Genomic DNA, 144,179 nt, shown 5'->3' with positions numbered 1-144,179 from the left:
AAAAGGACAAAATACTCCCACACAAGGCAAATAGAGGCAACCTACTTCAATAAGCAACGGAAATGGCACAGGAGCCGCCCAATGCACCAATTAAATGCAATAAACCCCAACCAAAGGCAGCTCAATAGACTCCAGGCAGAAAGTACCAAATGATACTCAATTGACACCAAAAATGATCCCAACAAAGCAGCAAGATCGAAGGATACTCAGTCACAGATGCTCAATCATATCGAAATAAGAAATTGTAAGCAAATTAGCACAACCAGTACCACTGGTGCATGCACAGGAAGGAAGGGAACCACATGGCCAACCCAATTAATAAAATGCACAATTGAGGCACCCCAAAGGCTAGAAAAGTACCCTAACAACACAGCAAATTGAATGAATATGCACTGGGTCTCCAATTCAGTCAAAATAAGATCATGGGGCACGATACAGAAACTAACAAAGCAGAACTCAAGTAATACCAACAAGGACCCCAACAGAGCAATGAATTCAATCAATTGGAGCAAGTGAAACTCAACAAATGTCACCAATTGGACATTCAATTACCCACTTCAAGATACCAAACCTTAAGAATTTTAAGAATCCCAGCAAACAAGCAATTCCAGCAACTACCGATTAGAATTCGAGAAAATTTAAGAATTGTAAGCAACACTGCAACCAGTACCACTGGTGTATACACAGGGAGGAATTAAATCAAACGGCTAACAATTCAATAAATATCTAAAAATATCCCTACATATGGCAGCAATTAAACCCAAATCTGTCCAAAATTTACCCTAGAAATGCCCAAATCAACACCTTCTTTTATCCATCAAGAAACCCAAACACAAAAGCTCAAATTCCAGCAATAGAAGAACCAGAAAAATACTAATCGAGATTGAAGATTCAATACCTCCACCTATCAATTTTGACAGGTGGGAAGGGCGTGGCTGCGGGTGGCTTGACAGGTGGGGAGGCACGAGATCAAGGGTGGAGCGAAGGAGACCACAGCGAGCGGCGTCGAGCGACGTGAAGCTGGTGGCGGCTGCTGGTGGAGGGCGGCTGGTCAGCGGCAGTCGCGGGCTAGTAGTGGCCGCGACAGTTATTGCAGTGATGGTGGTGCGGCGTGCGCGAGGGGAAGATCGCTGGCGGTGGGTGGCGTGCGGGCTGAGAAGCTACGCAAACCAGTGACGGAGCTTCGCGCAAGGGGAAGGTCGCGCGAGGGAGAGGGGAAGCTGGGGTGGCGTGTGAAGGAGAGCTGGTGGTCGTCCGTGAGGTGGAGCTTGGAGGCGGCGGCGATGGCAGCTGGGCAACGGGAAACTGGCGGCGCGTGGCTGCTTGGTGGGCTTCAGGTGGCGCGAGGTGAGTGATGGACCGCGAGGTGGAGGGAGAGGGTCGCGTGCGACGAGCGGAGAGTGTCGAGCTAGGTGCGGCTGGGCAGAGCTGGCGGCGTGGGCTTGCGGCGGCGGACGAACGAAAGAAGAGAAGGAAAAGGGGAAAACAGGGGAACAGCGGAGAAGAAGAAGAAAAGGAAAGGAAAGAAAGAAAAGAAAGGAAGAAAGAAAACATTTTGACACTCTTGCATCTCCTCATCACTGGTCAAGCAAATTGCACTCTCATTTTCTTCAAAATCAACAATGGTTTTCGAGGGCAATTCTTCCATTTGAGAAGCCAATCGATTTATTCTGGATGTCAATAGACATAGTTGATCTGCCAGATTACTCATTGCATAATTCATCATCCCATTTCTCATTTGTGTCTCCTGTTGGAATTGGTATGTATTAGTAGCTATTGATTCAACTATTTATTCAAGAGACATACCTGACATAGATGATGATTCTTGAGACTCATACTGCTGAAAATTCATTGGCCTTGTTGTATAATTATAACTGGAGTTATCCCACCATCCTTGATCATACCCGTTTGGATTAGGGTTATACCACGTTTGAGACCAGGGTGAAAAATCTCTATAATTATTGAGTGGGACACTTAGATTATCTTGATATTCGGGACACATACTGGTTGAATGATCCCTGGCATAACAAATTTTATAGGTTGCAGCAGCCATTCTTTCTCTAATAGAGTTTAGTGCCTCTGAATATGTAAACTTAGCAAAAAAACAAGCCTCATTGCCTTCCCTGGAAACAAAATCCAGTCTATCACCAAAATATGGAGTGTTAGAAGCCATAAACTATAAAAGAAAAAAAAAGCAGAAAAATAGATTAGAAAAAAAATGAAAACAAGATGAACTCAAAAAGAAACAAATAACTAGCGCCAGTCCCCGGCAACGGCGCCAAAAATTGACAGGGTGTCGAACCTGTGCAATAATAAATACCTGCTCAAACCAAAATATAATTTCTGTAGATAGTGATAAGCAGGGTCGAATCCATAGGGATTGGGGATATTTGTCTCTTTTAGAGTTCAAATTAACAGTGGGGGGTTTTAGGAAAATTAACAATAAGTTATACTGAACAAATATTATAATTAGATAAAAATTAAATAGCAAACTATAGACACTCAAATAGTATTAGACAACTCTAGTCAAGAAGCAACTTCGGAAATGGTTCTTCTAATTGATCATCGATGCAAGAATATTCCACATATAAACTGATAAACAAGTTATAATTGTCAAACAAACGATGACAATCAATTCCTCCGTAGTTATCGATAGCTAAGGTACGACCGTTAGCTATTGCCCTAATTGCAAAATAATCCTAGGTACGATCATAGAATTAAATTTCACAATTGCCTTAAGATTTAGAGAAACCCTGTTCTAATCAAACAACACGCTACGAGGGTTGTCTACGAATTAGCCCGTATATTTCCCTGACATAATCTTGACTATGCCAGTTACCACTAATTTAGAACAATCAAACAATTACGGATTTAATTATTCTAATTGGCTCTAGGTTATTGAATTAATCTAACATCCGGGCCCAGGACAATTGAACAATACAATAACCATAAGAAAATAAAGCAGAAAATATACGGATACCAGAAAATAATAGGAAAGCTAAAATCGATTAGATCTCACAATTTAAGTCGAACCAAATCCTCCGTTGTTCTTGACTAGAAGAAGGGATTTAGTTCATCCTTATTGAGGAGAACCCACACAAGATCGTCACAATACTTCTGGCGTACATACGAACCAAAGAAAACACACGAATAATGAAAAGAAAGAAAACTAAATTGTCTCTAAAAGCTAAGCTACCAACCCTCTGTACGTTTCTCCCTTTTTAAAGCCAAAAGAAAGTCTAATGCTATCTCTAGTGGTCCCCACAACAAATTGGGAGCCCAAGTACAAAAGTGAGGCTCTCTGCCGAAACTTTCTCCTTTTGTTTCCTATTGCTCATCAAAGACTCCCATTAGCAACCGAAATCTTTGTTCTCTTGCAGCACCATGTGGGCCTAACTCGTAAATCCGCTGGAGGCTCTAGTGTGTGAAGGATTTTTCCCAGTAAAATCTCCTTATTAGCATTTGTCAGTTTCACTCCCTGAAATTAAATCCAACTACCAAATATAAGTAAATATTAATAATTAAAACAATATTTGGCAAGGACAAAGGGGAAATTAACAATAAAATAACCAACAATTAACACCCTATTTAGATTATGAATTATGCTTTAGCTGACATGTTACATTTCCTTTAATCTTTTGAAGTGGTTAGTATAATAAGAAGAAAGGCATTGATAAAGGATCTGGCTGCGGTGTACCATGCGGAGTGCCTCACATACTGCCAGGAACTTTTGGAACTCCAAAGCAAATTAGAAGAGGTTGGTCTAATTGGGCGTCAAATATTTCATGTTATAATCCAAGTTCATTTATTATATTAAGTGGTCTCAATGCTGAGCAATTGGCATCTTATCTTTTTCTTTTCTTGTTAACTGTTTCTAGTGGCTTGTGAGATGACGTAAACTAATTGGGCTACCACCAGGGTTACCTAAATTAGGCATGCCCAGTTTAGAGGAGTTTCATATTGGTTGTCACATCTCTTTCCTATGTTGTCCTTGTTTTCTGAATGTGTTCAAATTTTGTTTGTAGTTGTTGCTTGCAAAAATGCTAAAAAATTCATGAAGCAAAATAGGTTCAGGTGAAGGGCTTGATTGTGCAAGTATATTGTAGTGTAAACTGTCTAAACTAGATGGCTTAAGGAGATCATAAGATAGTGTCCATAAAAATAAAAATAAAAAAACAAGGAAAAGGTGAAAGAGTGCTTCTGGGGTGATGAAAAGTTCTGGAAACAGTTATAAAGATAATAGGGCTGCTTGGGTGACTTGGCACTACGAGCTAATTGGGAGATTGTTTAGTTTTATGATTAGAAAGAGGGAAAATTTGTCCTTTGGATCACTTCTAAAATAGGGCAAATTCCACTTTATCCCCTTGTGATTAAGCATTTTTACATAACCCCCCTATGATTTCAAAAGTTATACATAATCCCCTCATGGTTTGGATTAAAGTGTCAAAGTGACGGGAATGATCATTCTTAATGGAGTCACCTAAAATGTCAAAACTACCCTTATGTAAAGTTAAAAATTATTTATTAACCAAGGGGGGTTATGTGTATATTTTAAAAAACATAAGGGGGTTATATGGTAAAATATTAAACTATAAGGGGGTTATATGGTAAAATATAAAAATCATACTGAGTTAATGTGTCATGTATTTATAAGGGAAATTTTGACATTTTTAGAAGTTCCGTTATGAATGACTATTTTCATCATTTTGACACTTTAATCAAAATAATGAGCGATTATGTATAGATTTTGAAACTATAGGAGGTTATGTAAAAAATGCTAAATCACAGGGAGTAAAATATAATTTGCCCTCTAAAATAATCATTGGCACCACACCTAGTTTCAGACTTGAGTTACAGGATTCCACAAAATCACAACAATTGGAAGAGGTTCTTTATTAGAATAGGAGTGATGTATGAGTTAGAATTTAGAACCGGAGAAAGCTGGGCTTTTCTCTAATTGACCAAGATTCAATAAACACTTTGTAGGTTTTCTGAGATTTAAAATCGCAGCTTGTGTCCAACTAATTTTAGAGTATGATACTAATAACCTAGATAAATGTTTAGGAAAGCATAATAAGGCAAATGAAATAATTCAAGATACTTTAATGCAGCTTGTTATTGCTCATAGGTTACCTTTTCTCATGTTACAATGCAGGAGTTACTGTAGCCATTGGTCTTTAATTAATGTTAGGACTTTAACTGTTATTTCCTATGATACCTTGATTCGGGTCCTAGTTTTATTTAGTTTCCCCTTGTTTTGATTTCTAGACGAGCAATGGCTTCAATTTGAGTGGTTTTTTTTTTTTGTTGGTCTTCTACAGATTAGTCATTTTGGCTCTGCATTGAACTTATTTTGATTTTGGTGGGTTCTTAGTTAAGGCCCTTAAGCCTCCCTCGTTCCCTTTCCCCCAAAAAATCTTGTCCCACATCGCTTTGAGAGGTGTGCGTGTGTTTGGATTTAAGGTCCGTGAGTTTATCCAGAAGTCAGCAATTGACTTTTGGATAAACTGGTGAAATTACCTTAAATTCGGGTGTGTGTGTTTCTTACCTTTGTTGAAAGAACTTATTTTGATTTTGGGTTAATTACATCTAGACCCCTTGTAGTTTGAGCAAATAACAACGGCGTCCCCTGGAGTTTGAAAAATAACAGTCATCCCCTTTGATATGACATTCGCATAGCAAACACCCCCTCCGCATCAGAAATCTAACATCCGTTTTTCTCAGGTCCATTAAGAATGGGTGTGAAAATATCAAATTGCCCATGTAGATTTTGTAACATAGAATTTTCCTATTTTATATGATTTTATTCTTGTCATTTGAGGAATTCTAACAAAAAGGAACTACTGCCAAGAAAAATCATAAAATCCATGGGAAGTTGGGAACATCGATCTCTTCGTCACCACAATTACTCATCTCCACCACTGTCAAACCCCAAATCCAGAACCTTACAGCCTTCCAAATCATTAAAAGATGAGAGACACAAGAATCCCATTGAGAAGAAATCTCATAAGCCCTTCAGCAATTCATATGATCCAGAGGCATCTATCGCCCTCCTTAACCCCAAAATCACTGGGAAGCACTGTTAAATTCCACAACTATCCACCTTAAATATTACTTCTCCATCTAGAACATCAAAGAAAGAGGTGGAATTTTGTGGTGCAGTTCTTATTGAGGAATTTGTCCTTGTATTGTTCACGAGGAGACGGATGATTTGGATATTTTGGGTACCTTGTTTATGGTGATATTCGAGTATAATGACTTGGAGTTTTGGATATTTGGTTACCTTGATATTCAGAGTTTAATTGCAGATCACTCAGGCTCATGTTTTTGATGTTTGATTGCTGATTGGAGATGGCAAGGGTGGTTGCTGTGAATTTTGGATTTTGGAAGCAAGAAAAGTGTGCATTTGATTGATTTTCTCATTCTGATCTTCATTTAACTTGAACTCTTGGGGTGGGTTTGGTGGTCCCAAGGGAAGAGAAGGTCAAGGATTTAATAGGTATATTAGTATTTGGTGGAGGTTTCACCACTGCGTAGGATGGATTTCATGGTGGCACTAAGGAGGGAGGTTGTTGGTGGGACTTTTGGAATAGGGCTTCTGATGGAGATTGAAGATTTCTGTGATACAACGTGAATCTGATGAAAGATGCAAAAAATGAAGTCGCATGGTCATTTTTTCCTTTCCTGTAAAGATGGGTTTTGGTGCTTCTTTTTATTTTTAATTTTTTAGTTGTCATTATTTTTTTATTGGTTTTAGTTCAGTGCATTTTAGTCCCAAAATGAGTAAATTAACACCGTTTGGCATCAGTTAAGTCAAAGGGGATAACTGATATTTTTTAGACCTTAGGAGGTGGAGTTGTTTGGTCAAACCACAATGGGTGTGAATGTAATTAACCCTTTGGTTTTTTGTGATTAAAGGCTCTTTAATTAACGGTTAAAGTCAACCCCATAATCAAGGTTATCTCTTGGTTTTCCAAAATATGAGCTTGATCATGAATGAAATTATTTTCTGGATTTTTCTTGCTATTACCTGCGTGAATTGGCATTAAAGCGGATGTTCCACAACTTGGTAGATCTTTGAGCAGCTTAGGCTCAAGGAGATTGAAGGATGTATTGGGTGCATATTGCATCAGATGGGCAGAGTGAAGCATTTAGAAGCCATGGAACCTCATGTTAAGAGCAAGGCAATGATGAAGTTTTGGACATATGAGAAGGTAGGACAGAGAACTATCCCCATGCGTCATGTATGGATGGTTCAGGAATGCAGCAATTATGCCCCCTGTTGTGACGTTCACCCACATGAACTTAATGCCATTCTTCTCAGCCATCTATCTACGTCTTTAGAACTTCAAGTGGGAACTCTTATCTCTAGACAGCAGCAAGCTACTAGATGTTCCTGCCATTTGTTAGATTGACCTAGAATTAAGAAAAAGATCTTTACTTTATGCCTATAATGATGTAAAGAAGCCCCAACAACATGGGATACAACTAACTTTGGTGAAATGCAAGCCAACATGATGTTGACAAAATCTCTTCTCAGTCATCTTACTTCCAATTTAGTTGCCGCATCCTTGTGTTTATGGGGCTCAACTTTGAATGGTTGATACAGGAAGAGAGCAAAAAAAGAAAAATTGGAGAGGCTTGATTGGAACTCCATTTGATTGCGTTAAGAACAAACAGAGCTTGAAGTGTAAGTTTTATCTGCAAGCTTGAAAATTTTTGGATGCTAGAGATGATTCTATAGATTGAATATTGTATGTTGTTTCTGGGTTGAATGGATTAGCTTGATAGGCTGACTTTTTGATGGTGCAATGCAAAATGAGGTCAAGGGCGAGTTTTCCTTAAACCCAGTCTTATTGTTCATGGGTACCATTCTGGTAGTTATTGCAGCACTAGGTTTTTAAGCTATTTTAGGTCTTTACTGTTTTTTTCCTTTCCTTTTGGGTTCAGGATTCCTCTTTTTATTGCGTTCCCTTTTATAGTGATTTCTTTTTCAGGGTAGAGTTTTAGTTAGACCCTTTTAGGGTTCCCCTTCTATATATCTGTGCTTTTTAGTTCTGGCTGTGCATTTAAATTTTTCAGTTTTTTCGTGATTACAGTAATTGCCATTTCTGATAAGTTTATTGTGTAGAACTACTGAGTTTGTTGTTTGAAATTCGGCCGCCTAATCAAGTTTTTCTCTTGGTTTTCCCTAATAACCTTTAATCAACTTTGTTGGTTTTCCCATGTCACATTCCCAGGAGGTTGATTCTGAAGATGAGCTATGATAGAGCTTAGGTCAAATTTTCCAAAATCTTGAACTTTTGTTTCCCTTGAATTGGTTACCTACTGCATCATATTGTTAGTGAATTCAGGCTAATTTCTTAGAATATATGTAAAAAAAAAAAAACATCACATAAATGTATCTCTAACAACGGGGATTTCTCATTCTATACCTGCCGTGCTGCCGTGCAAGAATGCGGCTGGCACTCCCTGACCACTTCAGGCCCTGTCGGATGACTTTGGGAAAAAAAAAAAAGAAGCTTTTAAACGTATTTTGGTTTTATAGCATGGCATGAAGGAAGAGCTCTTTTATAGCAAAAGGTGGCTGCCACTCGTGCAAGTCAAAAGTGTGTAATGAAGAGAGGATGGATTTACAGTAAAGAGCAGATCCATCTTTCCCATGCGGAATGCATACCGGTGTTACAGAAGGCTATTTTCATTTTTCATTTAAAAAATAAATCAAGAAAGAAGAGGGGATTAAAATGCTAGGTTTAGACATCCAGATTCCACCCCCCCCTCTCCAGACATCCAAAGGAAGGTTGAAGGTTGTTAAAAAAAGGGCTGGATAGATACTGAGGAAACAGCAGAAAGAGCAACAACTGAGCTGGAACAAATCACAAAACGAATGCTATACTTTAAATTTCCAAACTGAAAGCCTGCCTTACAAGGTGCTTAGAATCTCAATGTCAAAGTAACGATAGCCTGCTGCTCGACTTAGTAATGTAATTTGTAACCGAGAAGAAGATTTTCCTGTTATAAAGCTTAAGCTCTTGGAGCTTTGAACTAGAAGAGCTTGTTTGGCCGTTTTGTACCGCTACTCATCATTGTGCAGAAATCTTCATAATTGATTCTTCCATCCTGGAATATTGACGGCATAACAAATGGAGTTACATAGTGAGCGGACAAACATGATCAAAAGGTGACAAGTTTTTAGACACGTGCAACAAAGGAAGAATAATGCTCACATTATCTGTATCCACTTCAGATATTATCTCCTTTATAGTGGCTGGGTCACCCATTCCATCATCTTCATTACACACTTTTGACTTGCACGAGTGGCAGCCACCCTTTGCTATAAAAGAGCTCTTCCTTCGTGCCATGCTATAAAACCAAAATACGTTTAAAAGCTTTTTTTTTTTTTTTTTTTTCCCAAAGTCATCCGACAGGGGCTGGAGTCGTCAGGGAGTGCCAGCCGCAGCCGTGCTGACTGTGCACGGCTGCCTGACACCAGAAATTCAACAGGTGTCAGGGAGTGTCGGCAGCCGTGCACAGTCAGCACGGCTGCGGCTGACACCAGAAATTCAGCAGTTGTCATACAGGTCTGCAAAATTCATTCTTGCTGCCGTGCTGACTCAGCACGACAGGTATAGAATGAGAAATCCCCGCTGTCAAAGATACATTTATGTGATGTTTTTTTTTTTACATATATTCTAAGAAATTAGCCGTGAATTCAAGAACAGACATGTGCCAGTCTACAACTGGCACAGATTGCAAATTCTAATCACGAACAGTTGTAGAATGCCTTACTCAATATGAGTTCCAACTTATCTATGGGATGTTGCTGCGGTATGTTTAGGAGTCAGAGAAGAGGTGTGAAAAGTTGCTGCGGTATGATTGTGGCCATAAATGGTAGGGAAAATGTGTTGGATAGACACGTGTAAAGGTCTTTTGTGACCTAGAACCTGAAGACTTGTTGGGCATTGAAGTTAAGTGGAAAAGGGATAGGAAAAGTTGAGGGGATTCCAAAGTGTAAAGGTGAAATGTGAAGTGCCAAAAATAAGCAACTGTCAAAGTGAGAGGGTCGTAAGTGAAAGTAAGAGCAGCAAAAAAGGCGCGAAGCTTGGCGGAGAACTTAAACACTGTAAGCATATAAAATGAAGAATTTAATAAATTTAAGCATTAAATTTATAATGAATAAATTATGGGTTAATTAAATTTACCTCCCTTGAGGTTTGACCAAATAACAAATCGATCCCTGAGATTTGGACAAATAACAGTCCACTCCTTTGAATAACCAGACATTTAACAATTACCCCCTGCTGTTAAGAGACGTTAGTGATTCTACTTGACATCAAGAAAAAGAAAAGGGTTAATTACATTTACCTCTCTTGAGGTTTGACCAAATAACGAATTGATCCCTGAGATTTGGACAAATACGTTATTTTAATTTTCATAAATTTGTTTAAATATGAAAAATTGGTAAAATAGCGCATTAAATACAAAACCTGCCAGTTTCCCATAAAGAGCTGGTATGTTATGGGCAATTTCTTTTTTTTTTTTTTTTAACTTTCACATATTTAATTTATGTTAAATATAAAACATACTAGTTTTTCTTTGGGCGCTATGTAAGGATCGGAAACAACCAAGTGAAAGAGATAAACAATTTAAAGATCATAAATGTAACAATAAGTAAAAGGAAAGAATTGCAAACCAATTAACTACCCAACTCCTCTTGAGCTTCAAACAAGCTACTTCAAATTGATGAATTACAATCACTCTTGTGTACAAAGGAAGGTTCACCTCCTCCTCGCCCCGAACTCCCACGGTCAAGCCAGGACGTTTTACTATCCCTCAGGACAACCCTCACAGAGCTACACTCATGAAAGATTCACTCACAAATGAAAAGCTTACAATGAACCTCACACCACTAAGACTACAAATCTTCTTTGATGAGTATTTTCTCACTAAAATCACTCTAGATCTTTTGTATCTTCAGTGTGCAAAAGTTGTTTGAAATATCTGACCATCCACTATTTATATAGGACCAAGAAAGAGCCTCATTAAAGCTTCCAACGGATAGAAAGTAGCTGAAGAGTCAACTAGCCGTTGGAGTGTCGGACGTCCGATAGCCCTGTTTTATGCATCCGACAGCAGGCAGTGAGTTTCAGAGATTTTCTTCAATTCTTTCGGACGTCCGGTGCAAGCTCTTTGTGCGTCCGACAGCAAACAAACAGATTTGAGAAATTATCTTGTTTCTATCGGACGTCCGGTAGAGACTTATTCAGCGTCCGATAGTTTCGTCGACTTCGAAGGATCCTATCGGACGTCCGAAGCATGCGTCCGAAGTTGTGCAATGATTATCGGACGTCCGATCCTGACTTCTTGAGCGTCCGACAGCTTCAGCATACTTTGTCATCTTTCAATTGTACTTGATCATGGAATCAAATAATTTCATAACTGAAAATATATCTTGAAGAAATATTAGTATCATCCATTTGTTTTGTAAACATCAAAAGATAGGGATCAAGATCAACAATTGGTATCAGAGCAACCATAAAAGTTTCCTTTTTAGAAGGGCAATCTATTGATAGACCACCTATGTTTAATGGTTCTCATTTTAGCATGTGGAAACAAAGAATGATGATTTTCTTACAATCTGTTTATATTGAATTATGGTATGTGGTAGAAGATGGTCCTTATGAAGCTAGAATAGTTGACTCTACCACCAATTTGAGTAGATTAAAGACTAGACAAGAATTGAATGAAAAAGACAAGAGATACCTTTCTTTGAATGCCAAGGCCATGTGTATATTGTACAATGCATTAGATGTAAATGAATCTAGTAGGATTAAAGGTTGTAAATCAGCTAAAGATATTTGGGATAAATTGTGTGTATTTCATGAAGGTAACCAAGATATTAAAGAACAAAAGAAATCTTTGCTTGTTTCTCAATATGAATTTTTCAAAATGCATCCTCTTGAAAATGTTGATAAGATGTGTAGTAGATTTTGTGACATTATTGAAGATCTTAAATTGCTTGGAAAAGAATATTCTTTGGGTGAGAAAAATAGAAAGATTTTGAATGCCTTGCCAAAAGAATGGGAAAACAAAATAAATGCTATAGAAGAGGCAAAGGATTTAAATTCTATGTCCATTGAATCTCTTGTGGATACCCTAACCTCTTATGAATTAAAGCTGAAATTCAAAGTGCAAGAGGAAGAAAATGCAAGAATGTATAAGAGAGGCATAGCTTTTAAAGCATCTCAAGTGGGGGATAACCCATCCTTCATGGGTAATGAAATCATGGAAGTGGACAATGATATAACTCCTCACATCAAAAGTTTCAAGAAGATCTTCAACAAGAGATGTTCAAGAGGAGATTGCAAAATTACATGGGATGAATGCAATTCAAAAAGAGAAAAAGAAGAGTTGGCCCAAATGGCACTAATGGCCGTTGGAGAAGATGAGGTAAGTTCTTATCACTCTTCTTGTGATGAAGATAATGAAAATGATGATGTGAAAATTCTTATGATTAAAATGCATAAAAGTTTGAGAAAATCTTATGCTAAAAATAAAGATTTGAAAACAAAAATAAATGATTTGTTGGAAGAAAACTCCAAACTTTTTCAAGAAAACAAAAGTTTGAGAATGGAAAATGATGATTTAAAAAAACAAAAAAATGTTTTTGATTGCAAAAATAATTTGAAAAGGAAGTTGGAAGAGAAAACAAAGTTTTATGAAAAAATGTTGGAGGAACAAAATGTGTTAAAGAAAAGAATTAATGACTTGAACGAGTTTCTCCAAATGAAAAACAAACGTTTTCTCAAACAAAAGAAAGCAAATCTTTTCAAGGTACAAATAAGTTTGCTATGATAAGAAGTAAGAAAATTAGTTGCATTAAATCCACCTATGTGCAAAATACTTCTATCATGTGTCACTTTTGTTGCCAATTTGGACATATGCAAAATGATTGCTATGTAAAGAAAAATATGAGAAAAGGTATGAAATCCATGTGAATTGCTAGATCATGTTGTAATAACTCCCAAGGACCCTATTATGGTCTTGACTTGAAAAATAAAGGGGGAGTTGGCTTTTTGATTGATGCCAAAAGGGGGAGTTGGCTTTTTGATTGATGCCAAAAGGGGGAGTAGGACTTATTGAAGTTTCTTTGTATGTTGGCATTTTCTAAGGGGGAGTTTTATTTGAACTTATTTGATCAAAGAAATCTTCATTTTGTTTGTCATCATCAAAAAGGGGGAGATTGTTGACCTTGGTTGATCAGTCCTTGGTTTTGATGATTAACAAACCAAAATGTAGATTTGGGCTAATATTTTTATGTGAGCAATTTGTTAGAACAGATTCTTGTGGCACAAAAGAAGAAGCAAAAACAGGGTACTCATGTGGGACGTCCGAAAGGAAGCTATCGGACGTCCGAAAGGATGAAGAACATCAAGAAGGAAACTCTGTCGGACGCTCGTGAGGAAGCATCGGACGTCCGGAAGGATCGGACGCACGCCTCGGACGCACATCGATTTCATCGGACGTCCTAAAAATTCCACGAAGATTTGATAACTCTCTGGACGACGTTCGGACGCAGGGTTCGGACGTCCGACAGGTGGTTTGGACGCAGGGTTCGGACGTCCGACAGGCCAACGGCTAGTTTTGACAGCATTTAATATTTGACCGTTGGAGAGCCTTTTGGAGCCATTTCTCACCTTCTATAAACACCCCAAAGCACAAGAAGACACAAGACTTTTGCCAACACAAAATACAAGCTTACAAGTGAGATTTTTGAGTAGAAAGATTCTTTGTTGGTTGTATAAGGGGTTGGGAAAGTTGGGTTGTGAGGTTGCTCAAGTGAAGGTTACTCTCTAGGAGAAGTAAAACCTTGGTGAAGGTGAACCTATCACTTGAAGTGGTAAAACCTTGGTGAATGTTGCCTCATTTGTATAAAATAGTTCTTAATTGGGTGTGTGATCTTTCAAGTGTAGGTTGTTGAGGGTTAACTAGAATAGTTGTAAAACTCCTTAGCTCAACCAAAGTGTGTTTGGGGTGAGGAAGGAGTGAGCCTTCACATGTACATCTTGGTTAGCATCGACATCTATTGAAGAGGCTATTGGATTGATATTTGGTTTGCATTTCTTATCTTTTCTCTTTAATTAAGTTTTCTTTATTGTGCTTAAATTTGATATATCTTTGTGCATCATTGTGAAATTGTTTGTACTCATTGGGTTGCACCAGACCTTACACGCTATTTAACCAATTTTTCCCATAAAGAGCTGGTACAAAATATACTACAAAACCTGCCAGTTTTCCATAAAGAGTTGGTATATTATGCGCTATTTAACCAATTTTTCATATTTAAGACTCAAAATTTCAAATACGTTATTTTAATTTTCGTAAATTTCAAATACGTTATTTTTAAAAAGCGCAACTTTCAAATACGTTATTTTAATTTTCGTAAATTTGTTTAAATATGAAAAATTGGTTAAATAGTGCATGAAATACAAAACTTGCCAGTTTTCTATAAAGAGCTGGTATGTTATGGGTAATTTCGTTTTTTTTTTTTTTTTTTAACTTTCACATATTTAATTTATGTTAAATACAAAATATACTAGTTTTCCTTTGGGTGCTATTTAACCAATTTATTTTGAAGTTTTTGCTCGTTAAACTTGGGGAAAAATGGGGAAGTCTTTTTCTTCTCTCTTTTTGTACAGATAAAGGTAGGCAAGTCAAACGTGATTGGGATGTGAATGATAAAGAATTATAATCCCAATATTATATATATATATTTTTAATGAAAAGGGTATTTTCGAAACTATAATTAATCTTGATGACAGTTGGATACAATAAAGGCAATTTCATCATTCCAAGTTTTCTTTTCCCTAATGTCAAGTGGAATCACTAAATAGCACATGTTTTGTATTTAACATAAATTAAATATGTGAAAGTTAAAAAAAAAAGAAATTACCCATAACATACCAGCTCTTTATGGGAAACTGGCAGATTTTGTATATAATACGCTATTTAACCAAATTTTCATATTTAAACAAATTTACGAAAATTAAAATAATGTATTTGAAAGTTGCGCTTTTTAAAATAACGTATTTGAAATTTACGAAAATTAAAATAACGTATTTGAAATTTTGAGTCTTAAATATGAAAAATTGGTTAAATAGCGCATAACGTACCAACTCTTTATGGAAAACTGGCAGGTTTTGTAGTATATTTTGTACCAGCTCTTTATGGGAAAAATTGGTTAAATAGCGCCCAAAGAAAAACTAGTATGTTTTGTATTTAAAATAAATTAAATATGTGAAAGTTAAAAAAAAAAAGAAATTGCCCATAACATACTAGCTCTTTATGGGAAACTGGCAGGTTTTGTATTTAATGCACTATTTAACCAATTTTTCATATTTAAACAAATTTATGAAAATTAAAATAACGTATTTGTCCAAATCTCAGGGATCAATTCGTTATTTGGTCAAATCTCAAGGGAGGTAAATGTAATTAACCCTTTTCTTTTTCTTGATGTCAAGTAGAATCACTAACGTCTCTTAACAGCAGAGGGATAATTGTTAAATGTCTGGTTATTCAAAGGGGTGGACTGTTATTTGTCCAAATCTCAGGGATCGATTCGTTATTTGGTCAAACTTCAAGGGAGGTAAATGTAATTAACCCATAAATTATGGATTCCAACCTCAGGTGTTAAATTTATAATGAATAAACTATTACTTTATTTTAAATAAGACCCATAAATCTGGTTTGTTAAATTATACCCATAGTTATTTATAATGAATAAACTATTACTTTATTTTAAATAAGACCCGTAAATCTGGTTTGTTAAATTATACCCATAGTTATTTATTATACAGGTATATTATGAGTACTTCCTAACTAAGGTACTAAGTTTTAATCATTAATAAAACATCTTATCATTATTTCAAATAAACTTCCTAATACTACTTTGAGATAAGGTTTTAATGTAAAAATTGTACATGTATTCCAAAAAATGGTAAATTTTGATCCTTAATCATTTTTATTACCATGTTATTAGTAAGAATTACTATTTATGTATAAAAACTTACTGTTATTTGAACTAAACTTACTCTTTTAAAAGTAAGTTTGGGATATAAAGTAGTAATCTATTTATTTAAAAATTAAGTTTAATATTTATTCCAATTTACCTTTTGAGGTATAAAAGTTACTAATTTATTAGGCTTAACTTACTATTTTAGATAGAAAACTTACTTCCATAATTTTAGGTGTTATTCTATTTAGGTGAATAGGTCCAACAATAAATCAAATGATCGCTAAAAGTGCAACAACATGTTATATTAGGTAAAAACTATTCGCTACCATAAGTCATAACTATCGTTTAGTATATATCTATATGTATTGCTGAGGGGGTTTTGGATAAGGAGCTTCCAAAATTGTCAAAAGTTTGAATGCTATTTTAATAGAATTTTACATTTTTATAATTAAAAAATGTTTATCTCTTAACTAATCATGTAACCGCTCCTACAAATCCTATAATCATGCTCATATTTCTCCCACATTTCCCTTAATTTTTTTCCACTACCCCATAAAATTCAAACTCCTAAACTTTAACTAACAGATAATAACCACCCCTGTAAAATGATATCTGCAAATTTCAATTCACATCTCACATTTATTACTGACACTTATCATATCACTGATAGTAATAACTAATCGTTAATTTAAGAAATTCCCAACTACAAAAGTCAAATATCCAAAATTTAGTAGCCTGTTTAAATTACAATTTTCACAATTCAACGTATCTTATTGTCATAATATATTTTACTCTCACAATCATTCACAAATTATAAAGGGATTAAAAAATAAATAATTTTTTAATAAAACATTAATTCAAAGGTAGTTAATTCACACACACACGCATACATATATACATATATATATATTCTCATAATATAAACTAAAATTATAAAAAAATTAGGAGGGCTAACTTTGTTTTACACAAATATTTACACAATATGAATTAAAATTTTTAAAACTTTGGGAAGAAGGGACCTATGGCCCCGATTAGCCCCTATTAGTTTGGGAGTGTTTGGATAGCAGATTTTTCCAAATAATATTTTGCTTACATCATAAACACATTTTTCAACCCACCTTTTTATCTCACATACATCATATCACAAAAAGTACTATCGTAATTATTTCATATAACATTTTAAATAACACTCTATCCAAACAAATTTCAATAGCGTCTTAATTCCAAACCTGCAAAAGAGAAAATAACTGATCACAAAATGAATTTTACACTATGGTGATCCCACCCAAATGTAGTTATTTCACGCACACACGCACACATATATACTTATATATATTCTCATAATATAAACTAAAATTATAATAAATTTGGAGGACCTGTTTTATTTTACACAAATATTTATATAATATGAATTAAAATTTTTAAAACTTGGGGAGGAGGGCTATGACCTCCATTAGCCCCCATTGGTTCCATTATTGATTTCAATGGCATCTTAATTTCAAACCTACAAGATTACAAAGAAAAAAAATAACTAATCGCAAAGCGAATCTCACACCATAGTGATCCCAATGAAATATTTTAAAAAGATTCAGCAAGTTCACTTAAAAAAAAATACAAGTCTTGCTGAACTTTTTTTGTAGTACGAATTCTTCAAAATTCAATAGAATTAATTAAACCACCAATATTAATTTTCATACTAAAAGTTGATTGGTGTAAAAAATGTTCGCACTTTTGTACAAGATTATCAAATCGAATGCATAACGTTGGTAAGTATTTCATTTTAAAGTCAAATAAAACATGCAATTACATTTATTTCTATCCATATATTATTCATTTTCTAATATAAATTATTATTATTATTTTAAGATCAATCTTCCGCAAAAACACAATTCTTGAATGATTTACAGTTTTTGTCATACTTTGAACTATTGTTAGACAAATCTTAAATTTTAATTATGTTGGTATAATATTTTTTAACTTTTTTCAAATTAAAATGGTATAATTTTTTAATTTATTTTAATAATGTAAGCACCGTGCGTAGCACGGATATTCACACTAGTTGTCCTTGTATGACTAAGCCTGAGAGTTTGAGCATGTTTTGGTTGAATGTTATAATTCAAAATTTGGGGTTTGGAAGGAATGGGTTATATCCATTGTAATCAAAACTCAAACAAAAGTGGGGATAAGCCTAGTTGTCACAACAAACTATATAAAGTGGATTTTTTTATTTATTTGCACAATGCTACCTTATTTTTACATGCATCAGAATGGATTGATTACAAGTTGCATTTGCTTGCCTTTTGCTAGAATTTTGGCTAATTAACAAATTATACTAATTGTAGAAAAGTAAGTTTGTAATCATTTTCAATTTTTGAAAAGTTTGAAAGTTTGGATAACAATAACATCAAATCTTCCTAGTTACATGTAGAATATCACTTGTTTCTATATCACAATTTTTATAACTTAACACCTATGAATATAATAAGATAAAATTATTATTTTATAATACGATAAAATTTTATTATTTTCTAAGGTTATGTGAAAGGTCAAAATATTTTTCACAAAATATTTTAAAATATATAAGTACAAAAGAATATTAAATTATACATATAATCATGCATTATACAAGTATGTTACGAGTACTTACTAACTAATGTACTAAATTTTAATCATTTATAAAATATTTTATTGTTATTTCAAAGAAGCTTCCTAGTATTCATTTGGTATAAGCCATAAAGGATTGAGTGATTTGAGTCAGCTGCTTCTGTGTTAATTTTGACTGTGGTTAACAAACTCAATGATTTAGTCCTTCTAACTTAGGTTAGTGGGAAAATGGGTCACAGTTGGCTGGAATAAAATTGTAATAAACCCGTTTTTCAATAAAAAAAATGAACTCTTTATGACTTTTCTCCATTATAAGAATAGAGTACCCATTTTCCTAAAAAAAAATTATTTATCAGATAAAATAAAAATAAACCCATTTTTCAATAAAATCCTAACTCTTTATGCCTTTCCTCTATTATAAGAACTGTGTGCCCATTTTCCCATAAACAAATTTATTTATCGGATAAAAAAAATTTATTTATCGAAAAAATAAAAATGAACCCGTTTCTCAATAAAACATCAGCTCTTTATGGCTTTCCTCCCTTATAAGAAAAGAGTATCCATTTTGCCATAAATAAATTTGTTTATCGAATAAAATAAAAATAAACTCTTTTTTCAATAAAAAATCAGTTCTTTATGACTTTCTTCCATTATAAGAATATAGTACCCATATTTCTAAAAAAAATATTATTTATCGAATAAAATAAAAATGAACCCGTTTTTCAATAAAACACAAGCTCTTTATAGTTTTCCTCTATTATAAGAATAGAGTACCTATTTTTTCATAAATAAATTTATTTATCGGATGAAAAAATAAATATATTTTTCAATAAAATACCAGTTCTTTATGATTTTCCTCCGTTCACTACAACAAAAAAGGGTATTAGCGACAACAACTTTAGCAAGAAGTAGAAAGCTTGATGCTCTTAAGAGGCTTATAGCAAGGAAAAGGACAATACCTCACCAAAAATTGGAGCCATCATATACTCTGCGAGGGCAAGGACTTTTCTCGCTTAAAATTCTCGCCAAAAAGAGCGCGGGAAAGCTTCCCTCCAAATACTGATTCTAGTGGGCCAAAGTTTTTATGTTATTGGTGAGAAATCATGGGTGTTTTTTTGTGAAAATTTCAAAATTTTGCTCCCTTCCAATTTTTAGCAGAGCCGTGCATTGAAAATTTTTTAACCATTCCCGGCACAGCACTTGTCAAGCCTAGCACCACATGAATTCCAAGCCTTCCATACTTGCAAGGCTACTTTCCCAAATATTGTTCTCAAATCAGAGCCCTCGAAAGTTCAATCGCAACCTCCCCTGCACCTTTCTCCTTCTATCTCTCTTTCCCTCTCTATCAATTTTTAGTTTCCCGTAGACCTATGGTTCCCCTCTTCCTCTCTAGCATCCAGATCCGAATTTATACAATCATGGACATACTTTAAAGACCCTTCCGATGCAATGGTAGACTTCAAGGAAAAGCGATGGTGTAGGTTTTTTAATATGTTATTTTCATCTCTGTTTTGTCAATTGCCTTTTTCTTGCATTTTGGTCAATTTAACAATCACAAGATAAACTTTTTGAAATTGTAGGCTTCTACTTCAGTGGATTAGAGTGAATGGGCATCTCAGTCGGAGTAGAGAAAGGGGTCTTACTGGAAGGCAAAATGAAAACGGCCCGTCAAAATTTCAGATCTAAGATTTCAGGTAGTCTCCAACATATTTTCATACTAGAATTCTTCCTTCCACGATTTGATTTTTCCCCTGCTTTGTCGTATTGTTCAATCTCCTCTCTTTACCACTCTCGCTCCCATTCCTCTGTACCTCTCGTTGCCCAGCCCTAGTTGTCCCCTTTTGTTGTTCCAAACCCCGTGTATCTTACACAATTTTTGAATGCTAAACACTGATTATGACATGTTCTAAGATTTAAGCCTTATTTATTCGGTGACTTAACTGAAATTTTGGATGATTTTGTACTCCGGTTGGTGATTAGGATTGATGGTGTAGGTGATTTTGCTTGTCTTTGGACTGGTTTGTGGTGGTTCATCATTATCTATTGTTTTGTATTTCGGTGTTGTAGGACCATTCGTGAAGCATATTTTTTCCCTTCCTTTGGGCTAATTCTAATGCTTTCATTGCGCTGCATGTGATTCTCTTAGGTGATAACTTCTCCTCCTCCTGAATGTTTGTGCAAGTTTTAATGCCTTTGGTCTTTTTGCTTTTTGATGATTTAATTTTTTGTTTATTTCTTAACTAAAGATCTAGTAAATAGAATATAGTTTTCTTTTAAGTGAACATACTGGACAAAAATAATAAGGATTAGAAAAAAAGGATCTCATTGGCTATTTGCACCTTGGAAGCCTTGTTGGCGGTAAAATCTAATTCCTTTTTCCAAGTTCATTTCATGCTTTCCAAGTCCGAATGTTACGCTTGCTTAGCTACTTCTCAATTTTGAATGAGCTGCAATGGGTGAATGCATTTACTATTTTCGTGTTAAAGGAAACAGCCTTGGCGTTACTTTACAATTGGTTTCATGTCAATTGGGGTCATAATGATTTATTCCTCTTAAGTACATGCTACCAACTTGTAGTTTGAAATTCAGTTCACATTTTGTACTTGTGGTTAATAAAAGTGATCCTTAGCATTTCTTTTAAAGTCCCTCATTTTCATTTCTTTTCATGCAACAGTATGAGGATCAATGTCTTAGTTGATATATGTAGGCTAATGCAGGTTTAATTTATCTAACTACCAATGTAAATTTCTGTTTAATAATTTTTTTTCCATTGAACTCTGTAGGTTGATGGTGGATTGTAGTAAGCCTGGCTATGAAGCTCTTACAAGCTACTTCGATTATGGACTTCGCCAATTAATGCAAACATGATACTCATTGTATATAGGCACAAGGTCTATCTTAGCATTTGTTATCCCTAGCAATTTTGGTTGTACATATTAAAGCCTAATTAGGATTTGATTTGAGTATCTTTGTGCTTTGTACTGTTGATAGTATTGGTTGTAATATATTGTTGCTCGTTTTGTATTTGTAATGACAAACTAGTTTGTTATTTCGTATACAATTTTTGCTATATCTCAATATTGACATTAATGATACCTCTTGCTAAAAAAATGGTTGAAAAAAAAAATTAGCAACTACAGTCACAAAGCTGCTTTCGACAACTTTCTTGCAAGAAAATCATTTAGCTACATTTGATCGTCTTTGGTAAGGGGTTGATGGTTTCCAATAAAACACCAGCTCTTTGTGCTCTTTGTGACTTTCCTCCATAAATTTTCTATTTTTCCTTTTTTCACTGAAGTAATTTATTACTTGGATAAAATCAGAAACTCCATTATAAGAAAAGGTTTGGAGGGAATAAGTTGTAAGCAATCCATGACAATTACCGCCCCTACACACATGTGAAGGAACAGGGGCCATGACAATTTGCTACATGTACCGTGCAAATCTTATCCCATTGAAAATCACATTGAGAGGTGGGCCACCATCGAAGCAACACCGTTCAATACCTGTGGAAGTAGCGTCCAACTGAATAGACAGGTACAAGTGATGCATCTTCTCCAACAAGAATCACTGGCGCCAGTCTTATCATTATCGGAACACCATCCAACTGTCACCCATTTTCTCTCTAAGTTAGACGGACTAAATCATTGAGTTTGTTAACCATAATCTAAATTAATCCAGCAGCAACTGATTCAAATCACTGAATCCTTGCACTGTCGGCTCCTCCATTTGTTGTATGTCCATGCACCGTAGCCTCTTCTATAAGAACTTTACACAAGAACCTTCTCTCTTGCATGCCCATAGAACCGTGTTTTTTTCTTAAAATGAAGGAAAGCCATAAAGAGCTGTTGTTTTATTGAAAAACGGGTATATTTTTATTTTATTCGATAAATAAATTTGTTTATGACAAAATGGGCACTTTTTCTTATAATGGAGAAAAATCATAAAGAGTTGGTGTTTTATTGAAAAATGAGTTTATTTTTATTTTACCCGATAAACAAATTCCTTTTTGCCTTCAAAATGAGTACTCTGTTCTTATAATGGAGGAAAGTCATAAAGAACTGGTGTTTTATTGAAAAAATAGGTTTATTTTTATTTTATCTGATAAATAAATTTGTTTATGAAAAAATGGGTACTCTATTCTTAAAATGGAGGAAAGTCATAAAGAGCTGGTCTTTTATTAAAAAATGAGTTTATTTTTATTTTATCTAATAAATAAATTTTTTTATGGGAAAATAGGTACTCTATTCTTATAATGGAGGAAAGTCATAAAGAGTTGGTCTTTTATTGAAAAATAGATTTATTTTTATTTTATCTGATAAATAAATTTATTTATGAGAAAATGGGTACTCTGTTTTTATAATGGAGGAAAGCCATAAAGAGCTGGTCTTTTATTAGAAAATGGATTTATTTTTATTTTATTCGATAAATAAATTTAATTATGAAAAAATAGGTATTCTGTTCTTATAATGGAGAAAAGCCATAAAGAGCTAGTCTTTTATGGGAAAGTGATACTTTACGAAAAGTGACCACGATTTGGTTTATGAAATAATCCCAAATAAAAATTTAGAATAAATTTATTTGTTTTGAAAGTTGTATAACGATTGTTAAAACTCCAGAGATTGGCAAAAAAATTTTGGGGTTGCAGAAAGGCAGAGGGAAGAAGGAGAAGAATTGAGCTTTTTGTCCATTGCAATTATTCCGTTAAAAATGGCTCCATTCGATTTTACCCATTTTTTGTTGGGTAAAATCGTTGGTTCTAACGATCAATTCTTCATTTCTCGTCAATTGTCTTTAATTGGCCAAAATTACGAAACTTTGAGGATGCAATATGTTTGGGGTGAAACTTTGAGGATAAAATTGGCCAACCACCCAAACTTTGAGGATGAAAAGTGCATTTTTTCGTATAAATACCCATAAATAGTTAGTATTTTGTTGATGTAATGCAAAAAACTCATAAAGAGCTGGTATGTTATGGCAAAACTTTTTTACTTTCACATATTTAAAATTTGTTAAATACAAAATTTACTAGTTTCCCTTTCATAAAAATATTAGTGTAACACATTTTCAATTTTAGTTACAAACATTTATGTATTTTACATAAATGTAATGATTCAGAGTAAAATGCTCATAAATAACTAGTATTTTGTTGATGTAATGCAAAAAAATCATAAAGAGAAGGTATGTTATGGGCAATATGTTTTTTACTTTCACAAAAATCAGTTTATGTTAAATACAGGACAACCAATTTTCCTTTCGTAAAAATATTAGTGTAACAGTTTTTCAATTTTAGTTATAAATATTTATGTATTTTACATAAATGTAATGATTCAGAGTAAAATGTCCATAAATAGATAGTATTTTGTTGATGTAATGCCCATAATCGGGAGAATCAATTGAAATTCACTGTTCCTCAACCTTGGACGCTTTAAGTAAAGTAGAGATATTTGTATTCAATTAAATGTGAAACAGGCAACAATCTGTCTTCCCACGAACCCAGTTTTCACAAATGTTAATATTTTACTAATATAACAATTAAAATCAATTTTAATAATTCAAATTTAGTAGGTTAGATAAAAGTTGTTAGAAAAGTGAGAAATCAAAAGAAAAATAACTCAAATTTATTAAAAGTCCAAAAAGGATTCAGTACTTCAGCTTTAGAAGTCCTCCAAATGACTATCTATTAGAACGTCTATAATCAAAATAAATTAGATAATTAAAAAACTTAATATTTCAAACATTTATTTTCTTAAGTTTCACTTCTTAAAGGCTCTCAACTCGTTATTCAATAATGACCATATGTTGCTTCAAAGTCAAGTATGGCTGTGTTTAGTACTGCTTACGCTTCCTTTTCGGTGTTTTATTCGTAGACCCATTATATTTATGTTAATTCCGTCACACCCCAATACATTTCTAGCTTCTGCAGTACGCAACATTTCCCCATCCCCCAACGGGTTTATAGGTCGCCACTTGCTTTTGTAGAAATATTCCCTTCATCCTCCGTACATATCAGCTTCTTTGCCATATTCTTTACCTTTCCACGTGCCTGCTTCTTTGCCATATTCTTTACCTTTCCACACCTGTCTTAGATTAGCTGAATACACTATAGATTTTACCCTTGAAATAAAGCTAAACAAGGTTACATAGATAGCTCCTTCAAGTTGCATAGAATTTGCTTCATTGTGTTTGAAATGTGCGTTCAAACTTTTGTAGCTTACTTTACATGCAATGATAGGACAAAGATTATCAATTATCTTAGCAAATGAATTTAAGTGCTCCTCATTATGACACAAAAATAAATAAATAAATACCATCAATTGCACTAGATATAAACTAGTATGTGAAACCTTCTTGAATTAAGTTCTGAATGGAATTACCACTGCCAGACACACAAACACCCAAAAAGAAAGAAGAAATTAAGAAATAGGTAGAATGTTTTTTATGCTTTGCTCTTTCTGTTGTCTTCTAACTTTAAGATGATGAAATAAAATTTGAGAGTTTCAGCAAAATAATGTGATAGGGTGATTCTAAATTTTTATGTATTCACAGAGTAATTGACAGGAGCCTTGAACTTCAAGTTGTTCTATTTGCTGATATAATTTTCAGTGGACAAACTGAGGGAAGAGGTTAAGGAAGTACAATACACTAGAATTTAATTTAAAGGTGAAATTTTGCCAAAAGTAATGTTTTCAATAATCTAGGCACGGTTTTAGTGATCACCATTTTAATCATTTACTTTTTATTTTCTATGAAATTGATAAATTCATGTATCTTTTTTCACCTGACTCAAACTTCTGAAATTAAGTTAATAGAATGGTCACAAGTAGCTACTTCACAGACATTTATTGATCACAAACACAAATAAAGCAAAAAGTAAGAAATTTGATATGGCCACATGCTGGAATGAGTAATAATACAAATAAAAAGTGAAACCTGGGCATTGTGATAGGCTCAGTATTTATTATAAGCTAAGATCAGACGAGTAGATTATGAGACATGTTAGGCAATAGGCTAAGATTCCAGGTAGTGTGGATATGAGTATCTTTTGGGAAGAGTTGTTATGCATCATGACTGGAAAACATTGACCACGCTTAGGATAAACTCAATTTAATTAGTTGAGCGAAGCTGGGTAATCTTTTCAAAACTCCATTAAAGTTTCTTCAATCATATAGCTCCATTATCTTGTAACAAAAAAGAGCTAAACTCGTCTGTGGTGAAGATGTATGTTCTTACTGCAACGTTTCTCACTATAACTGAATGCTTAGCTTATCTTTGTGAGCATTGATCCTTTTATTGGAAAATCAGCTTACCATGTTGCATTTCCTTGGCGATGCTTGCAGTCTCATACAGATCTGAAAATTACAGAGAATTCCAAGAAAGAAACCATAAGGCCCCCAAAACGCCTGAAGAAATCTCGTTGACTATCAATTACAATTGTAAGGTTCATCCTTTTTTTTTTTTCCATTTGTTCTCTTTGTATGCGACTAAGACCAAAAGTGTACACTGTTGAGGAGGATTAAAATAGTGTTAAAGAATCTGGTCCTAAGCAAATAAAGAACAGGTGTTGAAAGGTCACTATACCTGATTTCAGTATTCTTTTGGGGCACAGTGTGCACTAGTGTAAATATCTTCAAAAGCTGGAGCTCCAGTGGTGAGCCTTATGTATAGCATGGCTGGTTGACCTTTTACTCCAATCTGTAATGCATGAAATTCTTGAAATTGAAACTTATACTAAGCTGCTCAAAATGAACTTTCTTTGTAGAAACTGAAACAGGGTAGTCAGAAAGTTTGAGAGTTTGATCTTCATACTGGTGGACAAAATATTATGACTTGGGAAATTTGAGGATGTTGCATTCTGTGATTGTAATAGAGGAACAGAATAGCACTGTTTACAGGTGAGATCATCGACAGAGAAGAGGAGGTAGATGCTAGTAGTTCCCCTGGCTCTGCAGATTGGATAGGTTAAATTTGCTTATTTTCACTGGTTGCATATCGCCTGGCTGTTTTTGTGTGGCTAGAAATGTTGTAATGATGTTTTTGGTGTAAAAATTGATAAAACCTGTATGTATCAAATTAGTTTAAAGCATTCTCTTAATTAATGAAGAATGCACTTCTCAGAAAGTCATCTATTAATATTATCTAATTTTAAGATGAAGAATTGCCTATTTTTACACTTGGATGTGGTTGTTTTACTTTTGCAGGTAATTTATGCAGAACTATTATACTACTCTTCGTTATTTTATTTTGAACTCTAACTGCATGCTAGCTGTTGACCTTGTTTGATAGATGAACCATATGAGGAAATATATAATTGGAATGTGTGCAAAGATTTGGATTCCATCAGCAATATGCTCAAACTTGCACTACAACAAAAATGACCTTTCCTGACATGTCTATAAGGACATTTGCTGGTTTCTGCCATTATAGTAAACATATCATGACACTTATTAATAAATTCAATAATATGTACTATAATTTTTTTATTTTATCATGATATACAAATAATAATGTGCCTTTAGGCTACCTATGATGACACTCTAGAAAGTGTGAGATGAACCAAAAAAAAAAAAACGAAAAAACACAGAAAACGACATCGTTTTATTTTGGCTCCAAAACACTTGCTGAAGTACTGTGAAGTTTCATTTTGCCGGCAAAAGGACTTGGTGAAAATTTTCTTCTTCTCATCTCTCTCACCTCTCAGCATACAAGCATTCTCGGCCAGTCCAGAATGTTGGTAGCAATCGAAGCTATCTCCGCAAACAACCATCTTCATCTTTTCTAACCTCAACTTTAAATCCCTCGGCTAAGACATCTGGAAGGGCAGGCAGGAAGTAAAAGCTGAAGAACGGAGCTCTACATTGGGAAAGCGGGAAGATACTTCAGGCGCGCATATCTTGTTCCAAAATTGAAGTGGTAAACACAATGAAGCTGTTGCCCATAACCTGTTCGATAAAATGTCAATTCCCCCCTGTTTTTCATTTTTTTCTGTGAATCTCTTTTAATGTTAATATATGAAACATAGTTGTAAAACTGTATTGTATTTTTTAGTCTTTTTTCTTTTTTTTCTTCCCCTATCCATTTTCTTGTTGAACTTCCACCCCTCCCAGTTCAGGATGACATAGCATTCATGATCTGCACTCGTGCAATACATCCACCTGGTATCTAACTAAACACTCATGAATCTCAGTAGCCTTTTCCTGCCAAATCTTGTTCTTGTACTAAAATGGGACATCATATGTACTAATGGCAGCTGCCGGCTTACCTCTGTTGTTCATTGATGCTCCTAAACTGCATCGCCTCAACTTTTGGTACGCTTTGTTCCCTGGGGCTGCTGCATGCATTCTCTTATGTTTAATTGTAAGTTTCTTTCTTCCTATCATCCAAATGATTTTCTTTTCTGTGGTGTTCAAAGTGCATTAACGGTTTCTCTTAGCAGCCAATGTGCATTGCATATAGAAATCGATAGCTCCATTTTGCTACAAATAGCTTGAGCTTCTGCATTCCAGTAATGGCATAGCTCTGTTTCTTCCTGCTTCTCTCTTTACCTCCAGTAATGTTCATTGATGTTACCTGAAGGATAATTTCAAATTTTGATACGGGAAAGTCCTCAATCCAGAAGTCCTAAAAATTTTGCACTCCACTCAATAATCAAGAGGAAGAGCTGGGCAAAGTTTTCATGACTTCTATTTCTTGTATGTAGTCAGCTGATCAGGGAATGAATCAACAATGAGGAGAATGTTTAATTTCCTTTTCTACTCCCACAGTTGACTTGATTTTTATGATTATGTGCATGAAATTGTACTCCTGAGACCAAAAAAAGATTATGAGTATAAAATAAAAAGCTAGATAGATTCTCTTCTTTCTTTCACATTTCACTACACACCAGAGATGTATCTATACTTTGATGGAAATTTAGTAAGATTCTTGAATTTCACCTTTAGTCTTCATGCTCATGTGTTTGTTTAACCTTTGACATTTCAGATTGAAGTTAGGAGTTTTGCGAAGACGCGAGTGCAGGAGTTGGTACGAAGGGCTTTGTTCTGGTATTAGGTAAATAAAATTTCTATCCGCTTGCTTGCAAATTCTGTTTTTACAGCTTGTTGAGAAATTTTGCATTTTGTTGATTTCCTTTATTTGCTGGGCTGCTTGATTTAGTAGACTGTAAATTCTTGAACTTGAAATTAGGGACTTGTAAGCCATGGCCTGAGTTTAAAAAATCAGGGCGCTTCTTATTCTCAATGATTTTATGGGATTTGTCTAGTTTTCTAAGTACTAATGTGTAGTTGTTGTTTTCATGCTCTTGGAAGCTTGTTGGAGGACATTTATTTATATTCAAAGTATGGATAAAAGATGGATGGATTTTCCAAGAACAAGTGAAAAGTACGAGACAGGACTTCAAATGTTTCTAAACTTTGCATTTTCCAGATCAAGTTGTGACGGAAAGATTTTGTGTCCTTGCAAAGATTGCGGCATGGGTGTTTGTGTGACAAAAATGGAAGCATATGATCATTTGAAAGTGGTAGGATTTATCAAGGGTTATAATAATTGGATAGCACATGGAGAACTTTCAAACTACAATGAAGCCACATCTAATTCTGAAAATACATCAATTGGGGTTTCAAATGGGACTAATGACATGCAAGACTTGGTCCATGATGTATTTGGGATACCACATGGAACAAATGAATTGAATACAGAAGGGGACATTCCTGTTTCAGAGGCTGAAAAATTTTACAAATTGATTGATGATTCTCAACAGGATTTGTACAGTGGTTGCAAAAATTTCTCGAAATTGTCTTTCATTATTCGTTTGCTTCACCTAAAATGCCTGGGTAAGATGAGTAACAAGATTTTTAATATGCTTGTTGAGCTGTTGAGAGAAGCATTTCCAGAGGCCATGACTAATTTGCCGTCTTCTTACTATGAGGCTGAGAAATTGATGAATACATTGGGGTTGGGTTATGAAAAGATCGATGCATGTCCTAATGATTGTTCTCTTTATTGGGGTAGTGCTGAGAAAAGGACTTCATGCGAAACATGTAACGAGCTTAGGTGGGTTGCTTCAGAAAATGATCCAACTGGGGAAAAAAGGAAAATTCCTCAAAAATTGTTGTGGCATTTTCCCTTAAAACCTAGATTACAAAGACTATTTATGTCTTCTAAAATTGCATCTCAAATGAGATGGCATGAGGAAAAACGTACAAAAGATGGTTGTATGAGACATCCAGCTGATTCTCCAGCTTGGCAAACTTTTGACCATCTACATCCAGAATTTGCTAAGGATTGTCGAAATGTTAGATTGGGGTTGGCATCTGACGGGTTTAATCCATTCAACAACATGAGTTCTACACACAGTACTTGGCCTGTAGTTTTAATACCATATAACTTACCTCCGTGGATGTGTATGAAGCAACCGTACTTCATGTTGTCCTTGTTAATACCCGGACCATCCTCTCCTGGGAATAATATTGATGTTTATCTACAGCCTCTAGTTAAAGAATTGACCGAATTGTGGGATTTTGGCATTCAAACTTATGATGCATCCCAAAAAGAAAATTTTCAATTGCATGCAGCTCTGTTGTGGACCATTAGTGATTTCCCTGGATATGCAATGTTATCTGGCTGGAGCACTAAAGGTGAATATGCTTGTCCTGTTTGTCACAAGTTCACTCATGCACGACGGTTGACTCATAGTTTCAAATATTGCTATATGGTCATCGGAGATTCTTAGATAGTAAGCATAAATTTAGAAAGCAAGCCCAATTCTTTGATGGCACCGAAGAACATGGAAAGCGACCACCATTGCAAACCGGGGATATGATTGTGAGTGAATTGGGAGACTTGCAAATTAAATTTGGAAAACTTGTGAAAGGTAATCCGAAGCTGCCTTTCAATTGGAAAAAGAGGAGTATTTTCTTTGACTTGCCATATTGGAAAGATAATGTCTTAAGACACAATCTTGACTTCATGCACATTGAGAAGAATGTTTGTGAAAATATTTGGGGGACATTGCTGGATATTGAGGATAAAGCAAAGGACCATTATAATTCCCGCCGTGATTTGAGAGAAATGGGAATAAGAAAAGAGCTGCATCCCATTGAGACAGAACCTGGAAAGGTGTACTTACCTCCATCTTCCTTTGCAATGGATAAAAAACAGAAAACTATGTTTTGCAATGTGCTAAAAAAGTGAAAGTTCCAGATGGTTATGCAGCTAATGTCTCAAGATGCGTTCGAGTAAAATCACCAAGAATTTCAGGGCTTAAAAGTCATGATAATCATATCCTAATGCAGCAATTGATGCCTATAGCTTTGAAAAAGACTTTGCCAAAATCAGTGCGCTATCCTTTGATTCGATTGAGTAGATACTTCAGGCAGCTTTGTTCTAAAGTTATTTGTCCTCAAGATGTGGTTCGTTTGGAAAGTGAAATTGCCGTCATACTCTGCGATCTTGAGAAATGCTTCCCACCAACCTTCTTCGATGTCATGGTGCATTTAGTTGTTCATTTGGCAACTGAAGTGAAATTAGGTGGGCCGGTGTATTATCGTTGGATGTATCCTATAGAGAGGTACTGCTTGTAATTCTCATTATGCCTTAAATGTTTATTCCTTTTTTGCTTTCTTTGATTTGTGGAACTAATTAGAGAGGTTGGAATGATGATACTTTAGGTACTTAGGAACATTAAAATCTTATGTTCGAAATAAAAGTAGGCCTGAAGGTTCGATTGCTCAAGGGTACTTGGCAGAAGAATGCATTAACTTTTGCTCATTGTATCTTGCGGACTATGTTGAGACAAAATTCAATCGTCCAAGCAGAAATGAAGAAGTACATAAGGAAATTGAAGATGGTTTAGATATATTCTCTGAATCAGGACATCCTTTGGGGAGGGGCAAGCCAACAGTCTTTGATGCTCATATCTTGAGTAAAGCACATCAGTATATTTTATTTAATTGTGATGCTGTCACACCTTACATAGAGTAAGTTCAACTACAACTTGATGCATTAAAATTTTATTGTAGAATTCAATGCATGATTACAATTTTGACTCATGTACTTCTAGGCAGCATCGTATATTGATAGAAGAATGACATCCTCAAATTCCACAGCATCTAAAAGAGCGCTTGCACAGCGAAAATTTTGCATGTTGGTTTGCTGAACATGTAAGTAAAATTCTGAATATTAAGTACAATTTGAATTGTAGGACTTCAAATATAGTTTCATCTTTTTTTTATTTATTTATTTACTCTTTTTTTTTTTACAGATTGACAAGTTAGAACTTCCTCAAAATGTTTCGGTGTTGAGAGAGTTGAGGTTCCTTGCTAAAGGTCCAGATGTTGTTGGAATCCAACATGACAGGTTTGTTGTTAATGGATTTCGGTTTCACACCAAAGAAGTTGAGAAGAAAAGAAAAACGCAGAATAGTGGTGTTACAGTCAATGCAACAACATCCAATTTTGCAAGTATAAGGGATCAAAATCCAGTTTTGAGTGAACTAGTTTACTTCGGCGTCTTGAAAAAAATGATTGAATTAATTTACGGAGGTCGTCGGGTGGTGTTATTCGAATGTGATTGGATATCAAATGGTTCGAGAATTAAACAAGATGCTGATGGGTTTACTTTAGTCAATTTTGCAAACGTGAGGCCTCATGTTGAGCCATTTATACTCGCTTCACATGCATCACAGATTTTTTATGTGGAAGATCCAACTGATAAGGATTGGCAAGTGGTTATCTCTACCACTGCAAGAGCTGGATATAACATGGGGGACAATCATGGATGTTGAGACATATTTGCAAAGTGATGTTGGCAATCCTGTTGTTGAGAATGAAAATGAGGAAATTAGTTGGGTTCGTGAGGATGGACTCGGGATTGAAGTTGATTTGTCCCAATATAATCTGATTTAGTATCTTTTATAGTTGCTAAGCTTGCTGGCCCTATTCTTCTCTGTTTCAATTGCTAGGGGTCTACTAGTGGCTATCATTTATTTCAATTTGCAATTCAGGGAGTACAACTTAGTTATAACAGTTGGTATTATTTTTAAAATTTTTTGAAGGTCAGCGCCAATTAGTTGCCTATGTTTCGTTGGTCTTGTATTGTTCTTTGAAAGTTAAACGTTAGAATTTATCTTCCATAGGAACAGATGAAATTTGGACCTGGACATTGTTTCATTGTTTCCCATGTAAGGTGTTAGTTCAGTAAGTGTTTTGGCTTTGTATTCTGATTAGTTTTGCTTACAGAAGTGGCCTTTCTTTCATTGATACTCCTATGGTTTGGGGAGAACAATTGGCAACGTACGGAATGTGCAAATCATTTCAGACCAAACATAAAACTATCCAACTTTCCAAGGAACCCATTACTCATTTTAAGAGCCCAATGGGCTGCATAAATACTGGTCATTATTTTATAAGCAATTCCATTAATTGTAAGCTGTAATATTACATTTGTGAATCATTATATTATGGCCAATTCTTTTTCCCAATAACCCGAGGTCTAATTTTTTATCAATAGAAATATTTTGAAACTTTAATCTATAAATTTCTTAAATAATTTTTTAATACCATGAAAAAATTATTTTTTAAACCAATAACAATACAAAAAGTTAATTCCGATAGAGCTTTCTAGTCCAACTGATCTTTGATCGAATTTAATCGGTTTAGTCACAATTTTAGATTATCCTTCACAGTGAAAAGGAGACACGATCGAACCGATCAAGCACGATCAAACGATCAATACGTTAACACAAAGTTCAATGGCAATTGCTTAGGAATTGAAAACATTGAATATATATATATATATATGTTTATGTTCAATCAATGCGTTGTAAGTGTAAGCCTAAGGTTAATTATTGAAAAGTTCAATATTAAGATCTTGTAAGTGATAGGAAGTTTCTAATTAACACAAAATTCAATGGCAATTGCTTTGGAATTGAAAACATTGAATATATATATATATATTCAATTTTTATGTTCAATCAATTCTAATCCCAATGTTTGTCAATGGAAACTTCATGTATTCACAAGTTAATTTTCTTGTTTCATAAACTAATTCGATCCTTCCAATGGCTTGTTAGACTACAAGCCGTACATAATTGCTAGCAGCATAAAATAAATTGAGTAAGCGAAAACATTTTGATTAAAAGAATGTTTTTTGTTAGCTTCTCTTGAATTTTTAATTATTTTTATATTTTTAGTTGTTATATTACACTGTATATAGCTTTAACAAAATTTTTATTTGTTATATTTTTAGTTGTTATATAGCTGTAACAAATTTTTTGATTGTTATATTATATTGTATATAGCTCTTGCAAAATTTTTATTTGTTACATTTTTAGTTGTTATATAGCTTTAACAAAATTTTTAGCTGTTATATTATATTGTATATAGCTGTAACAAGATTTTTAGCTGTTATATAGCTTTAACGAAATTTTGCCCAAGCACACAAAAATTGCTATTAGTAGCGCGGCAAATTGAAAAATTCAAGAGGCTTGACTAATTTACTTTGGCGTCATTAGTACCGCCTTTATTTCAGACATCTTCTCCCTCTCTTGTTGTCCTCTGCCTTTGTCCTCTCTCTCTGTTTCAAGTTCGCACCACCAATTTGAGTCAATTGCCGTCCATGAACTCGCACCCATTTGGGTAACTTGGTTGAGCTCGCACCAGGCAAATCCCTAATTCGACTGTTGTGTTGGCTTGGTGGCAACAAATCAGAAATTAGGGCTTCAAAGCTTGGGTGGTGGGTGGAGTTCAGATCTTGAAGCTTGGGGAAACCGAGAAGTTAGGGATTCAAGCCATAGTTTGAGGTAATTTCAGTATTTTGTGTCTAATTTTGCATTGCATGGTAGACATGTTCTTGCATTGCATGGTAGATTTAGTTTTTAGGCTATTCGATTCCCATCTCTGACAAGCATCTTCTCCATTTCTGAGAAGCACATTTCTAGGTAGAGTGTTTGCTTTGGGGGGTGGTGGTGGTATATTCATTATCTGGAATTGCATGTGAAATTCATGGTGAAAAATCTAATTTTAATGGCTGGAGTTTTGAGTAGGAAATCGCATGACTGTCATAACACTTTCCAGCTTAACCGATGGAATTTCTTGGAGTTGAGTGGATATTTTGGTATAAAGTTTGCTGGAAAATGCTGGTTTTATACTTATTTTGTCTGTTATGAGCCTGTGGGTGTGATTTGTGGCTGGAACTGAAATTTAAAATGATTAAAAGTTGAAGGGAAAAGAAAACTGTGATAACCGAGAGTTGTTACTTGAGTTACAGCTTGTTATCTGAATTTTCTATGGAGAATTATGCTAGGATTGCATGGAATATGTTTATCTCTGATCTTATAGAATATTTACTTGCAAAACTAGTCGGATAATTACTCCCTGCATGTTGAGTTAGGAGGAGGAAAGTAAGGAAGTTAGGGGGGGGAGGAAAACAGTCTTGTACTTGACTGTTTAGCTACTGAAAATCTGCATTTAGCTGAGGACTGAATTACGGTTGCTTTTGCTGGAATTATGTGTTGAAGGTACATATTGTTTGATCCAGATTAAGCAAGGATAGAATAAATACTGAGTGCTTAGTGTTTTCATCCAATAAAAGATGAAATGTTAATGAAACTTAGGAGGTATATTGCTGGAATTTTGTTTGCTCGCTGAAGTGACAATGAGTTGGGTTTGATATGGTGTATTTGGAAACTCTAAGGCAATCTGGTATATAACATCTTGACCCTGTCATTCATGATTCATTTTAGTAAACTTGAGACCTGAAAAGCTAGTGAATTTTGAGAGAAATTAAACAACAAAGGTGAATAAAAGTTGAGTTGGCCGAGAAGGAAGAAATGAAAAGTTTAACCAGCTTTACTCTTTGAGTTGGGTTGGAAATGATTTAATCTTAGTTTATATATCTCACAAGACTTTAAGTTTGGTGTGTGTGTGTATTTGTTGGTAGAATACATTATCCTTAAATCCTTAAGCTGCAGAGGTTGAAACAACCCTCAATTATAACTACTTAAGTGCCTCAAATCCTTAAATTCAGAGTTTACCTACTCAGTTTTGTAGAAAAATTGGTATTAAAAAAAAAGAAAATTTACATATCTCAGATCATCGGCAACTTAGTTGCTGCACTGAATCGTATATTCCCCATTTGTTTCTCTATTCTGTTGACAGCTCCATAGTCTTCCCCTGGTTTATTCTTGAAGAATGCCATTTGTTACTTGTCATGCCAGTTTATTGTTTAAGTAGTACTTCTTTATAATAGCATTTGTAAGTTAAAGAAACTATAGGTAGAGTGTTTGCTCCAATAAATTTTAAACATTTACATTTGTCCCTTTCTTCACTCAAATATTATGCAGGTATGGCCCGTAGAGGTCGAAAATGTAAGCGCGCTGCAAATGGATTGAGAGATGAACCAATTGAGCAACCTCCCTCATGTCATGAAACAAGGCAGCAGCCTCCACTTGGAACAAGCCATGAAAATGTAATTGAACAAGTGCAAGGAGAAGCTGCTCGGGCACCTCAATCTGCAATTCAGAATTCTACATTGGGAATAATACATGAATCAGGTGACCAAGTCACTCAACAAGCTGATGGAGGTTAGTCGCATGAGCACTGCCAGAACTCTCCAATTCAACAATCTCCACTTGGAACAAGGCATGAAGCAACTGAAGAAAGTCCAAATTAGGATTCTCGAGGTCCACATTCCAGTGACACCACCTTCATGTCATGCAACTCGGACAATGCAGGTATTACTAACTATTTTGAACCAATTCCAGAAGTGCATTTTGTTATGTTCATAACTTGCACATTTTTCTTATTTTATACAGGAAAAGAAACTACAAATGATTCAAGTGAAGTACATCAGAAAACCCGAGGCCCTACATTTATGAAAGAAATTTGGGGTCGGCCTAAGGAACTTCCACGGATTGAGATTAAACTCGATGACAATGGGATCCCAATAAGTGAGAAAACCTCTTTCTCTGAATTCTTGGGCAGTTTGGCTAGGAATGGTATGTATTGTCCAGTAGATGTTGAAACATGGCTTAAGATGCCAAGGAAACTTAAAATGGACATGTTAGAAGTGATAAAGGTAATGGTAGCTTTTGTATTATGTATGCTTTGTACAAAAATTACTGTGAAGTTGTGTTGATTTTCTTGTTGCTAACTACGTTTTAGGAAAGGTTTGCTTTGCCTATGGGACTGGAAGCTTGGACCTTAAGATCAATTGGCAAAAAATGGAGAAGCTGGAAGGCAGATTTAAAGGCTAACTATTTTGATCCTGCCGTGCCAAATGCTGAAGCTCGGTTTCAAAAGGACATAAGGGTACGGGAAGAGCAATGGATCAAACTTTGGGCTTATTGGAAAAGTGAAGAAGCAAAGGTACAAATCAGCTACAACATTCTTCATAAAGTTGTGTTTATTCAATGCTGTAATCTTGCTTTTGATTTTGAAATTTAGAAACTAAGTGAGAAGAACAAGAAAGCTAGAGGGGAGAAGAAGATGAACCACACAATCGGAAAAAAATCATTTGCTCATCTTCGGAACCACTTGGTGATACCTCATCAACTTTCTAGTTGCTAATTTTTTTTGCTCGTACATGTTTCATTATGTTAGCTTGTTTTTTAATTATATGCTAAATGCTAAAACTATAATTAAAACGATTCAATTTCTTATAGTCCAAACAGTTGGGAAGACCTCCTACTAGAGTAGAAATATTCAATAAGTTTTATACCCATGCCGATGGAACTCCATCAAGTACCATAGTTGCTGAGAATTTGGTAAGGATCCCAGAACACAAGCCTATCAATTCTACCATGGATGTTTTCAGACAGTCTTTTGCAATAACAAGTGTTTTCCTTTATTATGTAGGAAAAACTGACTGAGCTGAAAAATCAGCTTCCATCGGATTCGCAAGATCCAGTTGGTCGTGATGATATATTTGCCCAGGTGGTTGGGCAAGACAAACATGGTCATGTTCGCTTGTTTAGTGACGGTGTGAATCCAACGGACTTATGGGAAGACATTCCTAGTCGTAACACATACTACCGTATAAGTGTTCAACAACAGTCAACATTGGTCCGTTTGGAGGAAAGGCTTCAGCGACAAGATGATGAAATAGCCAGCTTGAAGAAAATGGTTTTAGTTCAACATGGAAGGGGCTCTCCAATTGACAGCCCAAGACATCCTTCATCATCATCTAACAATGTGTCAAGCCATGCTCCATCGCGAGCCACGTGACCTATTCGAGTAAGTATTTACAACTTCTAAACTTTTGCATTTGTAATCTGGAATTTGGCATGAGTTTGATTCTTGTACTTGTTGGATGTTTGCTAGGTAGGGAATATGGTTTCACTAAAAAGTTTGTTTGACCCAACAAAAATCGTGGCAAAGGGATATTTACGGAGTCTGAATCCATTGGATGAGGTCGGGGGACAAGCTCTTGGGCCAAACTGGTGTGAAATACATATACAAGTTGCAATGAGTCCACGTGAGCAATTGATTAGACCGTATGATTTGCAGCAAACAATTCAAGATGCACTTGGTGCACCAGTTGCTTGGCCTTGTCATTTGGTGAGATATGCACTTAAATACATAGCAGATTTTCTGGAATTTTAGTTCTAGCTATAATGATCTAATGATCCCCTTGGTCTTTTGTGCACAGGTGGAAACAGCTGAAGAATGATGGGGACTTCATGGTTATGACTGAGGACTCTCAACAAAATGGAAAGTTTGGAAGCTACTTCTACTTCTTTCAACTTGTTAGGGATGAGAGTCTTTTAGTTTGTGCACAAGAAAGTCTTTCAAGTTATTGTAAATGACAATCTTTTGGTACTGGTTTGGAATTTTAGTACTTGCTTTTAGCACTTGTTTGCGATTTTAGCACTTGTTATCGACTTTTAATTCAATGAATTATATTTCAGTATCGACTTCTTCTTTTACATTGCTATCTGCATTCTGCTCTTTGGGATAAATTTACAAGTCCCTTGGGATTCTGGTTGATGGAATGTACAGCAGGGAGGACTAATTGCAGGTTGCTTCCATATAAAAAAAAAAATAGAGAAAATTCTCCTGGCAATTAAAAGTGTCAGCATAGCTTAAGCTTCGAAAAACACTAATAACAAATGGGCATGTCGTCCAACACATTGTAGATTCACATGGCTATGTGTCCTTAAAGCCATATATTAAGACAACTCAAGATGCCTTCATAAATTTGATATCCTACTGATTCCCTACTGATGTCCTAACGCTATATAGACACTTTCTATTATCACAAAAAAAGGATTTTGTTGGCAGAGGTAAAGATATAGCAGCATGGTTTGCCTGACACATTTGAATGCTGCTAAAGATTTGAGGCTATCCCCACATTGGAAGGGACAACACTCGCCCTGGGTGTCAGGATAGATAAAGTGTCAGGTTAGATATTATATACTGACACCTTTAAATGCCGCTAAAGGCCTTTTTTGTTGTAGTGTTGGTTTCAATTAAATCAGTGAATAAGTAGATTCTAACGCAATTATACTGTTTATACTACAAAAGTTGAAAGATTATATATGTAACTTCAAAAAATCTGAGGACTCCAAGGCTCTTATGTATGCTCAATTTATCGAGTTCAATCCACTATTTGTTTGGTGCTAAATCGGGAAACTGGGCAAACACAGAATACAGGTGAGAGCGATTTCCAGGTTTTTACTATGTTTTTATTGCTGATGATTGCTTTTGCTTCTTGGAAGCAACCCAAAACTGATCAGATTCTGCAATCATGTTGTAAAATCTCAGGAGAAACAATAAGCGAAAGCAAGTCCTCTTTGCTACTTTCCCTATTGCATCCACTGGTTTCCCTTTTGTGAAATGGCGCCTGACAATTTTAAAAGGCAACTCTTGTTAATAACTAGTACCCTAAAAAGCTTTCATATAGGTCTCTTTTTTTCTTTTTCTGCTCCTCCATCCAAACCTAAATTCGCATGATATTTTCAGTCAATAAGTTGAAAAATTCTATCTAGTTCTTTAGACTTTTGGCATTCAAGCTCAATTCTCTCCATGCAACAAAGAATCAAGAAAGTACAAGGGACCGGCTGATACAAAGACCCGTTGCATCTGCCAACCGAGGGTGTGAATTGAACTGGGGAAAATACCCATTTGCCATATTTGGCAGTTAAGGTGGCCCTGAAACCTTTGTTGGAGGCATCATTGGCGGTCTTCCCATTTGCGGCTTTGACTTGAGTGTAACTGCAGCGTAAACAGTACAAGAACATATTCCCATTGCGAGAAGAACCTTGGGATTGATTCATCAATCTTGGTGCTTATTCCTTTTTACTTTTTGGTGCCATTTATTCTGCCGCTGATTCATTTACTAACTATTCATCTCCTGCTGCTAAGACAACTTTGTCATCTCACACTGTATTCCTATAATAACTCCTTGGATTGTCCAAACTTGTCCAAACTTATTTTAGTTTCCTTATTTCATCTCCTATCATCTATTATGGTTTCAGGAAGTAGTAGAGGATTTCAACAAGTGCTTGTACGGCACATTTTCAACGACGCAATCGGTTTATAGAACCAACTACTCTTAGAGTAGTTGTCCATCAAGAGAGTTAAGAGTAATTGGTCATCAAGAGAGTTTTAAAACTCTACTTGTGTATATGACAGGTGTCGAGTCTATACAATAATAAAAATCTAACTACTACCAAAGGCAGTTAACAATCAATTCCTGGTACTGGAACAGGGACTTTGGATGTGCAATGAGTTACTTGATTTACCCTAGCTCTGAAGAGTTTGTTTAATCCGATATACTAGAATTGACTAACTGACAGAAATTATTAACTTGAAGACAGTGGCAAGTAGGGTTGTCTCCTCAGGGAATGGGCAGGAATTCGTTTCTTTTTTAAGCTAAGGAAAATGGGGGATTTAAATGGACAATAATAAAGAACAATAAAAATTAAATGCAATTTGATTAACTCAACAATACCAACAAGGAATAATTAGATAGAAACAACGGTAAATAAAATTCTATTCAAAGGTTCAACTTCTCAGGACTGGTCCAAATATATAATCACTGACGCAAAGATATTCTATTCCTCCATTACTAGGTTAGTTAAAGCTACCAACAAGCTCTGATAGCCAGTTTTTCCTTACTCTTTCGACAGTCAAGGTACGACTGTTGACTATCTCCCTAACCAGAAAATAACCCTGGGCACGACCATAGGAGTTTAATTTACCGATTGCATTAGTAATTAGAAAAACCCAAGCCTAACCAATAAACATGCTAAGAGGGTTTATTTAAGTTAGATTCTATGTTTCCCCAACATGAACCCAATTATATTGGTTACCACTAATATTAACCAAAGGAACAATTATGGATTCAATTTAGTTAATTTGGCAGTAGATTATTCGGCTAATATAAACACCGGGCCCAAGATATTCGATCAACCAACTAATCGTAAACACGTAATTCAGGAAACATAAAAATAGTGATGAAGAAAAGGAAATAAGAAAAATCGATTCGATCTCACATATGATTCTAGACCATGCCTTTGAGTTGACCTTTGAGTAGACAGAGGGTTTAATTATGTGTCATAGAGGAATTTCCACAAAATAGCCAAGAAAGAACAAAGAACGTTTTCTTCATAGAAATTCACAGAAAAAGGAGAAAAACGCAAAGTGAAAATGAACTGCAGAAAATTTCTCCCCTTCTTCTTTTTAGTTCTCAATTCCTTCTCCCAATATGAAGAGACGGCCTAAAACAACTGGTTCTGCCCTTTTTTTTTCAGAGTGACCCCACTAGATTCCTAATTTGTAGCTAACTAATTAATCCCTCCCCCAATCATATCTTAACAGACATTCTAATAATTAAAAGATAACAAGGGAATCTCATAATACTAGTAGACTACTAACAGGGGCGGAGGGAAGGGGGGCCAGGGGGGCAACCGCCCCCCCTCCAATTGTTAAAAAAAAAAATTCTGAGTAAAAATTTTTTTATTATATTGTTTTGCCCCCCCTCCAATTGTTATAAAAAAAAATTTCTAAGTAAAAAAATTTTTATTATATTGTTTTGCCCCCCCCCCAAAATATTGATAAAAAATTTCACTTTGCCCCCCTCTCAAGAACCCAAACAATAATGTTTGAAAGTTATTTGGACTTGGTCCAAATAACAGAGACTCGCCCTCCCTAATTGCAATTCCTAGCTCCGCCACTGACTACTAATCATCCCAATTGAAGGAGTCAATCCCAACATTTTCGGAAATCAGCCTTGATGCATTTTTTTGAAACCTTCTCACGTGCACTGAATCCCGAGAATCTGGACTTAAAAGTTGGAATTATGCGCGCCCTCGTCTAACAGGTAAAAATCTTCAACAATTATCTCTTTAAACCTTCTTTTGTCTTCAAGCCCCATGATAACCACCAATTATCAAAATTCCTACAAAAAAAATGAATTAGTGAAATATCTAATCCTGTGAGAGAGAAAACATTAATAAAATTAACATATATTTTAAACCCAATCAATCTCCCCCACATCTAAGTTATGCTTGTCCTCAAGCATATACTAACTCAGAGATGCAATCAATATATCGAACAATCTCTAGCAATTCATACCAAAATAGGCATCCAACCTTCCCCAACAACATTCATCAAAATTAGAATATACCAAATTTGACAATCCTCATAGAAAATTTAGTGTATGCACTCATTCACTCCAAAGCGTAAAGGGTTATAATTAACTCTCAAATCGACACAATGGAGTGACATTACTATAAACGTGCTCATATATCGCATCTCCACCATTTAATTATGAATTAAATGCAAAAATCAAAGGGAATTCACAAGGTTGTAATGGGGATCGGGTAAAGGGGTAGGATAAAAAGGAATTTTAACGTGTAAAAATGTCAAAGAAAATGACCAAAAATTCATTGCACAGGTTCTTACAAATTTTCACCTCCAAGGCATATCAACAACCTAACAAGTGAAAGTAATTGTCGGCACTTGTCACAATATAAGAATTATACACGAAAGCACATTGCAACATACTTTGTTTTCTGGATTTTTTTCTTCTTTTTTTTCTTTTTCTTTTTTTTTTTCAATACCGACACCTTAAAAATCAACTTCACTTGTCATACTTGCATTTCTAATTTACTGCCTCTCAACTAATATCCTAAATTCCCATGCAATAAAATCAAAGCATTTGTTTAACACAAGATTCAACGAGAAAGTTTAAAAGGAGGTTTTTTGGCTAACAATTAGGGTTATCAAACAAAAAAATTTGTTAAAGGCTCAAATTGGCTCACTAAAGGACAATAAAATATGGGTAAGTTGCTTTACGAAAATCAAAATTGGTTAATCTTAAGTGCCCTCGTCATTTTAATGCATCAAATTCAATTAAATGTGGTCTTGACATGCATAACTGAGCAAATTCTAGAATGACAAACCATATGCAATAACCACTCAACAAACGAAAAAAATAAGCCCAAAAATCTCACAAGTGGTCAAAATTATGTCAAGTTCAGCATATTCATCATTGAGAAAAATAAAAATACCTAATTGGCATGAATTCACTACTTACGATGATTGCATTCATCATAGCCCAAAAATTAACAAGAAAAACAAGCGTAGCCTAGTTAATTAAGATACACCCACCCCCACACCTAAATCTTACATTGTCCCCAATATAAGCAAGAAAGAATAAAAAAAGAAGTAAAGAGAACAATGACACGTCCCTAAACACGGAGGAGGGTACCAATGGACTAAGACTCAAGAGGAAAGGGTGGACGGAAACCCACGTGGTTGAAATACTGAGCGAAGTTCTGTGCCATACAAGACACCTGGTGCTCGATCCGCTCCAGTCGAGAATCCATCTGATGTAACTGGAAGCGGAGATTAGATGACTGCCTAACTTCAGAAGATGATGGTGGTGGTGCTGAAGTCGAAGGACCAGGAGCATCAGTAGAAGTACCGTCAGTATGAGAGGCGGTGGCTTTGGAAGCTTTCCGCTGTGGTGGGAGCTGGATTGGCCCTGGGGAAGTGAACTGGAAAACACCGTTGACCTACTGAACTAAACTCATTTTCTCCAAACAAGCCAAATCAAGGGGTTCCATATTGCATGCCAAATGCAGATTATGATTAGTCAAATCCATAACTCCAAGATTAACGGCCAAATAAGTCATAAATGGACCCAAAATTAATGGCTTATTTTTCTTGTTCAAGACAGTTCGGAGGTGAAAAGCAAACCAGCAGTCCAAGTTAACATCAACAACCATACACCAAATAAAAAAGAACTCCAATTTGGTTAAAGTACCCGAACTGTCCTTCCTACTCGAGAAACTATAAGCCATGAAACGGTAAAGATAACGAAAAACGAGGTTCTTGAGGTAGGAGGCCTTAGATTGGCTAGGATCATAAAATTGGATGTCAACTGACAAATCTTTCCAGTAGCCAGTGTTATGGGAGAAAAAAGGTTCATTGTATTCACAGGCACTCTTCATATATTCAGTAGATTGAGAATATGGGATATCAATAAAGTCAAAAGCCAAATTGAATTCAGTAATGGACTGTTTGAATTCTTTACCCATCAATTGAAAACGAACCACATCAGGAGTCATAACAGAAAATTAGTGAAGCTCAGGATGAATTTACAAGGAATAATTTTCCTTGTACAAGCGCTACATACTGTTCCTTATCAGCTGCCTTAGTGAAGGTCAAATGCCTACCAAAGTGGGTTGGGGAAGAGAGGTGAACTTCCTTATTCCTCACGAGGCGGGATTGGGGACCACCCGAAATAGTTGTTTGGAAAGGTCCACTCAAAGGAATAGTGGGTTGGGGTAAAGAAGTGCTGGCTGTGGATTGCATTTTAGCATGCTTTTTCGTCATTTGGGATAATAATGGGTCGACAACAAGCGAGAAATCAGTGTCACACCAAACTTAGAGAAAGTGAATAGGTATGGGTGTAGTGCTTAAGGCACAAATTAGAACCCTATATTGTTCTGATCATTCAAAATATGTCCAGTTCCAAATTCACAGGAAAGACCCCAAACACAATCAACCTTGATATCAAATTAAACAGACATCAAGGAGTAGCAAAACAAGAATTCAGAGTATCTCAAAAGGCACAATTTATTTGTCATCAGCTAAGAAATCAATAGTCTGTCCTCAGTTAAGAAAAAGAGAAAATTAAGGAAAGAAGCAACCTGATGTAAGAGCAGACAGTGAGGGACTAAAGTTGAGCGTCGGCGATGGACAGAACGGCAAGCAGCCAGCGAATGACGAGGGACGGTCGCATGGTGGCGGTAGCACAGAACGGTGGCCGAGTGCATGCGCTACAGTAGATAGCGAGCCTGGGCAACAGTTGCACGGATGCAGTGGCTGACGGCCTGAACGACGCGAACGAAACGGACTAGCCGCGTGGTGGAGACGGCTTAGATGTGCGCGCGATATGGCGTTGTTGGTGGGTGGCGCGCGAACGGCGGGCAAAGTGCGACGGTGGAAGGCAGCAACGGGAAAGGGAGAAAAGGGAAAGGAGAAGAGAAAGAAAAGGAAGAAAAAAAAGAGAAAGAAAAGAGAGAAGAAGAATAGGGCACCCCCTTTATATATGTGTATATATATAGAGAGAGGAAGTAAGAAAGGGCAATTTCATCCTTTCACTTTTTTTTTTATTTTCTATTTTATATATATGTATATTTTTAACACTGTATTAGACGTGGGCACGCCTAACTGCCCTCGAATCTTCTGACCAACCCTTGAAAATTAATACCAGGTGGTCACGCCTAACTCATGTCGAGTCTTCTGCCGAAACGAAGAAAATTCATGCCTTAGGCATGACCATCTGGCGTGGGCACGTCTAACTAGTGAAGGGTCTTCTGCCCACTAAATTAAAAATTCATTCCTTAGGCGTGACCACTAGACGAGGGTACGCCCAACTATTCCTGCCACAAAAGCAGCAAATCGCTTAATGCAACTAACACTTAACAAAAACTCTAGAAATATAAGAAAACTAAAACAAAGGGCCTTGGGTTGCCTCCCAAGCAGCGTCTTTCTTTAACGTCTTTGGCTAGATTTGGTCGGAACTCTTAAGTAGAATAAATTGGATTCTTGATTTGCATGAACCCAACTTTCTCAACGGAAAATCCTTCATAGTAAGGTTTCAGACGATTGCTATTCACCAAGAACTTTTTTCCATCTTCAAACTCTGGATCTTCACTACACCAAAATGAAAAACATTAGTAACTACAAACGGATAAATCCACCGAGAATGCAACTTACCTGGAAAAAATTTAAGTCTCGAGTGATAAAGAAGAACTTTTTGCCCAACCACAAACGTTTTTCTCAAGACTTGTTGATCATGAAAAAGTTTGCTCTTCGCCTTATAAATGAGTGCATTCTCATAAGTTTCATTTCTCAATTCTTCCAACTCCTGCAATTGAAACTTTCTATGTACTCCGGCTTCCTCGAAATCCATATTGCACTATTTAATCGCCCAAAATGTCCTATACTCAAATTCCACCGGGATGTGGCATGACTTCCCAAATACTAATCTATAGGGCAACATCCCAATTGGCGTCTTGTACCGGTTCGATATGCCTATAGTGCATCTTCCAGTTTTGAACTCCAATCCTTCCTGTCCGGATGAACCATCTTCTCCAAAATCAACTTAATTTCTCTATTTGACACTTCAGTTTGACCATTCGTCTGCGGGTGGTAAGACGTGGATATCTTGTGAAGCACATCATATTTTCGGAATAAAGCAGTCATTGTCTTGTTGTAAAAGTGTGTTTTCCTGTCACTCACCATAGCTCTTGGCATTTCAAAGCGAACAAAGATGTTAAACCTAACAAACTCTGCAACCACTTTAGAATCATTAGTTCGGGTGATTTTCGCCTCCACCCATTTGGACACATAGTCAACTGCAAGCAAGATATATAAGAAATCATAGGATAATGGAAAAGGACCCATAAAGTTTATGCCCCAAACATCAAAAATTTCAACAAAAAATATAGGACTTTGAGGCATTTGGTCTCTACGCGTAATATTCCCTACCCTTTGGCATCTATTACACGACTTACAGAATAAATATGCACCTTTAAAAGGGGTAGGCCAGTAGAAACTACTTTCTAACACTTTACAAGCTATTTTCTTAGGTCCAAAATGTCCTACACATGTCAAAGAATGACAAAAAGTAAGTATAGAATGAAATTCATCTGCTCTAACACACCATCTTAACACCTGATCCGAGCACTGCCTCTAAAGGTAGGAATCATCTCAAATGTAATACTTAGCATCACTTTTGCATTTGTCCCTCTTAGCCTTTGGCCAATCTGCAGGTACTTGATTGGTCACTAAAAAGTTCATAATATCAGCAAACCAAGAAATAGAAGAATTAACAGAAAATAATTGTTCTTCGGGAAAAGTCTCCCTCAGTGGGGGATCCTCCTTAGCGGTGAGCAAACGACTCAAGTGATCAGCAACTAGATTCTCCACCGCCTTTTTATCTCGAATCTCCAAGTCGAATTCTTGGAGGAGCAGAATCCATCTAATTAACCTTGGTTTTGCGTCCTTCTTGGTTAATAAGTACCGCAATACTGCATGATCAGAAAAAACTATTACTTTCGCACTCAATAAATAAGACCTAAACTTTTCTAAAGTAAAAACAATAGCCAATAATTCTTTTTCAGTGGTAGAGCAATTAAACTGAGCTCCATTTAAAACTTTTGATGAATAGTGGATCGCATGTGCTGCTTTGCAAACCCTTTGCCCCAATACAGCCCCCACTGCATATTCACTTGTGCCGCTCAATATCTCGAATGAGATGTTCCAATCTAGGGGTTGAATGATAGGTGGTGATATCAAGAGCTCTTTCAATTTGTCGAACGCCATTTTGCACTCATCGTTGAAGTCAAAGGCCACTTCCTTCTGCAATTACTTGAACAACGGCGCTCCAACTTTTGAAAAGTCTTTGATGAATTTTCGATAAAATCTTGCATGACCCAAAAAGAAATGCACTTCCCATACTCTCACAGGATAAGGTAAAGTAGAAATAAGGTCTATCTTCGCTTTATCTACCTCTATACCCTTAACTGACACCACATGCCCTAGAACTATACCGTACTCTACCATGAAGTGACACTTTTCTCAATTAACCACTAAGTTAGTTTCTATGCACCTTTTCAAAATCAAACCTAAATTATCAAGACATTCATCAAAGCTATCACCGTAGACACTAAAATCATTTGTGAACACCTCAATAACCTTTTCTACATATTTAGAAAAAATGCTTACCATACATTTTTGGGAGGTTATTGGGGCATTACAAAGCTCGAAAGGCATTTTTGGGTAAGCATAAGTACCAAATGGGCAGGTGAAAGTGGTCTTTTCCTGGTCCTTCGGTGCTATCGTAATTTGAAAATAACCTGAAAAGCTATTCAAAAAACAATAATAAATTCGACTAGCCAACCTTTCAAGCATTTGGTCAATAAAGGGGAGGGAAAAGTGATCTTTTTTGTTACGAAAATCAATGCATTGGCGCCATCCCGTAGGTTTCTTAATTGGGACCATTTCGCCCTCTTGGTTTTCCTCTACTGTCACCTCTGTCTTCTTCGGAACTACCTGAACGGGGCATGCCCAGGGACTATCTGAAATAGCAAAAATAATGCCTACATCTAGGAGTTTAAGGATCTCCTTTTTAACCAATTCCATCATTAATGGGTTTAACTTTCGCTGAGCCTGTCTCACTAATTTTGCATCCTCTTCTAGCCTAATCCGATGCATACATGAGAATGGATTGATTCCTTGATGTCTGCAATGGTCCATCCAATAGCCTCCTTATGATCTCAAAGAAGTCAAACCGGTTTGTCCTCTTGACTAGGTGACAAGTGTGCAGAGATAATGACTAGTAGCGTCATTTTTTCTCCTAAGAACACATACTTCAAATGGCTCGGGAGAGGTTTGAGCTCCAACTTTGGTGCCTGTACAACAGAAGACAACAACTTTTGATAAGTTTCTGGTGTAAAAGAGGAAGCAAGTTCATACCTTGGAAAAATAGATGGAAGTGAGTGTAATGCTTCAACCATATGTCGTAGTTCATCACTCAATTCTACATCAAGAGTTGTTCCCAACTCAAGATACTTAGTCAAAGCTATCTCCAGTTCCTCCTTAGCATTAAACTCAAAAACTCCCTGCACAAGTGGGTCAATGACACTCAAAGCAAAAATCGAGTTAAACTCTTCAGAGTACCTCATGGCATCAAAAAATTAAAATGCACAGTCTCTCCATCAAACCCCATTGACAAAGTACCCTTATTTACATCAATTTTAGTCCCAATAGTCAAGAAAGATCTACCTAACAGAATAGGTGACAAATTCACAGACTTTTCATCTCCCATATCTAGCACATAGAAATCAGTTGGAAATACTAGTTCATTTACATGTATTAAGACATCTTTAACTATCCCATCCAGATAAGCATAAGTACGGTCCGCTAATTGAATTATGATGCTAGTTTTTTTTAATTGCCCAAGATTTAAGGAAGTTTAAATAGTTTTAGACATTACATTTATAGATGCTCCCAAATCTAGCATTGTTTTCTTAATTGTAGTATTTCCTATCTTACATGAGATCATGAACATACTTGGATCCCCATACTTGGGTAGGAGCTTCTTTTGGAGTACAGTTGATACGTTTTCTCCCATCACCATTCTTTCATCGACCCTTAGTCTCCTCTTATTAGTGCACAAATCCTTCAGAAACTTTACATACCTTGATACTTGTTTGATTGCGTCCAACAGGAGGATGTTTATCTCCACTTTTCTGAACATCTTCAGAATCTCTTTCTCCTTTTCTGGTTTCGTTGGCTTCTTCAACCTGTTAGGAAAAGGTGGAGTATTAGACTTATGATTCACAAGAGAGTCAGAGATTATCTTGAGATTTGAAATTTCCCCTCCTTCTTTCTCAAACTTCTTTTCTATTTGCTCCTCACTCTTATCTTTAGGGACTATCGGCCGGGGCCCTTCAACTTCTTTACCACTTCTCAAGGTCATGGCGCTTACGTTCTTTGGGTTTGCTTCGGGTTGGGATGGCAACTTTTAAAAAACATGAGACTCTAGATGGTTAATTGCAGTTGCCATGTGGCTTACTTGATTATTCAGATTTTTCATGCCAGACCTTGTCTTGTGTTAGAATTAAGCAGTACTTTGCTGGAATTGGGTGGTACTTGCGGCCAAATTCTTGATTAGATCTTCCAAGGAGTTTCCTACATTGGAGGATAAGGGATGGGCTTTCGGCTAATATTGAGGCTGAAACCCTGGCAGTCTATTCTGACCAAAATTTTGCTAGTGGTTCCCTCCGTAACTAAAGTTCGGATGATCCCTCCAACCCGGGTTGTAAGTGTTGGAGTATGGATCATATTGCCTCCTTGGCGCGGGTACATTGTCAGCTATGTTGACTTGTTCAGGGCTCTCCTCTAGGAGCATTGAGCACATATCAGTAGCATGTTTCATGTTGGTACAGATCCCACAAACGTTAACTTGTTGTGTATTTCTTATAGCCAATTGTCGGACAAATGACGTGAGCTCCGACAATTGCTGCTGAATAGACGAACTTTCCACCTCATTCACTCGATGAGTAGGGATATTATCTGTGGGGTCAAATTTTTGTGAGTTCTGCGCCATTTCCTCAATCAACTCCCATGCCTCTCCAGGGGTTTTATTCACCAGTACTCCACCACTTGTGGCGTCAATGATATTTCTGTCATACAAAGTAAGACCCTCGAAAAAATATTGAATTAACAACTGGTCACTTATCTGATGCTAGGGATATCTGGTGTACAATTTGTTGAACTGCTCGCAGTACTCGTATAAGGTCTCCCCTGGCTGCTGCTTAATGTCATATATCTCTTTTCTCAGCCTAGCAGCTCGGGAAGCAGAAAAATATTTCTCCAAAAACTTCTTCTTCAGTTGTACCCAGGTGGTAATACTACCTGCCGGCAGATAGTACAATCAATTCTTAGCCGAGTCCTTGAGAGAGAAAGAAAATGCTCTCAGCTTAATTTGCTCTCCAGTCACCCCGGAAGGTTTCGTACTTGAGCACACTACTTTAAATTCTTGTAGATGCTTATGGGGCTCTTCACCTGAAAGACCATGAAAAGAAGGTAAAAGATGAATTAATCCAGATTTTAACTCAAAAGAGATATTTTCATTCACATTAGGGAAGGTAATGCAAAGTGGTTGCTGAGTTAAGTCAGGAGCAGCCAACTTTCTTAGTGTCCTGTTATTTGCCATCATATACTCTCCTTGTTCTGAATCGTTTGCAGAAGATGATTGTCCTTCTTTGCATTTTTTGGTTTCTTGTCTTTGCCTACTCAACATCAGGGTCGTATATTAATTCACATGTATGGGAAGAACGAGGCATACACGAGTAAAAATACCATAAAAATAAAATGAAATGAAATAAAATTAACTAAAAAAGGAACGAAAAAAATCAGGCACCTTCCCTTACAATGGGGCAAAAAAGTGACAGGTGCTGAGCCTGTACAATAATAAAAAGCTAACTATCACCAAAGGCAATCAACAATCGATTCCCAATACTGGAGCAGGAACTCTTGATGTGCAATGGGTTACTTGATTCACCCTGACTCCAAAGATTTTGCTTAATCCGATATACCAGAATTGACTAACTGACAAAAAACTATTAACTTGTAGATAGTGGCAAACAGGGTCGTCTCCTCAGGGAATGGGCAGGAATTCGTTTCTTTTTTAAGCTAAGGAAAATGGGGGATTTAAATGGACAATAATAAAGAATAATGAAAATTAAATGCAATTTGATTAACTCAACAATACCAATAAGGAATAATTAGATAAAAACAAATTCATCAAAATCAGAATATACCAAATTTGACAATCCTCATAGAAAATTTAGTGTATGCACTCATTCACTCCAAAACGTAAAGGGTTATAGTTAACTCTCAAATCGACACAATGGAGTGACATTACTATAAGTTTGCTCATATATCACATCTCCATCACTTACTATAAATTAAATGCAAAAAACAAAGGAAATTCACAAGATTGTAATGGGGATCGGGTAAAGGGGTAGGATAAAAAGGAATTGTAACGTGTAAAAATGTCAAAGAAAATGACCAAAAATTCATTGCACAGGTTCTTACAAATTTACACCTCCAAGGCATATCAACAACCTAACAAGTGAAAGTAATTGTCGGCACTTGTCACAACATAAGAATTGTGCACGAAAGCACATTGCAACATACTTTGTTTTCAGAATTTTTTTCTTCTTTTTCTTTTTTTTTTCAATACGAACAGCTTAAAAATCAACTTCACTTGTCATACTTGCATTTCTATTTCACTGCCTCTCGAATAATATCCCGAATTCCCATGCAATAAAATCAAAGCATTTGTTTAACACAAGATTCAAAGAGAAAGTTTAAAAGGAGGTTTTTCGGCTAACAATTAGGGTTATCAAACAAAGAAATTTGTTAAAGGTTCAAATTGGCTCACTAAAGGACAATAAAATAGGGGTAAGTTGCTTTACGAAAGTCAAAACTAGTTAATCCTAAGTGCCCTCGTCATTTTAATGTATCAAATTCAATTAAATGTGGTTTTGACATGCATAATTGAGCAAATTCTAGAATGACAAACCATGTGCAATAACCACTCAACAAATGAAAAAAAAAGCCCAAAAATCTCACAAGTGGTCAAAATTATGTCAAGTTCAGCATATTCATCATTGAGAAAAATAAAAATACCTAACTGGCATGAATTCACTACTTATGATGATTGCATTCATCATAGCCCAAAAATTAACAAGAAAAATAAGCGTAGCCTAGTTAATTAAGATACACCCACTACCACACCTAAATCTTACATTGTCCGCAATACAAGCAAGAAAGAATAAAAAAAGAAGTAAAGAGAACAATGACACATCCCTGAACACGAAGAAGGGTACCAATGGACTAAGATTCGGGAGGAAAGGATGGACGGAAACCCATGTAGTTGAAATACTGAGCGAAGTTCTGTGCCATACAGGACACCTGGTGCTCGATCCGATCCAGTCAAGAATCCATCTGATGTAACTGGAAGCGAAGATCGGATAACCGTCTCTCTTCAGAAGATGATGGCAGTGGTGCTGAAGTCGAAGGACCAGGAGCATCAGTAGAAGTACCTTTAGTATGAGAGGCAGTGGCTTTGGAAGCTTTCCGCTGTGGTGGGAGCTGGATTGGCCCTGGGGGAGTGAACTGGAAAACACCGTTGACCTGCTGAACTAAACTCATTTTCTCCAAATAAACCAAATCAAGGGGCTCCATATTGCATGCCAAATGCAGATTATGATTAGTCAAATCCATAACTCCAAGATTAACGGCCAAACAAGTGATAAATGAACTCCAAGATTATGTTTCTTGCTTTTCCTCTTTTGCTACGTTACCATTTCTTGAAGGGAAAAGCAACTATATTAGAAATTAGAATAATTTCACAGTTGCCATCTTGGGCATCTGAAAAATTCAAGCAACAGTATATAAAGTCACCACAAAAAAAAGGGAAGTGGATGAACAAAAGTTATATTGCCTCTATTTAGAAAGATGGATCCGTCTACTGTGGGAGCTGTACAGCACTTCCTACTATAGGAAGTGGGTGCGTGTCAAAACAAAGAATGGACACATAGGATGATATGAAATTTAAATTGGTTTGTAGTTGGGAGACCAAGTAGGGTGGATGTACTTACAAAGCACCTAAATGTGAAAGTTAATATTCTTAATTCCAATTTTAATTTATTTCTTTTGCCATCTTTTCATTTTCTTTTTTAGACCTTTTCTTTCATCAGTTGCATCTCGTGTAATTATTTTTCCTATATATATATATTAATTTGTCATTCAATTCCCATTATAGTATGTTATTAAATTGGCTGCTTTCATGTTTTACTTAGTGGACGCTCAATATTTTCACCATGTGGCCATATTTAATGATAAATACTTTATATGCACTATATTTTGTGGCCATTTTAATGAGATTTTAGTGATATTTTGATCAAATTCAAGTGTTAAAGATGGTATTATCTTAGAAGTTGATGGTTGAGTTTTGTGATTAAATGTTAAAATTTTTGTCTCTTTTTACTTGTTTGGTTGGTTGATTTTGTAGGAAAAGGGACAAAAGAGTCGTCAAAATAAGCAAAGAAAGCAAGACATGATTATATGCATTAAAAGTGATCGTGAGGCAGGGGAACGAAACCTTATGAGGTTTCTGCTGAGGATTCCAGGCAAAATGGATTCTCTGATTCGTTTCAAAAATTTTGCAAAGAAACCAGCCCAAAAACCTCACGAGGCTGCCTCGGTTTCTTCTGAGGATTCTTTCAACCAAAAAATTCATGCAAGTTGCACAACTTGTGCAATTTGGTTCCTTTGGTCATACACTTTCTTGCTTTGGAAAGAAAAATTAATTAGACATTTTGGTGGTTAGAAGATCAAGTTGAAGCAACTTCAAGAATGTCTTTGTGCCAATTCAAATCATCTAAAATCATCTAGATTCCATGGAGCCATTTTCTTTAACTTTTGAACACAAATTTTATTTTGTATTCACATGGAAGAAATGGTTATCTTTTGTCTTGCATAGAACAATGAAGGGTTATAAATAGGAGTAATACTTAGACATAAAGAGAGGTTGGCTAGTTAGCTAGTAGTTATCTCAGTGTTAGTAGTTAATTCTAGTTTTGTTAAAAAAAAGAGCAAAATTGAAGATCTCTTGGCGAAGAACTACTTATGTACCAAACTTGAAGAACAAAGTTGTAAAGAAGAGTTTGAAGAGCTCGTTTTAAATAAGATGTCATCAATTTTTACTCTTACTTCTTCATGTTATTCATGTTCCGTTATAAGAGTAACATGTGCCTTAGCATATCAAATTTCATGATTAGTTTTTTTTTTTAAATCGCTGTGTTTTATTGATGAAAAGGATAGGAACTACATGAGAGAAGGAAACCTGTTCCCTAGATTCTTATCCTAGATTGAGTGGGGTGGGGGGAGGGCCTACTTATAAGCTAAAGCACACAGCGGCTAACTTAGGTGCACCCGACGAAAGTAAGGGTACTGGCGTGCATCTAACTTGGTAATTCATTGAACTTGCTTTGGCAGGGTGGTGGCTCCATAGATCTCCGACTGTCGTGTAGTAGCTGCCCGCTTTGCGAGTACATCTGCTGCTGAGTTGGTCTCCCTGTAGCAGTGCTCTAGTACAAAATCCGCTCAGGTCAACAGATGGTGTATCCGACGAATAAGAGTATCTAGTTTCCATGGTGTAGAGGCATCCCGCCGCACCACTTTGAGTAGCTGTTCCGAGTCCATATGCACAATCACTTTAACCAGGCCAAGGGAGAGGCAATATTGAAGGCCCTCCAGGAGAGATCTGGTTTCCGCTTCCATATTCGTGCAGAAGCCGTAGTAGGCGGAGAACGCACCCTGTACCTGGCCATGATGATCTCTGACAATGCCTCCTCCACCCGAGTGGCCAGGGTTTCCAAGTGACGATCCATCAACATTCAATTTACTGTAGGGTTATGGCGGCAAGGACCAAACCAAGGAGATCCATTTCAGCGGTGGCGGTCTTCTAAAGGATTAGCTAAACTATTTGTTCATAGGGATAAAGATGAGCTTGTAGTTTTTTTGACTTGGCATTAATTTATGTTGAACTTGGCTATTTTGTGACTTGTTAGTTTATGTATTTGTACTTCATATTTACAGATATTAGATCACCAATTATGAATCTACCAAACATGTGTTGGTGCATAGAACTTGTCTTGCATGTATAGTTCAAAATATATAAATCCTAAATTACATGTACATGTTAGTAGGTGATGGATTTAGGTGGATTCAAGTTTATAACTTTATTGTACTTCATTAGCTTGTGCTAGATTAATTCATGCAAATAGGTGAAGATTTAGAATATGCTCTGTTTGATAATTTAATTCAGCACTTAATTTAATGAATTCAAATCTTAACATATTCAGACCATTAGATAATCAAAAATTGAACATCTGAATTAATTAAGTGGCACTGAATTTTCTAAACAAAACTTGCTCTCAAAATTAAGTGATAACCTATTCACTTATCACTACTGAATGTGATATGCATTCAAATATATTAAATTTAATACTTAACAATTCAATAAATTAATGGATTCAGACTTTAGATTTTAGATTTCAGACTTCAATTTTCAGACTTCAGTTTTATCAAACACAAGTTTGTTTATTTGTGAAACCAAATTTGTGACAATCTCATCTCTCCCTAGGGCGTACCTAAAGGTTTGGAGGACTACCTGCCCAACTCTCGTCAGGACTCAGTCACGTATCATGAAAATTTGCAAATAAAACTTTAATAATAAAAGCGATATTAATTACAACCTTCAATATATACACTCATGGACCTCCAATGTCCATACAATCTAAAATATGGCCAAAGAGTTGAACTTGCAAAAATCAAACGAAACAAGTCGGCTAGACATCTATGAAGTGCTCACGCGAGCAGCTAACGAAACCTAGACAAAGTCTATGTCTTCTCCACTTCCATTCTCACGTTCTTATTCCTGTAAGGAAAACAAATTTCATGGAATGAGTTATAAGTCCAGTAAGGTTCCAAGTAACCGAGTAGGTAAAATAATAGGCATGATACCATACAGCAGATATCAAGAACAAGTCAAACTCAAATAGATCATGGCCCAGTATATAGTTAAGCAAGTAACTAGATAAATCATGCAAAAGTGAACAGTAAAGAACACATTCATGGCAAAGGATATAGGTTGCTCTCAGGAGCAAGTTCCACTGCAGTTTGATCAAGGTCTGTTGACTCTCCGTCAACCACGAATTTTAATGTCCGTAGATCACCACTTTACACCAATTCCGTCCACCAAACATACCCCTTACCGGGTCCGAACGTCAAAGAAGTACTCAAGGTTCGTCGATCTCCTCGACCAAGCCCTTGCCGACTCGATTCGACCAACTAGCTCTGAGTTGGACTTATAGTCCCAGATATTTAGTAATTCAGGATCTAGCTTATAACCCCAAGTATTCAATATTCAGGAGTAGAGTCGTTGGTTATTATCCAACGCTCACGCAGTAATAATTGGAGATGTTAGTTGACTTAACGCTTCGTATTCAGTAATATCAGTGTTCAAGTGATGAAAAAAAAATCAAGAGTAAATAGGTTAGGAACTTGTCCTTTACCCAAGATTGCCCAGCTTACCTGACCGCTCTGAGGTTGGTCTAAAGCAAGAGGTCCAACGAGAGATCAGTTCAACCGTTACCGACTTACATTCACGCATACGCATGAGTCACCCTAAATTCCATTTACCCGACATCTCGGATAAGGTCCAAGGCCTAGTTCAACCGCTACAAGAGAAATGTAGCTCGTCTACAATTCAACTGCTACAAGAGAAATATAGCCGGTCTACAGTTCAACTGCTACAAGAGGAATGCGGCCGGTCTACAACCATGCACATAAACATGCAAGTCCACATGCAGGATCAATTAATTCAAATTCATGAAGGTCGAGGGCGAATAAGGACGCACTCGCCTCACCATAATCAAGTCACAAATAATGTCCAGCCATTCACATTCTCAAGCATTCCAAATATTTCAAGTCAATATACAGGTCACATACAAATCAAGTCACTGGTTCATGCATAAATAAGATATCAAGTGTTTAGTCAAGTAAGGTCAATTGAGTGTACGTAAGAACACACTCGCCTAAACAGACTCAAGTCACAAATAAGCTTAGCATATCATGTTCGAAGTATTTCAAGTATTTCAAATCCAAACAGTTGAAAACTGGGTAGGTGCGAAAGCCTAATCAAACAAGAAAATTGGAGGAAAACTGCAGAAATCATAAATTTTCTTAGCAAATCCGGTCACAAATCCGGCCAATATTTGGCCAGATTTAAGGCCGGATTGACAGGGAAGGCAGAAAACAATTTGCTTACCTGCTGCCTCGAATCCAGCCAGAAAGTGGCTGGATTCTGGCCACAATTCAGTTATAACAAAATGGCCAACACATGTTTTAACAGAATATCACAAGTTTAGTCGGGTTAGGTCAAATGCGATAAAGTACACACTTACCTAGCAATTTCTAACAACAATGAGCACGAAACATGCTGTTGGAACACTCACCAATCAATTGCAACCCTTCACTTTAACCCTGGTTCGTCCTCTTGAACTCTCTTGAGTCCTGTGGTCACATACTATATTAAAAGACTAGCAATACAAAGCCAAAATACGTGAAGAAATTAAGGTTTCCAAAACTTCATTTCCTTTCATTTAAACCTCAATTCTACTCATAAACCCAACTCAATATAGATTACCAACTCCAATTCTAAAGTTGGAAATGAAAGTAAGAACGGTTCTAGGAAAACAGAATTTTTCCAGTTTGGCGCGATACTATTTGAAAAATCATATCTCAGGCTTCTTAAGTCCAAAATTTATAAAATTTATACTGTCAGAAGAAAGACTCAAAGGATTACAATTTCCCAGAAGACACATTTGTAAAATTCTATCCACAAGTCAGTCAAATTCCAGCCTCAACTTGCTGCTTCATCCATTAGAAAGACAGAACAGGTATGGAAATTCAGTCAAATTTGAAAAATCACAGATATTCATAGGAATTGAAAAAAATTATGAAATTATCACAGTTTAAAATACCCTGAATCTAGTTTAAAACACAATAAACGGAACACAATTCTGATTTTCTACACCAAAATATAACAGATTTCCCAAGACTGCTCAAGGTTCCCTGCGGACAAATTTTCAGCAGCACCTCCCCTTATTTTCTTTACTTTTCCATCCAAACTCAACACCAAATTTCATCTCAATTCAGATGCAATTGCAACCACAAATCATAAGCTATCAAATACACATAATTAAGGCCACCACTCCCCCCAATTATAGCCAATTTATACTCAAAAACCAACCACAAGCAAGCTGAATTTGGAAACCCTAAGCTGAAATTTTTCTTAGGCAAGTCAACTAGCATATAAAAACTAGATTTTCACATAGCAAAGCTATCAAATCATGGCCAACCCTTAAGCATCATATATAAGCAGAAATTTCACTATAAAAATTGAAAATTTCCATATCACCACTTCAAACCATGAAATTTCTCATAAAATTACCAAAATTGCAACCCTAAACCACTAGTTTGTATATATTTGAAGTGGAGGAAAGTTTCTTGCCATAAATACCTTAAACCCTATGCAAAGAGGCTGCCAAGACCTTTCTCTTCCCAAATCACTCCACCAAAACCCTTAAGCTTCTTTAGTGATCAACTTTTATGGAGTAGTTTGCAAGATTATCGGTTGAAACTCAAGATTCAAGCTAGAAATTGAGGTTGAAGATGAAGTTCCTTTCCTTGTTTTGTCTCTCTAATTTTCGGCCAAGCTAGGAAGAAATGGAAGGAAATTTTGGTCAAAATTTGGTTTAGTAAAGTTAAGAAGGCCTTGGTCAAAGTCCGACTCCCAACGGTTTTGCGACAAATGGCGCCTTAGGGTTTATGCTCATCTCTTTGTCTTCCAAAACTAATCTATTTAGCTAATCTCTAATTATCCCTTAGCACATTATAAAATAACATCCCTTTATGCAAAACTTCACCTAGTCGTCACAAATTTATCGCACTTACCGCACTAGCAGGTCCCACTTTCATAATGCATTTCAACTTAACATGTACTAACTTATACCAAGAAAATGATTTAAAAACTTGACTCACTTATAAAAATATCGAAGAAATTAAGGGAATAATTTAAAGTAAAGAAAATGCATTCAAAGAAATAAATAAAATATAAATAATTTTCCAGGTCCTCACAAAATTACAAAATGATTTAAAAAGTTACCTTCTTAATAAGTCACAAGTTTGTGGTTTAGATCAACCAAATTATTTGCCTATCTTGAACTACAAGAGTTCATAGCCCTATTATATTTCTTCAACAAGGTTTTTGGTTACTATCTTTTCATTTAGACTAATATTGTCTAAAGTAAGTTTGTCTTTATTTGTATTCTTAATTGTTTAGATAACAAAGTAAGTTTAAAAAGTTGTAGTGGTTATGTGATTTTTGTGGTATCGACCTTAATTATCCTTATACTTGTCTCGACCTATATAAATGCGAAAAAAGTGAGATGATTGGACTTAATTAATTGGATAATTAAAAATTTTAACTTGGAAGATTGAGGCACGTCATTTACTTTTTTAAATTTGAGTAGATTTTAAGTATTTTATTTTTTGTAACAATCAATTCCATCCATTTTTTCACTCATTTATTCTCCTCTTCTTTTTCACTTCCTTAACTATCTCAATTTTCAGTCAATTTATTAATTTCTTGTTTTATAAAGTTTGTATTTTGTATTAATTATGCCTTCTGAAACATTTTTAACAAAAAAAAAACCATTTTATCAATCTATTCATAGTTTTTCTATCTTTTCAATTCTCCTAAACCACATTTAATTTTCTATTCTTATTATTTGGTTTGATAATATATTATTATTACCAAAATTTGAATAAATTTCATTCTTTCCATAATTCAATACATTTATGAAAATTTCAATGGATCTATTAATTCATAGTTGTGACACATATTTTAAACACTATTCAATTCCTACTCTAAAAGATTGTTAAATTAGATATTTTTCATGTTTTGCAAAGTGAGAGGTCTCTCACGAACCATGTAGACAAACTTAATGTTCGTGTTTCTTGGTGATTTTTATTCTTTTTTTTTTAACAATCAATTTCATTCCTTTTTTACTTAGCATGCCACACACACATATACATATATTAAAAGTTAGAAGAAATTGCCAGAATGATCACTAACCTTTTTAAAATGGTACAGCCTGGTCATTGAACTTTCCTTTTAGTTAGAAAGGTCACTCAACTCTTTAAAATGGGCATTTCAGGTCACTCTTTGCTAAATCAATCGAAAATGATATCTAGTTTAGGACTTTTTTCCCCTAAAAACTTAAAATAGCAGATCAAATATGCTTATTTTTTGTTAGTTTACAAGCTAAATTAGCCAACATGACCCAAAAGTCCTATTTTAAATAGTTAAGTGACCTTTTGGCTAAGAAAATAATTTGGTGACCAGACTGTGCCATTTTAAATAGTTTAGTGATTATTTTGACCATTTACTCTAAAATTTATTTGGTCAACTTTAAGTGTTCCTAGTGATCAAGGGAGGGAACTTAGAGTTCTTCTCACTGTCAGATTTTGAATTTGGCAATTAAGGATTGGAAAGGTGTGGGGAGGGGTAAGAGGGATAAAAAAAACCTTTAAATATTTTATTTTTGTTAACAAGAATCATTCCCTTCTTCTTTTTTGCCAACTTCTTTTCCATAATTTAAATGTCATGTTTAACATTTAATTTGGGCAAGTATTAAATGATTTATTTTTGTTAATAATTCAAAATTTAAGTTTTTATTTTTTTTTTTTTTTTTTCATAAAATTTTATTATTTTATAAAAATTTCGGCAGAATTTCCCCTTATAAAAGGACGAAACTCCCTGCCATCAAACCACAATTTGACAATAAATATACAATATAGCGAAGGATTAAGCACTGAAAATCTGATACTAAGATTAAATCTTCCGTTGTCCATATTAGGATGTCTTCCAGTGAATCTGAATGTTGATCCTTGAAGCTCAGCGGTTAATCTTGTCACTTTCACCTGCATTGGTCTTTTTTGCTTCTTATTCCCATTCATGCCAGACACCGTGTACGAAACGTAGGAAGTCCCAATCGATCTAATCTAATAGCCCCCCTGACCAATAGTGGTAAATCTGAAAATGTATTAAACACATGACCTGCGCAAGCATCAGCACCAAAATTTGCCAGATGATCTGCCGGTGTGTTTGCTTCTCTGTAGCAGTGTGTGATGGATTGGAAAGACTGCTTGAATATCATCAACTCATCCAGATCTCTCTGTAGACGCCAAGGACACGCACTAGTCCCTTGAACAATCTGAACCAGGGTGAGAGAATCTGCCTCTAAGTGTAACTCCAAGTACCCTCGAATCACACAATGTCTAACTCCCCATAACAACGCTCGAAGTTCTGCTTGCATGCTAGTTATCACTCCGAAGGGCTCCGCGTATCCAAATACAAAATTTCCTCGACTGTCTCGCACAAGTCCACCCCCCCCACTCCTTCCTGGGTTTCCCCGAGAGCATCCATCTGAGTTCAACTTATAACCTCCACACGGAGTTACCCAATAAACTGGCTTAATAATCATCCGCCTTTGATGACTACCCAACTCGAGAAGTAACCCTTCCCATGTAGGAGCAGAACACTGCACCCCCGGGAACCGTGATTGAAGAAAATCATGAAGAAGCTGAACAATCCGAGTCACCGTATCCCTTATCCTCATCTTCCGATCTTCAAACACCCCTTCATTCCTTATTTTCCACAAAACCCAGCATACTACCGAAGGAAGTATATTTTGTAAAAATTTTACACGGTCATTAGTTCCCCTCCTTACCCAACAAGACCACACCATGTGACGTGTTGTATGCACCCCACTAAATTCACCAGCAGTACTCTCGAATTGACGCCAGACCGATCGTGCCCCTTCTCCTGAGCAAAATACATGATTCAAGGCCTCTTCCTGAGGGTTCTGACAACAGAAGCATTTAGATGGGCCATAGACCCCAAACCTCTTTAGTCGATCCATAAGAGGGAGCCTCCCCTGTAGTAGTCGTAACATAAAAAAAGAGATCTTGACTGGAAGGCCTTGCTGCCATATACGGGCAAAAAGCCAAGAGGTGTCATTGGAATGACTGATCAATGAGTAAGCCGATGCAGTGGAAAAAACACCCGAGTTCGTCAATGTCCACACCATTCTGTCATTGCCCCTACCTGAAGGAGGATCAAGCTCCAGAACCTGCCTAACCAGTTCTCCATCTAAGAATTGATGGAGCATGCCCACATTCCAGACCCGTCGATCTACAAAATCAACCACGGAATGATCATGGAAGACATCCACCTTGTTGCAAAGCGCTCCTGACCCCATCCAATTGTCATGCCAAAAATCCAAAGCACCCTCACGAACTATCCAAGTAATATTCTCCTCCCCAAAACGCTGCATTGTGACCATCCTCCTCCAAGCCTGGGATCCCCGATGACCAATATCAGCAAGACAAGGGTGCTGCCCTGCACAATACTTTTGGAGCATAAACTTTGCCCATAATGATTGCTGTTGCCGGAATTTCCACCAGAGTTTAATGGAAAATGAGTCGTAGACCTGCATCAACCCCCGCAGGCCTACACCCCCTTCATCCTTCGGCCGACACAGATCTGCCCAACTGATCCAATGGTACTTGTTCCCCAAATTCAAGGATCCCCACAAGAACTTGGCAAACAATTTCTCTAGGGCCATCAACATCCCTTTTGGAGGGGACGCGGCTGCCAGCAAATGAATTGGCATAGAGGCTAACACGCTCTGAATCAATACCACCTTGCCCCCTGACGATAAAATCTGGTTCTTCCAAGACAAAATGCGATTCGCCACCGCATTATATGTATCCGTATAGTAAATCGTCTTACTCCTTCCGTCATATAAGGGACAACCAAGGTACCGTATCGGAAATACTCTTCTATTATATCCCAATACCTGGTTAACAACCGCTGTCCTCTGAGCTGGTGAGCGTGGATGAGTAAGGAAACAACTCTTCTGAGGGTTGAGCCGCTGACCTGATACCTCACTATAATCTTCCAGAACTCGTTTAATCAAATGTAGGGATGACCTGCTGCCACTAGAAAAGATAATCACGTCATCGGCGAATGCCAAATGCGTAATTATAGGACAATGAGGAGGCACTTTAAACGGAGTAAATCCTCTCTGTGTGGGTAGCTTGTTGAGGGCTCGAGACAACAACTCAGCTCCAATAACGAATAAGGCTGGTGAAATGGGATCTCCTTGCCGTAAACCCCGTGAAGATTTGAAAAAGCCGTGTGAACCGCCATTTACAAGCACCGAAAACCAAATATTCGATATTAAGCGCCATATCATGTCTATCCAAGTTTCACTGAACCCGAAATACCGTAACACCTGTAGTAGAAAGGGCCATGAGACTCTATCATAAGCCTTCATCATATCTAACTTGATGACCACGTTGCCACCCCGATTTGATTTTTTAATATCCGCTACTAACTCTTGGGCTAACAAGAAATTATCTGTAATCTGCCTCCCTTGGACAAACCCACTTTGCTGTGGAGATATAATCCGGGGTAATATTATCGCCAATCTTGTCGATAATAGTTTGGAAATGATTTTGTTAGTGAAGTTACATAGACTGATTGGCCGAAATTGCTTGAAATCTTGGGGGTTCTCCACTTTGGGTAACAACACAATTGAAGTAGCCGTGATACTCCTAGGTAGTTCAGCGCCGCAGAAAAAGCTGATAACCGCACGGTATATATCCAAAGCCACTACCTCCCAAGCAAAGGTAAAGAATTTCCCTGTAAACCCGTCCGGCCCTGCTGTGCTCTCTCCGTCCATAGCAAAGACTATGTCTTTAACTTCTGTAAGAGATGGAATGTCCGTTAACCGTGAGTTTTCTTGGTCCGTTATCAATTTCGGTATGATCTGCAGACCAGTAAGGCAAGGAAGGCCCCCCTCTGCTGTGAAAAGCTCCTTAAAGAAACCCACTGCTGCTTCCCCAATCTGGCATTCCTCATCGATCCACTCTCCAGCGGTATCTTTGATCCGATGAATTACTGCCCTATGCCTCCTTTCCGTGACCAAGGAATGAAAATATTTGGTGTTCCTATCTCCGTCCGAGAGCCACCTTACCCGCGCCTTTTGTTTCCAAAAACCCTCCTCAACTATAAGCGCTCTGCGTAACCGAGCCCGAGCATGATGTAACTCGCTCCGCCGTTGCTCAGTAGGATCCAGGTCGTATGCTGTTTCAGCCTCTGTTACCATACGTTCGGCATCACGTGCTCCCTGAAAAATATCCCCAAATGTCGTTCTAGACCATTGCTTGAGGGCATTTTTAACATTCCTCAACTTCAAGGCCAATACTTGCAAAGGAGAACCATTGACTGGTTGAGCCCAACAATCCTTGATAACCCCCAGTAAACCAGGATGAGTAGTCCAGATGTTTAAGAAACGGAACGGCTTGGGTTTGTTATCTAGTTTCGTATCCACCGACAACAATAATGGAGCATGATCCGACGGGTCACGTCCTAAATGTTGCACCATGATTTGGTATGGAAGCTCTAAAGCACGCCCGCATAGAAGTAAGCGGTCCAGACGTTTCCATATCCGCGCCGTTCCCGAACGGTTATTACACCAGGTATATCTTGAACCAGAGAATCCCGCATCACAGACACCGGCCATCGTCATGAAATTCAAAAATTCTGATCCCTCCGACGGTCTAAATGGCAATCCACCCCTCTTCTCCTCGGTATTTATGACCACATTGAAATCTCCTATCAAAAACCAAGGGTTGAAGTCGGGTTTATCCCCCAAAAGTGCATTCCACAAGTTTTCTCTTTCCTGCTCCGTACACTTCGCATGTATACAAGATAAAGTAATGAAGTCTTGAAAAAAATGAGATTTAACTCTAATAGTTAGATGTTGGGGAGACTCCCCTGTAATCTGACACGTAAACAACGACCGGTAGAAAATCCAAACAGAACCCCAAAGATTGAACAAGCAACAATCCATCCCCAATTTAATTCTAATATTAGTGATTGACTCCACCCTCAATTTAGGTTCAACAACAACCACCAATTGAAGATCATACATTTTAATAAGTTTCCTTAATCGTCTTAAATTAGGAGCACGAGCTACCCCTCTTATATTCCAAAAAAGAAACTTAATCATCAGAAAGGACAGAAAAAGAATTTGATGAAGAACTAACCATGGAGCGTAGTGTTCTATCTGACGGGAGACCAGCTCGGAGACCACGTGACACCGTCTCCAAATGCCCGGTCTGTAGTGATGACTTCTCCTGTCGGACAAGGTCCTTGCCCCTAGGGGAGAGGGTACCTACCCTCCTTTGAGAATCCTGTATGTCATCAATATGTCCCTCAGCAGAACACACGACCACCCTCGCGGGCAGCGCACTCCCTGCAATCTCAGAACCTTCCTCTCCTTTCTCATGTCCAAGTACCACCTCGATACCTTCGACAGCCACCGCCCCACATTCCTCCTCCGTTTTCCTCTCATGCTGTGCTGCTATAGTATCAGAGGACTGCTGCACCTGGTCCTCTTGCTCAGGCTCGTGAGATGTACCACCTGGTGACTGATCATGAGCAACTAACTCTTTGCTAGCCACAACTCTATTAACTTCTCCCTTTGCCCCATCAATCACTGCATCATCTTGTATCAACCTTGCTGGGTTTTTTGTATTATCCTCCGAAGGCCCATCAGGCCCAGTAGTCTTGGCATGTTGACCAGAGGTTCCTCTCAATTCGGGCTTTAAAACATGACAAATCTCCACATCGTGACCTTGGCGGAAACAATGTGAGCAGTACCTTGGAAGGTTCTCAACCACCAGCTCTTGCCAAAAACCAGTATGATTTCCATTGCCAATCCAAACCCGCGACGGAGTCGACCGCAACAAATCCATCTCAACACACACCCGTGCCACACTTGGTCGTGACACCGCAAGGGTAGCCGCATCAACCAACAAAGGGTTACCCACCATAGAAGCAATCTGAAAAATCACCTCCTTATTGAAAAAATGCAGCGGGAGCTTTGGTAATTGAAGCCACAGCGGAACCACCGACGACTCCCTATCAACATGGAAGTCTGTGGTCCATTTGAATACTCTCATGGGGAATGAAGCCACATACCAGATCCTTCTGAACCATACACGATGGAAATCAGCTTCATTGTTCAACTGAATTAACACATGTCTTGCGTCCAATAGGCCAATCGTCGGGTTCTCACGTAAATCCAGCGATGCAATGAATTTCCTCACCTCCTCCAACTTCGGTCTACCTCTAGAGAATTTCCCAATCAATGCAAAACGAAATGGACTGGCCAAAGCTTCAACCGCTGCCTGTGGGAAAATCAATGCAGGTTCTCCTTTGTGTGTAGCCTCCTGTGCCGCAAAGGATAGTGTCGGCTGCTGTGAGTTTTTCGTGAACAAATCAGAAAATGATTTGCGTTGAAATGTAGGGGGGGCAGGCTGCCCTCCATCAGGTGGCCGTACGGCAGCCATGGACTGCCGCACCACTGCCCAAACTACTTCTTGTAAACCTTAGCACAAAAATGGTAAGAATGTAGAAGTTTATAGAACCGGAGTGGACTTCACCTTTGGCTAGAAAACCAAATCCAGGTTACCAAATCCAAAGCTAGTTTTCTGTATAGGCATTATGACAAACATGTGGTCTACATGACTTAAGTTCCTCTGGTTCTTTGAAGCTAAGCTGATTGTAAAATCCAATTTTTCCAACAATCTTTGTGAGAGTAATAACTCCAGAAAATTATGGGATGAAATTGCCCATAATCAATCCGAGCGATCCTTTAAAGTCCGTAGCCCCAAGATGACCAGTCCAGAAGCTTGGACCGAACTATAACTCTGCTCTCAAATCTACCTTCAAAAGTTACCTTGGCAAGAGGCACAACAGATAGATTGAGAAGCAAAATGTATTGGTTAAGAGACTACTCTTACTTCTTGTTATTTTTATTAACAATGATCAATCTTGTCTTCTCTTCACTTGCTTCTTTTCATTAATTTCCATACTTGTACTTATTGTGTTTAACATTTAACTTGACTAGATGTTAAGTATTTTAATTTTGGTAATAATTCAAATTTTAAGTGTTTATTTTTTTCAACAAGAAATGTACCTCTTTTTTCCCTTGATTTTTATACTTGTTGTGTTTAATATTTAATTTGGGCAGGTTTTGAGTGCTTTATTTTTGTTCATACTTCAACTTTAAGCATTTTTATTTCTAAATAGATTCACGTCATATGACAATTTTCCAAATCATGAAGACATACCTATTCATTCATTAACGTGACAAATTCAATAATTTTGCGCTAACCATTCGTATGGATCCAATTCTTTTTTCCTTTGAATTAGGCCTATTAATTGCCATAGTGAATGAGGGTACTCTCGGAATGCCAAAAGAATAATAACCAAATAAGACAAGATAGAAGTCCCAAAATCTCTCTCAACCCCCAGCTCGATTCATATTCCTTCTTCCTTAGCAGTAGTAGTTTGCATGCTCTCCAGTTATTTCCTCCTTGGCACCCCCATTTCTTCCTCAGTACCTCTTAGCTTTTTTGTACTTACTCTCTTAGCTGCTGACGAATTAATCTCGTCCGACATCATTCATCCTCGCCCCATCTTCTATCGTCTGACTACCCAAGACCAGTGTCGTCATCTTCTTGCATTAACTCTTTCCTTCTGCACTTGAAAATTAAATAGTTCTCCCATTCAACCAAAACCCACTTTTTTCTTATAATTGAGTTATACGATCATACCTACGTATTAGCTCCTTCCTTCTGCACTTGAAGAATAAATAGTTCCCCCATTCAACCAAAACCCACTTGTTTCTTATCATCGAGCTATAAGATCATACTTGTGCATTAACTCCTTCCTTCTGCACTTGAAGATTAAACAGCTCTCCCATTCAACCAAAACCCACTTGTTTCTTATAATCGAGCTATAAGATTATACTTGTGCATTAACTCCTTCCTTTTGCACTTGAAGAGTAAATAGTTCCCCCATTCAACCAAAACCCACTTTTTCTTATCATTGAGCAATAAGATCAAACCTACAAAAACCCCCTATCAAGTTGTGAGTTAATTTCTCCAATCAAATTTTGTTTTCTAGTACTTGAGAATTCAAGAACCCTTCATCTTTCTTATTAAGGGCACCTATCGTAAAGCTGAATCATATCTGCAAAAGCTTGCTTTCAACTTGATCATGCTTTTGGTACTTGTTTACAGACGTTATAGATGCCTTGCGAGAAATGATAGATAACTACATCAGATACCCATTTTTGTATAATTTTTCTGTGTATGGGTTTTTTGAGACAAATTTTTTTCTACGTTTTGTCCTTTGCTGCATTTTTATCTCCATTATTTGCTAGTGGTTTTCAAGGTTTGTTTGTTTTGTCACGTCTTCTTTTCCCAAGTACTTTTTCTTTCATCTTTTGGGAAAGTTTTTTTTTTCTTTTTTTTTTTCAGTAATATTTTTATTGGATAAATGAAAACAGGATTACAAAATTTTCCGACACACACTATCTCAATCTACCCCCCTTATTGTCCTCCTAACAGATGACATGCCTAGCCTATCCAGTCGGGACTCCCCCCTTGCCAGTTTTGGAAAACTATTGATATGATCATAGATGATACAGGCATGTTGCTGATGGGAAACACCCACATTAGCCAGAATGTCCGCCACACGATTAGCCTCTCGGAAACAATGAGAAACGCACTCCACATCTTCCACCATTTGCCAGATCTACTCTATTTCGCGTCGAAGCTGCTACGGGCACCGGAAGCGGCGTTGAACAATCCCCACCAATACTTGGGAGTCCGATTGGATATCAACAGTGCTGAAACCCTTCTCTACATATAGCCGTAGCCCCGTTTGCATTGCCAGGGCTTCCGCATGCAAACTGGACCGTCTCCCAAAGAACACCGAGTAAGCCAATACAGGGCTGCCCAAAGAGTCCAGCAATATCCCTCCCCCACCACTCCAACCTGAGTTGCCCTTGGAGCACCCGTCTGTATTCAGCATTAAAACTCCCTGCACTTTTGCCTGCCACCGTACAATCTGATAGCTAGCACCACCCGCCTGTTGACCCGACCAGTCATACAGTTGGGGAAACGTGACCCGACCCAACCTCTGATTAAAATGGATATCCAGTTCAGCCGTAATGTCCGACATAATGGCTTGACGAATAGTGACCGAGCACATCCGGATCCCCTCAAATATCACTTTGTTTCGTGCCTTCCATATGTGCCAGCACGCATAGCTAGGCAAAATCCCGAAGAGATCTTTTGGGAAAGTTTTTCTGGGGTCTGGTGGGTTTTTTGTGAGAACTCGGAAGTTTGTGTGTATACCTTGAACTTATTTCATTACATTTAATCTGTTATTAGAAATATTATATGTAACACAAATGAATGGTTAAATTAAATGCATAATTGAATTCCTATAAAATTTAAAATTTAGGAAAAATAATAAGAAAAACAATCATAATAATGATAAAGATAAAATATATATATATGTATATTAATAAACAAATAATAGAATGGTGTAGAAAAATTTAGGTAATCAAATAAACATATGATGGACATATTGCAAATTGTGACATTTGAATTTATTATATAGTTGAATTAGGTACATGTCTAGTTAATTTCCTATAAAACCAAATGTGTGAGAATCTACTGGATCAAGGAAATATAAATGAGGTTGGGAGTTAACATGTGAATTAATAAAACCACAGCCCATAGTAAGCAAATAAGTGGATATCAAATGATCTAACTAACCCTTCATCCTAGCTAATCTACCATGCGACCGGCTGGTTATCAGAGCTTTAGAAATAAGAGCTGAGTGGAGAGCTTTGGAATTATCATCCACCGACTGATGAAGCTTTGAGTGATCAGCCGAGAGAAAAATGAGAACCGAACAGCTTTCCCATTTCTGCATTCTTTAACCGACCAAAACTGAGAGCTAAGTGAGTGATAAAAAGGAGAGAGATAGCTTGCAACTCCATATATCAGCTACATCAGCGAGGGAAAAAGGATATCTGGTGCAAGAGTTGGAGGAACCAGAGCCGAGAGAGTAGAGCAATCTGTCATTATCGAGCTTTAGGAAAAAAAAAGGTAAGAATCTTCAATAACCTCTTGCTTGCTTAGTACAGATGAACGTATATACAAGCTGCATGTTGAATTTAGCAAAGAAAATGAGCTCAGCTAAGGTAGAATTCTGTTTTTGGGAAGAAGATACCGTCGGACAGAATGGAGGGAACCGAGAGTTGTGGTTTGAGTTGTAGCTCATAAATGAAGTAAACTTTCTGTGATAACTTCTTAATCATCCAGTACACTTGAATATTAATGTTGCATGCTGGATTTTAGTTAAGAAAAATTCAGTTTGGTTGAAGGAAAATTCTGTTTAGAGACTGGTTACCTGTTTAGCTCCATCCGAGAGAAAGGATTTGGTGGTGCAGCTTAATAATCGAAAGTATGGATCGAATTCTCCTAGGAACTCAAGCTGTATATTTACTTCCCTGTTTCATCTGAGTAACTAGAGCAGAGTTGATAGCTTGAGTGAAAACTTTGCAAGAATTAGCTGGTAGTTTCTGTCTATCTAGCCGAGAGAAGAAGTAAGGAAATTTTCCAGATTTCTTGACAGATTTTGGTTCCAAACTCCTAAGTTGGGGTCTAATTTTCTGCATAATATTTTAGTCTTAGCATGCATGTTAGATTTGAGTGGGAAATGAAGTAGTTAATGGAGAAATTTCTTGCTTAAAAGCTGAGTTGCTGCCAAAACTTTTCCAGCATGGCCGAGAGAGAGAGTTAAACCTCAGATCAGCCTTTCTTTCGAATTTTAGCTGTAAATTTTCATATTTGCTGTTCAAGATTACTTTGTAGCTTGATAATTATATTTTGCATGTTGAGTTGGAATTAAAACTGAAGAAATTATGGAGGAAGTGCCGTATACTAAACTGCTACATTGCTGAATGATTTAACTAGCTGATGACAGATTGGTGTGTGCAGTTTCTTGATCGAACAACTTGCTGAAATTATATGATATCTGCTTTGGTTTAGGCTGGACAGAATGTATACTCAGTGTTTAGTGTTTTAAATAAGTAAAAGATGGAAATTTGTTGAACATTTTGAAATGATATTGCTGGAAATTTTTCTTGCTGGCCGAAACAGTGGTGAGCTAAATCTTCCATGATGTTTTCTGAATTTTGAGATAACTTGTAGTAATTATATACATAAAACAGCTTATTACCTCTTAACCTTGTCTTCATAAATATCTTGCAGAACTAAACGATTTGGGGGGGGGGGATGGTGGAGTGGAACAAAACCCAAACTACTAAAACTTAGAATCTAGTTTAGTCTAAAAGGGAAGAAATAAGAGTTCCACCAGATTTAATTATTAAGATTGGAATGAAAATGATTTAATCTTAGCTCAAATGTTTTATAAGATCTTAAAATTTGGTATATATGTACATTAACCTTGTTTTCGAGCTACCAAACTTAATGGATCTTGAAGAAAAACGGAAGAAAGATTGCTGGAATTTTGGTGACTTGTTTTATAAGCCTAAGAACTTGGGTTTTAGTTACTTAAACCTTAAATTGGTATAAGATGAGTGGCTATGTATAAATCAAATATTCACTTTAGAGTTATTAACTTGTTCAGGAAGTAGCCGTGAACCAGGAAACCGACTCGAGACTCGAGAATAGTTCATTTGGATATTTGGTGAGTGTTGCCGAATGTATATGCTTAACTGGTTATGTTTCTTTAAATGAACTTATGTGATAAATGTGCTTGTTTTGAATATTGCTAGTGATTTATTGTGATGTGTTTAACTGTTTATGTGTACCTAAGTGGAATTATATGACAAATGTGCTTATCATGAATTATTACTAAATGATTCCTTGTAAGTGTATCTCAATTGTCTCTCGCCTTCTAAGTCGAGAGTGTACTTTATCGCACTCGGTTTAGTTGAGTTTGAAGGTCGATAATTGACTGAATGTTACTATAAGTGTGCATGAATGTAAGCCGTATGTGTGCCTCGCCGCATCGGCTGAACTAAGCCCCAAAACCCTCTGTTCAACGGACTATTCGAGCCAACAAAGGGTTTGGTCGGGTAGGACGGTAGCTTTGGATAAATGTTTCGGTATACTCGAGTATTACCATGAGGTTGGGAGATTATTGAACTGATTATTGAATATAGGGGATTGTTTATTATTTTGGAGGACATAAGGAGGTGAATTAGCGGAATGTGCAATGATATTGAAATGAATGTACAATGACGGTAAAATGAGTGTCTCTTGACACTGAAATGAATGCTCAATGACATTGAAGTGGCTCTAATGCGAGTACCGTATCCTTTTAAAAAGTGATTGTTTAGTGAAGTGTTTCCTCAATTGCCTAATGAAAGTGATTGTACAGTGAAATGTACACTACTTGCTTAATTGTACTAATTTAAGTGTTTATTAAATGTTACTTGCTCGGCAAACCTCACTGAGCCTTAGCTTAGCCCTTTAGTTTTGTTTTCCTTACAGAGGTTGAAGTCTGAAGGATGATCAAGTAGAGTTAGAGTGTTTGGGAGGTCTAATGTTATATATTGAGGTTAAGACTTGCATTTTGTATCTCTTAACGGATAGATTTATATTTCACACTAGTTGGTGATGTACTTGAGTGATGTACTTACGAAGGAACGTTTCGATGATTCACTTTTGTAATTTGTAGTGGATAAAGCTTTTGTCTTATTAAGAAGTATTAAGAATGGATGTTTGGATGGTTAATGAGAATTGTTATCTCTGAAGTTAATGTTAGTAAATGAGTCCTGGCGAGAGCCAGGCAGGCTGTTCGCTAACTTCTAGGGTATGCCCTAGGAGAAAGTGGGGCCGTCACAGTTTTGATTCTCAAAATCTATAGAGGACTAAAGCATAGCTACTCTACCTCTTGTAATATTATAAAGATTCTCTTATTAGATGCATTTAACCCTTTTTCTTTTGTTGTTAAAATATAGAGAATTACTATATACTAGTTTCTTTGATTATTTTGATGGTTTAAAAGACATGCATTAAAAGTTGTTGAATGTTTTCTTGGTTTATGGGATGCGTACTAATGTTTTCTTGTTTTGGTGGTTTAAAACCATTTTTCCTCTTATTGATTGTTGTCTTGGCTCTCTATAAAGGAGAATTTTAGATCGCCGAGACTTAAACTTGTTGGATGGGGAAAAGATGTCTTGCGCTTGTTCACATAAGATGCGTCAACTCACAAGTATAGGATTTGGGGTTTTATATTTTATCTTTATTTGTTGAGAAATCTGGTCTTAGATTGTTGAGCAAATAGATGATTGAATTAACCAATTTAAAGTTTCTGTTATAAGCCAGAGTTAGTAAGAGGTTTATTGAGTAAGAATTAAGGTAAGGAATAGCTATTATTTCTGGTTTTTGTGCATATGACTCATCGTTACACATTTTAATATAGTGTTAATAGAGCCTTGTTGAAGCATACAATATAGCTACAACTAGGTAAGTTTTTTTTGCCCAACTTTGTATCCTCTGCTGAACTTTATAAAAATAGGTTGGCAGTCCTTGCAGCTAGGTTTTGTTGAAATAAGAGGCAGACCTAAGTATTCAACTGGTAGTTCACCCCTTGGCATCTCCAGTATGTTGCAAAGTTGTTGTCCCGCTTCATCACTCACACTAGCTACATATATGCTACTCTTATGAAGATTAAGCTTTAAACCAAATAAATTTCCAAATTTAGCAATAGTGTCCTTGACCAAACAAAAAGATTGAGTAGTACCTGCTGATATTAAAAACAAATCATCTGCAAAATGCAATATGGGATAATTCCAAATCTAAACAATATGGATGAAAATCAAATCCTCTCTCAAGAATATTCCACCTCAATAATGCAGTGAATAAAGTTAAGTAGCAAAGAAATAAGAAAGAGAAAAACAAAGAAAAGACGAGAACCCCATAAGAGAAAGCTACATATAAAGAAAACAAGAATTCACCATGAATAGTACTATTAGGACAAGGTAAACAAATTTTTAGAATGAGGTAGTCAAATATGGAAAATTTAAAATTCAAATTTTATGATAAATTTTGGACTTTGTGATGAAGGTTATTATTTATAAATGGAAAAACAATTCGGCAAACAAGAAAAGGACACAAAGATAACCTGGTAGATAGATGGTTTCTAGTGCCAAACAGCATTATGTAAGCAAGGCCAGAGATGATGATCAAAGAAAAATTGTTCCATGCCATTTATTTGTTTGCCATTTTGCTTGGTTCATAGGGGTCTTCTCAAATCTCTTGGAAAGTTTGGGGTTTTAAGAAATTTGGTACAATTAGTTCCTTTTTTTTAAATAAAACTTTATTGATGCAACCAACAAACGTACACCCATTTGTACACGGATCGGGTCCAACCCATTCCCAGAAGTACAGACTCAAACACCCTGACCAGCGCCAGCCACCCCCTACCGTCGACATCTACGAAAACTTGGGAACCCATACGCATCCAAGGTAATGTCCCCCCTCACCAACCTAGGCAATGCCCTATAACCCTCATAAATTGTAGTACACCCAGTCTCCACTCCAAAGTTAGACAACCTGTCCGCTGGCTTGTTTGCCTTCCGAAAGCAATGAGACACGGCTTCAAATACCGTCCATATTGCTGCAACTCTAGTAGTTCCTTCTGCAACCGCCAAGGGCACCTAACCTTCCCCTGAATAATATGGACCAACACTAGTGAGTCAGACTCCAGATGCAACCTAATTAAGCCACGGGATACACCTAATCGAACACCAAAGAGAAGCGCTTTCAGCTCCGCATGAAGGCTCGTAGCCTCCAAAAAAGAACACGAGAAGCCAAGAAAGAACCTCCCATCAGAATCCTTGAACAATCCCCCATCGCCATCCTCCCCAGATTACCCCTTGAACAACCATCGGCATTCAGTTTCACCATCGACTGAGTCGGACATCCCCAATGAACCTCCCGTATGATAACCTTGCTCCGCAACCTAGATATCATCTCAAAAAAACCAATCCGTGAATTACAAGGTAGAGATATCTCTCGAAACTGAAGACAGAAGCATTCTCTCAGCTCCAAGAAAATCCGATCACAAACATGCACTACCGAGTCTAGGTTACCTTCAAAAATCCACACATTCTGCATCTTCCATAAATTCCAACAAATTAACGATGGCAATGTTTGGAGAACAAATCCAAGGTATGGATTAATAATAGGTTTAACCCACCAACTCATCACCTTATGTCTAATAGTGAGAGCCGCACAAAACCCGCCAATGAGACCCTTAAAGCAACCCCAAACCTGCTTAGCCACCTCCCCCGTACAAAAAATGTGGCTAATAGTTTCTAGGGATGGGCTCAGAGGACAACAAAAGCATTTAGAAGGGCCCAGAAACCCAAACTTGTGTAACACATCCATCAACGGCAACCTACCATACATCAATTGCAGCATGAAGAAGGAAATCTTGGATGGTAGGGCCTGATGCCACAAAGAAACAAACAATCTAGAAACATTACCTCCTTGACGCACTATCTGATATGCCGATGCAATAGTAAACTCACCTAAATTAGTGGGGGCCCAGAACATTTCATCCGCTCCCGCCGTTGTAGGGGGAGCCATCCCAGTACTCGCGACACCCATTCCGACAGTAACACCCTACTTAAACCTTGCAAATCCCCCCTGCCTTCCACGACAAAGTCTGCAACCGAGTGCTCTTGAAACGAGTCCACCTGCCTTTATTTGGCTAACCCCATGTGCGGGGAGGGACGCCACCCCCTTGTATTATTAATAATCGCAAAGCAAGGTAACAAAGATGTTAGTTGCGAACAACTCGCGTATTTATGACAGGGGTCTGTGATCTATCTAAACCCAAGGCTCCACTTGCCAACCTTGGTAATTTCGCCTGTGAGGTATAAATGACAATATCCGTAGAGTTTGCCCCAACCTTGGTCAGAGCATCTGCCACTTGATTCGCCTCATGAAAGCAATGCCCTACTGTCCATTCCAAACCCTGTATTGCCATTGACGTATCTAACTCAGATCGAATTAACCACGGGCATCTCGATTTTTGTAGAAGGATGTTTACTAACACTAGAGAAGGATGTTTGAAGGCTACTCTATGGAGACTTTGATCCATGTTTTGACATGGACAATTGTGGATTTTTCCCTTTTTTATAACTACTTTTATTAAAATGGAACACAAGTTCTTCATCATAATGCTGGATCAAATCTGTGGAAGGTTGCTTTCAACATGTTTAGCTCACAATTGTGCAAGTACAATACTATTAGCCTAAAAAAATCATGCTTTTGGTACTTGTTTCACTACAAGAAAATTGGCTGTTAGTGACAACATTTCTTAGTGACGACAAAAAGTCGTTACAAAATAGGTTCCTTTAACCACTGTACCACAAGTTGTCATAACTGGCTAATATGAACCAGCTGTTCAGTGATGACCATGAATTGTCATCACTAATTAATTCCCTCCAAGAGACTTGGAAAGCCTGAGAATTCCAATAGTTAAGTCCTTAGTATTGATACTCCTTTCTTTGACAACTTCTCCTTACTGTCACTATATGGCGATGTATAGCAATTAGTGACAATTGCGTCTCCTCTCTAATTGATTCTAGAGGACACTTGGAGAGTTCAAGAATTCCAATAGTGATGACTTAATTAAAGTCATTAGTATTAGTGCTCCTTTCTTTGATAACTTTTTCGTGTTGTCATTGTATAACCATGCATAGCAGTGTGATTTGATTTAAAATATTAACACCTTTTTGCAACTATTACTTGTAATTTGTTATCGAATAAATTTTTTTTACTTGTCACACAATTATATGCCTCATTATTAATTTAATTTTCGTGTAAATTAAGCTAGTCATAGTTACTCAAGTTAAAATGACTTTTGAATTGAAAATAAAACAAAAAACTTGTTAGTTAACTTGATATTAAAGTAAAAGAGTTTCCAAACTAAATTAGTCATTTAAGTACATAAATATCAAACTCCTTAGTTAATTAATTGATACAATTCACCTACTTGTTTATTTTAAAGAAAAATAAAATAGGTGAATATTATTAGTTAATTAATTAAGGAGTTTAACAATGAATTTTTTTCTAATTTCGAGACATTGGATTAACTATGAAGTTTTGTGTTTGCTACTAATTAAATATATTATTTTGAAAAACTCATATATTTTTCCTATTTTAATTAGTCTGTGGTTGAAACAATTCAATAATATTGGACTTTTGAGTACTTATTCTCATACATTGCAACGATTAGATCCACTTGTTTTGATGTAACTATAAATAATTGAATTATATTAGTCCATTAACTAAATTATGACTACTAACCACTAGAATCTTTCAAAATTAATGTTAATTTGCTAAAAATCCATGGAAACCCAAAATTCTCTTGAAAATTAGTACTACTACTATAACTTCAAACTTAACAATTAACATAAATGGGTTGTCAATATAAAATAACAAAAATCAATGGTACTATTAGGTCAAAATAATAGATTTTTCCCTTATCCAAATTAATCAGGTATCAAAGACACATAAGATGTAGTAATTTAGTATTGTAATTTCAAAAAATTGATATAAAGTCTTAACATAAGATGTAGTAATTTAGTATTGTAATTTCAAAAACTGATGTAAAGTCTTAACGCTTGTGAAAAACTATTAGAGCAACTCCAATGCCGTGTCATGGACTCATTACACGGCTACCCAACATTAGCCTCTACATTGCCGATTGGCTTTCTGACATGTTCAATCGTGTGAGGCCCACACATTTGAATTCGCGAACTTTTTTAGCCCTCACAGTGCACTCAAGCATACTGTTTGTTCCTTGCACATAATGTTTGTTCCCTACAATTCGCGAAGTGAACTTTTTTGGCCCCCACAGTGCGCTTGTAGGCATGCGGGAGGACAGGTAGGCACGCATCAGAAGGATGTGTGTAAATGCTATTAAAAAGAAAAGATAGTGGGCCTTTTTTTTCCAATGGATAAATTTGGTTAAACATGGATAATGGCTAAAATTTCATTGTGTGAGTTAACGTTCAAATTTTTTTTTTCAACGGTTATTTTTTTATTCTCTCTATATAAACAAATAAGATACCTTTTTTTAAATATTACCTTCAGAGAAACGCGAAATTACGTGATTGAAAAGTACATCCTCAACTTCGATCGGACTTGGTCGAGCACATTTGGGAACAGTTCGGAGGCAATAACAATGAAAGCTAGTATTCATTATGTTATTATTTGTATTTTATTTGATTTAAATTATGTAATATTATGTTATGGAGTTCAATTAATTACATAAATAATTATTAATTAAATATGGATTATTATGATATTTTCAAATTTGAGGTATCATATATTTGCTTAACAATTACATAATTATTTTTCAAAAAATTACAATATATTATTTTTTGAGAGATAGGAAAAGATATATTGTTCAAATTCAGAAATTAATAATATTATTTTTTAGAAAATAAAAAATCCAAACGATAAAAATTTAATGAAAGTTAATAATTTATTTTTTAAAAATAACAAAATTATTTTTAAAAAAATTACTTTATTTATTTATGGGATATGAATTGTGTATTATTAAAATAAATGTTTGATTTGATTGTGGACCCATATTATTATACTGTGTGGAGTGTAATCTACTGTGAGTGAAAGTAATAAAAGAGGAGATAGTGGAATGCTGCTGTAGCATTTGAGTGTAATTCACTCTGGATGCGCTTAGTAGGTGAACAAAAGTACATTTATCACTTATATGAATTTAACAAATTTGGGTCACCCATAATGACTTTTTTTAAATGTTTAAAAAATATTTAAAAATAGTAATTAATAATTTATTAGCAAAATTATGCTTCAAATAGAATTGCAACTAAAATTTGATTGCAATTTTGGAATACGAAGACCAAATGGGGAATTGTCGAACCAAAATTTCGTTCAAGTTAAAGAAACATTCTAGTTTCCTTTATATTTTGTTAGCTCATTTATTAAGCTAATATTATGAATAAATGGTCAGTTATGTGAGCTATTTGGACCATTATTTTAATAGTTTCAATAAGCTAAGTAAGATAATCTATATTCGAATCAGATTTGTGCTAGTTAGGATTCCTACATATATGATAAAAACGACTTTGGTTTCATTTTTTTTTCCGGAAACGTTAGAAGATTATATTGATAGTCATAGTAACTTTACAAAAGTATGGGCAAAGGCCCAATCACACTGTACATCGTATACACAGACACTAAGGAAGCTAGCGCTCCTCATCCAATGGAATGCATATAGCATATGAGCTAATCTATCTACTTCTATCTATTTGTTCGTCCTGGATCAGATAAAAAGAACATTGCATAAACATAGAGCTTAGTCTATTAATCTCTTCCACCTGAGCGAACAATCTGATATCTTTGGCTCTTCCTGACCTTAGTTGTCTTAGCAATTGTTGGTTCGTGATTCCAACCCTTATCTGTGACCACTGTTGTGCTCTAACTTTCGCCATTGCTAGTTTCAATGCTTCTGCATAGTCCAGTAGCCAATGTCTAGCACTCCTTTCTCTCATGGCCCATACAGCTTTGTCCTGGCCATTGATGTCAGTTGCCATCACTCCAATCCCTACCACCTGCCCTTCCTTCTTGTTAGTTATAGCTACTTCTACATTGATACACTCCTCCTCACTTATGTTTAATCCTGGCTCGTCCAAAGCACCAATTGTTTCTGAGATGCTCTTCTTCCTGTTTCCTTCCATAGCTACCAGTGTTCTATCCAATCCTGCATAGCTTTTTGTACCATTTGTAAAGGTTGCCTATTCTCGTCCTTGAAAACTCTTTCATTTCTTGCTTTCCACAACTACCATAGGATATTAGCCGTAAGGCCTATGTGCTCCATCCCCTCCTGTCTATATCTTGCTACCAAGGCATTCCACCATCTCCTGAAATAGCCTCTTTGATCAGCTATCCCATCCCATTGTACAGGTGAAATATTCCACACTTGTTCTGTGTTCTTGCAGTGAAAGAGTAAATGTTCCACCGTTTTTTCTTCTTCTCCACAACCTGTGCAAATAGGGTCTCCCATCTTTGTTCTGTCAAAAATTAGTTCTTTAACTGGTAGCACATTGTTCATGCATTTCCAGATAAAGACTTTTAGCTTTTGTTTGACATTCAATTTCCATAACTGCTTCCACCCCTGCCTGCCCCCTTGACTCCCGCTTGGATTATCCTCTCTTTTGCTACCTCTATTGCCCTGAGTTTGCTTGCTGTTCAGTTCCTTGTATGCAGATCTCACGGTGTATTGTCCACTCCTACTATGGATCCAGAAGTTGCTATCCTCTCTTCCTGTTAGACTTATAGGAATCTTCAATATCTTTCCTGCCTCTTCACTGTTGAAGTTGCTGAAAACCACTGGTCTGTTCCATCTAAAATTGGATATTAACTGATCCACTGTGCTGAGGTTACAATTTTGTGGCTTCACTGTTGTTGGCTTCCCTTATGGAGTATCAGGTATCCACTTGTCGTCCCATATCCTTGTACTCCTCCCATTTCCTATTTTCCTTCGAATGCCTTCTTCCACCTCCTCTCTTGCCCCCATAATGCTTTGCCAGATCCATGAGGATGTTTTAGGTACTTTGCATCTGAGTATTGACTCATTGGAGTGGTACTTAGCTTTGAGTACCGTACTCACTAATAGGTTTGGTCTAGTTAAGAACCTCCACACTTGTTTCCCCAATAGTGCTTTGTTGAACCTCTGCAGATCCTTGAACCCCAGTCCTCCATTTTCCTTATCTTGTGTCAGTTTCTTCCAAGAACACTAGTGATGTTTACTTTTACCTTCTGTCTCTCCCCACCAGAACCTAGACATCATAGAGCTAATATCTTTACACAGCTTGGGGGACAATTTAAAGCATGACATAGCATAAGTAGGCATCGCCATTGTCACTGCCTTGAGTAACACCTCCTTGCCTGCAACACTCAAAAATTTGTTTTTCCAAGAGTCAATCTTTTTCTGGCAGCTCTCCTTCACAAAACCAAAAACCTAGTCCTTAGTTCTGGTGATCACCATTGGTAGTTCCAAGTACTTCCCTTGGCTAACTTTTGTATTTTCCCAAGCTCCTTGCACACCTCATCGTTCTTAACACTGGACATATTTTTACTAAAAAAGATAGAGGACTTCTCTATATTAATCATTTGACCCGAACTCTCCTCATACCTCTCCAGCAGGTGCATTAGCTCCTTGACTTTTATTGGACTCTCAGCTTTACAAAATATTAGAGAATCATCTGCAAAAAACAAATAGGTGATTGATGGTCCTCTCTTGCTGATTTTCATGCTAGTGATTTTCTTTTCCTCTTCAGGTTTTTTAAGCAGATTAGACAGCCTTTCTGAGCATAAGAGGAATGGATAAGGTGACAAAGGATCACCTTGTCTTATACCTCTTTGTGGGGTAACAAAGCCTTTGTGATACCCATTGATATTAAAGGAATATGTAATTGTGTAATGCAGCTCATGATCCTGTTGATCCATTTGTTGCAAAAAACCATTTTTTCCACTACCGCCTCCAAGAACCTCAATTCCACCCTGTTGTATGCTTTAGACATGTCCAGCTTTAAAGCCAAATATCCTGCATTTCCTTACCTTTTGTTTTTCAGATGGTGTAAAAATTCATGTGATAGAATCACATTGTCTAGTATTTGCCTTCTTGGTACAAAGGCAGCTTGATTTTTACCTATGCAAAGGTCCAAAACATTTTTCAGTCTATTAGCAAGAATTTTAGAAATCAATTTGTAGATCACATTGCAAAGACTGATGGGTCTATATTGCTTCAAATCAGTGGGGTTATCAACTTTAGGAATGAGAGAAATGACAGTGTTGTTTATAGCCTTAAGCATGAGGCTGGAATGGAAAAAACTTTGAATCGCTTTTACCATATCATCTTTAATGAGATACTAGAATGTTTGGAAGAAAAAAGGGGACATTCCATCTGATCCTGGAGCTTTATTGGGGTGCATTGAGAACAAGGCTTTCTTAACTTCTTTTTCCTCTACAGGTTTGGTTAGGTTGTTATTTATTTGGTTAGTGATAGAGTGTGGAATTCCATCAAGTATTTCCTCCAAACACTGCACTCCCAAACTAGTGAACAAGTTGTTATAATACTTCTCAACTTCAGCCCCTAGTTTCTGTTCATTTTTTGTCCATGTCCCATCTTCCCTTTTATGTTCAGTATCCTGTTCCGTTTCCTTCTGCCTCTGGCACGTGTATGGAAGTACTGGGTATTCCTGTCCCCTTCCCTTCACCAACTCACTCTAGCCTTTTGACTCCAATACATCTCCTCCTCCTCATAGGCTAGTTTCAACTGGTTTTTCAAGTCCTTTGATCTCTCTCTACTGTCCTAGTATGCCCTCTTTTGTTATCTCTTCTAGTTGATGCTTCAACTCCTCCATTCTCCTCTTCGAGTTCTCTTGGAAATTATCCTACACTTCAATAATTTTACTCTGCAGTTGGCAATCTTTTTTTATTTTAAACATTCTGGATCCTCCACACTCCATCCTCCAGGCTCTTTCCACTACTTGACTTATGCCATCCTTATGGGTCCATCTTTTATCAAAGTAAAATCTTTTCTTCTTTTTTCCATATGGAGGGCAAGAGTCAATTAGCAGCATACTGTGATCAGATCCTAGGTTTTCCACATGTTTACACTGAGCTCTATCAAAAACTTGGAACCATTCTGTGCTACACAAACCTTTGTCCAACCTCTCCTTGACTTCACCATTCCTATCCCAGTTATTCCATGGGTTGCAAACAAACCCAATGTCCACCAGATTGTTGATGTCAATGAAGTTCCTAAAGTCCCTAAAAGTCCATTCCTCTCTGACTTCCCCACCCCACTTTTCATCATTTGAAGTGATGTCATTGAAATTCCCTGCAATGATCCACTTGTCACCCCACAATTTGCTTCTCTCCTTAATAACTTTCCATTGTTCCTTTCTAATCAGAGCATCACAGCTAGCGTACAAACCTATAAACCATCAGTCTTGTTGCGACTCCTGGTCATTCAGATATGCTTCTAAAGTGAAGGCTGATTGGAGTACCTGCACCATTTTAATTTCCCTTCTCCACATCAAGGCCATACCTCCTGATTTGTTCATAGCTTCCACTACCTTACTCTCCTCAAAACCAAGTTTCTTCCTAACATTCTCCATATACTTTGCTTTGTTCTTCATCTCAGTAAGGAAAATCATACTGGGGAAGAGGAGGTTATTAGCCTCCTTCAGCTGGGGAATTGTCAAGGGGCTTCCTACACCTTGACAATTCCACACCAGCACTCTCATTTTCCTTGAGGAGATCAGAGTAGGGTGGCCTCCACCCCCTCAGATATGGTCTCTTCACCTCCTATATCATCACTGTACTTATTCCTTTTCAAGTTTAGCCCAATCATCTCAATATCCTCCATTTCCAACTCTATCTGGCTACTCTTTCTCTTCCCTTGAGTTTCCACCAACACACTATTTCCATTCAATTCTCTTAAAGGTCGTCTAGCTCTAACTTGTGACTTATACTGCCTCTTTCCACCCATTACCTGTTTGGTACTTGGTTCCTCCTTCTGTTCTCCTGAGTCCGTATCCATTTATGCTATCTCTTCTTTATCCTCTATCTCCTTATTCTCCTTTGCATTCCCTAGATCCTCTTGGCTCTCTTCCACATGTTGTTTAGATTTATCTTGATCTATTACCTCCATTCTACATTGATTTTTACTTTCATCCGGTTTCTTTTCACCCCCATCAACATTCATAAGCCTCCCAATTCCTCTTGATATTTTTTGTCTTGGTAATCCACTTGATGTACTCCTAGATTCTCCTTCTGTCTTATCTTTTCCTTGGTTCTTTTTTTGCATTTTCTGGATTTCTGTTGCTCCTACCAGGGGGTCTTCATCCACCCATTGCCCATTAACCTTCTGGTTGTAATCTCTTTTGCTCTCATCCCCAGTTCTAACATTCACCATTTGTAAGTTCTCTCCTGACCTTGTTCCCTTTGCTCCTCCTCCCATCTTAGGTATTAACTCTCCATTTCTGAAACCCCAAACAGTTCTTCCATTTGTATATCTATTATCCGATTGGGCTTTCTGTGGTGATCCCTTTCCCCAGCTTACTCTCATCCATGGTCCATACTGGTTATCTACCTTATCCTTCCCCACTCCCATCTTCACCTTGCGGCTCCTTTCACTGTGCCCCACTATCCCACATTTATAACAAAAATCCGAGCACCTTTCATACCTGAAGGATAACCATTTAACAGTTCCATTTAATTTGACTGCAGTTCCTTTCACTAAGGGCTTAGAAATGTCTACTTCCACTAGGATTTTTAGGTGCTTTCCTTGCTTCCTATTTGTGGAACTATCACTTCTCTTACTTCTTTGAAAACCATCCCTATCTTCCTTCCTACCTCTTTTGATATCCAATGCATAGGTTAATTCCAAACTTGGATCCACATTGGTGTAATTCTAAAAGCCCTGTCATCTTTCTCTATTCCTTCAGTCCATTTGTTTATCACCAGGGTTTGATTATCCAAAATCCAAAGCCCTCCCCCTAGGATCCTTTCCCGCTCTTTCTCCGAGGTAAGAAGAATTGAAACAGATTGGGTCCAAGCTCGACAATCTTCAGTTCCTTTGGGTGCCCCCAAGCAGTGTTAACAAAATTTTTAACTCCTGCAAAGTTAGCCATTTTTTCCCCAACAATTTTCCCTACCATTCTTGTCTGACATTCTCTTATTGCAATACTCACATCTCCAAGATCTAGTGCTGCTCCACATAACTTCTCCTCAGGCAGAGCAAACTTCCTTAAAATATCTGCCAACTCTTCCGCCATCGTATTCAGAGGAAATACTTGTGGATTGTCACACTGAAATCCTAACCTTAAGCAAGCAACAACCCAAAAAAACACAAGAGAGAAAAGGAAAAGAAAGAAACGTTCCCAAAGCAGCTGCTTGTAGGAAAACTAAAACTTTACCTGAATTAATGCACCATCTTAGTCTGCAAGAAAATGTAGCAAATGGGTTTTAAAGTTACCTGTCTCCTGCATTAACTCCACCTTACGCCTATGTCTGAAACCTTCATATTCATTATTTGGATTGTGGCTTTAGCTTTGTTACCTCTTGGGACCACTAAAGGAAGTACTGGAGATAGTTTCTTCAGTATCTGTCTTTGATTTACATTGTCCGATCTAGTAATCTGTAGGGATCTATGTTTAGATTTTAGGAGCGGTGTTGGATTCTTGTGCTTTGCCGGGATTTGTGATTTTGAAAATTTGAAAACTTTTGATCTCCTACCAATGGGGGGAAAAAGCTCTCAAATCTCTCTCATTGAGAGAGAAAGTTGACTTTGGTTTCACCTTTGGGAAGTTTTTCGTCCTCTCCTAAAGGGCCTTTTCAGTACTTTGGCATGCCATGTAAATCATTCATAGAGCCTCGGGTACAACCCCTAAAGTGGGGCTTGTTAATTTAGGTTACTGATTTACCCTTTTCCAACTCGTTGCATATGTTCAGTCCTATGGACTTCGACTTTGGAGTATTTCCAGTCAAATTTGCGTGCTATGTGATTGCATTGATTAGGCTTTTTCACCATGGTGGTGGGCCAATATCCCACCACCATGGTGCAACATTTAGGCCGTGACTCGTCGGATCATGCTCCCTTGTTGCTATCGATGGGTACGAGGCTAGACAACAAACCCAGGCCATTTTGTTTCTTAAACATCTGGACCACTCATCCTGGTTTGCTGGGGGTTATCAAGGATTGTTGGGCTCATCCAGTCAATGGCTCTCCTTTGCAAGTATTGGCCTCGAAATTGAGGAATGTTAAAAATGCCCTCAAGCAATGGTCTAGGACAACATTTGGAGATATTTTTGAAGGGGCACGTAGTGCAGAGCGTGTGGTAACTGAGGCTGAGACAGCATACGACCTGGATCCTACTGAGCAACGACGGAGCGAGTTACATCATGCTCGGGCTCGGTTGCGCCAAGCGCTTGTAGTTGAGGAGGGTTTTTGGAGACAAAAGGCGGGGGTGAGGTGGCTATCAGACGGAGATAGGAACACCAAATATTTTCACTCCTTGGTTACGGAAAGGAGGCGTAAGGTAGTAATTCATCGAGTCAAGAGTACCGATGGAGAGTGGATCGATGGGGAATGCCAAATTGGGGAGGCAGCGGTGGGTTTCTTTAAGGAGCTTTACATGGCAAAGGGGGATCTTCCCTCCCTTACCGGTTTGGAGATCATACTGAAACTAATAACGGACCAAGAAAACTCACGGTTAACGGACATTTCATTTCTTACAGAAGTTAAAGACATAGTCTTTGCTATGGATGGAAAGAGCGCAGCAGGCCCGGACGGGTTTACAGGGAAATTCTTTACCTTTGCTTGGGATGTGGTGGCATCGGATATATACCGGGCGGTTGTCAGCTTTTTCTGCGGTGCTGAATTACCTAGGAGTATCACGACTAGCTCAATTGTGTTGCTGCCCAAAGTGGAGAATCCCCAAGATTTTAAGCATTTTCGACCGATCAGTTTGTGCAACTTTACTAACAAAATCATCTCCAAGCTGTTATCCGCAAGGTTGGCGATTACATTACCCCGGATTATATCTCCACAGCAAAGCGGGTTTGTCCAACGGAGGCAGATTACAGATAATTTCTTATTAGCTTAGGAATTAGTAGTCGATATCAGGAAATCAAATCGGGGTGGTAACATGGTCATCAAGTTAGATTTGATAAAGGCTTATGATAGAGTCTCATGGCCCTTTCTCCTACAGGTGTTACGGTATTTCGGATTTAGTGAGACCTGGATAGATATGATCTGGCGCTTAATATCGAATGTGTGATTCTCGGTACTTTTTAATGGCGGTTCGTACGGCTTTTTCAGATCTTCACGGGATTTATGGCAAAATGATCCCATTTCACCAGCCTTATTCGTTATTGGTGCCGAGGTGTTGTCTAGAGCCCTCAACACGCTACCCACACAAAGGGGATTTACTCCGTTTAAAGTACCTCCTCATTGTCCTATAGTTACACATTTGGCATTCGCCGATGACGTGATTATCTTTTTCAGTGGGGACAAGTCATCTCTACGTCTGATTAAATGGGTTCTGGATGATTATAGTGCAGCATCAGGTCAGCGGCTCAACCCTCAGAAGAGTTGTTTCCTTACTTATCCACGGGCACCATCTTCGAGGGCAGCGGTTGTTAACCAGATACTGGGGTATAATAAACGAGACTTTTTGATACGGTACCTTGGTTGTCCCTTGTATGCCGGAAGGAGCAAGAAGATTTACTATACGGATACATACAATGCGGTGGCGAATCGAATTTTGTCTTGGAAGAACTAGATTTTATCGCCAGGGGGCAGGGTGGTGTTGATTCAGAGCGTGCTAGCATCTATGCCAATTCACTTGCTAGCAGCCGCGTCCCCTCCAAAAGGGATGTTGATGGTCATAGAGAAATTGTTCGCCAAGTTCTTGTGAGGATCTTCAAATTCGGGGGACAAGTTCCATTGGATACGTTGGGCAGATCTGTGTCGACCGAAGGATGAAGGGGGTGTAGGCCTGCGGGGGTTGAAGCAGGTCTACGACTCATTTTCCATTAAACTCTGGTGGAAATTTCGGCAACAAGAATCATTATGGGCAAAGTTTATGTCCCAGAAGTATTGCGCAGAGCAGCATCCTTGTCTTGCTGATATTAGGCATCGGGGATCCCAAACTTGGTAGAGGATGGTCACAATGCAGCGTTTTTGGGAGAAAAATATTAGTTGGGTAGTTCAGGAGGGTGCTTTGGATTTTTGGCATGACAATTGGATGGGGTCAGGTGCGCTTTGCGACAAGGTAGAGGTCTTCCATGATCATTCGATGGTTGATTTTGTAGATCGGCGGGCCATGCTCCATCAATGCTTGGATGGAGAATTGGTTAGGCAGGTTTTGGAGATTGATCCTCCTACCGGTAGGGGCAATGATAGAATGGTATGGGCATTGACGAACTCGGGTGTTTTTTCCACTGCATCGGCTTACTCATTGAACCGTCAATCCAATGATAGCTCTTGACTTTTTGGCCGTATATGGCAGCAGGGTCTTCCAGTCAAGGTTTCTTTCTTTATGCTGCAACTATTACAGGGGAGGCTCCCTCTTATGGATCGCTTAAAGAGGTTTGGGGTCTGTGGCCCATCTAGATGCTTGTGTTGTCAGAATCCCCAGGAGGAGGACTTGAATCATGTGTTTTGCTCAGGAGAAGGGGCACAATTGGTCTGGTGTCACTTTGAGTGTACTGCTGGTGAGTTTAGTAAGATGCATACGGTGCGTCACATGGTGTGGTCTTGCTGGTTAAGGAGGGGGACTAATGACCGTATAAAGTTTTTGCAGAATATACTTCCTTCAGTGATATGCTGGGTTTTGTGGAAGGCTAGGAATGAAGGGGTGTTTGAAGATCGAAAGATGAGAATCGGAGCTATGGTGACTCGGATTATTCATTTTCTGCATGATTTCCTTCAGTCACGGTTCCCAGGAGTGCAGTGTTCTGCCCCTACATGGGAAGGGTTGCTTCTCGAGTTAGGTAGTCATGAAAGGCGGATGGTTATTAGGCCAGTTTTCTGGGTAACTCCGCGTAAAGGCTATAAATTGAATTCAGATGGATGCTCTCGGGGGAATCCAGGAAGGAGTGGGGGGGTGGGCTTGTGCGGGATAGTCGAGGAAACTTTGTATTCGGCTATACGGAGCCCTTCGGGGTGATAACCAGCATGCAGGCGGAACTTCGAGCGTTGCTGTGGGGCGTTAGACTTTGTGTGATTCGAGGGTGCTTGGAGTTACACTTAGAGGCGGACTCTCTCACCCTGGTTCAGATTGTTCAAGGGACAAGTGCTTGTCCTTGGCGTCTATAGAGAGATCTGGATGAGTTGATGATGTTCAAGCAGTATTTCAAATCGATCACACACTGCTACAGGGAAGTAAACGCACCGGCAGATCGTCTGGCAAATTTTGGTGCTGACTCTAGTGCAGGTCATGTGTTTAATACATTCTCAAAATTGCCGCAATTGGTCAGGAGGGCTATTAGATTAGATCGATTAGGATTTCCTACGTTTCGTACACGGTGTCTGGCATGAATGGGAATAAGAAGCAGAAAAGGCCAATGGAGGTGAAAATGGCTGTTAGGAGGACATCAAGGGGGGAAGATTGACCGCTGATCTTTAAAGATCATCCTTCAGATTCACTGGAAGACATCCTAATATGGAAAACGGAAGATTTAATCTTAGTTTCAATTTTTAAATGCTTAAACATTCACTAGGTTGTAAATTTATTGTCAAATTGTGAATTGATGGCAGGGAGTTTCGTCCTTTTTTAAGGGAAAACTCTGCCGAAATTTTTATAAAATAATAAAATTTCAATTTAAAAAAAATTACTGCATCAAACTGATATATTCTTTACTTACCATGATCTCCAACCTTCGGTCAAACTAAAACATAAGAAAGTTGAGCAAGCTTTTGGATCAAGTATGGCAGTAATGGCTTGCAATTGTTGGATTTGATGTTTTAACCTGGTTAAGATAATACAGACAGAAGAGAAGGCAAAAACAGCAAAAAGGTGATGCTTGGAAATTTGAAGAGATTGCAACTCCAAACTTTTATGTTGCCGCTTAAATAGGGCATTCATGCGAATGGTGGTAGTTTTGGGGAAGAGACTTCTTTTTTTTTTTTTCCTATAACTGGCCAATTTTTTATTGAAAGATTAGCCCACAACCACTAAAACACATGTTCTATAATTTACCAGTTAATGATAAACTTACACAATGCTTTTGTCGTGAAATACCAAAGGAGCTGATTTCATCTCTTTTTTCTATGTTTTTTTTTTGTGGAAAAAAACTGTTATTCTAAACACATAACAGATGAATCAAAAGAAATCATCCACATGAGGGTGCCCCACAATTGTGGGATTTTGAGTGAGCATGGGAATTTGGTTTAACATCTTGACGTGATTGCATTGTTTTACTTGTTTTTGAGAGCTGCTTCCTCGCTTTCTTTGAAATAACTTGGGCAAAATGCTCTTGAACTAGGTTCTGGTCTTGATCTCTATCTTTATCGCGTTGTAAATCATCTTCTTTTTCTTCATTTTTGCCATCCTTGCATATTGGTCTTAAATGACGAAAGGGCTTTTGATACATGAGGGGGATCTTACCATGTATTTTCTCCCATTTAAGCTCTTCGAACACATCTTTAAATTGTGGCACATCTTTAATCTGTGGTTTTTGAGGCATAAAGGATTTCATTTCTGTTCTTGTACTTGTATCCACAAAGGGTGTGTCTCCATCTGACACAACATCACGTAGATCATGAATTTGGTCTACCTTCGTGAGCGCACCGTTTGCCACATTAGATGTAATTCTAGTATTTTGCTGTGAGGAGTCGCCAGTCTCCATCGCCTTCTCTTTCGATGCAGCCTCTGTGGATGCACCATTTGCTGGTTGAATGGAATGGTCATCCTTAGACTCTGGATCAGTGAATTCCCCATCATGAAGTGGATTCGAAGTCGAAGTCTGCAGCCCCACAACTACTCTATGCTCCGGCTCCACAACCCGATCTGCGACAATAGCAGACTTTGCAGCTTCTCCCTTATGGCTTTGCCCAATATTCGATTGGAGATCATCAGGATTAATAGTATCCAAATAAAATGCGAATTATTCCCTAAAATGGCAGCCTTCGGAATTGTCTGAACATGAGTCTCGACTGTCACACCCGACTTAACCTTCTTTGGAGCATAAATCTGTGCTGGTTCACGATCGTTTACTGTTCTGTCAGCCTTCAAAGGATGAAGAGTAGGATTTTTTTTTAAAACATTGATCTTGAGTATGCCCAATCTTTGCACAATGATGGCAGAATTCTGGCCAAAACTCATAATCAATTTTTTGCCATGCACCCTTAGAGTCATCACCAATCCAAATACGTCGAGTAGGCGCCTTCGATATATCTAACTCAATTAACACTCTAGCTACGGATGGCCTACGAAAATATGAAGTTGCAGCATCAACCTTCAATGGCCTCCCAAGGAGCGATGCAATCTTATTCAAATACTTCATATTAAAGAACGGAAAAGGAAGCTCAGGAAAAGATCCCCAGATAGGAGCAATTGATGCTTCATGATCTGCCTTGAAATCGATAGTCCATTTGGAGATGGTCAAGGGAGAATTCTGCACAAACCATGATCTTCGGACAAAAAGACGCATGTAATCCTCTTCCAGACATGGCCGAAAAAGCACATGATTGTTATCTAGTAAACCAACTGGGCAATCCCCTTTCAATCCAAGTGAAACAACAAATTTTCTGATAAGCTCCATAGGAGGCCTGCTATACGCAAACCTGCCCACAAGAAAATTCTTAAATGGTTCAGAAAGAGTTAAAATTTCTTTGCGAGATATCAAAAGTGCCGGCTCCCCACGAAAGGTTGAAAGCTGGCCAAAATCTGGAATAATGTCATTGCATGACGAAGCAGCTGCATTGCCTATTAAAGCAGCTGCAAAAGACTTCACCACAGGAGGTTTTCCTGCCACCCCTAAGGGTGGATCGGGCGTCGTAGCCGCGCCGGCCATAGAGAAGCACTTGTGGCAGTTGATGCTTCAGGAGCGAATAACGGAGGAAGAGTTTTGTTTTCACTTGGACATTTTGTCAAACATGTGGTAGGCCTGATTTTAGCTCACATGTCTCTTGAACTTTGGCTGAATGTAAATCCCAAAAATTTTTTGCCAACAATCAAAGGATGAAAAGAAAAAACAATGGATGATAAGAAGAAACTCTGTTAGCTGTTCAGAAGAAGCAAAATCAGTGTTTTAGATAGGTAGATCTGAAAGACAGGGACGTAGGCATGTGTCATTGGCCAACAGAGTTCTTTAATGATGAATTACGGGGAAGCTTCTTCTGGATCAAATGCACTATTGCACAGTGAAAAATAATTAGGATCATATAGAACTTTGGGGAAGAGACTTCAAAAGCTGTCATATTCATTTATATACAGGAATGATTTCATGAGCCTTGTAGCTTTTTGAATTTGTATTCCATGAGAACAAAACTGTAGTACTTGGCATGAAAATGACTGGAAAAACATATTCATTGTAGAAAAAGATCAAAAGGTTTCATGTTCTAGTAAAATTTGTTATTTACGATCTTTCAAATATAAGTTCTTCACTATTGTTACATTAAATAACATTTGAAATAACAACAGTTCCATTAGTAGGCTTCTATATGTGTGTGTGTATATATATATATATATATATGTATATATATATGTATGTATGTATATTGAAATATACGTCTACCAAATTATGCAGCACACAAAGTTATTAAGCACATAATATTTTTGGCAAAATTATATGTTTTTAATTATATATATTTCCCTAAATGTAAGCCAGTCGGTGTAACATCTGTCCTTTTCTTTTTAATAATGCTTATTTTTGTTCTTCCCCACAAAGAAACTTGCTAAATATTTTTTGACAAATTAAATAAATAATTACAAAACATATAAATGTTTCATATTTATAATTACTTTCCCCAAGTATCATTGAAAAAATTTATTTAGCATTTATATGAGTTTTGTACAACCTACAAAAACTTTTTTCATCTCACATCAACTACTTTATTTCTTGCCACCTCCTTCGCGTTCCGTAAACCAAGATATTTTCATAATAACAGGCACCCAACTCCACGCAAGTGTCGTAGTCTTAGCTATAAAGAGCTCTGGTAACCTATCCAAACATGCATTATTCAGAATTTTCAGCATAATTGAGAGTAGTTCTCTTGTTCTTGTGAATTTTATTCAAGACATTCAAGGTGCAAATTCTCTGAGAGTTCAAATCGACGTATCAATCAACTAATCACCTTGATTGTGGTTGTCCTACCCAAATCGTGGTTCATCAATTTTCCTTCATGTCCGATTGAGATTGTATCAAAGTTCATTTGTTAGGGATCTTGTTGAATCAAGGTCTCCACCTTCAAAACTATTTTTAACACCATTGAGGACTAAATTAACGTGATTTCATAGTGACGAGGTTCTACTATGCACCAAATTTTAATAAAACTTAAATATCCCTCTTTTGCAAATATACAGATCGTTTATCAAGTACAGGGATATTAAGTGTCAATCCCATAGGAAAGATTATCAATTACCGATAGTTTTCGAACTCTCTTATTATTTAAACTATCATAAATATAAGAAATTAAATCTACACCACAAATATAAAATAAAAGTAACAAAAATAACAATAGAAAACTCTTAGGGTTATGGAATTTCTTACTACTCTTGTAAGTGAAATTACTGGTTAATTGAATGTTATTATTTTGGTTAGTTATGACATAATTTCCTAATATATGTGAAACCTACTCTCGTAGTGAATCAACTATATTTGCAACTAAGCCATACTTATTCTCGTAGTTATGAAATTAACTACAAACTCATTTCTTGTATGAAATTAATTACATGGAACAAACCACTAAGGCCACAAAGGTTTGTGGCACCTCTATTCTCGTGAGTGTACTTCCTAAATTTAGCATATTGCTGAACTAGTGTCAAATTCCAATTCTCATTATAAACTTAATATCTTAAAATTACCACAATTGATGGCCTGTTAATCATGATTAGATAAGCAAAAGTGATAAATAACTCGTTCAAAATAATATCATCAAATAACCAAGTAAATATCACTAATAAGATATAGAAAGTTCATCCATAACTTTAAGTATAAACTTTAGCAAAACATGAAGAAATGAAAGAAATGACTATACTTGTATTATAGCTAAACATGAACTCAAATACAAAAAAGAAAGTGATAGGAGAGAAGTCACCATTGTCACATGAATTCCAACTCTTTCTTACTTCTTAATTCTTCATCCAATTCTACCGACAAGTACAAGATAGATAAACTATAATACTGTACAATACTAATGAACTAAGAAAAAGCTAGTGAAGACTACATATTTTGTAGTGTCTATAGCCTTCCAAAGTTATGAAAAATGTTCTCCAAGGCCTCTATTTGTAGAGAGTTAAAGCTCCAAATGAATTGGTAAAGTTGATATAAAATGCTTCTTGAGATTCCCAAAATATTCTTCTACAAGTCTACATACTCTTCTTTACAGCTGTAGTCGAAATTCTTGCTGGAATTAAGCTATAAAAAGTTGTAAACAATCAAAGAAAATGGTTGTGCAAGTCGCACAACTTCCTTCAGAATACACGGGGTCAATACGCAGGTGTAAGATCGCGTATTGCACCCGTGTATTGCCTCCCTTGCAGGTTTGCACTTTTTTTTTTATCAATTTTCAACTTTGCTCTATTTTTACATCACTGTCAACTGATATTTTTTAGATGACAGAGGCTGAACTAACTCTTGTACAAAGCATCATGAAAGTTTTAGCCCTTTGAATTAGCTTTTCAATGCATAAAAAATCATCTAATTTGAAATTCTGTAGACATAGTAATGACAAAAATACCCTTGACTGGTCAATCTCCTAATGTGATCCAGAATTGTGTTAATTACACTAGCCGTTTCTCTCATATTTGTAGCCATTACCATCTTTGTTGCCTTAATGCGATCGAGAAAGTAAAATAGTACAGTGACTGGAGGAGACTCCTTAAATGCTATAGCACATGGCAAAATATCATATTATGAAATTGAACAAACATTGAAAGATTTAGCGAGAGAAACTTGATTGGCATGGAAGCCTATGCTACTGTTTATAAGGCTTTAATTCATGGATCCCATGTAACCGTGAAGGTGTTGAATTTACAAATAGAAGGCACATTTAGAAGTTTTGATATAGAGTGTGAAGTACTACGTAACTTTCACCATAGAAATCTAACCAAAGTCATTAGCAATTGTTCTAACCCTGACTTCAACGCTTTAGTTCTTGAATATATGGCTAATGGAAATCTTGAAAACTTGTTGTATGCTCAGGATCTTTTCATAGATTTTTTTGCAATGACTGGACATAATGATTGATGTGGTATCAACATTAGACTATTTGCACAATGGTTATTCAATCCCTCTAGTTCACTGTGATCTGAAACTAAGCAATGTTCTACTAGACAAAAATATGGTAGCACATATAGGACTGTCAATGGGGTTGGGTCAGGTCGAACTCGACTTGTTCGATCCGACAAAAAGCCCGATGAGTCCGACATTTTAGTGAGCCGGTCTGAGTCTGAGCCTAAAAATTAAACCCGAATTAAATATGAGCCGAATTTGGGCCTTATTAGACTCAAACCCGATATAAGCCCGGCCATTTAATTATTTTTATATATATAATATTTATATTTTGATATTATGTATAATTATATATCCAAATATATTATTATTAAATACTAAATATATATATATATTCCAAAATATAAAAATACATCTAAAGACTCTTCCATGAGCTTTCTTGAGAGCCAATATTAGTGATGCATAACTGAATCTCTAACTTTTCTTATTGGTTGAATAAATTTTTGTGTTGGCATAATATCGGTTGATTTCTTTTTGATTTACAAACACAAATCATCAAACATGTTTGGATTCAAATCACAAAATTATAAAAAAAAGTTTCAATTTTTAAAGATGTAATGACTTATGATCGCATGTTTTATTACTATTTTTCATGCATTTTGAACAAATTAAATATAAATATTGTTGAAACAATTTTGGTTTATATACTTTTTAAGAACTATTATTTGTTTATATTTAGTTTTAATATTATAGTTTTGAAAAAGGCCTCGGATCCTGAAGATCCGAGCTCGGATCCATTTTCACCTCTCGGATCTGTCTCTCTCTTCAGCAAGTAGCACAACCGCTTTTCTTTATCTTTCACACAACTTTTCCAGCTATTTTGAGGGACAGAAATTGGTGGCACATGCTTCTGCAACAAAAGAGAAGACCAAATGAATTGTAGACAAAAGGAAACATCATATCTTTGACTTCTTTTTACAAAATCTGAGTGGAGGAAATTATGAAATGAGAGGAATAAACTTTCTACCACCTTTTATGCAGAAACACAGGGGAGAAGCCAAGAACCATACGTAGCTAGTCTTCCTTCTTGTAACACTTTCTCTCTAGTTAGGAGTTCTTGAAGAAACATTTGGAGTTTTCACTTGTAATCATATTGTGCAAGAGCATAGCAGAATTTAAGGGTTTCACCATCAATTGGCTAAGCTTTCTTTTACCTTTCTTGTACTTGTACTTTATGATGATTTGCATTAATAAACTTGTGAGTTTGATTGTTAAATCATTCATGAGTAGTTAAATTTCTTTATTTAGGGAGTAGATGAAACTTATGGCTAAATAATATGAATTGAATGTGATTTATACTTGTTATATCTTGTATTAACTTGTCTACTTGTGTAGCTGTGATTACTTGTTATTGATTGATCACCAATAGCATGCTTATAGTTGTTATTGTTCAATGAGAATTGGTAGTAACAATGGAAACACATGAGTAGAGCTTAAGTTGTATGTTCATGAAAGTAGAGATACACTTAAGTGGATTACGTAGCATTTCATGAAAGAAAACAGAGTAGAACGAGTATTTCACCATGAAAATAGGGAAAACTGAACTACTCTAGGCCATTCCATCATGAGAATGAGACTTGGTAATTTAGGAAATGAATCTCTGGTTAAACAAGAATAATAACAAGAGGTAAATCTATTCATTTGTGTTGTTTATACCATAAGTGGAATCTACATCCCTAAAGTCTTCCTTGAGTGAAATTTCTCCATTTGCATTTAGCATTTGTTAAATTAGATTTGTATATCAGATTTGTAGACTATAGCAATAAACTTTCTCTGCTCAAATTTAATGTAAGTCTAAATAATAGAGAAAAATAAGGACCTAGTACTTGTTTAATTTGCTTCTCGTGGGATCGACCCGATACATACCCTACATTACGATTTCGGCCTGTATACTTGCAGTCCAACGGGTGTAAAATCGTATTTAAACTTGCATTGATATAAAAAATTCCGTCAAGTTTTTGGCGCCGTTGCCGGGGAGCGGCAATATTAGGGCCTAATCATCTCTATTAATTTAGATATTTCCATTATTTTTATTCAATTTGTTTATAGTTAATTTTAATAATAAAAACTGCAAAATTTCTCTTGTTTTTATTTGTAGTGTATGCATCGATCAAATCGAGAAGTTGCACTTTTTGATTCTGAAATTGATAGGACACTAAGGAGACAAAGGAGGAATACACCGCATCAAGAGGAACAAGAGGTTTGGCAGCCAATTGAAGAAATCTTGATAGAATTGCCATTTGAGGAAGAAATTGCGAAAAATGACTCAAATAGGCGAATTTTACGAGATTTTGCTTTACCGGAAACACAAGGTTCTCAAATTAGTATTGTAAGGCCAACGGTAAATACTAATAATTTTGAGATTAAACCATCACTGATTCAAATGGTACAACAATCTCAATATGGAGGTAATGCTACCGAAGATCCAAATTCTTACTTGTCAACATTTCTTGAAATCTGTGATACAATTAAGTTTAATGGTGTTAGTGATGATGCAATTAAACTTCGATTGTTTCCATTCTCGCTAAGAGACAAGGCCAAGATTTGGCTGCAATCTCATCCTCCTAACACTTTTACAACTTGGGTTGAATTAGCTAAGACTTTTCTAAATAAATTCTTTTCACCTGGAAAAACTGCTAAGTTTAGAATGGATATAACTAGTTTCTCTCAACAGGAAGGAGAAACATTGTATGAATCTTGGGAGCGCTATCGGGAATTGCAATGAAAATGTCCTCATCATGGTCTACCAGATTGGCTAGTAGTCCAAACATTTTATAATGATCTCACCTATCCAACAAAGACGCATGTAGATACGGCAGCGGGAGGAGTTTTGATGGGAAAGACAGCTGAGGAAACTCAATAATAGATTGAAGAAATGGCTGCTAACAACTACCAATGGGCAAACGAATGAAATAATACAAGGAGAACCGCATGTATGTTTGAAATAGATACCTTGAATATATTAAGTGCAAAGATGGATAATGTGGTTAAGATGTTTAATAGGCAAGTTGGCTCTAGTTCTAATCAAGGAGTAGTTGTTGCATGTTATACTACTTGCGGCGGAGATCATGATGATTTTATGTGTGTTAGCAGCGAATAGGTTCATTATCTCAATAATTACAACCATCCACTCCAAAACAATCCATACTCCAATACCTATAATCCAGGATGGCGTAATCACCCGAATTTTGGATGGAATGATCAAGGGAACCAACAAAGACCAGTTAATCCACCAGATTTTCAACCGAAGCAACCATTTCAGGAGTCCAAACCAGCTTGGGAATTGACAATTGAAAAGCTGGCAAATGTATCAAATGATAAAATTGAAAGGTTAGCCAGTGCCACTACTCAACGGTTTGAAAGAATTGAAGGAAGAATGGACCAACTCACCAATATATATAGAAATGTAGAGGTCCAACTAGGACAAATCGCTAATACTGTTAACAATCGAAACCAAGGGGATTTACCTAACAAGATTGAGGTGAACCCAAGGGAGCATGTGAAGGCCATAACCCTCGGAAGTGGGAAGAAAGTAGGTGAGCCACCTGTAGTTGAACATGAGAGAAAACATGAAAGAAGAAAAAACAAGCAGTTGAGCAATTTGGGAGATGATAACAAGACAATTGAAGGGAAAGAAAAGATAGAGAAAAATGAACCACAAATGGGAGATACAACACCAATTCCTCCACCAGTGCCATTCCCCCAAAGATTGAAGCCTTCGAGAAATGATAAAGAATTTGAGAAGTTTGTCAATATTTTCAAACAATTACATATTAATATACCTTTTGTTGATACTATTTTGCAGATTCCTTCATATGCAAAGTTTCTCAAGGAGATAATGACTAAGAAAAAGAAGCTAGTAGATAGCGAGACAATTGCATTAACGGAAGAATGCAGTGCAATCATACAAAATAAATTGCCACCAAAGTTGAAAGATCTGGGGAGTTTCACAGTTCCTTGCGCTATCGGTAATATAGAATTCTCTAAAGTAATTTGTGACCTTGGTGCAAGTGTGTCATTGATCCCTTTAACTGTGGCTAGGCAATTGGGGTTGAAAGAGTTAAAGCGTACTAACATCTCCTTGTAATTGGCTGACAGGTCTATTAGACATCCAATGGGCATATTGGAGAATGTGCTCATTAAAGTGTAGAAATTCATTATTCCTGTTGATTTTGTTGTTTTAGACATGGAGGAAGATGTAAATGTACCTATTATACTTGGTAGACCATTTCTGGCCACTGCAGGTACAATAATTGATGTCAAATGAGGTAAGTTCAAGTTCCAAATCGGTGAAAAGGAAGTGAAATTTGATTTGAGTAAAGTGGAGAAATATCCCTCATTTATTGACCATGTTTATTCTGTTAACATATGTGATGAATTGGCATTAGAAATGAGTCAAGTTAATCTTGATGATGATTCTCTTGAACTGTGTCTTAATGGTATAGGTTTACAAGAGAAACAAGTTGAAGAAATGACTGAATTTTTGCAGGCACAGGTTCCTTACAAAAGGAGAAATGCATATGAGGAGTTAGAATTGAGCAAAGGTTTACCTCCACCATCATGTGAACAAGCACCACAGTTTGAGCTTAAGCCGCTACCTAAGCACCTCAAATGTGCATTTCTTGGAGAAAAAGAGACATTGCCGGTGATTGTAAATTCTGCACTAGATGAGGAACAACTAGGCAAATTCTTACGTGTTTTGAGGAAGTATTTAAAGACTATAGGATGGACAATTTCTGATATCAAAGGAATTAGTCCAACTATTTGTATGCACAGGATTTTGTTGGAAGAAAACTCTAAACCAGTGGTTGAAACTCAAAGAAGGTTAAATCCAAACATGAAAGAAGTGGTAAGAGTACAAATTCTTAAATGGCTGGATGCAGGTATAATTTTTCCAATTTCTGATAGTGTTTGGATTTCTCCTATACATGTAGTGCCAAAAAAAGGGGAGATAACCATAGTACATGGTAAAAATGATGAAATGATTCCCTCTAGAGTTGTGGTTGGGTGGCGAGTCTGTATTGCTTATAGAAAATTGAATGCAGCTACTAGAAATGATCATTTCCCTCTACCTTTTCTTGATCAAATGGTAGAAAGATTGGCTGGTTATGAATTTTATTATTTCTTGGATGGTTTTTCAGGATACAATCAAATAGTCATTGCACTGGAAGATCAAGAGAAAACTACATTCACTTATCCTTACGGCACTTTTGCATTTCGAAGGATGCCTTTTGGACTGTGCAATGCACCGGCCACCTTCCAACGATGCATGATGGCAATTTTTTCTGATTTTAATGAGAAAATTATGGAAATCTTCATGGATGATTTTTCTGTATTTGGATCTACTTATGATGATTGTCTTAACAATTTAGATCTAATTTTGCATAGATATGAAGAAACAAATCTTGTACTCAATTGAAAAAAATGTCACTTCATAGTTTGTGAGGGTATTGTGTTAGACCACAAAATTTCTTCAGAAGGTATTGAGATAGATCAAGCCAAGACAGAAGTTATTAAGAGAATGCCTCCACCTATCAACGTGAAAGGCATTCGAAACTTTCTTAGACACGTGGGATTTTATCGGCGATTTATTAAGAATTTCTCTAAGATTGCACCTTTATGTGAATTACTTGCAAAAATGTTTTTTTCTCTAATGATGATTGTTTACTTGCTCACTTTAATGATGATTGTTTACTTGCTTTTAATAGGTCGAAGAAGGAACTTGTCTCCGCACCCATAATGGCATCACCGGATTGGAACTTGCAATTTGAATTAATGTGTGATGCAAGTGATTTTGCAGTTGGGGCTGTTCTTGGGCAAAAATATGATAAACGACTTCATGTCATTTATTATGCAAGTAAAATGTTAAATGAACCCCAAGTCAACTATGCAACAACAGAGAAGGAGTTGCTAGCAGTGATATTTGCATTGGATAAATTTAGATCGTACTTAGTAGGATTTAAAGTTATCATTTATACCGACTATGCAGCACTCAAATATATGTTAAATAAGAAAGATGCAAAATCTCGACTAATTCGATGGATTTTATTATTGCAGGAATTTGATTTGGAAATCAAAGATAAAAAAGGATCCAAGAACTTAGTTGCTGATCATCTTTCTAGACTGAAAAACATACCTCAAGAAGACCATTCATCCATTAAAGAAGAATTTCCAGATGAGTTTTTAATGGCAATTTATAAATCACCATGGTATGCTGATCTAGTTAACTTTGTTGTTAGTGAAGTGATACCAAGTGATTTGAATTCTCATCAAAGGAAAAAGTTCTTAAATGATGCTAAACATTACTTTTGGGAGGAACCATTCTTTTACAAACATTGTGCAGATGGAATAATTAGAAGATGTGTTCCGGAAGAAGAGGTACATAGTATTTTAATGCATTGTCATACCCTTGAAACGGGAGGTCATTTTAGTACTACTAAGACCGTAGCAAAGATATGGCAATTTGGATTTTATTGGCCTACTATGTACCAAGACACTAGAAATTGGGTTAAAAGTTGTGATCAGTGCCAAAGAACCGGTAATATCTCAAGAAAGAATGAAATGTCTTTGACTACATATTTGGAAGTTGAGTTATTTGACGTTTGGGGCATTGATTTTATGGGACCATTTCCTAACTCATATAATAATAAGTACATCCTTTTAGCAGTTGATTATGTCTCTAAATGGGTGGAAGCAATTCCTTCACAAACTAATGATGCTAAAGTTGTACTTAAATTCCTTAAACGGAACATATTTTGCAGGTTTGGAGTCCCAAAGGCAATAATAAGCGATGAAGGTAAGCATTTTTGTAATAAAATTATTGATACTTTGTTGCTTAAATATGCATGCAGACATAAAAAGTCACTCCCCTATCATCCTCAAGCCAATGGTCAAGCGGAGTTGGCCAACCGGGAAATTAAAATCATTTTAGAGAAAACGGACAATCGATCAAGAAACGATTAGTCGAACAAGCTTGAAGATGCTTTGTGAGCGTATAGAACGGCATTTAAAACGCCGTTGGGAATGTCTCCATATAAGCTTGTTTGTGGGAAAACGTGTCATTTACCTGTAGAAATAGAACATAAAACTTATTGGGCCATTAAAGCTATTAATTTTGATTTTAAATCTGCAGGTGAAAAGAGAATGCTCGAGTTAAACGAATTGGAGGAATCACGGTTAACTTCGTATGAGAATGCCAAGATTTACAATGAAAAAGTGAAATTTTGGCATGATAAACACATTCTTCCTAAGCATTTTGAAGAAGGGCAAAAGGTATTATTGTTTAACTCAAGGCTTAAATTATTCCCTAGAAACCTTAAATCTCGATGGTCCGGACCATTTGAAGTGGTTCGTATGTTTTCTTATGGAGCAGTGGAAATAAAAGGAGAAAATGGTGCCCCATTCAAAGTAAATGGTCAAAGATTGAAGCTCTATTTGGCTGGAGAAAAGGTTCCTAAGGAGTAATTTACTCCTTAGGAAATGCAATGGAGAGTTAAAGAAGTTATAGGAGAGTCAAGCCAACGACTATAAACAAAAGCGCTTGTTGGGAGGCAACCCAATAATAATATCGTCATTGTGTGTTTTTATGAGTTTCTTACATTTTGGTGTGATTTAATTGATTAATTAGGTGTATTTCACTTGTTTGTAGGAGGAATCGGAGTTTTATCATCCATTTTGGAGGTACAATTGAAGAACAAGTGTAAAAAGGGAGGTTTTCTTACCGAATTGTGCTTTAAGTGTTTAGAATTTCCATGAATATATACAATGTTGCATTTCCAGTATATTCAAGTGAGTTTTGGTGATAACATGTTTATAAATGGTCATGGACTCATTTGATGTGCATTTAATGCCCAAAAGTGCCATTTTGGTGTAAAAGTGCAAAAATGATCAAAGAACCTCACCCCTCGATTTGCAATGTAGATGTGTTTAATGTATTTCGAGAGGTTGGATATTGTGTTTATGGTATATTACATGTGGTGGGAGGTTGGAATTGATAAAAAGTTTGTCCAATGTGTAATTTGGAATTGGCCGAAAAAGGGAGAAAAAGTTTGAAAAATTGCAGTTTCTGCAATTAGTGCAGAGAATTACAGATCCGAGCTCGAATCCAAAAAACCTAGTTGGATCCAAGGGTTCGGCTGAACTTCTGGAGTAACGGATCCGAGCTCTGTCGGATCCGAGGGCTTCCAGAACCGATCCGAGCTAGGATCGGTTCGCAATACGAATGGAACCGCAGTCTCGGTTCCTCATTTTCCAGTTTCCTTTTTCCTCTTCTCACCGAAACCCTAGCTCCTTTTCTAAATTCTTCCATTTCATCCGTTTATTCTCCAATCTTTCACCTCAAAATCATTTCCCAACACCTTGTGATCATAAACCCTCAACGATTTCATATGAAAAACATCAATTTGGGAGATTTCAAGTGTTAAAGCAGAAAAGAGGGCCGAACAGAAATTCTTCAATTTGCGGGCTATTTTGGCTTGTTTCTGTGTCAAATTTTGTATCATTATCATCCTCCATCATCACTCTACACATTTGAGATACCAATTTTCAACTTTCTTTGAAATTTTACATTTCTCAATTCTTAATTTTTTTTTCGATTTTTCTCTCAATGTGGGAAATGCATATATGTTGGATTTTAATGCTATAATTGTGTTATATTGTGCTAATATATGTGATTAGCAATACTTGTTTGCTTAGAAATGAGAAATTTGTTAATGTGGTGATAAATTTTGTATAATTTTTCTCATGAAAGTACATTAGACTTTTGTTTGCAATTTCTTGTTTCTTTGTATAATTTGCATTTGTTTGTTTGACATGAAGCTCATTTTTATGCAAATTAATGATAAATTGTAGCAAGTATAGTGAATTGTTATGTATTGCTTTGAGGGAAATAGACAAAAGCTGAGAATTGTTTGAATTGAGGGTGTTTTTCGTAATGCATAAGGAGATGTTGTGTTCAATTGATGATTAAGGCTTAACCTAATAGCGCATGATAGTCCATTTTACTTTGAGATAATATTCTATCCTTGCAAATGGTTTTAAATCTCACACATTTGGATTTATCATGCGGGGGTTGATTTCCTTATTGCAAATATATCTTCTAAATGTTAAAAATGGATTTGAGAATGTGTTAAGCAGAGTATTTGCTTCAATTTGTCCATTGTTGGCAGGGAGTTTAACCCTTTTATAAGGGGAAACTCTGTCGAAATTTTCTTAAATTCCTATTTAACATGTGTGAGCAAGTTATATTGTTTCTAATGAATATTTCTTCTCGTTTGTGTACAGGCGTACTATGGCTCGCACAAGGAGGGCTCGTATTCGTACTCCTACTCCTTCGTCGAGTGAGAAACGAACTCCTTCACCTGAGGAGTCACTAGTGGAGGAATCTCCTTCACCTGAGTCGCCTCCACGCTCACGGCATAAGAGAGCATCCACGAGCCATGAGGAGCCAGTTCCTGACTATAATACCACTCGTTTCACCTCGCTCGAGAATCAACAGTGGTACGAAGCCGATCTAGACAAAGAAATCATCATTGAAAAACATTTGGCACCGGAGGTGGATGACCACTACAAGATCTCCACGGCTTTCAAACGACTTGGATGGGAAACTATCCTAAATTTGCTGAAGCATTACTATCCCTCTTGTGAGGTCTCGCAAATTTCTTATATTTTTCTCAAAAATACCCTTTTATTTGGAAATTATTCATTTATTATAACCCTACTACCCAATCATTCCATAATAAGGGCAAATGGATCTAGAAAGTAGGGTTTCACTTTTCGTTTTCAAGTTGGAGCAAGTTAGGGTTTTCGCGTTTTTCCATAGGGCGATTTTTCCGGTACAGAGTAAGGAGCAAATTTGGTGCTTAAGAGTGACTTTTAGGTGAGAAATATGATGTGATTAGAAGCACTGATAAAAAGTTAGTGAATAGGAAGTAAAAACCCTAGTACGTGTGATTTAAGGAAAAACGGCGCGAACCGACGGGTACCGCGCACTACCGATTGAACGCACCCCTTGACCACCACTTTCTGACCACATGAGCTCATTAATATTTGAGCAAAATATCCCCCTCATTGCCAGGTAGCCTTGACCGAAAATGTGGACCAAATGCAAGGAAAGAGAAAAGAAAAATGAGTGGTGGTGGTGAAGCCACTTGTTGGTCACTTAAGGGCCATTGACCAAATGACTTATCTTACCTTCTTATCCTCCATTTTGCACCTTTCTTCACCATATTTCTTCTGGTTGGCCGAGACACAAGAGGGGAAAGAGAGAGCAAAGAAACACCTTCCTTCATCTTGAATTCGAGCTGCCAAGTGAGAAAGAAAGGAAACTAAACCGATTAAAGTCACCCTTGAGTGTTTGTTTAGTGAAGTGTTGGTGAAATTTTGAAAGGGAAAGCTAGGGTTGCTCTGGGTAGACACTTAAGTAAGGTGAGGATGATGATTTCCCCATTTTTTTTTACTCTTGATCTTGTTCAATTAGCTTAGCATCTCAAATTGGTGGTGAATGATGGTTGTTATTATGTTTTGGGTGTTTTTCCTTTTGGTTATATGAATTAGGGTTTGATGGATTGCTACCTATACTTGATGTATGGTTAAAATATGTTGTATCTAAGATTGTATAGGGGGTTTTGGTAGCAAGTGAAGCAACAAATGAAGAAAGTTACCATTGAAACCAAAAAATTCCAGATTTCTGGAAAAATTTCACCCTGTTCTATCTGGTTCCATTTCGTGTGGTTAGAGGCCGAATTAGGCTTGGCATAAAACATAAAAGTTGTAGAGAATGGTATTTTATAGGTTCCTACAAAATTTCAACTCAATTGGAGCAACGTAGCCTATGAAAAGACCAAAATACCCTTACTATTTTAGGATGTTTCCAGTGTTCCGTTTTAGTCAGTTCATCCAGTTTATCATGTTTATTCACTAGGATCCGTGCTGATTTAGCCATTTTCCAAAACATGAAAGTTTTAGTACTCTGGCTTAGCTTTTAAACGCCTCAAAGAACACCTTAAACAGACCTTGGTAGCCTGAGATATGACCATTCTAGTGCAGTACGGTTAATTAGCCGTATAGTTGGAAGTGGCTCTGTAAATTGGGAATTTGACTAGGTTACACTAGAATTTTGACTAAGTGACCTCCGTGAAAGTTGTAGGATTTTGTCTTAGTTTCGAAATGGTATAAGTTGCACCTCAATCCGATAAGCGTAGTCTCGGATGTGCCCGTTCCGCAAAAATCCGTCAAATCTGTCTTTTGTAATTTCATTTCCGCACTTGATATTAGCTTAATTTTTGTTCTTGTATTGTTTTGAGCCTATGGAATGGCTATTGAACTGAAATTGTGTTATGGGTAACCTTGGGTTGGATTGAGAAAAATAATGAAGCCAAAATGGCAGGAAAATTAGATAAACACAAAGGGCATGCTGCCCAAATTTACGCTCGAGAACTAGGGAGATACACTTGCGACTTGAGTAAAGTTGATAAACGGGTATCACTTGAACCATCTAGAACTTTTGCTGCTTTGGATATCGATGGTTATACGTTAGAACCTAGTCGAACTTGTACCCTTAGGAAAAGCGGTAATAATCACTATAAATCCATTTTTCTTGTATTTTCGACTCAAAAGTTATTTCCAAGTATACATGTTACAAAATTTTTCAGTTTGAAAGGCGAGCAACCGTTTCACGACTATTTTTCAAGTGAATTTCAATTTCTTGATTCTTATTGAACGAAATGTTTAAGTTTTGAACCTTACTTGACTTTATCCAAATTCTTAAGCAACGTTTTATCGCAGATTTGGACTCCAAGCCAGGAGTACCACCTGGACGAGATCATTAAAAGCACTATACTTGTTTTGGCGAGTGTTTTCAAATATCTGATTGAACTTGGTATTTGTGATTTATCTTTGACCAATGTGACTACATGATATATAAATGATTGCTCGGGCAAGGGTGTACTTTATCGCACTTGCCCTAGCAAGAATTGTACTTGTTTACCGATTTCACTTGACTTGCTCTACATGCATATAAATCATATCTTGTCTGGAATTTCAGAAACCCTATGGCTAGTTAATCGAGTAGAGTCGGCAAGGGTCTGGTCGATTAGATAACGAACCCTGGGTAACTAGTAATGTCGAGTGGAGTGTTATCTTCTCGACCAATCGGTATACTCGAATATTACCACCCGTGTTTTATATGGCGTGTGGGCTCGGAAAAGGGGGTTGAGTGGTGGACGGAGACTGGCGTGAAGTGGGGTATTATTTCTGGACTAGTTATTACTTGAAAGTTGACGGAGTGTCAACTACCAACCGATCAAGCTGGGATGGAGTCGAGACATGAGCCACTGTATCCTTACATGTAAACATGATCCATATATTTCTTGACTACTTGAAGTATTATTTCCTTGATTGAACTTGTTTGCTCGCTATTTCACTATTATACTGTTATTACTTTGGTTGATGCCCAATTTCATATTTGGAACTTCACTGAGTTTTGGCTCACCCCGTTAGTTTTGTTTTCCTTACAAGAGTACGAGCGAGGCGTGAGACGTGTAAAGACTAGCGTAGTCTAGTTGTTTGACTTTTGACTTTTAACTTGTACTCGCGCTATTCCTCGAATAGAATGTTTTGTATTTGGATTGTATACGCTTTGAACTAGTTTAGGGATATTGAGACTTTGTACCTTGATTTCTATCAATGTAAATTATAAACTTGAATTGTGGATGTTAATTATGGTCTATGGATGTATGCCGTGATACGAGTGAGTGAGTGAATTCTGGCGAGAGTTGGGCAGGCGATCCGCCGAACCCTTTGGTACGCCTTAGGGGAAGGTGGGGTCGTCACAAATCTAGTCCGGGAGTTCTATGCCAATGTAGAAAACAAACAGAGCCACAGTGGTAACCTCATCGTCTCATGGGTTTGAGGCAAGAGAATAGCTCTCAATCGGGATACACTTAGACACTTCGTCAAGCTCAAAGACAAAGGAGAAGATGTTAAATTGACCAAAGAGTTCAAGGCACGTGATTCATGGCAAGTGGGAGAGGCCATGGCACGTCTTAAGGGACAGTACCGTGAGTAAGGAAGTGCGAAAAAACTCACGGTATACGCCGACTCCTTCGAACATCGGTACCACCTGATTTTCTACCTTTTTGCCTTTAATATGGTGCCGAAAAGGAGTGGCAAACAAGAGCTCAGCAATATTGACCTATACTTTCTGGATAAGATGATGCATGGAGTGGGTAGTCAGTTGACCGGTATTCCCCTACCCAACATCATCATCAGCTATATGCGGACCACAGCTCGCATGAGGGCCGGCGAGACCTGTTTCGGGTTTCCTCGACTGCTATCCCTCATTTTTGAGAAGCTCAAGGTTCCCCTTGGAATCGAGCGAGCTATTACCACTAGGTCTGTCGACAAGGTCAGTGCCTCGATACTCAAATCTTTGAGTATCCCTACGGATTTTGGAGCTGCTCTAATTCGGGACACTGGAGGAGCATCGACTTCCGCTCAGCCTCCACCTCACACTGAACCACAAGCGGAAGCTCAAGAGACGAAGGCACAGCAGCCTCTTCCTCCTCCCGTTCCGCAACCACCTCCTCCGCCGTGTTCCAAGTGGCAAGAGCTCCTCAATGCCATTTGCTGTATGGAGGCACGAGTCGTCGAGCGTATCGATCAGACGGAGCGGATGATGACAAAGCGACTTGACAGACATGATCGCCATTTTCGTGCGATCGAGGATCATTTCCATATCTACCGGTCACCTACTCCGACGCCTCAACAGGAGGAGGGCCATATTGGTACATCACATGGTCCTCATGGAGCCGACGAGGCCGTAGACCCTCGTTCCGAGCAGCCCTGACGCTCCTTAGCGGATTGGATCTTTTATTTCTTTATTTTTCATTTTTTCTGTTAAGATAAACTTTGTAGATTTTATTTTTCTTTTATTTTTGGATCATCTTGTGCTACTTATGTTTCTTCGTATCGTTTGTTTCACTTTGGCCAGCATTGGGATGATCGTAAGGATTAAGGGTTTCAAATTGCATCACCACCTATTTGAGGGAAGTTTTAGTTTCTTCTACCTTCCTCTACAATGAGGACATTGTAGATTTTAAGTGTGGGGGAGGGATTATTTTATCTTATGGGCAATTGCGTCTTGAAGTGCATGATTTTAGTTGTTTATGGCTTAGAAATGTCAAAATTATATTTGAAAATATTGTCATGAGGTTAATTTTCTTGAAATTGAGGTTGTTGGCAGGGAGTTTCATCCATTTTTATGGGGAAACTCTGTCAAATTTTTCTAAAATATTTTCCAAATATTCCAAATTAATGGCCAAAATGTTCAATTTTAAGTACCTAATTCTTCCATTGGATAAAATGTTATATGTATTTTGGAAAGATTTAATCCTTATTTTGCTTGGAATGAATTATTATGCAATTAGGATTTTTACATTTTAGAAAGTATATTCGATTAAATAAGAAAAATTATGCTTAGAATTTTGCATGATTAATGATATTTCTCATTTTTACTTAATTTTATAAATAAGTGATTGATATAGTCAAGATAAGGCCAAATTCTTCCTTTACTTATGTTAGAGGGAAAAGAAATTATATGTTATATCTTGTAAAAAAAAAAGAAAAAAAAAAGAAAAAGAAAAAGATATATATTATTAATTTTCTACTCCAATGATTCACATACTGAGTAACCGGGGGTTGGCATCTACAAATGTCAACATTCGCGTAAAAAGGTATTGGAATTAAGAGTATGCTTAGCAATTTGAATAAGTGAAATGTTGAGTAACTGGAAATCTTCACCTAAAAGTGTCGATTTTCGCGTAAAAAAACGTTTTCACTATTTAAGTAAAATAAAGTTGAATAAATCCCTCTCAATTGTTAAAGTTTGATGATCATAGGATGAGGAAGGCCATAGAATTGACTATGTGATTTACTTATTTGTGGAATTAGGATAAAATGAGGAATGGAGTTGAAATTGTTGAATTTAAGGCATAATTATTTTTCTTTAATTGAATATTATGAGTATTTAGTGTAATCTGAGAAATGACATAATAAGTAATTTCTAGGTTCTAAGGAATTAAATTTGACAAAAGTATATATATTATTTTTTCTCTTGAATCATTGTGGTAATTTATGTGTGAAATTACTTGAGGACAAGTAATGATTCAAGTATGGGGGAATTTGATAAGAGAATATTTAACGTACGTTTTGTACAAATTTGGTATGAACTTTTGGTATGTTTTGAGAAGATTAAAGCCATATTTGAATTCTTTTGGTGATAATTGATTAAATATTTTTTAATTGTTCAAAACTTGATAAATAAGTGAATTAATGCGTTAATTTTGTGAAAATATGAAGGATATGGATATATGGAATTCATGCATAAGATGAAGGAATTGTAAGAATCGTTCTGAGGATAAAGTACAAGAGAAACTAGGAGCAAAAATAAAGGAAAAAGGAAAGAAGTGAAAAATTGAAAATTCAATGGCACAGATCCGAGCTCGGATCCGTGAGATCAAAGAGAGATCCGAGCCCTCGTATGTACTTCTGGAGGAGTGTATCCGAGGACAAACGATCCGAGCTCGTATCGATCAGAAAAAGGCCTCGGATCCTGAAGATCCGAGCTCGAATCCATTTTCACCCCTCGGATCCGAGGCTCGGATCTGTCTCTCTCTTCAGCAAGTGCCACAGCCATTTTTCTTTACCTTTCTCACAACTTTTCCAGCTATTTTGAGGGACAAAAATCGGTGGCACATGCTTCTGCAACAAAAGAGAAGACCAAATGAGTTGTAGATAAAAGGAAACATCATATCTTTGACTTCTTTTTACAAAATCTGAGTGGAGAAAATTATGAAATGAGAGGAATAGACTTTCTACCACCTTTTATGCAGAAACACAGGGGAGAAGCCAAGAACCATACGTAGCTAGTCTTCCTTCTTGTAACAATTTTCTCTCTAGCTAGGAGTTCTTGAAGAAGCATTTGGAGTTTTCACTTGTAATCATATTGTGCAAGAGCATAGCAGAATTTGAGGGTTTCACTATCAATTGGCTAAGTTTTCTTTTATCTTTCTTGTACTTGTACTTTATGATGATTTGCATTAATAAACTTGTGAGTTTGATTGTTAAATCATTCATGAGTAGCTAAATTTCTTTATCTAGGGAGTAGATGAAACTTATGGCTAAATAATATGAATTGAATGTGATTTATACTTGTTCTATCTTGTATTAACTTGTCTACTTGTGCAGCTGTGATTACTTGTTATTGATTGATCACCAATAGCATGCTTATAGTTGTTATTGTTCAATGAGAATTGGTAGTAACAATGGAAACACATGAGTAGAGCTTAAGTTGTATGTTCATGAAAATAGAGATACACTTAAGTGGATTACTTAACATTTCATGAAAGAAAACAGAGTAGAACTAGTATTTCACCATGAAAATAGGGAAAACTGAACTACTCTAGGCCATTTCATCATGAGAATGAGACTTGGTAATTTAGGAAATGAATCTCTGGTTAAACAAAAATAATAATAAGAGGTAAATCTATTCATTTGTGTTGTTTATGCCATAAGTGGAATCTACATCCCTAGAGTCTTCCTTGAGTAAAATTTCTCCATTTGCATTTAGCATTTGTTAAATTAGATTTGTATATCAGATTTGTAGACTATAGCAATAAACTTTCTCTGTTCAAATTTATTGTAAGTCTAAATAATAGAGAAAAATAAGGACCTAGTACTTGTTTAATTTGCTTCTCGTGGGATTGACCCGATACATACCCTACATTACGATTTTGGCTTGTATACTTGCAGTCCAACGGGTGTAAAATCGGATTTAAACTTGCATTGATATAAAAAATCCCGTCAAGTTTTTGGCGCCGTTGCCGGGGAGCGGCAATATTAGGGCCTAATCATCTCTATTAATTTAGATATTTTCATTGTTTTTATTCAATTTGTTTATAGTTAATTTTAATAATAAAAACTGTAAAATTTCTCTTGTTTTTATTTGTAGTGTATGCACCGATCAAATCGAGAAATTGCACTTTTCAATCCTAAAATTGAGAGGACGCTAAGGAGACAAAGGAGGAATACACCACATCAAGAGGAACAAGAGGTTTGGCAGCCAATTGAAGAAATCTTGATAGAATTACCATTTGAGGAAGAAATGGCAGAAAATGACTCAAATAGGCGAATTCTACGAGATTTTGCTTTACCGGGAACACAAGATTCTCAAACTAGCATTGTAAGGCCAACGGTAAATGCAAATAATTTTGAGATTAAACCATCACTGATTCAAATGGTACAACAATCTCAATATGGAGGTAATCCTACCGAAGATCCAAATTCTTACTTGTCAACATTTCTTGAAATCTGTGATACAATTAAGTTTAATGGTGTTAGTGATGATGCAATTAAATTTCGATTGTTTCCATTCTCGCTAAGGGACAAGGCCAAGGTTTGGCTACAATCTCATCCTCCTAACACTTTTTCAACTTGGGTTGAATTAGCTAAGACTTTTCTAAATAAATTCTTTCCACCTGGAAAAACTGCTAAGTTTAGAATGGATATAACTAGTTTCTCTCAACAGGAAGGAGAAACATTGTATGAAGTTTGGAAGCGCTATCGGGAATTGCAACGAAGATGTCCTCATCATGGTCTACCAGATTGGCTAGTAGTCCAAACATTTTACAATGGTCTCACCTATCCAACAAAGGCGCATGTAGATGCGGCAGCAGGAGGAGCTTTGATGGGAAAGGCAGCTGAGGAAGCTCAACAATTGATTGAAGAAATGGCTGCTAACAACTACCAATGGGCAAACGAACGAGGTAATACAAGGAGAACCGCATGTATGCTTGAAGTAGATACCTTGAATATGTTAAGTACAAGAATAGATAATGTGGTTAAGATGCTTAATAGGCAAGTTTGCATTTAGCATTTGTTAAATTAGATTTGTATATCAGATTTGTAGACTATAGCAATAAACTTTCTCTGCTCAAATTTATTGTAAGTCTAAATAATAGAGAAAAATAAGGACCTAGTACTTGTTTAATTTGCTCTTCGTGGGATCAACCCGATACATACTCTACATTACGATTTCGGCCTGTATACTTGCAGTCCAAGGGGTGTAAAATCGGATTTAAACTTGCATTGATATAAAAAATCCCGTCAATGAACCCGAAACTCATAGCCCGAAACCTGAAATTGTTCCAAATTAAATGAGCTGAGTTTGACCTTATGAAAGCCCGGCTCATTAGGCCCGATTGACAGGCCTAAGCACATGTAAGTGATTTTGGCATTGCACATTTACTAGGGATGGGAGAGAGGTTGACACAAACTCAGACACTAGCAATGCTGGCATACATGGCACTTGGTGATGACAATTGCTTCTCGTTCTGTTTCATATCCCTTAAACAGATCTTTAATTTTTTGGGTAAACTTTTGCACTTGGTGCAGGGTATGGATCAGAAGGTCTAATATCAAACAAGTGTGATATCTACAGTTTTGGAATCATATTGATGGAAACTTTCACAAGAAAAAAGCCAACTGATGAAATGTCCGCATGAGATTTGAGTTTGAATGCTTGGGTAAATGCATCATGGCCAAATGCTGTGATTGAGATTATAGATGCTGATTTGATGGGGTTGGAAGAAGAGAATGAGAACCTGACAAGGATGGTACGTCAATAATTGGAATTAGCTTTCAAGGGCTCAACAAGGCAACTTGAGGAGACGATACCGATTGGAGATGTTCTAACTTCACTAAAAAAGAATCAGAGTTCTCCATATTAAGAGCCAAAAAAAGCTTTCGTTTGGAAAAAAAAAAAAAAAGAGCCAAAAAAAGCTTGAGAGATAGTGTGCAGAACAAGATTTTAGAGTGCTAAAATTGGATGGCATCATGAACATTCTTTCATTTCCACTTTTACAACAAATATAGGTGCAGTAGCTTAGGTTAATGGTGATTACGTCATAACTGATCTTTTACTTTAACATGAACTAAGTGGCTGTAGCTTTTTTTTTTCTTCTCTTGTGAAAAAGGTAACAAATATTACCCCTCTAAAGCATGCATATAGTTCACTCTTTCACTTCTTCAATTATTTTTTATTTTTTGTAAGCTAGTTATTGAATTTGATCAAGATAAAGCTCTCTTTTTGGTAACACTGGTTCACTTTAGTTCCCTGAACAACTTAGCATCACCAAACTAAAAATATTACTGCCAACTAACTTCTTTATGGTGTGTGTAAGTAGACAGTTTGTGTGTGCAAATACAAAGATTTAGGGTGACTTTTGCTAGAAACTTCCTAATAAATGGAAGCGTATTCTTCTTTACTTAACAGATGTATCACTAGACTTTTCCTTTGAGGCAGCTCTAGCCCCCCAATCTTCGAAATTTGTTTACTAATCTCTATGTCATGAACTACAATGCTTGACATTGGTATTATCAATATGACTTCTATTATACTCCTTTTTTGTTAAAACTAAAAAAATTAAAGGATGTTGCTAGAAAGTCCATAATATTAGAAGATTCCAACAGCAAGGACTCTATTATTATCTTTAGCTAGTAACTGTCGCATTATTGTGCTCTATACAATCTATATTGAATAAAAAATGCACATTACAGGCTGACAGCCAAAGTTTAATTAACTACATTCTATGTCAAAATGCTTTACATATTCTTAGATACTTCATACTTGCATACCTCAATTTCTATTCCACACCCCAAGTCCAACAAAGTTTTGTCGTGACCCAATTCAGTTCTCACAATTTTCATTCCATGTAAAAATGGACAACTCAAGTTAGGCAAGGATAGTTAAGTTTTGATATGTGATGATTCAAAAAATTCCAAAAATTAAACTTGTGATGTAAGATAAGGATTATAATGTATACACTTTCACCATTTGATGCATGACACATAATTCGAATTTGAATTTGAAATCCAAATTTTGTATATGTATCGTGCATCCAATCGTGATAGTGTATACGCTGTCAATATATATAAAATTACTCGTAAGATAAAGGGGTTTAATAGTTGCCAACATAAGTCGCGCTTTCACTTAGTTCTTTTAAAAGGCATGTAGATATCTATGCTGTGAAGAAGAAGAACAAAAAAGAACTAAGAACTTAGTCAGATCCATGTAGAAAGTAACTAAGAACTTAGTCAGAATTAAAAGATAGAGAAATAATGCAAAATAAAATTAATTATATACTATGCCCCATAGCCTATGTTTTTAAACTCGAACCAGATCGACCAATTCAACCTGTCGAATCGAGAACCGATTAGTGTCTGATCGGTAACCTAGTCAAAAACTAGATTCAATCGGAAACTAGAAAAACCAGTAGAAACCTTTTTTTTTCTATTTTTCATTCTTGCTGACTTTCTTCCTTTTTTCCCCGTTTCTTCGAAAATCCATTTCTATCTTCCTGGCCAATGAACATCCACTCCTCAATCTTCATTAACCCAATTCTTTAATAAGATCTAGATAAATACTCATAGATCTTGCACCAAACATAAGAAAGAACAGAGAAAATTGTAAGAAAATAAAGATGGAGAAAACTTTGAAGCACAAAACTATAAAATTTTAATATCGTATTGAGTTCAAAAAGAGTAATCAACAAAAGTAAAACGGGAAAGTTGAATATGAACAGGAAAAAAAAGAAACGATGAAAGAGCATTCACAAGTAAGAACGGGAAAAAAGGTTGAAGACGAAGAAAAGTTGCAGCAGGAAACGCAAAAGGAGTGGCTGGCTACACGGAAATAGGAGAAGAAATAGGAGGAAGATTAGTTAGGGCAAGAAAGCTTTTCTAATTTTATGGTTTGAGCCGTAGAGTTTTTAAAAACTATTAGTATACTTAGAAATATATTATAACTCATTATCACAGCCATAAACTCTAGTTTATTCTTCAAATTAGTCCTTAAACTTAATTATAAACTTGTAGAATATATAAATGAAATTATATGAATCGCTATTTCATTAATTTATTTTAGTTGTATTTTCTTGTTAACTAGCTTTAGAGCATCAAACATTTATGAATATACCTTTTTTTTAATTTGAACATGCCATTAGGTATTTTACATGGAATTTTAATTTTAAATAAAAAATAATGTTGACATCATGCTGATGTCATCTATGGTTTCTTGTACCGATTTGACCTGATCGAATCTTTTGATCCCTAATCCCACCCCTGACCTTGTCCGAGTTATTGTCTAGTCTAACTTTCAAAGCATAGCCTATATCTGAAATTCCAAATTGGACATAGATGACACCTATGGAATCAAATACATAACCATCCAGCCTTCACAACAAATTAAACTTTTGAATTATGCAGCAACATTCGTTTGATCTGGTCAAAAACATTATATCTAATCCACACAAGTTCTGATAGTTGGTTACAAGAAATAGCAAGCTATAAGCTCAAATGAATAAGGAAAAGTAGCATCTGACATTGAAAGGGAAAAGTAACTTCTGACATTGAAAGGTAAAATTTGAAACTGCTAAGTACTTGCTGTCAAAAGAAGCTGCTGCTTAATTTTCTTCAATTCTACTAAAACATCTTTCATGTTCATTCTTTCTCCTGGAGATTCTCTACAGCAATTCACAGCCAATTTCATGATCAATATAACACAATTCAGCTTGTCAGTGAAATGCTCATCCTCTGGCCTTATCAAGTTTTCGTCAATAACTTGAAGTGCATCAGGAAGAGAATTTTCTACCCAACTTTTAAGGCTCAAATCTCCTAAAAACATGTCATCACTAGGCTTCATCCTTGAAAATGTTTCCATCGAAACTATTCCAAAACTATATACATCAATTCTTGTTGAAACTATTCCTTCTGATCCATACTCTGTCATAAGAAAGAGCTAAAAGAATAAACAATAGATGGAGAAACATCGAAGTAAAGAAAATGTAGACACAAAAACTAAAAGATTAACCTGGTGCAATGTATCCCAATGTTGCAAGGGTGTCGGTATGCAAAATACTTTCTCCTTCGTGGAACATTTTTGCAATACTAAAATCACTTACATGAGCGACCATATCTTCATCAAGCAAGATGTTAGTAGGCTTCAAGTCACAATGTACCACAGGAGTATCATAGCCATAATGGAGATATTCCAATGCACAAGCAACATCAATTAGTATGTTTACTCTTTGAGTCAAATCTAAGAAATTGTTGTGCAAATATAACCACTCCTCAAGATTCCCGTTGGGCATGTATTTGAGTACCAAGGCTTTGAAATCAGGGTTGGAGCAGCTGCCGAGCACCTTTGTAAGATTTCGATGGCGTAAACTCTTTAGTACATTGCATTCTTTATCAAAGCTTTTTAATGAACCATCCACTTGCAAATTGAATACCTTGATAGCCACAACAGTGTCATCACTTAGAATGCCTTTGTAAACAGAACCAAAGCTCCCTTTTCCAACCAAATTGCTTTCTCTATAGTTGTCAGTTGAGTGCAAAAGGTCATAGTAAGAAAATCTTCCATATTTTGCCAACGACATTGATTTTGTTCCACCTGAAACCTTTGGTTTTTTCAGCCATCTTAGAATTAATATAGCAACACCCACTGCTGTTAGAATTGCTGCAGTCCCTAACATACTAATTACAAGTAGAAGCACCTTTCTTTTGCTTGACCGTCTAGTTGAATTACTCTGACATGGCGGAACACTAAGCCTTGGGTCACCACAGAGTGCTTCATTATTCATGAACAATTGACTTGTAAAGTTTCTGAATGGACCACCTCTAGGAATTTCACCACTTAATCTATTAAAGGAAACATTAAATTCCTCAAGAGATTTAAGTGCCTCCAATGACTTGGGTATCACACCAGAGAGATTATTGTGTGAAAGGTCCAAGTATTCCAAGTTGAATATATTACTAATTGATTCTGGAATAGAACCCTGCAAACTGTTTTTTGCTAATGAAAGATACTGTAGAGTTTGTAGCTCTCCAACTGAAGTAGGAATTTTGCCTGATAATTGATTAAATGAGAAATCTAAACTATATGCTGCTTTGAGGTTCCCGATCTCTTGAGATAGTGATCCACTAAAGAAGTTTGATGAAAGGTTGAGAACTTGGAGATCTTTCATGCTTAATAGGTTGGCAGGTATTGTGGAAGTCAATTTGTTGGAATCCAGAGAAATCATTCTCATAGACGTCATATTTCCTAAGCATTCTGGAATACTGCCAAAGAATTGATTTTGGCTCAATGCTAAGTTCCCCAAACTATGTAATCCACAGAAAATGTCCAAGACATCTCTTATTTGATTCCAGCCCAAGGAAAACTCCTGAAGATTTGCCAACCTATTGATAGTTTTTGGGACAGATCCAATCAATTCATTACTTGAAAAATCTAGTTTCAGTAATGTGCTCAAATTACTGATTCCAACTGGGATGTTTCCCTTGATTTGACAATTGGCTGCATGTAAGACCTCAAGTGAAGTTGAATAGTTAGATAGGGAAGAAGGTAGAAAGCCATTTAAAGGATTCTGATCCACTACTAAATATCTCAAGAATCTGCAAGTCGTCAAGAATGTGAAAAAGCTTAACTCTGGATTTGAGGATTCACTAGACAGCCTGTTGGAAGCCAAGAGTAAAAATTTTAGATTTCTTAGACTTCCTAAAGAGCTGGGGACTGAACCTGTGAGCTCATTACCATGAAGCAGCAAATAAACGAGCTGCGAAGCATTTGAGATTGTGTTGGGTATAACTCCACTCAAGTAATTCTGACAAAGATAAAGAAACTTTAGTTTGCTTAGCTTACTACTCATTGTCAAAGGAATTGTTCCTGAGAATTTGTTTCGGTGGAGTCCAATAAATTGGAGAGATGAAATGTTAAAAATTCCAGCAGGCATGGAACCCGATAATGTATTATTGCCTAAATTAAGTGACTCCAATCTCTGAAGGTTTCCAATCTTTTCAGGTATTCCACCTGTAATATAGTAAAGCACTTTTGTGTTAGCAACTTTCCATTGACACTGTCAAGTAAGGCTCTAAATAAAAATCTTTTAGAATAATAGAAAGTTATAGGTCCTTCTTGATCCTTCTATTTGCAGCTTTAAATCGACCTCTTTGAACATAAAATGCATTAAAAGGAAAAGTTGATTTCAATCAACCAAACATAGGCTCAAGTATCCCATACATCAAACGCATGCCGAGTTTTGACCACGGCCTAAGCAATTACGAATTTCTAATTTAGGAATTTAAGCATACCTGTCAATTTGTTGTCGCCAAAATCTAAACTTGACAACAGAGTTAAATTCCATACTTCATTTGGAACCGCACCTGCAAAAGTGCAACTATCGTGAGTTTGAATAATACAAGCAACAACAATGATGATATTTTTGAACGGGTTCCTTCTATCCTTTTCGATCAAAGGCGAGCCGAGTCAATTTAGACCTTGTAATTAAGAACTTGGGCATACCAGTCAATTTGTGGTTGTCAAAATTTAAAAGCGTCCTTGTTTGGATTGCCGGTTTCCGTCGAAAAATTACGTCATTTTCCGTGATCACATTTCCCTATTACCTTTTTCCCTCACATACATTAAATCGCTACAGTAATTTTTCCATGAAAAATAACGAAAAATGCAATCCAAACACAACTTAAAAGCGCAATCCATTAAATTCCCTATTTCGTTTGGAGTACCAGTCAATTTGTAGTGGCCAAAATTTAAAAGCGCAAACATAATTAAATTTCTTATTTCGTTTGGAGTTGCAGTTGCCAAGTAGCAACTTTTATAAATTTTATTTGACATGTAATAGAATATGTAATAACAAGAATAGCGAGATTGTTGAACTTTTCAAACCCATTATTTGGAGATGATAATGGATCTATTTAGTTTGCCTATTTTAGAAATACAAATTGTTGAAAGAACGCCCATCATAAGTTTCCAAACATAAACAAAAACAAAGTAATTTTTTTAAAAAAAAAGAAGTCACCACCATTGCCATCCTCTACCACCACCGCCTCCTCTCATTCTACTCCACCTACTGACCCACTAGTCCTCCCTCACTGTTCTCCCTTCTCCACCTCCCTTTCTTCTCCTCTCCTTTTTTCATGCTCTCTACCTAATTTGGAACAGATCGGGAATAGGAAAGGAGCGAAAAGTGAGGAGGAGGGGAAAAAAGGAGTTAGAGAGACTGGTGAGTTAGTGGTGGAAGAGAGATGAGGAGAGGGATGGCAAGGTCAGTAGATAGAGAAAGGAAAGAAGGGTGGTGGGTGGTGGGTGGTGGGGTTGTGTGAGGAAGGAGAAAGGGGAAGTATAGGAGGGAGGGGATGATGGAGGTGGTTCAGGTAGGGGTAGGTCGGTGGTGGCGGTGAAAGGGTTACCGGAGGAGTGAGAAGGATGTTTTGAAAGATTCTAAGTATTTTCGACAAACATCAATATTTTCCTAAAACAACTACAGTGAGATACAATAGAGGTTTAGACAAATACTCAAAAAAAAAAAAAAATCAAAGAAATACGCCATTCCAATAGAGTACCTATAACATAAACAAACAACATCTATACCTGTGTACATAGTTTTTTAATTTAGTACTTTTTCGCCCTTTTCCTTATGCACTCTTTTTAATTACTTATTGAAACTTTTTGTTAAATCTTGTTACTCCTCGTATTATATCCTAAAAGTTTAGAAATACAGACTAGTTGATATATGCTTTTACAGTTCATTCAATGAGACGAAAATTACTCCAAAAGTTTTACATTTTGAATTTAAACTAAATGAAATAAAACTCTTAACCTTGAAAATTTGTTTGGATTAGTAATTATATTTATTTTGTTCTAATTCTTAAAGTAGTTAATTATTTAATAGCTCATTATATTGCACAAAAATATTTTCTATTAAAATTGTAAATTAATTTATATAATTTTTTTAAAAAATCATCATTGGATTACCAATTGGTTCAACTATCCACCCATTAGTTGAACCAGTAATCCATTAACCTACCCTATCCACCGAGTTCTTGTCTAAGTCGGATTTAATAACTATGCCTAGATGAATTTACATGCAAAGACGTGCCAAAGGTAATATGTATATGTGCATGTCTATGTTCCAAAAATCTAATGACATGATTAGCATATTTAAGGTTGCAATTTTGGTTTGCATATTTAAGGTTGTTTGAGCAGCTAAAAAAAATGGTGGAATAGTTATTCTTTTTCTCTGAAAGGTCCATACATAAGAGCAGAAGCATAAACTTAATATATAGTGTTAAATGCATTAAAACTCTATATACTTTACTTCCAATTGCACTTTATCCCCTAAACTTTGGTCACAGGCACTTTCCGGCCTGCTTGATATTTTAGGACAAAAGTGTCCCTTTTATTATTATTATTATTATTATTTTTACATTTTCTCCTTTTTTTCTTTCTCCTTTACATTGTCCTTTTTTACGTCTTTCTTATTCTTCTGTTCTCTCCTATGACTAGCTACTTTCTCTATTTTTGCTACTCCCTCTATCCTATGTGTTTTTTGTACATAGTACACTCCATAAAAAAGTTTTTACTTTTGTTCCACTTTTACTCTTAATCATGTGCGGGTGAAAGTAAAAAGTAGAAAGCAATCCCATCATATTTGTCTTTATTCATCATTAATGAATAACATAAGAGAAATTTTAGAATATAAAGTAGTTAGAGATGTCAAACATAACAAACATTTTGAGACAGTCAAAGAAGGAAAGTATGACAATTTCAATGAGACAAGAAGTATTATTACTTGCATATTATTTTTAATCTACTTAAACTCATTCTTTCTTTGTGTCTTTGTTATGTTTAATTTTTAATAGTAATAATCATCACAAATATATGTTGAGTATGTGTAAAGCATATTTCATATGGTATTTAAATTACGCAAATACATCTAAACAAATGAGATTTTATAGTTAATTAATTATGAATAGTAAAAGTGAATAAGATCATAGCAAAAATAAGGAAAATAATAACTGCACTCCTGTATTTGTTAAATGCACTCTTCTTGAATTTTTTTTTTTTTGTAACCATTTGAGAGGATAAAATGCCCGTACTTTTCATTTTAATTCATATTTAATAAAATTGATTTATTTATAATTTAATGAAGAATAGGTGTACTTTTGTTTAATTCACACAGTCAAAATATCTACAAGAATTCTATTAACGAAAAGAGAGTTCCATTAACATTTCTCAACTACACACATAAAAAAATAAAGATAAATAAAAAAATACTAGTTGCTTTTGTTTATTTGGTGTTTAAATTTTCAATTTTTAGTAGTTTATTCATATTTGTTTGGATAATTAAGTTGTTATATATTATATATATGCTTTTCATTTCATTGTGATAAGGATATGGCATTCTCATGCCATATAGTTTGTCATGAATTACTAGTCGTAAAAATACCCAAGCAAACAAATTACCAAAAGAATAAAGTGATAAGTAGAAGAAATGAAAATATTAGTATGAGCACACAATTCGTGATACTAATAGGAAAGGAAAGGAAATATTTGCATGAGGGAAAGGTCTAAAAGGAAGAAAGGAAAACAAGAAAACAATGTAGTAAAAAAGAAAAAAAAAAAGGGAATGAATAAAAAAGGAGAAAAAGAAAAAATATATAGGAAGGGCATTTTTGTCCAAAAAAGTTTTTTTTTTAAAAAAAGGATAGGGTAGGTGCCCATTAAAGAAGTTTAGGAGGACAAAGTTTATGGGCATTCGATGCATTTAACCCTAATATATATATATATATATTTATTTATTTATTTATATATTTATATATGAATGTAGCTATTTTTAATTAGAATTGTTTCTCACTCCTATGTGGCATGCCTAATTGAAGAGAATTAACAGATTATGCGTCATTTGGATTTTAACCATACTGAATATTATATTATATATTTAAAAATTATCCCTAATTTTCACATAACTTTAAAAAATAACTAATTTTATCTTAATGATACAATAACTTTAAAAAATAACTAATCTTATGTTAATGATATATGCTTTCTATCAAATTATTACATAGAACTATAGTAAAAACTTTTTCAAATCACAATTATTAAAATATTATATATTCCATAAATTACTTTCTTTTACTATCATATCGTCGATTGGCATTGAAATTATTCATCATCTCTTCTCTTAATTTTGAATTAACTTAGTGCAAAAAAAAAGAATTAACTGTTACACCGACATATTTACCAATATTGTTGATTTATTGATGAAAAAAAGTGGATTGCTGGATCTAGTCTACTTAATTAAATGTGAATATACACTTGCAGATTTATGGTCATTATAAAAATTTAAATTATCCAAAAGAATATTTATAAAAAAGAATATCTATCAAGTTTTTTATATGAAATACATTATTTGATGTATACTATCATATTATAGTAAAAGTATGTAAACAAATTTTTAAAATTTAGTAAATAATTGAACATTTAGAATACATTAATTTTGTAAAGTTAATATAAACGAACATATAAAACTGTTGTTAATTTTTGTATTTAAATTATTAATATTTTTATAAATTCATAATAAATTAAAAAAAAGACTGTGCTAAGGTACAAGTAAAATTCTAGTATATATCTATATAAATTAGAAATAAAAAAAAAACATGTCATCAATAATTTTTACCTGTTAAGCTGCTGCTTCCCAGGAATAGACGCTCCAGCGCTGTTAAGTTTCCTATTTCCTTGGGTATGGGTCCAGTGAAATGGTTCTTGGACAAGGACAGCACCTTGAGCAGTGAACAGTGGGACATTGTTGAAGGTATATGACCAATCAAATTATTATCTGCTAGATCAAACCATGTAAGCTTCTGAAGACCGTGACAGATGTTGTCCGGAAGAGTGCCAGACAGGCTGTTGTTACCGAAGGAAATTCTTTCCAGTGAGGAAAAGTTGAAGACATGGAGAGGCAAATGACCAGAAAGCTGATTATTCTCAATAACCAAATTCTTCAAATTATGAAGATTCTGAAATTCTATTGGAATTGTTCCCTCGATAGAATTGTTTGACAGCCATAGATTCTCCAAGCTTGACATGTTAGCGATGGAAGGTGGAATAGGACCCGTAAACCTATTGTTCCCGAGAGACAGGAATTGGAGTTTGTGTAATAAACCAAACCAGGAGGGAAGCTCTCCACCCAGATTGTTATTCGCAAAATCAAGATATCTTAATCGGAACAACTGAACTAACTCACGAGGCAGTTCTCCATGGAAATTGTTTCCACTAATATTAAGTAAAACGAGAAAGGATAGATTCCCGAGTAGAGGAGGTATGGTACCAGCAAGGTTCATGTCTGAAATATCCAAGGAAGTCACTCGACGGTGTCTAGAACCACAGGTGACCCCTATCCAATCACAGACAGAGGACGTAACAGACCAGTTTTTTGCCAAGATTTGGTGAGATTCTGAAGTCATCACGCGTTCTCTAATGGCAAGAAGGGCTGATTGATCCGCCGTAACACTGCTATTGCTGGATGCCGTGACATCTAACCGTGCAAAACTAAAGATAAACAAGAAAAAGTAGTAGATTTTGTCCATGCTCACGGATCGATTTTAGAGTTCTGTGTGTGGGTAACTCACTGTAAGATTTGGTGTCAACTCTAACCTTTAATATACACGAGCAAGGAAGTCCGTACATAGCGCGTTCCTAGAAAAAAAAGACACAGGCCAGAGAAAGTGGATGGAGACGTTGCTGCCTCACTGGTTACCGGATTGGACGGGAGGGGGCAGTGCAGCTAGGGTCTAATATGGTCATCAAATTAATGTACTATTTATATTATTTGATGTGTAATTATATTATATTATTTTATTTAGAATAAAAATGATTAAAATAAAATATTTGATGTTATTTAATATAATATTATGTTATATTTATATATAAAAAATTTGAATATGTATAACGATCAGATAGAATCATATAAAACATAATTGTAATGAATTCTTATCCGAAGTAGACGACACTATTTAAAAGTGAATGTGCAAATAAAATTATGGGGCAGCCCTAATATGTGTGAAACTGTGAATGATGAAGTGAATCGGAATTAGATGGCTACGACATGAAAGACACCATCGTGGAATATGAGCTGACAAGGTCGAATTAAAGCATTAATTTTACTCTGTACACTTCACAAATAACGTAAAACAAATTTTAATTATCAAAAAAAGTAAAACAAATTTTACAACTCGCAAAGTGAGTCTTCCTACAAATTGTACAATCAATTCTTTTGAACAAATATGTAGAAAGTATATTACTTTCTTTTATTACCCTGGTCCTCTTTCTACACTCTTCTCAAATTCAACTAATAGGATTTAGAATTTAAAACCTGAACATGGTAATAGAGATGTGGAAATAATATTACGTAATATCTAGAGTCAAAATTTCATGTTGGATTGAGGGAATTTACAATTTTAAATTTAGGATTCTACATGGGATTATGGAAATTTGCATTTTCTTGTCTTTATCAATTTGGCCGTCAATGTTATTACCATACATTTCGTACTATATTTAGGGCTATAAAAGAATCAAATTGAGTCAAACTTTTAAACTATCAAGCTTTGTCAAAATTTTGAGTTCAACATTTTCAGCTCGAGCTCAAATTTTATACAAACTTAAATCTGAACTTGAACTTGATTCAATCTTATATTCAATGTGTTTGAATTTGATTTAAAAGTTCAAAATTTGTAATATTATTTTTCAGTAGTACATAAATAAAATATGTACAAAAAATAATAAAGATTATATTAACCTGCTACTAATACATACTTTTGCACACAAATTTATTGTGAAATTCATTAGCCAGGTTTGCCCATCCATAGAGCTACATTAAATGAGTACAAATTCTATCGAAAGTGGTCAACGAAGACCGTCACATATTGTGACAATTTTTAGTGGGAGGCAAGGTCGAACCCTTAACCTCCCAACACCACCAAGCCTTAGAAGGCTGGGCAATGACCACTGGACCACAAGCCCAGTGGCGCTAAGTTCGTTAGTCAGGCTCATTCACAAACCATGCAAAACACCCTCTTACAACCTTTTAATTTTTTGACCTGCTTGATTTCATTTTCTTCTATTTTGCTTCATAAATAAGTAGCTTAATTATTATAGAATAAGTGTGTTGAATCCTAATCAGCCACATATACTAATTAATTAACTAGAATTACACATACTTCTGGTTCTCAATTCCGATTCCAAGCCTGCTCCACTTTTTTATTTTTTATTACTCTTTCACTTCCTGAAATTTTCAAACCATCAATTCAGTTTATTAATACTTTTACCTTTTTTTTGTGTGTTATGCATGCCATTTCCTTTTACAGCTGACCACAATTTATTCAGCTTTAAAATTACACTTAAAATTACGCTATCAACTCTATCGGTGACCTCTTTACCGGCCAAGACCCTCCAGATAGAATTTCCAATCCATATGTGTCTGATAGATATTGGCTCTGTCCTTGCCGTCTGACAAATTCACACACTTTCCGTCATTTCAATGCACTGAGATATTCCGATAGAATTTCCAAACAAGAACTATGATGGACCTTTCCGGGTGGGGCCACCATCAAGCCGACTTTTAACGTCTTGTTGCGCTAGCAGGATAGCAGGTCAGTGTTCGGTAGAATAGTCTTCGGAGACCATAGCTTCAAGGTGACGGCGTAGACCGGGCAAGGGAAAACAAGTGACGTGCTGTTTCTGATATCGTCCAGCATATAGCCATGCGTACCAGGAACCAATGTTTTGAAAACCGGACCGGATCGGCCGGTTCGACTGGTTGAACCGCGAACCGGTCATGACACCGGTCCGGTTCAATGCCATAATTGACTATGACAGAAAATCGGTCAAGAATCGGTCGAACCGTGAAACCCGCCATTGAACCGGATTGAACCGGTTTTCAACCTTCCTTTTTTTTTTTTTTTTTAAGTTTTGGAAAATGCAACTATCAAGATTCGAACTCAAGACCTTTGTAATAGAAGACCAGTGTATTAACCGTTGCACCATCACATCTTATTAGTTTTTTTTGATAACTTATTTATATAAAACAAACACTCATATTTCTTTTTTCCATTTTTCTTACAAAATCTCATCCTCTCATGACTCTTTCTTTTTAATTTTCATCTCTCTCTCTCTCTCTCTCTCTCTCTGTATCCTTTTTTCTTTTGTCACTCCTTTTTTAATCAAATCTCTTTATTTTTAATTTATTGATGTTTTCTTCCATCTTTTAATTTTGTTTTTGTCTATTAAATTGAAAAAATTTAAAAAAGAATTATTTTTTTAACCCAAATTATTTAATGCTACAATCACTCACTTTTATCTCATTTTTTGTTTCTTATCAAGTTTACATTTCTATTTTCGATTTTCTTGACTTCCTTCGAACTCCAAACTTCTTTTTTTAAATTGCAATCTCTAAATCTCAAAATGTAAATTAAAATTTAAGTTCACAATATCTAAATTCTCATAGACGTGAATTTTGTACAATTTCAAAATATTGTGATATTTTTGGTTTGGATTTAGATATAATTGAAATTGAGATGAAATTTATTTGTTTTAACTTATAATTTAAAAAACTTATTTTTAAAAATTGAAGTTATTAAAAAATAGTAAACTTTTCATCATATAAAGTATTAAATTAGTCCATTACATGTCTTATTTTGTACATATATATATTTATATAAATTATTTTTAAAAAAATTCATTGAACCGAGGTTGAACCGGTCCGACCGGTTGAACCTCGACCCTTTCACTTCACCAGTTCAATTAACGGTCCGATTTTTAAAACATTGATTTTAGGGTGCTTCTGCAGTCACCAGTTTCGCATTTACCGCTGCCTTCTTTGTCAAAATCGCACCCGGTTCTTTCCCATATTCTGCCATTCCATCCTGGTGGAGCTGAAAATACGGTAGATTGGTCAGGCTTCAATTGAAAACCACCTCCACTGAGGTTGGTGTATGATGCTGAATTGTCGTTTGGTGCTATACCAGGCTATATGCATTCACATGTTAAGAAGGAGAAGAATGTTAGTTTTCGTCCGTTGCAAATTATTGTTCCGTTAAAAAATGGTTCCATTCGGTTTTACCTATTTTTTGTTGGGTTTAAAGTTGGTTCTAATGGCTCACATGCAAATTCCCGTCAATTGTCCTTAATTGGCCAAAATTACGGAACTTTGAGGATGAAATATGTTTTGGTTGAAACTTTGATAATGAAATTGGTCAAGACCCCAAACTTTGAGGATGAAAAGTGAATTTTTCCCATATATATATCTTACATATATATAAAGACTTAAGATTTCTTCTCTCACGTTGATCCACGTGGCTGCTTTTAGGGAGAGGGCCTACTATAGCAGCTGTCTTTTGCCAACAATGCCCTCCAAAATTTAACTTCTGGGCTGAACAATCAACTACTGTTAAGGGGTCATACGTCTTTTATCGTCTAATTACAACTTTGTCCTACCAGACATAACATCACCTCAAAACAGTAGATAACTGTTAAGGGTTATTTCCGGCATGTTGGGTCAAATTATCCTCCTCTCCTTTTCATTGTTTCCCGTTTCTTCCACTGCTCCTCTTCTCTTCGGTGGAAAAAGAGCAGTAGACAAATAGCTGAACAGCTTTTAGGGATAGTGGCCAAAAATGGGTTGTCTACCTGCTATGTGTTCTTCCAAAGCAAACAAAAAAAAGTATGAATTCAACTCTTCCGCTCACTTGGTCAACAATCTCATGCTTTCTCTCTCTTTCCCCTTATTTTCTTTCTCCTTCGTTTTGCTTTTCTGGTTTATAGACAAAGAAAAGTTCCAATTGAATTCCTCCAACATTTGGTCAACTATTGGAAGATTGTCTTCACCAAATTACGGCAGCTCATTGAATTTTGTGGTTTGTCCTCTTCTATTCCTTTTTATTCCCCAACCATTGTTTTCCTCTTGCTTCCTCTCTTTTTCTCTGTTTTCCGTTTTTTTGTTTCCTCCTCCTTTTTTTTCTGGTTCAGACCAAGAAAAGTACCGCTTGAATTCCTCCAGCACTCGGTCGACAATTTAATGATTTCTTCCCTAAATTATGACTATGCATCCAATTTTTTTTTTTTTTTTTACTTCTGTCCTCTTTATCATATCCCAACTATGGGATTTTGGTTTGTCCTTTTGTATTCAATTTCATTTCCCGATTGGTAAATTATCAAGAGTCAAAACAAAAATCTCTGAGAACTTATCAAGTTTGCATCTTTATCCTCTCTCTTCATCATGGCTAATACCATTGCTAGGGATATAGGTATGTCGTTTTTCTTTCCTTATTGTTGACCAATTGGTAAATTATCAAGAATGAAGTAAACTTTGTGCCCTTATATTAGGAATAGAGAACAGAAATACCGGTCAAAAAAACTTCATGCTTCTTCTACCTTCTTCTCTGCAACCCTTCGTGCTAAAGGTAACTACTCCTTTTCTTTGTCTAATTTTTTCGCCTACCAGTATTAAAGAAACTCGAAAATCTGTCTACTTTTTACGTTGGTTGTTAAATTTCTTCAGGGGGTTAATTGCAGTTTGAAACAATTGGTGCAGAGAAATCTCTGATTTAGCATCCACACATTTGCAGTAAGCAGTTGCTTCAATTTCAGGTCTCTCTCTTCAGTCTTTCAGTTTCTTGCTTTTTCTTTTCCTGTTAATAATATAGTACAACTAATTACCAACGAAGGGTTATTACTACTTACTGAATAGAGATAACCAAGCTAAAATAAGTTAAATTCTCAATCTCAATTGTAACCTTAAGTTCCAGCCTTATGTAAAAGCATTAGAATAAGTCTTACATATTAAGGTTGTACCCCACGTTGAAGCTATTATGCACAAAAGTTAGGCTGCGATAGAACAAACCAAATTTAAAACAGATAATCCTAATATTGAGCTTCTAGGATTTGTTGTAGCTACCTTGAAGGTGTAGAATATCAATTCCTCAAAGCTATTTCTAAAGGCAGTGTTCCAGTTTCCACCCAACTCTCAAACCTTAAAACCACAACATCTTTGCTATTTTATGCATTCACATATTCTGAATACAGTAAGTGATGCATAACAATAGTAGCATGCTTTGTGTTTGATGATTTGCTTCTATAGGTAGCTTTACCACTACACTGGTTTAGTTTTCTGAAAATATATGTGTCCCATTGTTATGGAGTATTAGATGATTTAAGAGATGTTCTTTAGCTTACTGTTTGGTCCTAAACAAAAATGATTTTACTTTGCCTTTGTTTTTGTATGCTGAATGATCCTTTAATATCTTGCAATGGCTCAAACTATCTTTAAATTCCATTGGAAACAATACTTTGATAGACCTAGAAACATTAATTTCATCGATTGTTTTTGACTTTTACAGCATTGTCATGTTAGTGACTATCATAGTTACGACCAAAGACCGGTTAAAGAGTATTTCCCCAGCTTCTACTGTCTTGGTTCTAATTTTCCACATGTTTTGGGGCTCAAGAAGTAGAATCTGCACTCAAATCATGATTTGTTTGATATAATTTGGTTTCTGCTTAAATTTTGGTTTTAGGAACTGGTCATGCACTGATTAATTCCTGGCACAAATAAGCACTTCTGAGTTCCAACCTTATGTAAAAGCACTAGAATGGTCAGCTACTTATATCTAGCAGTTTGGATTTCATATATATAAAAGTTAGCTTTATTCTCTTCAGTAGCTATCATTAGTCAAATTTCGTTACTCCTACTTTCATTAAAATGAAAAGAAAAAGGAATGCAAGTAAAGGCTTTAGTTTAGTAGATGAGTGGTTTGATGAATGTTACAATGCTCAGGCTTCATTAAAAATATGGATGACATATATTCCTTTAGAGAGGTATTATGGTTCTTTCAACATTTTGTTCGAAATATGGACGACATATATTCCTTTAGAGAGGTATTATGGTTCTTTCTACATTTTGTTTTCTAAATCCTGATATTTCCTTGTTTTGCTACTTTATCAAATGGCAGTCACCACCTCCTAAAGTTGTTTCTCCCAAGAGGCCATTCTCTGCAGCTGAAAACAAGCAGGTAATAGCTTCACATGCTTAAAGTGTTAAAGAGGACATGCTTTTTTGACTGGTATCAGACGCATTTTTTCATTTTAGCTTTGCAAGTGCAGGTGAATAAAGATAGTAGCGAGGAAGACACTTCTGATGAGGAAAGTGAAGATGAGGAGCCTCAGAAAAAGAAGAGTAAAGTTGTGGTATGTAATTTTCAAGTATGCATTTTTGTTGCCTTTTAACATATCAGTTGGCTTTTGTAATTATTTCTTTGTGGGATTCTCTAGCCCACTGGTGTTCTGAAATCCCGTGCTAAAGGCGGGAAAACAAAAGGTAGTAGTGAAGAGGAAAGTTCAGATGAAAGTTTAATCGCATTTGACTTTTGTGGGACCTTAACATTTCACTTATATGTTCAATGCTTGAATTTAACTTTGGCAGCCTGTGCAACCAAAGATAAGCAGCTCAGATGACTCATCTTCCGAAGATGAAGAAGAAACTTTTGAGGATGAGGAAGAACCTACCAAAACCCCACAAAAGAAGGTAACATTTTGCAATTTAAATATTTATGTTTGTGATTCTTAAAATGCTATTTATTATGGTTTGATTTGCCTTTAGTTGGTGAGTGAATGAATTGATTCTTTGACGTAATTTTTTTTCTTGATTTCAAGTAGATAGTCCTAGCTAATTGAGATATACCTTAAAATTTCATGTGTGCCACTTGACTAGCAGAGTATTATTAAGTGATATTGAAGCTAGCATTACTGTTTTGTAAAACCAGTGTGCAAGGTGCTGGTATTTTGGTGTTACCCAACAAATACCCTCAAGTTACTTGTTACTAATGTATGGTTTACATTTCTAGCTGCATGGTTTTGTAAAAAAAGAGCAATTGGAGGATACCCTTACTCGCATGCATCTTCCGATCATTCCTTTTGGAGTTCCTAGGAAACCAGCAATGACTAAAGATGACCTTTTTAATATCAATGCTGACATTGTTAGGACTTTCTGAAAGAATTTCAAAGTGCTACATGAAAGCCATTGTCCACATGGTGCCATTTGGGACTGGAATGAACGTGACATGTTGGCATCAAATATTTGGGACTGTAAGGAATTTCAAAGTGTTAGTGAAGTGATGAACTATTGTTCTACGATTTAGTAATTTATCGTGGTGTTGTTTAACTATCTTTGTTATGGATGTTTGATAATTTAAAGTCCAAGATGGTTGAATTAGCCCAAGATTTGAATTTTTTTTCCTTCTAATACTTGTCGGAGCTTTACAAACTATGGTAAAAATGTGTGAGAGAGAGATTCTGTACTGTTGACTTAATTAATTTACATTTATTGTGTTCTTCATTCATGTTTATTTTTCATATTGCATATGCGCTTCTTTGTCTGGATTCTTTGTGGTTTATGTGGAAGTATGCAAGCACTTCATTATGGTCCATAATGGCATAAGATTTACATCCCTTCTTAAGGTCCTTCCTTGCCAGCCAATATGAGAAGTAATTGATTGATATCTAAAATATAAGAGCAAAAATTAATGTCTTCCAGATAGAATTTTTAGTGCACTGTACCACTGTGGTCTCGCCTATTAAGCAGCTTAATTAGCAATCCAATTAAGTTAACAATGACTTCAATTCTTCAGTTCTACGAGTTATGCATATGCGTGGACACTATAACTTGGCAAGAATTTACATATCATTGTTTAGAGAAATGAGAATACCGGGAAATTCTTCAATATTTTTGGCACAATATAGTGGGCATTGGTTGTGCCTTGCACAACCAGAAAATCTCTAGTATATATATATATACCTTAAAACTTGAACTCACGTTCGGACGTGTCCAAATTTGAATGTCTATTGGGCTGTTGAAGTTAATTTCAATAATATGTTTGAAGAGGGTCAACTGACCTAAGTGACCTAAGGCCCTGGCTGCTGTCGGTCTTTTAATCATATTTATGATCCTATACAGGAGGGGTCCATAAACCTTTACCTCCAAATAGGGAAAAAGCAAAAATTAACTTCTGGAAAAGAAACAAGGAGTGCTACTCCTTTTACACAACAACATTATGAATATCTAAAGACCGGAAGGCCAAGTCTCTCAAGCTTAAGCTCATCTCGCACTGCTTTAGGCAATGATGCAAACTTCGTAAAATTCTACTTTGGATTAACAGTGAGCCCAAAGTTAGACAAAATATCAGCAGTCCTATTCGCTTCTCTGTAACAATGCTGAATTGATGAGCAAGAAACAATCAAAATTTTTAATGTAGCTATTTTCCTCTGAACCCGCCATGGACATGCAAATTTTCCTTGAAGTATGTTCACTAGAACTTGTGAATCTACTTCCATATGAAAGTTAAAGGATCCTCTAGCAATGCAAAGACGGATGCCAAAAAGAAGCGCCTTAGCTTCTGATTGTAAACTCATGCACACCCCAAAGTTACAGGTAAAAGTCAAAATAAATCTTCCTTGCTGATTTTGTTGGAATGTATGCCCTAAAACAATGTATTTGTTTTTATTTTATACATTCCTTATTATATGTTTTGTATTTTAATAACTTCTTATTTATCTGTTAAATATTAGATACAACCGATAAAGTCCTTATAATATTACTAATGTGATGATAGTCACAAGAGTTGGTGACTATGAGATATCAATCACATTTATAGTAATATTATTAAAATTCCCTAGTTTTTGTACTAATGAAATAGGACATCTTTAGTACGGTAAAACTAGTACACAGTTAGCCTCTAATTAATGTAATTAGTGGTTGTTCTCATCAACTATGGTATGAAGATACTTAGGCTAATGTGTAGATGATTTGAAAAGTACAAATGCATTGGAGTGATCCGTTTAGAGATCCCGTTAGGATATCTATCTAGTGCCAATGGTGTATCTCTAGTGAAAAATTGTGTAAGTGATCCTACGACTTGAGATCACCATAGTATCTTGAGTGTGAATCGCTACATTTTGACTCTATTTACTTGTTACTCTTCGTGAGTACCTTAAAGTGTAGAAGTTGGATGTAGTGTGAAGCACGTAAAGAAAATGGGTGATCAAGATAGGATTTACCACTCTGATAGAAGGAGTTGATATCCGGATGGCCACTAGTGAGAAATTAACCCTAAAGTCGACTATTAGGTAAATTGAAGAATGTCTTCAATTTAACCTAATTAAGGGTAAATTTCGGGAACTAGAAAATTTAATTAGTCATCAGGGAATTGGCACTTATTCCTTATTCCTGACTAATTGGATATCTTTGGTGAAAGGATAATAATTACACGGTAATTTTTCACGGAAAGGTTAGGTCAAATTCCCTTGACTAATTCCGAATAATTGGGCAATCATGATGTGTTGCTAGACACCGCTCGTGATTTATAATTATGGATTAATTATTTATTATAAGTTATGATAAAATAAAGTCGTTTATTTTATCTAATTATTAAATCATAATTATTACCAATGTATTCGGGACCTATTGGGTCACACGCAATAGAGATTTAATCCTGGATTGAAACTATGTGTATTATAGGGGTTTAATTTTAAAAGAAAATTAATCCCAGGCCTATTTGAGCAAATAAGAGTAAATGGTTATCTCTTATCTATCAAATAATGATAGATAGCGTCTTGTGTTAAGAGAAGTCTTATTGTTTTGATTTTGAATCAGATAAGAAGACTCATCATTCTATATCATCATATATCCCTCTCTCTCTCCAATGGTTTTTTTTGGGTGAGATACAGATACGAGAGGGTGAAGGTAACAAAAGGCAAAAAAGGGAGAATCTGTGAGCGTCACATATTTTTCGAATAAGATCAAGAAGGGCTAGCAACTTTTTCTTGCTCTTCAATACATAGTTCGTGAGACGACCCAGGGTTGCTCTAGCGTGGATATCAGTAGAGGCAGGACGACTGGACTGCTTAGGGGCTGACCATCCTCAAACAACGCTGCAGGGAGACGCCGCTTGGATTAAGGTAATCCTAAAACCCTACTTTTAGTACATCATATGTAAAATCTAGGGTGATTCCTGGATGGTTTTAGGGAAAAAAATTTTATTTTTCCGCTGCGTAGTGTCCCTAAAACCCAACAGTGGTATCAGAGCCATCCCTAAGAATTTTACGTATGATTTTAAGCAATTTTGGATTCATGGATTAATATTGCTGGTTGGATTTAATTGATATGCGGAATTATGGAAGAATTGTTTTTGGATTTTTCAAAACAAGAAAAGAAAAAAAAAAAAAAGGGTTTGCATGAAAGCTTTTGAAAACCTGATTTTTAAAAGCTTTTGAAAGCCGTGGCCGCAGTCGCAAGTTTTCACAAGCACCTGGTTTTTTCCTTTTTCCCCTTCTTTCGTGGATTTGGGTCACCCATGGTCATAGTTGATCATCGGCAAAAGTTGCAGGATGATCATTGGACCAAAAGAAAAAAAAAAAAAAAGTCGACATAGCAGGTTTGCGTTTGCAAACCTGCGGTTGCTGCGATGTAGCGGCTGAAAGGGCTGCCGCCAGTTGCAGCTGCCATGTGAGACCATGGTGGTTTTTCCATGGTGGCAGTAGGAGATGCACGCCTGGTGGTGGTTGCTGGGTAACAGAGCTATGAGCTCTCTGGGACAAAAGCGCAGCAGATTTGCTGTAGACATCGGCCAGGGCACAGCAGCCTCCTCACGGTTGCTGCCCATGACCTCCGATGGCTGCTACCAGGAGCCGCTGCCACTGGTGGTCAGTGGAGACTCCAGTGGTGGTGGCTGTTGCGGTGGTAGCTTCGCTATCCAGCAAACAGGCTACCAAAAGCAGCAGCAGGCCACAGGAGCCGCAAGGTCATGCGAGTGATTGCTGCCAGCGATCTTCCAAGGGCTGCCGCTGCTATGTGAGGCCATGGGAGGCTTCCTTGGTGGTGGTGGAAAGTTGCTATAGCTCTTGGTGGTTGCTAGGTAAGCAAACCAAGAGCTTTTAAGGCATGAGAATGCATCAAAACTGCTGCAAATTGCAGCAGCAACCTATGCAAGGAAAAGTTGCAGCAGGTTGCTGCTGTAGCTGAGCTCCATTGTTGCGACCACCTGGGAGCTACTGCTGGGAGCCGTTGCCACTGGTGATAAGTACAGAACCCAGTAATGGTGACAGTAGAAATGGTGGCCAGTGGTGGTAGCCAGTGATTCTAGAAAACGATTGCAGAGTGGTTTAGGAAACTAAAATATTTTTTTTCTAAAACTTGAAGTTTTGAACTTTTGGCAATCTTCTGAATTAAATCCCATTTTAATTGTTAAAATGTAGTATGGAATCATTTATTTCATATATTATTAGGTTGGGAATTAATTTAGAACTAATTTGATTAATTTGAATTATTTTCCCATTCTTTCCTCAAATTAGTTGAGGATAAAGTTGACCTAATAAAATTTAATTTTACCAATATTTCTTGCGTATGCATGGACCCAAAATTTGTTTGGGACCTTAGGAATTAAATCCAATTAATCCATGAATTGAGATTGCTTATTTTACATGCTTTTCTTTTATTTAAAGTTGTTTAAATCGTGAAAATGCATGGTGGATGGTTGTGGATATAGTACGCAATATGATTGTGGTATTTTGGATGGTTACAATCATTCTAAGATTGAATGGTTGTAATTAATTTTAAAATAGGGCCTGCGTGTCCTGCCTTTCTTATTTTCTAATTGTAAATTCTTTTCTCATCTAAATTCCCCCCGAATGTAACTCGGGGTTTCTTCTATACTATTTGTAATGTACAATAGATAGGAATAGATGATAGGAATTTATATTATTTATATAGAAATTGTTACTTTGAAAAGAAGAAAGGAGGCATACTACAACGAAGGGGTTCGTCGCGGTATTAAAGGTTTTAGTCTCATGCTAATTTTCCTAATGGCCGGGGAAATTAGTCTAGGAATATCCACAACCATCCACGATTTAAATTCATGTTTATAAGTTTGATATGGTTATATGCATGTTTATTGATGAGACCAAATGAGCAATTTTTCCAAATTATAATTATAAAATATTTTTGGAAAAAAGGAGACAAATCCCTCAACAATAATATTAAATCAATAAAATGCCTTCCATCATTATAGTCTAAAACTAGAGTAGTTATTAAGTGCCAGCTTGTTGGGATTCACCCAAGGCTGCCTTACTTACTACGTGTTTTTGCTATGGGAAATGTTCTCAAGAATGATGGGTTTGATTTAACTAAAATTATGATTTGTTGGGATTCACTCAAAATCATTAATTTTAGAGGCAAGTGTTGGGTTGATTCATAAAGATTTAAAGTCAAGAGTTGACACCCAACTGATCTAGGAATTACAATAAGTTGTAATTGGTAAAAGTACCTACCTTTCATAATTATTTTCGATTTGTTGGGACACACTCAAGGTCGAAATGAATTAAGATAGGATTCTAGCCACTATGAAATTTTAGAAATTCCCGAATCAATTTTGGAGGGTAATTGAACAATTTTGGAGGGTAATTGATTTGAAAAAAAATAGTGGAAATAAAATCATAATTTTGAAGTTTTTATGATTTTATTAAACAAAACATTTTTCTAACAAATTCTATCTTTCATTTTGTTGTAGAATGAGTAACAATTTGAGCCTTCGTACTATTCTTACTGATTGCAAACTCAACGACACAAACTTTCTTGATTGGCATCGTAATGTCCTTATCGTTCTCACTCATGAGAAAATTGAGTATGTACTTGATGGTCCTATGCCTCAAGAGCCTGAACCTACTGCACCTGCTGCTGTTAGAAATGCTTATAAGAAACATAAGGATGACAATAGGGAAGTTTCATGTATCATGATAGCTTCCATGACTCCTCAGCTTCAACAGCAGCACATGAACATGGGAGCGTATGATATTGTACAACACCTGAGAGAGTTGTTTGAACAACAATCGAGGACGGTTAGATATGATACCTCTAAAGAATTGTTCAGGTGCAAGATGGCAGAGGGAGCACCTGTTGCTCCGCATGTCTTAAAAATAATTGGGCTAATTGAAAAACTGGCCGAATTAGGTTTTAAGATGGATCAGGAGCTGAATATTGATTTAGTGCTCCAATCTCTGCCAGATTCTTTTTCACAGTTTGTTATGAACTATCAGATGAATAATCTGCAGCACACTTTGCCTCAATTGTTGAATGTGCTGAAAACTGCTGAGAAAGAAATCAAAAAGGGAAAAGGCTCTACTAGTGTGCTTGTTGTTACTTCCTCTAAGAAGAGGAAGAGGCAAGAAAAGGGATTTAAGAAATCCAAAAACAAGCCCACCCAAAAACCCAAAAAGGCAAAGGCGGATCAGTCCAAAGCAACCTGCTTCCATTGTAATCAAACTGGACATTGGAAAAGGAACTGCAAGTCATACTTGGAGAGCCTGAAGCAAAAGAAGCTTGCTGAAGCTTCATCATCAGGTACATATATGATTGAGATTAATGTGTCTACTTCCAAATCAGACTCTTGGGTATTAGATACCGGATGTGGTTCTCACATTTGCACATCTATGCAGGGTCTAAGGGACAGTAGAAAGTTGGGAAAAGGAGAAGTCATCCTACGTGTGGGCAATGGAGCAAAAGTTGTTGCTTTAGCTGTAGGGACTTATTATATCAATTTACCCAGTGGATTGATTTTAGAATTATCGAATTGTTATTGTGTTCCAGCACTTACTACAAACATCATTTCTATTTCCTGTTTGGATTTAAATGGGTTTCGGATAACCCAGGAGAATAAATGTTGTTCTTTTTCTAAAAATTGTGTGTTTTATGGTTCTGGAAGTTGGAATAACGGTTTATATATTCTAGATCTTGATCATCAAATTCTCAATGTGAGTGGAAAAAGAATGAAAACAGATAAACTAAATAAAACCTACCTCTGGCACTGCAGGTTTGGTCATGTAAATGAAAAACGCATCTCCAAGTTATACCAACACGGATACTTGGATTCATTTGATTATGAATCATATGATACATGCGAAGCTTGTTTACTTGGCAAAATGACCAAAATGCCCTTTACTGGAAAAGGGGAACGAGCCAGTGATTTACTTGGGCTAGTACATACTGATGTATGCGGCCCGATGTCGATCACTGCTAGAGGAGGTTTTTCATACTTCATCACCTTCACAGATGACCATTCGAGATATGGTTACGTGTATTTAATGAAATACAAATCTGAATCCTTTGAAAAGTTTAAGGAATTCAAGAATGAAGTAGAAAAACAAACCAATAAAAGTATTAAGATACTACGATCTGATCGTGGTGGAGAATACTTAAATGACGAAATTGGAGTTTATTTAAAGGATAATGGAATAGTTCCACAATGGACTCCTCCAGGTACACCACAGTTAAATGGTGTATCTGAAAGGAGAAACCGAACCTTATTGGATATGGTTCGTTCTATGATGAGCCACTCAAGTGCCCCAAAATCGTTTTGGAGATTTGCATTAGATGCAGCCTCTTACACTCTTAATAGAGTACCCACTAAAGTTGTCGACTCCACACCATATGAGATATGGAAAGGAAAGAAACCAAATCTGTCTTATATGAAGGTTTGGGGCTGCCCAGCTTATGTGAAGAGGGCAGAGTCAGACAAGCTTGAACCTAGATCTGACAAATGTTTGTTTGTAGGGTATCCAAGAGAGTCTATAGGATACTATTTCTACAATCCAATTGAGCAAAAAGTGTTTGTCTCAAAACATGCTATTTTTCTAGAGAAAGAATACATTCTAGAAAGAAGCAGTGGGAGTAGAATAGATCTTGAAGAAATTCAAGATCATCCAACAAACATTGAACGATCTCATGAAGAACAGCTTCAACCACATAATGATGGGGTAGATACTGAAGCTGTTAATACACAAGGGCTTCGTAGGTCAGTAAGAACACGCTCAACTCCCAAGAGATACCAATTTCTTGTGAGCCATAGCAATGATGTTCTAGTCATTCAAGATGACGAACCTACTACCTACCAAGAGGCAATGAGTAATCCAGACTCCTCTAAATGGTTAGAAGCCATGAATTCCGAAATAAATTTCATGTATGACAATAAGGTGTGGATCTTAGTTGATCCACCTGAAGGGATAAAACCTGTAGGGTGTAAATGGATCTTCAAGAAGAAGACTGACATGGATGGTAATGTGGTTACCTATAAAGCTAGACTGGTAGCCAAAGGCTACAAGCAGAAAGAGGGAATCGATTACGATGAAACTTTCTCACCAGTAGCTATGCTTAAATCCATTCGGATATTGCTTGCCATAGCAGCATATCATGACTATGAGATTTGGCAGATGGATGTAAAGACCGCGTTCCTTAACGGGACATTGCATGAGGATGTGTATATGACACAACCTGAAGGCTTTACATCTCCAAATCCTAGTCAAATATGTAAGTTACAAAAGTCTATTTATGGACTTAAGCAAGCATCTAGGAGTTGGAATATCCGATTCGATGAGACGATCAAAGAGTTTGGATTTCTCAAGAATCCGGATGAACCTTGTGTGTATAAGAAAGTTAGTGGGAGTTCAATTGTTTTCCTTATTTTATATGTAGATGACATATTAATAATGGGAAACAATATACCGATGTTACAATCGGTAAAGGGTTGGTTGTCGAAGAACTTTTCCATGAAAGATTTGGGAGAAGCGGCCTATATATTAGGCATTAAGATCTATAGAGATAGATCTAAAAGGCTACTAGGTCTTTCACAATCTACATACATTGATAAAGTGCTAAAGAGGTTTAGCATGGATCAATCTAAGAGGGGTAATTTACCTATGACTCATGGTATAAGCCTTTCTAAAAACATGTGTCCAAAGACACAAGTTAAGATTGATAAGATGCACAATGTTCCATATGCTTCAGCAATTGGATCAATTATGTATGCTATGTTATGTACAAGACCTGATGTCTCCTATGCTCTGAGTGTCACAAGCAGATTTCAAGCTAATCCAGGTGAGAGTCATTGGATAGCCGTTAAGAACATTCTTAAGTACTTAAGAAGGACCAAAGAATTGTTCTTAATATATGGAAAGGGTGAGTTAGAGCTCAAAGGCTATACTGATGCGAGTTTTCAATCAGATAAGGATGATTGTAAATCACAGTCAGGCTTCATTTTTACTCTTAATGGAGGTGCTGTCTGTTGGAAGAGTTCCAAACAAGACACCACAGCAGATTCTACAACAGAGGCCGAGTACATTGCGGCCGCGGAAGCAGCTAAGGAAGCAGTTTGGATCAAGAAGTTCGTAACTGAACTTGGTGTGGTTCCAACCATTATTGATCCGGTCACTTTGTACTGTGATAACAATGGAGCTATAGCTCAAGCCAAGGAACCTAGGTCTCATCAGCGATCCAAACATGTGCTTAGGAGATTTCACTTGATTAGAGAAATTGTTGTTAGGAATGATGTAAAGATAGAGAGAGTCTCCACAGAGGATAACATAGCTGATCCTCTTACTAAAGTTCTTCCTCAAAAGAAGCATGATAGTCATGTATTATCTTATGGGATGAAAAACATGGATAATGTGTTTTAGTGCAAGTGGGAAATTGTTGGAATGTATGCCCTAAAACAATGTATTTGTTTTTATTTTATACATTCCTTATTATATGTTTTGTATTTTAATAACTTCTTATTTATCTGTTAAATATTAGATACAACCGATAAAGTCCTTATAATATTACTAATGTGATGATAGTCACAAGAGTTGGTGACTATGAGATATCAATCACATTTATAGTAATATTATTAAAATTCCCTAGTTTTTGTACTAATGAAATAGGACATCTTTAGTACGGTAAAACTAGTACACAGTTAGCCTCTAATTAATGTAATTAGTGGTTGTTCTCATCAACTATGGTATGAAGATACTTAGGCTAATGTGTAGATGATTTGAAAAGTACAAATGCATTGGAGTGATCCGTTTAGAGATCCCGTTAGGATATCTATCTAGTGCCAATGGTGTATCTCTAGTGAAAAATTGTGTAAGTGATCCTACGACTTGAGATCACCATAGTATCTTGAGTGTGAATCGCTACATTTTGACTCTATTTACTTGTTACTCTTCGTGAGTACCTTAAAGTGTAGAAGTTGGATGTAGTGTGAAGCACGTAAAGAAAATGGGTGATCAAGATAGGATTTACCACTCTGATAGAAGGAGTTGATATCCGGATGGCCACTAGTGAGAAATTAACCCTAAAGTCGACTATTAGGTAAATTGAAGAATGTCTTCAATTTAACCTAATTAAGGGTAAATTTCGGGAACTAGAAAATTTAATTAGTCATCAGGGAATTGGCACTTATTCCTTATTCCTGACTAATTGGATATCTTTGGTGAAAGGATAATAATTACACGGTAATTTTTCACGGAAAGGTTAGGTCAAATTCCCTTGACTAATTCCGAATAATTGGGCAATCACGATGTGTTGCTAGACACCGCTCGTGATTTATAATTATGGATTAATTATTTATTATAAGTTATGATAAAATAAAGTCGTTTATTTTATCTAATTATTAAACCATAATTATTACCAATGTATTCGGGACCTATTGGGTCACACGCAATAGAGATTTAATCCTGGATTGAAACTATGTGTATTATAGGGGTTTAATTTTAAAAGAAAATTAATCCCAGGCCTATTTGAGCAGATAAGAGTAAATGGTTATCTCTTATCTATCAGATAATGATAGATAGAGTCTTGTGTTAAGAGAAGTCTTATTGTTTTGATTTTGAATCAGATAAGAAGACTCATCATTCTATATCATCATATATCCCTCTCTCTCTCCAATGGTTTTTTTTGGGTGAGATACAGATACGAGAGGGTGAAGGTAACAAAAGGCAAAAAAGGGAGAATCTGTGAGCGTCACATATTTTTCGAATAAGATCAAGAAGGGCTAGCAACTTTTTCTTGCTCTTCAATACATAGTTCGTGAGACGACCCAGGGTTGCTCTAGCGTGGATATCAGTAGAGGCAGGACGACTGGACTGCTTAGGGGCTGACCATCCTCAAACAACGCTGCAGGGAGACGCCGCTTGGATTAAGGTAATCCTAAAACCCTACTTTTAGTACATCATATGTAAAATCTAGGGTGATTCCTGGATGGTTTTAGGGAAAAATTTTTATTTTTCCGCTGCGTAGTGTCCCTAAAACCCAACAGTGGTATCAGAGCCATCCCTAAGAATTTTACGTATGATTTTAAGCAATTTTGGATTCATGGATTAATATTGCTGGTTGGATTTAATTGATATGCGGAATTATGGAAGAATTGTTTTTGGATTTTTCAAAACAAGAAAAGAAAAAAAAAAAAAAAGGGTTTTGCATGAAAGCTTTTGAAAACCTGATTTGTAAAAAGCTTTTGAAAGCGTTGGCCGCAAGTCGCAAGTTTTCACAAAGCACCTGATTTTTTCCTTTTCCCCTTCTTTCGTGGGATTTGGGTCACCCATGGTCATAGTTTGATCATCGGCAAAAGTTGCTAGGTGATCTATGGACCAAAAGAAAAAAAAAAAAAAAGTCGACATAGCAGGTTTGCGTTTGCAAACCTGCGGTTGCTGCGATGTAGCGGCTGCAAGGGCTGCCGCCAGCTGCTGCTGCCATGTGAGGCCATGGTGGTTTTCCTTGGTGGCAGTGGGAGGTTGTACGCCTGGTGGTGGTTGCTGGGTAGAAGAGCTATGAGCTCTCTGGGACAAAACGGTTGCTGCCCATGACCTCCGATGGCTGCTACCAGGAGCCGCTGCCACTGGTGGTCAGTGGAGACTCCAGTGGTGGTGGCTGTTGCGGTGGTAGCTTCGCTATCCAGCAAACAGGCGACCAAAAGCAGCAGCAGGCCATGGGAGCCGCAAGGTCATGCGAGTGATTGCTGCCAGCGATCTTCCAAGGGCTGCCGCTTGCTGCCGCTGCTATGTG

General features: G+C 36.5%; 4 protein-coding genes and 2 non-coding genes across 6 annotated transcripts; 2 read left to right on the top strand and 4 right to left on the bottom strand.

Moving 5' to 3' along the window:
* The first annotated feature begins 29,090 nt into the window (after positions 1 to 29,090).
* Positions 29,091 to 30,811, top strand: LOC113782180. The gene is made up of 2 exons (XM_027328089.1): positions 29,091 to 30,255; positions 30,351 to 30,811. The coding sequence occupies exons 1-2, from the start codon at positions 29,091 to 29,093 to the stop codon at positions 30,809 to 30,811; spliced, it is 1,626 nt and encodes a 541-aa protein (XP_027183890.1).
* Positions 30,812 to 35,962: 5,151 nt separating this feature from the next.
* On the top strand, positions 35,963 to 38,423 carry LOC113782179. The gene is made up of 7 exons (XM_027328088.1): positions 35,963 to 36,200; positions 36,432 to 36,694; positions 36,781 to 36,984; positions 37,281 to 37,382; positions 37,474 to 37,809; positions 37,939 to 38,057; positions 38,267 to 38,423. The coding sequence occupies exons 1-7, from the start codon at positions 35,963 to 35,965 to the stop codon at positions 38,421 to 38,423; spliced, it is 1,419 nt and encodes a 472-aa protein (XP_027183889.1).
* A 22,878-nt stretch (positions 38,424 to 61,301) lies between these two features.
* On the bottom strand, positions 61,302 to 65,351 carry LOC113782178. Its single transcript, XM_027328087.1, has one exon. The coding sequence runs from the start codon at positions 65,349 to 65,351 to the stop codon at positions 61,302 to 61,304; it is 4,050 nt and encodes a 1,349-aa protein (XP_027183888.1).
* Positions 65,352 to 97,990: 32,639 nt separating this feature from the next.
* On the bottom strand, positions 97,991 to 98,097 carry LOC113748527. Its single transcript, XR_003464381.1, has one exon. It is a non-coding gene; the product is annotated as a small nucleolar RNA R71 (small nucleolar RNA).
* A 14,803-nt stretch (positions 98,098 to 112,900) lies between these two features.
* On the bottom strand, positions 112,901 to 113,007 carry LOC113748532. Its single transcript, XR_003464386.1, has one exon. It is a non-coding gene; the product is annotated as a small nucleolar RNA R71 (small nucleolar RNA).
* A 3,832-nt stretch (positions 113,008 to 116,839) lies between these two features.
* LOC113782177 (LRR receptor-like serine/threonine-protein kinase EFR) lies at positions 116,840 to 124,851 on the bottom strand. Its single transcript, XM_027328086.1, has 4 exons — positions 123,942 to 124,851; positions 119,557 to 119,628; positions 117,278 to 119,275; positions 116,840 to 117,189 (listed from the first exon to the last, which is right to left on the bottom strand). Exons 1-4 carry the CDS (start codon positions 124,849 to 124,851, stop codon positions 116,840 to 116,842), a joined length of 3,330 nt encoding a protein of 1,109 aa, XP_027183887.1.
* Positions 124,852 to 144,179: the final 19,328 nt, after the last annotated feature.

Source organism: Coffea eugenioides, chromosome 9 (genome assembly GCF_003713205.1).
Source record: "Coffea eugenioides isolate CCC68of chromosome 9, Ceug_1.0, whole genome shotgun sequence".
Lineage (NCBI taxonomy): Eukaryota > Viridiplantae > Streptophyta > Magnoliopsida > Gentianales > Rubiaceae > Coffea > Coffea eugenioides.
This window is presented reverse-complemented; position numbering and strand designations above follow the sequence as displayed.

What these genes read in the sequence shown, in the direction of transcription:
- LOC113782180 (XM_027328089.1), top strand. Translation starts at nt 29,091, where the DNA reads ATGGGTGTTTGTGTGACAAAAATGGAAGCATATGATCATTTGAAAGTG. An exon ending in ATCTGGCTGGAGCACTAAAG is followed by an intron (nt 30,256 to 30,350) that starts GTGAATATGCTT and finishes GGAGATTCTTAG; the next exon opens with ATAGTAAGCATAAATTTAGA.
- LOC113782179 (XM_027328088.1), top strand. Translation starts at nt 35,963, where the DNA reads ATGGCCCGTAGAGGTCGAAAATGTAAGCGCGCTGCAAATGGATTGAGA. An exon ending in CACTCAACAAGCTGATGGAG is followed by an intron (nt 36,201 to 36,431) that starts GTTAGTCGCATG and finishes TATTTTATACAG; the next exon opens with GAAAAGAAACTACAAATGAT. An exon ending in GGAAAAGTGAAGAAGCAAAG is followed by an intron (nt 36,985 to 37,280) that starts GTACAAATCAGC and finishes AATTTCTTATAG; the next exon opens with TCCAAACAGTTGGGAAGACC.
- LOC113782178 (XM_027328087.1), bottom strand. Translation starts at nt 65,351, where the DNA reads ATGTATGATCTTCAATTGGTGGTTGTTGTTGAACCTAAATTGAGGGTG.
- LOC113782177 (XM_027328086.1), bottom strand. Translation starts at nt 124,851, where the DNA reads ATGGACAAAATCTACTACTTTTTCTTGTTTATCTTTAGTTTTGCACGG. An exon ending in TGGCGACAACAAATTGACAG is followed by an intron (nt 119,276 to 119,556) that starts GTATGCTTAAAT and finishes ACTATATTACAG; the next exon opens with GTGGAATACCTGAAAAGATT. An exon ending in ATTGGGATACATTGCACCAG is followed by an intron (nt 117,190 to 117,277) that starts GTTAATCTTTTA and finishes TTCTTATGACAG; the next exon opens with AGTATGGATCAGAAGGAATA.